Genomic DNA, 144,179 nt, shown 5'->3' with positions numbered 1-144,179 from the left:
TGTGTGGCCTCTGCATGACAAAATGCAATGCTGCATAGTGCACACTTGTCTTCTGTGACCTCTGTGTATTAAAATTGCATACTCTGTAGCACAAAAATTCCTTGTGAGCCCCTTACGTCAGAAAATGGAATGTAAAGTTATGAAAATTGGGTGGACACACCCAGGAAATGAGGCAACAGGCGTACTTATGGGGAAGAGAATTAATTTTAGTTTCACTTTCACAGTAACTTGGTGGTTGTGTGTAGAGAATTTGCTCAAGAGAGAGGAATTTGGAGTTTGGCTTCGCTGATTTGCCGAGTTAATGAATGGTATTTTCTGCTAGTGTTAATTGTGTGTAATTTGCTTGGCCATAAATGTATTTCCTTGTGATTTTTTTGACTGTTTTGGGTAGTTTAAGTGTTTAGTTGTATAGGATTATTAGGGGGTTCATGTTTTTTTTCTTATCTAGATATAGCTATAGGGTTTGCGTTTAGTATGCCTGTGAAGGAGAAAGTTACACATTTTAAGATGAATGAGGTAGCAGCTTTAATCTGGCTAATTGTACATTACCTCCCTTAAAGGCTTGGGGCTGGAGGTTGAGAAAGCCAAGGCTAGGGGCTCACTGAGATAGGTGTATGGTAGGAGCGCAAACATAAGCACCTGAGCCATGTCTCATTGGTGGAGTGTAACATCTCCTAGCTGTAGCACATCGTTGCTGGGGAGTCAGACCTGCTGGACCTCCTTGGACTGGAAATTGTTGGGCCTGCTGGTATGCATGTCTTGCCTCTCGATGTAACTTTAATAGTAATGCTAAATAGTTTTTCTTCTTCTTTTATAGAAAAGTGATGTGCATATACATTCCCCATGACAGTTATTGAATTTACTACAGTGACTTACAGAATCACTCCAGTATGGAAAAATAACACATCTCAGTAGCATGTGTTAAGTAAACAGTATCAAGAGGTCTAAAAATTACACTTATACAGTTACATAGAGTGGAGTTGTGACTGAAACCTCCTTAAACTAACATATTACTATTATGTAAACTTATAAATTACTATTATGTAGAATAAAAACTACACATCCACTGGTGTTTTTTGTGCACATGAATGAGTAACATCATAGATTGTGCTAGAATCCAACAATAACAATCTTGACCTACATATTCATAATCTACAGAGCTGAATAAAGTAATCTTCATTATGTTTAATGACATTTACAGATAAAGGAATTTCTCAATGTACAAAAGCAATAATTATACATTTACTGCAGAGTAATCCATAGACTTTAGCCTGCATTGAGTAATGCCACAACATAGTTTAAGAGAGAGACCTCTTCCGCTTTTTGAGCAAAATATATCTCTTAAAATCATGTTCACGCAAGGTAGTGCAAGGCAACTGAAGGTATTCACTGAGAGTTGAGAAGCCACGCAAGGACACCTTGTGTGGCCATGAGTGAGTCATAATGAATCTACAATATCACAAGGCAGATCAAATTGGTGCCTTGCTTAATTTGTGGGAGGAAGCTATTTGATGGATAGAGAGTGAGTGTTCTGACACATCCACCCACATGCTTTTGATGTATTCACATATATATGAAAAGTAGTGTATCTGCAAATGTGTGTAATTTAAATGACTTAACAATTAAAGCAAATAAGCAGTAAGGCAAATAAGCTAGCATTGTCCTCATTCTAACTGTGCTGCATTCTCCAGCACCCAGAGTTTGGGGTCAAGGACTGGTTTTGGTAAGGTAGGTGGCATTTCCTTTGCAAAAACACCCAATCCTGCAACACAGGTACCCTTAAACAATAGAAAAAGAGGGCAGTGCTGCTGCCAGGCAGCATAGAGTGCGCCAGGAAATACAGAACTCATGAATTGCCCAAATATATATTACTAATATATATGGTAGTTACCTAATGCACAATCTAATTGACTTCCTGCATTGCACTTCATTAAATATTTGTAAAGAATCACTGAGATAACCAGCTATAAGTTGTATAGCTGTGAAATGTGATTTTTTGAAGACATGAGACCAATAAAATACATAGCTCTTTGAGTCGATAATAGCTACTGTAGAAAATGTTTCTTCTGATTAGATCTAACATGTTGTGTATATCATATCCTTTAAGTGGACATCAGCAGTAGGACTTGGTCCTCTGTAGGGTCACCCCAAATGTTTTGCCTTTACTCCTCCTTCATTTTTGTTGGCCTTAGGATCCTATGCACTTTACCACTGCTATCCATTGGTAAATTACCAATTAGAAACCCCAATACATTGGAATTATCTCCATTTGCAAATTAATTCATTTAAACTGTCTTGTGCACAATGTTAATGTGTTTCAACCTCCATTGTTTTAAGGTCCCCTCAGGACTACGAACTGTGAAGAGCTTTAAAAAAATGAGAATTAGAACAAAACTATTAGTATCTAATCAATTTTGTGGGATGTTCAATCGAATTAGATCCATTCTTACTTATGTTTACCCTATGACTCATGTCAGTATCAAGGCTGTATTTTCATAAGTGTGCAGTTCAATAACTTTAAGCTGTTTTTACCTTTTAATAAAAGGAACAAGAAAGATAAAAAGCACCCTGTTCCTGGCGATTGTTACCGCCAGGAACAGGATGGCGGGAACGGGTGTTGTGGGGCTCCTGGGGGCCCCTGCACTGCCCATGCCACTGGCATGGGCAGTGCAGGGGGCCCCCTAACAGGGCCCCATAGTGATTTTCAGTGTCTGCTTTGCCACTGCACCCGTCGCACCCCAGCAACTCTGCCGGCTCCATTCGGAGCCGGCTTCATCGTTGCTGGGTCTTTCCCGCTGGGCCGGCGGGCGGCCTTTCGGTGCGGTCATTCGGCAGTTCCCGCCGCGGTTGGAATGACCGCCACAATGTCCAATTTGAGTATTATAAATATCATGGCGCAGTGTGCACATAGCCAGCGGAAATACCAAAATTTACAATTTAAATCCCCTCTAAACCTTTCTTTTATCACTGCAACAATAAAAGAAAAACAACCATACCCACTGTATCAGATTGCAGTAGCAGCAGGTAAAAAATTGCTTCCTTACACATCCTGATGTTTAAAAGCCTAAGTGTTGGAATTAAAAAAGCCCATATGCACTTGAGATTGCTCTAAACGTCCATTACATGGGCAGAGTATTAAATCCTTTGAGCGATATATCTTAGGCGGATGAGCCACTAAGAAGTGAGCCAGCCCCAAACAAAACCCCATCAAATAAAATCAATAATGGCGAGGAACAACTAACAGATAGGGTTCAATCTTTGGTGTAGTGCATAGGGGAAGATAGGCTGCCACCATGCCTTTCCCCAGCTCGCGCCTCCATCTATCATTCATCATTTTTTCATGAAATTCATTTTAAACCACTGTAACGTCCTGTTTGGTTATAGACCTAGAGTTAAGAAATAGATTTATTCTGTTAAGACTGCCCAATCTATCTTTAACATAAATAATCCATGTGCACCTCTGTACTCCATCCAGTCTCATGCAGTCCATGAGCAATGATGGGGTAAGGGCTGCTTCAGGTGTAGTCCAAACGGACATCTAAAGGGATAAAAGAGCCAACTTAATCAAATCCTCAGTAAACAGAAGTCCCAATTCTTCATGTGGAATAACTTAGGTGGTCATTACAACCCTGGCAATCAGTGTTAAAGCGGCGGTAAAACCGCCAACAGGCTGGCGGAAAAAAGATGGAATTACGACCGTGGCGGAAACCGCCAACATAGACAGCCACTTTAACACTCTGACCACCAAGGCGGTACAAACAAACACCGCAGCGGTAACTGCCAACAGACAGGCGGAGGACAAAGTACCGCCCACAGAATGACAACAGGCCACCTTTTCCGGGGTGGATTCACCGCAAACAAAAACACAGCGGAAACAGGACTTGAAAGGGGAAACGCTCACCTCTACACATCCCATGAGGAACCAGGACGCCATGGAACCGGATCTCCAGACTCCCAGCCTTTATCTCCCTGCTCCTCTACCAGGAGCACGAACGCCGGCGGCGAAGACCACGGTGAATACTGCACCTACGACACAGGGTGAGAGGGGGAGGGAAAAAACAGTGACACACACACGCAACACTCCCACCCCCACCCTCACCCACGACAACACACACACTAATACATCATGATACATTACAGTTACACCCCCCCAACCCCTGTGGAAGAATGCAAGGACAAAAGGAAATGAGTTGAATGAATGTAATATATCCAAAGACAGTGAGAGGGGGAGGGAAAAAACAGTGACACACACACACAACACTCCCACCCCCACCCTCACCCACGACAACACACACACTAATACATCATGATACATTACAGTTACACCACCCAACCCCGTGGAAGAATGCAAGGACAAAAGGAAATGAGTTGAATTAATGTAATATATCCAAAGACAGTGATCAAAAATATAAAAAGCTATTCACACTATAAACAAATATATACACCAAGAATACAAGTCCAAGGTATTCTACTATCATAGTCCGTGGACTACTGGGCCCAAAAGGCATAGGTGAGTCCCATACTCAATACCCAAACAAGACGGAGAGAACACTGCTGGGGCATCAGATAGAAATAAAACAGGCACCTCAGGGGGAAGGGAAGGAGGGCACCTCAGCGGGATGAGTGCACGATCCCAGATCCATGAGGGGGCTCCATGCCCACTGTTCAGTCCTGGGGAGTGCAAAGCCACAATCTCTCAAGTCTCTACAGTGGGTGGTTTGCCCACTGTTTAATCCTTGGGAGTACAAAGCCACAGTCTCTCAAGTCTGTACAGTGGGTGGTTTGCCCTCTGTTCAATCCTGGGGAGTGCAAAGCTGAGTCTCTCAAGTCTCTCCAGTGGGTGGTTTGCCCACTGTTCAATCCTGGGGAGTGCAAAGACACAGTCTCTCAAGTCTCTGCAGTGGGTGGGTTGCCCACTGTTCAATCCTGGGGAGTGCAAAGCCAGTCTCTCAAGTCTCTACAGTGGGTGGGTTGCCCACTGTTCAATCCTGGGGAGTGCAAAGCCACAGTCTCTCAAGTCTCTACAGTGGGTGGGTTGCCCACTGCTGCATCCTGGGGAGTGCAAAGCCACAGTCTCTCAAGTGGATAACATTCTCCACTGGTTTCTGGAGGGGGATTTGTGCCCAGAGTGCTTCATCCTGCCAAGGACTGTGTGAGTGAATGTGATACTCCACTGGTTCTGGAGGGGGCTTTGTGCCCGGAGAGCTTCATCCTGCCAAGGACTGAGGTAGTGGATGTCTTTCACCACTGGCTCTGGAGGGGGCTTTGTGCCCAGAGTGCTTCATCCTGCCAATGACAGAGGTAGTGGATGTCAATCTCCACTGGTTCTGGAGGGGGCTCTGTGCCCAGAGTGCTTTATCCTGCCCGTGGCAGCCTCAGTAGCGTCGGATTCATTGGCACTCACGGGCCTGCGGTGCTGCTGGCAGCGGTGTCCTGGGCAGCTGTGCTGCTGGCGGCGATGTCCTGGACAGCGGTTCTGCTGGCGGCGGTGTCCTGGGCAGTGGATCTGCTGGCGGCGGTGTTAGACTGCCTAACAGTGAGGGACCTGAGGAGGTCAATGGCCTCCTCACTGAGGGCAGCAGGGGTGACAGGGGCAGGGGCTGAGGTGCCTGGGGAGAAGGAGATGCGCACCCCCTGGGTGAGCGGGCACAGGACACACGCTGAGGGGCTGCTGGGAGGGCGGTGCTGGTAGGGGGGTGGTGGCTGTACCTGTAGATGCGGGGGCACAGATGGGCCCGCCACCGCAAGGGAGCTCCCATCAGAGGAGGAGTCCGTATCGCTGGTGTCAGCTCCTGTCCCCGCCGTGGAGCTCCCCCCGCCCTCTGTCCCACTGGTGAATTCAGACTCCGTAGTGTCGCCCTCCAGAGCCATGTGGGATGCAGCTCCCTCCTGCTCCGGTGCCACTGCTCCTCCGCCTGATGATGCTAATGCACACAAGAACAGGGAGACCACAAAAAGTGGGGGGGAAGACAGAAGAAAGAAATGTTCAGTGCATGCAATACCGCTACCGTTGGCGGACACTACAGACACAGAAGCCCCCTGCACTACGCCGCGCACTTGGAGTTCCCTATTCAATCCCAGGGACATGGGTTACAAGGCTATGCCCGATTGCTGCACACATGGATGTCACAGGAGCCTGACTAGGTGTAGTTGGCACTGTACACAGGTGGGGTGGGGTGCCACAGGGCCTGCCTTAAGAAGGGTCCTTGCCTACTAAACTCGCCCTGGCCTAGGGGAACCCACAGCCCAACTCCCCCTCCCAGACACCTACAGTGCGATCTGAATCAGCAGAATGAGAGTGTACTCACCCCCTTGTGGCTGCTGTGATGCCCTCAAGTGCCCATCCAACTCCGGGTACGCCACCGCCAGGATCCTGAACATCAGGGGGTCATGGTGCGATGGGCACCCCTCCCACGTTGGGAGGCCATCCCCAGCTGGGCCTCTACCGTCTTCTTGCTCCAGCGGCGAATGTCCTCCGAAATTTTCCGGCAGTGGGTGCTCTGTCTGTGGTAGACCCCCATGGTCCAGACTGCCTTTGCGCCGGCACACCAAACGTCCTTCTTCTGGTGGGCGCTGACCTACAGGAATAGTACAGGGGAAAAATAGAAGTTATTACCATCCGCACCGTCACAGTCATTGGCCCGCATCCATACCCTTGCCATGAAGCACATGCACTCACTGTCGTTTCATGCACGCCTCATTCTCATCCCCACCACTCCACACAGGCATTGCCCATACAGCATGCTCACAGTGTACTTACCTGTTTGTCTGGAGGCCCGCTGAGTAGCATGTACTGGGGGAGGACCCCATCCATGAGTTTCTCCAACTCCTCTGTGCTGAAGGCAGGGGCCCTTTCCCCAGACACACGAGCCATTGTATCTTCCAGACTGAGGTCACAGCAGCACTTGCAGTGTAGGTCCTCTCCTGTCGAAGATCAGGTATCAAGTGATTGAACAGAGAGAAAATGGCGGTCACGTCCGTGCGGTGCATACCGTCACCGCCGGCATACTTCGTCATTGGCTCCTGGGACCCATAGGGTCCAATGTTAACCAATGCAGGATTGCAACGCCATCTTCGACCGCCTACCGCGACAGTGTACAACGCCTGCGCTGTTACCTCATATCCCCTTGTCCCACTTTACAGTTCATCCAGCCGCCATTTCATGGGCCCACATGGCATTATTTTGGACTGCGTCACACATACCTAGGCCTTGCCTAAACACTCATACAGGCATATGTCGATTTGCTAATATTTTCAGAGTAAGCTGTGTTTACGTACCTCAGAGTTGGTTGACTCTCTGCTCGCTGTTCTCTTCCATAGGCACCGTCCGCTGGGGCATGTGAGGAGATGGCGGCATCCTCCGGTGTACAGACCGCTGGTGGACCTGTCGACAATGGAGGAGCGACATGTGATCATCACCTACAGACTTGATTGTGCCACAATCCAGGAACTATGTGCCCAGTTGGAGCCAGACATAATGTCAGCTATCCGCCATCCCACAGGAATCCCACCTCAAGTGCAGGTGCTGTCAGTACTCCATTTCCTAGCAAGTGGGTCATTTCAAACTACAGTGGCCATATCATCCGGGATGTCCCAGCCCATGCTTTCCAACGTGTTGTCCAGAGTGTTGCCTGGCCTGCTGAAACACATGCGCAGCTACATCGTTTTCCCTCAGGTGGAGGATTTGCCTACAGTGAAAGGTGATTTCTATGCCCTGGGACATATCCCCAACATCATAGGTGCCATTGATGGGACACATGTGGCCTTGGTCCCCCCGCAGGAGTGAACAGGTGTACAGAAACCGGAGTTACCATTCGATGAATGTGCAGATGGTGTGTTTGGCAGACCAGTACATCTCCCATGTGAATGCCAAATTCCCTGGCTCAGTGCATGACGCTTACATTCTGAGGAATAGCAGAATCCCTTATGTGATGGGGCAACTCCAGAGGCACCTTGTGTGGCTATTAGGTCAGGACATGGACCCAATACAGTGTGAATAGTTGTTTGGGTCTGGGGATGTCACTATGAGTTAGTGTGTGTCTAACAATTGTCCTTCGACATTTGCAGGTGACTCTGGTTACCCCAACCTGTCATGTCTACTTACCCCAGTGAGGAATCCCAGGACAAGGGCAGAGGAACGCTCAGTGAGGCCCATGGGCGAACTAGGAGGATTATACAGCGGACCTTCGGCCTCCTGAAGGCCAGGTTCCGGTGCCTCCATATGACAGGTGGTTCCCTATTCTACTCACCAAAGAAGGTATGCCAGATCATCGTGGCCTGCTGTATGCTTTACAACTTGGCTTTGCGACGGCAGGTGCCTTTTCTGCAGGAGGATGGTCCAGATGGAGGTGTTGTGGCAGCTGTGGACCCTGTGGACGGTGAAGACGAGGAAGCTGAAGAAGAGGACATAGACGACAGGAACACGGTGATCCTGCAATACTTCCAGTGAGACACAGGTAAGAACACAACACTGCCTGCTACATCTGATTTCATTCTACTACCTCTCATCTTTCTGTCATTTTCACCCAGTGTATGGTCACTGAGTTGTCACTTTCCCTTACGATTTCACAGATGTGGGTCCCATTGTGTGACATCTGCTTTGTTTCCGCATGGACTAGAGCTGTGTAACATAGGTATGTTGATATAGCATTTTGCCACTGTAATTGCTAATACACAATTTTGAAATCACAAACAGACTCCTGATTGTTTTGTGATTTAAGGGTGTTTATTTAAGTGCTCAATATTGGATGGTGTTGTAAAATGGTCAGGGTTGATGGTGTAGGAATGTCCATGGCAGAGTCCAGTCTATCAGTCTCACAGGTGCATTGTCCAAAGGGGCATAGGAAGTGGAGCTGGGGCAGTTTAAGTATGGCCAGGGTGACAAAGTGGGACAGAAGGATGACATTCAGGTGGTCTCATTTCTTGGAGGGGGTCTTGGCATTGTTCTCTGTCTTTGTCCTGGATCTCGGGGACCGCTTGCGGGGTGGTTCTCCATCTGCAGGGGGTGTGGTGCTGGTGTGGTGGTCCTGTGGCGGTGCCTCCTGTCCACCAGCGCCGGCAGAGGTGGTGGGCAGTTCATCATCCCGGCTAGTGTCAGGGGCCCCTTGTTGTGCCACAGTGTCCCTCCTGGTGTTCACGAGTTCCTTCAGCACCCCTACAAAGGTGCCCAGGGTGGAATTGATGGATTTGAGTTCCTCCCTGAACCCCAAATACTGTTCCTCCTGCAGCTGCTGGCTCTCCTGAAACTTGGCCAGTACGGTTGCCATTGTCTCCTGGGAATGATGGTAGGCTCCCATGATGTTAGAGAGGGCCTTGTGGAGAGTGGGTTCCCTGGGCCTGTCCTCCCCCTTTTGCACAGCAGCCCTCCCAGTTCCCCTGTGTTCCTGTGCCTCTGTCCCCTGAACCGTGTGCCCACAACCACTGCCCCGAGGTCCCTGGTGTTTTTGGGGTGGTAGGTTAGCCTGGGTTCTCTGTAGTGGTGGACACACTGCTGATTAATGTGTCCTGGGGACAGAGGTAGGTGCCCGCTGGATGGGTGCTGTGCTGGTGTTTCCAGAGGGGGGAGGGTCTGTGGTGGCTTGTGCCAGTGTGAGGGGAACCAACTGTCCCGAGGTCCCAGATGGGCTGGGCTGATCATCTTGATCCAGTTGGACAGAGCTGCTGTCATCACTGTGGGCCTCTTCTGTGGGTGGAGTGGACATATCTGGATCCTCCTGTCCGGTGACGTTGGGTAGTCTTGCAGGCGTGTAAAGGCATGATTATTACATCTGTGTGTGCCATGGTGTGCAATGGGTGGGTGGCCGTGTACCCCAGTGCTTGCATTCCTGTGTAGGACCTTGTGTGATGATGGTTTAGGGGGGTGTATGGGTATGTGCAGTGGCCATACTTTGGTGATAGGTGTCCATGCTTTGTTGTTGCATGCAGGGTTTGGGGTGTGTGGTTTGTGATATTGGGACATCTGTGAGGAGTTGGAGTGATGGGGGTGAGGGCGAAGGTGGGGGTATGTGATGGCATGCAGGTAGGGGCTAGAAAGTAGTGAAAGATTTGACTTACCAGAGTCCATTCCTCCAGCTACTCCGGCGAGGCCCTCAGGATGCAGAATAGCCAAGACCTGCTCCTCCCATGTTGTTAGTTGTGGGGGAGGAGGTGGGGGTCCACCGCCAGTCCTCTGAACCGCGATGTGGTGTCTTGAGACCACGGAACGCACCTTCCCCCGTAGGTCGTTCCACCTCTTCCTGATGTCATCCCTAGTTCTTGGGTGCTGTCCCACTGCATTGACCCTGTCCACGGTTCTTCGCCATAGCTCCATCTTCCTAGCTATGGTGGTGTGCTGCACCTGATATCCGAATAGCTGTGGCTCTACCCGGATGATTTCCTCCACCATTTTCTGAGCTCCTCCTCAGAAAACCTTCGGTGTCTTTGGGGGGCCATGGGGTGGTGTGGGTGATGTGTGGGGTGGGGTGGTGTGTGTTGTGATGTGTGGGGTGATATTTAGGGCTGTGTAGTGTTTTGTGAGTGGATGTTGTGTGCATGATGGTGTTGAGTGCCTGTGGATGCTAGTTTGTAGATGGTGGTGTCTCTCTCTGGCCTTCAGTCGCAATTGTGGTCGTAAGGGTTTGTGGGTGATGTGGGTGTGTGTTTTATATTGTATTGGATGTGTGGGAATGGTGTGTGTATGTGTATCAGGTGTGTGTATTTGGAATTGTCCAATGTGGTAGTGTTTTGTAAATGTGTGTGTATTTTGACAGAATACCGCAGTTGAAAGACCGCCGAGTGGATTCGTGGGCCGCGATAGTGTGGGTGTATTACTGTTGGCGTGACGGTGGAGGTTTTGTTATCGCCAGTTTATCACTGACCTTTGCTGTGGCGGACTTGTGTGGGTGTCTGGATTTTGGCGGATTCCGGGCTGTGGGTCATAATGACCATGGCGGAATTCCACAGCCGCAGCGGGATGTTGGCGGTCTTCTGCACGGCGGTAAGCGGCTTTTACTGCCAATGTTGTAATGACCCCCTTAATCACTCTGAGATAGCTCCATTAACCCTCATTATCATAGGGGATCCCCAAGTATGTAAATGTATTCACACAATTCAGACAGTAGCCTGAAATGTAGAACTGGGGCACTCTACTTTCTGGGCAGCCACAAACCATAGTGTACCATTGTGCTTTGTTAGCAGTTAAGCCTAGAGCAGTCGTAAACTCCACAAATTTTAGCAATTTTTGAAGGCCCCTCCTGGTTCTGGCCATAAGGGCACAAACATTGGCATACAATTAAGACAGGTTGAGCTCTACCAGCAATCTTAGGGGATCTGCGTTTTCATCTATCGTGGCTTTTTCAAGGCCATTTATGTAAAATATGAACAAAAAGGGGGCTAAGACACATCCTTCTCTTACCACTTTGCCAACCTTAAACAAGCTAGTACATTCTCCATGATGCCCAAATCTAACCTTAGCTTCCATGTTACTGTGAAGTTGGGCCAGCAGAGATTTTGGACCATATTTATACTTTTTGACGCAAAACTGCGCTAACGCAGTTTTGCGTCAAAAAAATAAGCGCCGGCTAACGCCATTCTGAAGCACCATGCGGGCGCCGTATTTATTGAATGACGTTAGCCGGCGTTAGCCGCCGGCGCCGTCTGGTGTGCGTTAAAAAAAATGACGTACACCAGGCAGCGCCGGCGTAGGGGGATATGGGGCTTGGGCGTCAAGAAATGGGGCAAGTCAGGTTGAGGCAATTTTTTCGCCTCAACCCGATTTGCGCCGGTTTTTTTCACTCCCAACCCCCATAGAAATGACTCCTGTGTTAGCAAAGACAGGAGTCATGCCCTCTTGCCCAATGACCATGCCCAGGGGACTTCTGTCCCCTGGGCATGGTCATTGGGCATAGTGGCATGTAGGGGGGCACAAATCAGGCCCCCCTATGCCACAATTTTTTTTTTTTTAAAACACTTACATGAACTTACCTGAATGTCCCTTGGATGGGTCCCTCCAGCCTTGGGTGTCCTCCTGGGGTGGGCAAGGGTGACAGGGGGTGTCCCTGGGGGCATGGGAGGGCACCTCTGGGCTCCTTCAGAGCCCACAGGTCCCTTAACGCATGCCTTTTGCAGGCGCTAAAAAACTGCGCAAAAGCGGCCGTACGTCATTTTTTGAGACCTGCCCACTCCCGGGCGTGATTTTTGCCCGGGAGTATAAATCTGACGCACATGCCTCGGAGTCGATTTTTTAGACGGGAACGCCTACCTTGCATATAATTAACGCAAAGTAGGTGTCCACGCAAAAAAATGACGCTAACTCCATGGACTTTGGCGCTAGACGCGTCTAACGCCAAAGTATAAATATGGAGTTAGTTATGCCCCTTTATCTTTGGGTTTTCCCCTTTGTTACTCAGCATTGCCCATAATTTGCTTCTCACAACATTATCAAACACCGCCAAGAGGTCCATAAATGCCAAATATAAACAGCCTTGTTTAGCCCCCCACATACTTTTCTCTAAGCAAATAAAGATTCAAACATTGATCAACTGTCCCCACGCCTTCTGGAAACCATACTGGGACTTTGGAATGAAATTGTTATCAAAAGTCCACGCTTCCAGGTGGTTTAAATGAGGGAGATTGGGTGATAGCATGTAGGGTCATTCCGATTCCTCTTTTTAAAGATTGGGACAATGATAGCTTTGGACAATGTTGGAAGAGAGGAAGCGCTTAGAACAGCTCTAAAAACAATTACCAAAATTGTGGCCCACAGATCAAAGTTATTTTTAAAGAGATCAGTTGGGACTCTATCTGGTCGCAGGGCCTTATTAGAGGGTGAGCCATTAATTTCCAATATCACCTCATTTAATTGTATGTCCAGTTCTTCAGTATTAGGGTTATCAAAACCATTTTCCTCTGTGTTATCACACTCCTCGTTGTTACTTTTATATCTTTGTAAAGTGAGTGATCCAGCTATCCTCTGGAATGTGCCCCTCAACTCCATTATTTGTATCGGTGGTGAAGAAAGGAGTATTAACTACTTTCCAAAACTGAGCCCCATCATATGCATCTGAGGCATCTACTAGTTGCTCACATGTCTCGTCTCTAATTATCTTTTTCCTTAGTGCAATTGCATTCTTATATTTTAATCTGTCTGATTCCTCGGGATAGCCGTTATTGCCTGTATGAGGTTAGCATGGGCATGTGTGCATGTTCTGTCAAACCACTTTACTGGTTTGACTTTATCAGAGTGAATTGGGAGGGTTAGATGCTCTCTTACTGACACACAGATATCGGCAAAAGCATCAAAGACCTGGGCTGGAGTTTCATCAGTATTTAGGCAGACTTCAAAATTTGGTAAATTATTCGCCACTACAGAAGATAGAACCGTTGTATCCACCTGACGCCATTGGAATAGCACATCTTTATTCCTTGGATGTTTGATGGAACCTCCCATTTTCTGAAAACATTTTTCCTTAAAGCCATTATACATTTTTATGGCCAGTGGATTATGATCACTAAAGCCACTGGGGATTACCTGAAAGGCACCCAATGTGTACAACCATGACCTTGACATCGTGATTTCGTCAATAACAGACCCACACCCCCTCCCTGTAAAAGTAATGTCAGGAGAGGTGTAATTCATTGAGATACCATTTGTCAATACTAAATCATAGATCCTCTCCAAGCTTTTTAACTTATCCCCACAAGGGTTATGAGTAAAGTATGAGTAATTGCTACCAACCTCACAAACTAATCCACAGATCTTCTCATCCCCTATAAGACAAAGGGAGACATTGAAATCCCTACCCCATATCATTTTGAAATCCTTATCTATAGAATCTACCATCTCCTTGATAGTCTTGTCTAGGGCATGTATGATCTCAACACTAGATCTCACAAAATCATTATGGTAAAAGTTAACTAATAACAATAACAGGGTGTCCTTCACCGATAAAATTAGTAGTTGGTAGTAAGGGGAGTCAGTTAGATATTTGATCAGTTTAGATCCTGAGGAGATAATAATCAAGGTCAGCAAACCCCCACTACTTTGCCCTACAGATGAACATGTTACCAGGGTTGTAACTGATTGAAATCCTTTGATAAATATATCTCTCTTCAGCCATTTTTACTGGAAGCAAACTACCTGTTTATTCTTTACCATGCAAGCCAAGTATTATCATGATATTTCTCCCCAATACCAGCCACATTCCAGAATAGCATCTGCCAGGGATGCTGGGAGGACCCTCCACCCTCCAAATGTTCTGTCACAGAGTTTGGTTAGGGGAGTAAGTTACCCTTTTTCTCTCCATAACCTTTTCCTTCCAAATCATCACTCATCACCTTTGTGTGAAGGACTACTTTTAAGCCCCACCATCTCAGTGGAGGGCATTTGCCTCAGGGTTGCCAAATGGGTCAGAGTGAAAAACTCATTTTTCTCCCCTGGTCAATGTACTTACTCCAAACTGAAGCCCAGGGGGCCATATTCATTCTGAGTGGATATTGAAAATTTAGAGCTTTCCCCTAATCGACTGCATTCAAGTTGAAAGGGCTGGTAAAAATATCCCCGAATATTGACATCAATATCCTGTGGGGTCCTGCACTGATCCAGTATCCAGGCTACCTGGTGGAGGTTTCTAACATTTGCCACAACACAATCACCAGGGAGTCTTTTCCTATTGGATCCAACCCATACTATTCCAGAGACACTCAGGGGGTCATTCCGACCCCGGTGGGCGGCGGGCGCCGCCCGCCAGGCGGAAACCGCCCAAACACCGCCCCGCGGTCAAATGACCGCGGGGACCATTCTAACTTTCCCGCTGGGCCGGCGGGCGATCTTCAAAAGATCGCCCGCCGGCCCAGCGAGAAAGCCCCAGCAAAGATGAAGCCGGCTCCGAATGGAGCCGGCAGATTTGCTGGGGTGCGAAGGGTGCAGTTGCACCCGTCGCGATTTTCAGTGTCTGCCAAGCAGACACTGAAAATCTAAATGGGGCCCATGTCATTGGCATGGGCAGTGCAGGGGCCTCCAGGGGCCCCACGACACCTGTTCCCGCCAGCCTCTTCCTGGTGGTGTAAACCGCCAGGAACAGGCTGGCGGGAAGGGGGTCGGAATCCCCATGGCGGCGCTGCATGCAGCGCCGCCATGGAGGATTCCCCCAGCCGGGGGAAATCCGGCGGGAAACCGCCGGACCCGGCAGGGGGAACGCGGCTTCACAGCCGCGGTCAGAATATCTAATGTAGCACCGCCAGCCTGTTGGCGGTGCTACCTCCGGCCTCCACCCTGGCGGTCTATGACCGCCAGGGTCGTAATGAGGCCCTCAGTATTTGATCCCACCAGTGAATCTTTTAACCAGAAAACCACTTTGTTTTTTTAGTTGACACTCATGCTCAATAGTGTTGTTGGATAATTAAAGAAGATTTTTTAAACCAATAACATAGTGGGTGCACTGTGGTGTTAAATGAAAACTTGTGCATGCCTTCCTTTGGAACCCTTCACTCCTAAAAGCCATCTCTCTCTCATAATTTCCTAAGGGTACAGTTATGGGTTTTAGAGGAATCTCAACATTGTTAACTGGTTGATCCATGGGGGTAGTTATTGACTGCATAGACCTTCTAGGTCTAGTTTGATTGGCCATTTTTTGTACAGTCACATGACGTTCTGCTGGTGGGCCTGAGGAGCAGGGCTCCATGTCCACCTCCATATTCCGGATGGGTGATGATTTATGTTTTGTGGACTCCACAAGATATTTTAAGGAGGAGTCAATACTGTTCAATATAGCCACCAGAGGTTTAAGTGCTTTTTTTTTAAATAGCCTCCACAAAGACTTTGTCCAAACAGTTAGTTTCAGAGTCTCGGGTTCCTGATGGATCATCCATCTGTCTCTTCCCGGCAGCCTAAGGTCTTTCATGTCTATCGGGTAACCTTCCGTGGGCCATTTGCTTTAGTGCCTTTCATCCTGGTTATACCCGGGGGGCAGACTTTATAAGCTTAGTAGGTGGAGGAACAATATCTACCAGGGGTACATTGGTGTCATTAATGGCCTGATCACCATCTCCACTGGTTGAGTGTATAATTCCCCTTGTAGAACACTTTGGAAGCTTGATATCATGCACCCATTCCTTTCTTTAACAGTAAAACCCAAAGGACCCCTACCCTCCACCACTCCCAGAATTGTATGGTTGCTCATCTTGGACAGAGACAGGGGCTGGAAAGGGTGGGCAAGAGACTTCCTTTCTGCCCACCGTCTCTCTTCAACCAATTCAATTTTGGAATTTAATGCAGTCATGGCTTTAGTGAGAAATGACGTATCAAGACTGTGTTCGTGTCTTTAGAGCTGCCAAAAAGCCTTTGCCTTCTTTTGACTTATTGCACTAAGTAGGATGTGGAGTCAACAATAACTACAAATCTAAAAACTCACAAAACCCAAAATAAATAAAATGCAAAACCAAGAGACAGGGCCCAGGCCAGCCACATCCGAACAGGGGTGTGGACCGTGCACTATATGCATCTCCATGTGAGTCTGTGACAATGCAGCCCTCTCCCCACTGCAAGTGTTACTGGGAGTTGTAGTTCAACCTCTCCCAATTCAGCGTTCACGTCTCTTGCTGTGGGAGCAAACCGAACACTATTATTTCAAATAATGATGTTTAGTATTGTTTCAGAGAAATGGTGTTTAGTATTGTTTCAGACAAAAGAAACAATAATACGTTTTAGGAATAGTCCATCACATGACCAATTTGATCAAGCAGTACTCAAGAAATGCACTTTGTAGGATAGCAGTGAGCTAAGGAATGCAGGCCCATATTTATATTTTTTTGTGCTGCATTTGCATCATTTTTTGCTGCAAAAGCAGCACAAACATACAAAATAAAATTATATTTTGTAAGTTTGGAGCACTTTTGCATAAAAAACGAATGCAAATGCAGTGCAAAAAAAGAATCAATATGGGCAGAGACTGAACTTCTGGGACTCTCCTTGGTTTAATGAAGGTTGGAGCCTGCAGCAGTACGCTCAGCTCCCCGAGCCCCAGCGGCCTTAGCGTCTTCCACAGGCCTCTTTAGATGTCCGCCACCACCCGCGAGGCCTCCTTATCAGAAAAGTGGTTCAGGGCCATCAGCCCCAGGCCCAGTGAGTAAGGCGAAGCACACCTTCTTGAGGCAGAATGCGCTCTGTGCTTCGGAGTCTGCTTGCCCAGTTTGGGCAGCGATTTGTGCGGAGAAGAAACTCCCACATGGAGCTGTATATAACACTTGTTTGAGGCCGACCGGTGAGATGCCTCCCTGTGACAGTGGGCTCAGGTCTGCTAAATGCCTGGCACAGCAAGGTCACACTGCTTTCCTCATTCACTATGATGTCAGAAGAAATATTGAAGATCTGGGATGAAACTAGCTAGATGCGATGGGCAATTAACAGAAGATGAACCAGTAGGTCCACAGCAAGATACAAAGACTAAGAGACGTGGCCCAGACCAGCCTCGTTTGGATGTGGACATTCACAGACAGGCCTGCTTTTGGCCTGGTCTTCGCCAGGGCACACACCAGGGCCCGTCACATGCTGCGGGAACAAAGCATGCTTTTGAAATCTTTTAGAAATGGGGTCTTTGGTTGGCAGTCAGGTTACCCCCTGTCCAAGCAAGAACCCTCACTCTAGTCAGGGTATGTCACACACAGTCCAAATTATTCTGTGCCCACCCTCTGGTAGTTTGGTACTGAGCAGTCAGGCTTATCTTAGAAGGCAATGTGTAAAGTATTTGTGCAATAAATCATGCAATAACACAGTAGAACACCACAAAAATACACCACACAGTGTTTAGAAAAATATATAATATTTATCTGGTAAGATGCAGGTCAAAATGATTAAGATGCAATAAGTATGTTGAAATTTCACTGTAAAAATGATATAAAGTGTCTTTAGTCTCTTTAAAAAGCAACAAGATTCTTTTTCAAGCACAAAGTACCTGGTTTGCGTTCAATTTGTCCGCAAGGGACTGCAGAGGAGGAGATGCGTGGAAAACATGGAGGTATGCGTTGATTTTTCCAGCGCACACAGACAATGCGTTATTGTTTTTTCACGCAGGGCAGGCTTTGCGTCAATTTCTGGCACATACACTGGGATCCTCTTCCTGAGGGGTTTTCAGCCACCCTGGGGATAATGCGTTGAAATACGGCACTTGCAGGATGAAGTCACATGGGCTGCATCGATCTGGTGGATGTTGTGTGGAAATTTCCACCGCACGGCAGATGCTGGGTCGATTCCTCTCGGGAAGTCAGGCTGTGTAGTTCCGGCTCGGCTTTCTGTCGATCAAGTGGGCTGCGCGTTGAATTCAGGCTCACTATGCGGGTGTTGCATCGATCTTTTCCTTGCGAAGTCAGGCTGCGCTGTTCTGGTTCAGCGTGCGGTGATTTTCTCACAGCGACGCAGGCTGTGCATTGTTTCTTGCAGCTGTGCACCAATTCCACTGCACAGGGAGTTCTCTTGCAGGAATGAAGGGGGTCATTACAACATTGGCGGTAAAAGCCGCTTACCGCCGTGCAGAAGACCGCCAATACACCGCCGCGGAAATCCGCCACAGCTATTATGACCCACATCTCGGAATCGGCCGAAATTCAGACACGCACACAAGTCCGCCACACCAAAGGTCAGTGATAAACTGGCGAAAACAAAACCTCCACCGTCACGCCAACAGAAATACGCCCATGCTATCACGACCCACGAATCCACACGGCGGTCTTTCAACCGCGGTATTCTATTGGCGGTACACACCACCGCGCTCAAAATACACACACATCTCCAAAACACCGCCACATTGGACAATTCAAAATACACACACCTGATACATACAAACACCACTCCCACACACCAAACACGATATAGAAAAACACACCCACATCACCCACAAACCCCTACAACCAAAAATTATTGACGAAAGCCAGAGAGACTGCACAGCATAGACAACCCCACCACACAGAGGCACACAACACCATCACCCACACAACATACACGCACAAAACACCACACACCACTACACATCACCACACTCATCACCCCATACACCACCCCACACATCACCAACACCACCCCATGGCACGGCAAAGACACCCCAGGTTCTCCGAGGAGGAGCTCAGGGTCATGTGGAGGAAATCGTGCGGGTAGAGCCACAGCTATTTGGATCACAGGTGCAGCACACCTCCATAGCTAGGAAGATGGAACTATGGTGAAGAATAGTCAACAGGGTCAACGCAGTGGGACAGCACCCAAGAAATCGGGAGGACATCAGGAAGAGGTGGAACGACCTACGGGGGAAGGTGCGTTCCGTGGTCTCAAGAAACAACATTGCGGTACAGCGGATTGGCGGCGGACCCCACCTCCTCCCCCACAACTAACAACATGGGAGGAGCAGGTCTTGACCATTATGCATCCTGAGGGCCTCGGAGGAGTCGGTGGAGGAAAGGACTCTGGTAAGTTAAATCTTAACTATAATATCCCCCACCCTACCTGCATGCTATCACAGACCCCCACCCTCACCCCCTCCCCTATCACTCCAACTCCTCACTAATGTACTAATAACACAAACTACACATCCCAACACCAAGCCCTGCATGACACAACAAAGCATGGACACCCCTCACTAAAGCATGCCCACTGCACAAACCCATAACACCCCCCCAACCATCATCACACATGCCCCCACACAGGAATGCTAGCACAGGGGTACATGTTCACCCACCCATTGCACACCATGACACACACAGATGCAATAATCATGCTTTTACACCCCTGCAGGACCACTACCCAACGTCACCAGACAGGAGGGTCCAGACATCTCTACCCCACCCACAGAAGAGGCCCACAGTGATGACAGCATCTCCGGCCAACTGGATCCAGATGACCACCCCGTACCATCGTGGGCCTTGGGACATTTGGTTCCCCTCGCACAGGCACAGCCCAACACAGACCTTCCACCCTCTGGAAACACCAGCACAGCACCCACCCTGCGAGCCCATACCTCCGTACCCAGGACACGTCAATCAGCTGTGTGTCCACCACTACAGGGAACCCAAGATAACCCACCACCCCAACAACAACAGGGACCTGGGGGCAGTGGCAGTGGGCACACGGTCCAGGGGACGGAGGCACAGGAACACAGGGGAACTGGGAGGGCTGCTGTGTGACAGGGGGTGGACAGGCCGAGGGAGCATACCACCACTCCCAGGAGACGATGGCTACGGTCCTGGCCAAGTTTCAGGAGACCCAGCGCATGCAGGAGGACCAGTATTTGGGGTTCAGGGAGGAACTCAGAACCATCAGCTCCGCCTTGGGCAACATCGTAGGGGTGCTGAAGGACATACAGAACACCATGAGGGACACCGTGGCACTCCAAGGGGCCCCTGGCACTATCATGGACGATGAACTGCCCACCACCTCCGCCGGCGCTAGTGGACAGGACGCCCGCCACAGGCCCACCACACCAGCACCCCACCCCCTGCAGATGGAGAACCACCCCGCAAACAGTCCCTGAGATCCAGGAACAGGACAGAGCACGATGGCAAGACCCCCGCCAAGAAATGAGACCACCTTGATTGTCATCCCACTGTCCCACTTTGTAACCCTGTCCTTATTGGATCTGCCCCAGCTCCACTTCCTATGCCCATATGGGCAGTGCACCTGTGAGACTAATAGACTGGACTCTGCCATGGACATTCCTCCACCATCACCCCTCACCATTTTACCAACCCCTCCAATATTTAGCACTTCAATAAACACCCTTGAAGCACAAACCAATCTGGAGTCAGTCTGTGATTTAGAAAATGTGTTTTAGCTATGACAGTGACAAAATCCGTTCTCAAATGTAATGTCAACATACCTATGTCACACATCACAAGTCCATGAAGAATGCAAGCAGATGACACACGTTGGTAACCACACCTGTGAAACCGTAATGGAAAAGTACAACTCAGTTACCAAATACTGCTTGAAATTCACAGACAGGATAGAGGTAGAAGTGTGAAAGTACTTGTAGTAGGCAAGAAAGTGTTCTCACCTGTGTGTCACTGGAAATATTGCTGCATGACTGAGTCCCTGTTGTCAATGTCTGCTTCCTCCTCATCATTGTCCACAGGCTCCACAGCTGCCACAACACCGTCATCTGGACCATCCTCCTGCAGAAAAGGCACCTGGCGTCGCAAAGCAAGATTGTGAAGCATACAGCAGGCGATGATGATCTGGCACACCTTCCTTGGTGAGTAGAATGGGAACCACCTGTCATATGGAGGCACCTGACCTGGCCTTCAGGAGGCCGAAGGTGCGTTTGATCACCCTCCTAGTCCGCCCATGTGCCTCATTGTAGCGTTCCTCTGCCCTGGTCCTGGGATTCCTCACTGGGGTCAGTAGACATGACAGGTTGGAGTAACCAGAATCCCCTAATAGCCACACACTGTACCTCTGGAGTTGACCCATCACATAAGGGATGCTGCTATTCCGCACTGAGCCAGGGAACATAGCATTTACCCGGGAGATGTACTGGTCTGCCAAACAATCCATCTGTACATTCATCGAATTATAACTCTTCCGGTTCCTGCACACCTGTTCACTCCTGTGGGTACCAAAGCCACATGGGTCCCATCAATGGCACCTATGATGTTAGGGATATGTCCCAGGGCATAGAAGTCACCTTTAACAGTAGCCAAATCCTCCACCTGAGGGAAACCGATGTAGCTCCTCATGTGTTTGAGCAGGGCAGACAACACTCTGGACAACACGTTGGAAAACATAGGCTGGGACATCCCTGATGCCATGGCCACTGTTGTTTGAAAAGACCCACTTGCTAGGAAATGGAGCACTGATAGCACCTGCACTTGAGGGGGAATCCCTGTGGGATGGTGGATAGCTGACATCAGGTCAGGCTCCAACTGGGTACACAGTTCCTGGATTGTGGCACGGTCAAACCTGTAGGTGATGATAAAATGTCGCTCCTCCATTGTCAACAGGTCCACCAGCGGTCGGTACACCGGAGGATTCCTCCATCTCCTCACATGTCCCAGCTGACGGTGCCTAGGAAGGACAACAGCGACCACAGAGTCAAGCAACTCAGAGGTATGTACCCACAGCTACACAGAACATTAAAAATAATCCAAAAAGTTGTCTGTATGTGTGTTGAGTCCAGGCCTAGGTATGTGTGACGCAGTTGAAAATGAAGCCATGTGGGCCCTTAAACTGGGACAATGGGATGTGAGGTAACTGCGCTGGCGTTGTACACCGTCGCGATAGGCGGTTGAAGACCGCTGAGCAAAGCTGCATTGGTTAACATTGGACCCTATGGGTCCCAGGAGCCAATGACGAAGTGCGCCGGCGGTGATGATACGCACCGCCGTGGACATCACCGCCGTGAACGTCACTGCCATTTTCTATCTGTTGAATCACTCAATACATGATCTTCGACAGGAGAGGACCTATACTGCAAGTGCTGCTGTGACCTTGGTCTGGAAGAGACAATGGCTCGTGCGTCTGGGGAAAGGGCCCCTGCCTTTACTGCACAGGAGTTGGAGAAGCTAGTCGACGGGGTCCTCCCCAGTACACACTACTCTACGGTCCTCCAGACCAACAGGTGAGTACACAGGGAGCAAGTTGTATGGGCTATGCCTGGGTGGAGAGGGCTGGTTGTAAGAAGGAAGGGGGCAGAGTTCTGCGAGCATGAAGGACTGTGAATGCATGTGCCACATGGCAAGGGTAGGGATGTGGGCCACTCACTTTGACGGTGCAGTTGCTAATGACTTCTCTTCACCCCCTGTACATGTCATGTAGGTCAGCGCCCACCAGAAGAAGGATATTTGGCGTGCCATCGCCAAGGACGTCCGGACCCTGGAGATCCACTAGAGACGGAGCACCCACTGCCGTAAAAGATAGGAGGACATTCGCCGCTGGAGCAAGAAGACGGCGGATGGCCTCCCAACGTGGGAGGGGTGCCCGTCGCACCATGACCCCCCTGATGTTCCGGGTCCTGGCGGTGGCCTACCCTGAGTTGGATGGGCGATTGAGGGCATCACAGCAGACACAAGGGGGTGAGTACAACATCATTCAGCGGACTTTGCGTGCAGTGAAGGTGTCTGGGTGGGAGAGGAGGGCTGTGGGTTTCCCTAGGCCAGGGCGAGTTCCGTAGGCTAGGCCCCTTCGTAATGCAGGCCATGTGGCACTCCATCCCACCTCTCTGCCAAGTACAGGTATACATGCCCCTGTGTCATCTATGTGTGCTGATGTCCACCATAGCCATGTAGGCCATATCCCAGGAACTGCATCAGTAGAGCCCAACAACGCAGCATAGTGCAGGGGGCTGCTGTGTCTGTATTGTCCGCCAACGGTAGCGGTAAGCCATGCACTCAACCTGTCTTTCTTCTATCGTCCCCCCCCTTTTTGTGCTCTCCCTGTTCTTTTGTGCATCAGCATCATCAGGCGGAGGTACAGTGGCACCGGAGCACGAGGGAGCTGCATCCCACATGGCCATGGAGGGCCACACCACGGACTCTGAATACACCAGTGGGACGGAGGGCGAGGGGAGCTTCATGGCGGGGACAGGATCAGCAACCAGCGACACAGACTCGTCCTCCGATGGGATCTCCCTTGTGGTGGTGACAAAATCTGTGCCCCCCACTTCTACAGGTACAGCCGCCAACCCCCCAACCAGCCCCACCCTCCCAGCTGCCCCTCAGCCTTCGCCCCGTGAGCGCTCAACCAGGAGGGTTGGCATCACCTTCGCCCCAGGCACCTCAGCCCCTGCCCCTGTCACCTATGCTGCCCTCAGTGAGGAGGCCATTGACCTCCTCAGGTCACTCACTGTTGGGCAGTCTACCATTGTGAATGCCATCCAGGGTGTAGAAAGGGAGTTGCAACACACTAATGCATTCCTGGAGGGCATTCATTCTGGTCAGGCTGCCCTTCATCGAACCCTGCAATCTCTGGCCTCAGCACTGATGGCAGCCATTGTCCCTGTCTCTAGCCTCCCCCCTCCAACTTCCTTCACCCAGACCCAATCCCCTGTACACCATCAGACGAGCCTGCACACACCTCAACACACAAGGGAAGCTCAGGCAAACATAAGCACCACACATCCCACAGGCACTCACGCAAGCATCACACACATACAGACACAGCAACATCCACTGCCTCCACTGTGTCCCCTTCCTCGTCGTATTCCCTCCTCCCTCCCAGTGTCGTCTACACTCTCACCTGCATGCACTACCACTACAGCCACTACGTCCCGCACCAGCACACCCACCACCACACCCCGCTCACCTGCACTCACCACCCCCACTACCATTTACACATCCCCTGTGTCCTCTCCCAGTGTGTCTGTGACGCCCCCTCCCAAAGTACACAAACGCGGGCACACACCCACCCAACATCCATCCACCTCACGACAGCCTCCAGCGCATGCACCTGCACCCAAATCAACAAAAGTTACACCTCCTACAACCACCTCCTCTTCCTCCACTCCCAGACCCCCTCCAGCTACCCGTCCCAGTGTTCGTCAGAAACTTTTCCTGAGCAACCTTGACCTCTTTCCCACAACTCCCCACCCTCCATTTCATAGGTCCCTTACTAGCAACTCAGCCAAAAAATCTCTGGTACCAGTGGTGCCTGTTAGAGGTATGTGGAGTGCACCGGGCACCAGGTCAGCCAGTGTGACACGGAGCCACAGCACAGCCAGTCCCCCCCTGTGAAGCACCAGAAGTTGGACAGTGCCTGACGGGATAGGGGGGAGACTCCAGCGGGCAAAGCCGCTCACAAGGTACCCGGGGGGACTGTCCACTCAGCTGTGACTCCTCCCAAGGTGGAGAAGGGGCAGAAGAATGCGCCAAAGTCTGGGAAGAGCAGCACAGCGGAGAAGCCCGCCATCATCCCTGCTGCCCAGGAGGCCATCGCCAACCCCATTGTCACTGGCCAGGAGGCCACCGCCAGAGTCAGTGCCCAGGAGGGCAGTCCCATGGTCACTGGCCAGGAGGCCACCGCCAGAGTCAGTGCCCAGGAGCGCAGTCCCATGGTCACTGGCCAGGAGGCCACCACCAGAGTCAGTGCCCAGGAGGGCCCCGGCAGACACAGCCCCCCTGGGCAATAAGGGACCGCCATGGCAAACACCACTGCACAGGTCAGAGACAGCAAAGTCAAGCACCGCTGAACAGGGCAAAGACCGCCATGGCATGCACCGACGAACAGGTCAGAGACAGCAAAGTCAAGCACTGCAGAACAGGGCAAGGATTGCTGAACAGGGCAAAGACCGCCATGTCAGGCACTTTTGAACAGGGCAAAGACCGCCATGGCATGCACCGCTGAACAGGTCAGAGACAGCAAAGTCAAGCACCGCAGAACAGGGCAAAGACCGCCATGGCATGCACCGCTGAACAGGTCAGAGACAGCAAAGTCAAGCACCGCTGAACAGGGCAAAGACCGCCATGGCATGCACCGCTGAACAGGTCAGAGACAGCAAAGTCAAGCACCGCTGAACAGGGCAAAGACCGCCATGGCATGCACCGCTGAACAGGTCAGAGGCAGCAAAGTCAAGCACCGCTGAACAGGGCAAAGACCGCCATGGCATGCACCGCTGAACAGGTCAGAGACAGCAAAGTCAAGCACCGCAGAACAGGGCAAGGACCGCTGAACAGGGCAAAGACCGCCATGGCACGCACCGCTGAACAGGGCAAAGACCGCTGAACAGGGCAAAGACCGCCATGGCATGCACCGCTGAACAGGTCAGAGACAGCAAAGTCAAGCACCGCTGAACAGGGCAAAGACCGCCATGGCATGGACCGCTGAACAGGGCAAGCACTGCCAACTCAAGCACCGCTAGCCCATGTGCGGCAGGGGCAGTGACGGAACTGGGACTCTGGGCACCAGTCCCCCTCCAGAACCAGTGGAGAACAGCATCCACTCCGTCTGTCCTTAACAGGATGAAGCACTCTGGGCACCAGTCCCCCTCCAGAACCAGTGGAGAACAGCATCCACTCCGTCTGTCCTTAACAGGATGAAGCACTCTGGGCACCAGTCCCCCTCCAGAACCAGTGGAGACTGTTATCGACTTGAGAGACTGTGGCTTTGCACTCCCCAGGATTGAACAGTGGGCAAGCCACCCACTGTGGAGACTTCAGAGACTGTGGCTTTGCACTCCCCAGGATTGAACAGTGGGCAACCCACCCACTGTAAAGACTTGAGAGACTGTGGCTTTGCAATCCCCAGGATTGAACAGTGGGCAACCCACCCACTGTAAAGACTTGAGAGACTGTGGCTTTGCACTCCCCAGGATGGTACAGTGGGCAACCCACCCACTGTAGAGACTTGAGAGACTGTGGCTTTGCACTCCCCAGGATGGTACAGTGGGCAACCCACCCACTGTAGAGACTTGAGAGACTGTGGCTTTGCACTCCCCAGGATTGAACAGTGGGCAACCCACCCACTGTAAAGACTTGAGAGACTGTGGCTTTGCACTCCCCAGGATACATCAATGGGCATGGAGCCCCCTCGTGGATCTGACGTGGTGCTGTCATCCGGCTGAGGTGCCCCCCCTTCCATTCCCCCTGAGGTGCCTGTTGTATTTCTATCTGATGCCCCAGCAGTGTTCTCTCCGTTTTGCTCAGGTATCGTGTGTGGGCCTCACCCATGCATTTTGGGCCCAGTGGTCCATGGACATTGAATGGTGCATTACCTGCACTACTACTCGTGATGTATATTTTGTTGATTGTGTATAGATATCTGTATATGTTTGGTTACTGTATTTGATATATTACAATGGTTGCACTCATTTCCTTTTGTCTTTGCATTCTTCCGGGGAGGTTGGGGGTTGTTACTGTAATGTTTGGATATGCATTGGTGTATGTGTTGTAGTGGATGAGGGTCGGGGTGGGGGTGTTGCGTGTGTGTGTCCTTGACAATTGCCTCCCCTATGTCGTAGGTGCAGTAGTCACCATTGTCTTTGGCGCCGGCATTGCTGATGATCGTACAGGAGCAGGAAGACTATCGCAGGGAGTATTTGGAGTTCCGGCTCCATGGTGTCGTCGTTCCTCGTGTAGTGTGTAGAGGTGAGCGTTTTCCCATTGAAATGGCTGTTTCCGCCGTGTTTTTATCCACGCTGACTTCCCCCCTTAAAAGGTGGCGGATTGGTAGGTTGTGATACTGTGGGCAGTACTTTGTCTCCCGCCTGTCTGTTGGCGGTGACCGCCACGCTGTTTGGCTGTACGGCTGTGGCGGTCAGCGTGTTAAAGTGGCTGTCTTTGTTGGCGGTTTCCGACACGGTCATAATTCCCTTTTTTTTCCACCGGCCTGTTTGCGCTCTTACCGCCGCTTTAACACCGTCCGCCAGGGTTGTAATGACCCCTGAAGTCTTTTTTGTCCTGAGACTTCAGGGAACAGGAGGCAAGCTCTAGCCAAGCCCTTGGAGAGAACTTCTCAGCACAGCCAGAGAGCAGCAAGGCAGCAGGGCAACAGCAAGGCAGCAGTCTTTCTCAGAAAAGTAGTCAGGTGAGTCCTTTGGGCAGCCAGGCAGTTCTTCTTGGCAGGTTGCAGGTTGTGGTTCAGGTTCTCTTCTCCAGGAAGTGTCTGATGAAGTAGAAGTGTCTACTTCAAAATTGTCTGAGTTGGTAGGGTCTGGGACCCTGCTTAAATACCCAAATGTGCCTTTGAAGTGGGAGAATCTTTAAAGAGTGGCTTAGAAGTGCACAAGGTCCACATTCACTTCCATCCTGTCTGCCAAGGTCCCAGTAGGGGGTGTGGCAGTCCTTTGTGTGAGGGCAGGCTACTGTCCTTTGACATGTAAGTGACAATCCCTCCACCTTCCAAGCCCACGAAGACCCATTCAATACGTAGATGTGTGCAGGTGTAGCTGAGCATCCTGTGTTTGTGGTTGTCTGAGTGAATGAACAAGGGAGCTGTCAACTAAACCTAGCCAGACATGAATTCGAAGACACAGAAGGATTTAAGTGTAGAGAAATGCTCCCTTTCTAAAAGTAGCATTTCTAAAATAGTAATATAAAATCAAATTTTACCATTAAGCAGGATTTTGTATCACCAATTTGGCCATACCAAATATGATCTGGCTATTCTTTTCTGATCAGAATCTACCATTCAAACAGTATATGAGGGTAGCCCTAATGCTATCCTATGAAAGGAGCGGGCCTCACAGCAGTGTAAAATGAATGTAGGAGTTTTACACTACCAGGACATATAGAACACACATGTTCATGTCCTGCCTTTTACCTACATAGAACCCTGTCCTTTGGGCTACCTAGGGCCTACATGAGGGGTGACTTATATTTAGAAAACGGGGAGTTTAAGGCTTGGCAAGTACTTTTAAATTCCAAGTCGAGGTGGCAGTAAAACTGCACAGAGGCACTGCAGAGGCAGGCCTGAGACATGGTTACGGGGATACTTATTTGGGTGGCATAACCAGTGCTGCAGCCCACTAGTACCATTCAATTTACAGGCCCTGGGCACAGGTAGTGCACTTTACTGGGGACTTACAAGTAAATTAAATAAGCCAATTGGGTATGAACCAATGTCACCATGTTTTAAGGAGAGAGCATATGCACTTTATCACTGATTAGCAGTGATAAAGGGCACAGAATCCTAAAGCCAGCAAAAATAAGGTCAGAAAAAGAGAAGGAGGAAGACAAAAGGTTTGGGGTGACCCTTTAGAAAGGCCATTTCTAACAATGTGCTAGATAATGACTTCATAAACACTCCCCATTTTTCTAAGTAAAAAGGCTACATACATCTTGCCGAGTGTGTTTTTAGGAAACTGTTTAAATCTGTTTCTGTGTTTTAAATTGTGTTTAGGAACTGTCTGTCCCCCCTGTTTTTTGCCTCTAAAAAAGCCATATTTCAGAGTGAGCGACCAGCAGTATTGCAGTGTTTGTTTTTAAACAATCTCTCACTTACCTGGAAAGTAGACTCTGCTAGCTTGGAAGTGTGGATTCAGCCTGTCTGTATCCAAAGAGATTCTGAATAGAGCAGTAGCTGCCTTCTCCCTACCCACAGGGACTGGACTTAGCTGATTGGCTCTCTGAGTCCCTGTTTCACCTGAGCCCTCCCCCCACACCTGCTCTGGCCCCTTTAAGGAGGGAAGCCCAAGACAGCCACCTCCATTTTGTGAGCATCAGCATCTTCCCTGTGTCCTAATACAGCCCAGTGTTCAAGGATTGCAAAAGAACTAGGTAAGGAGTACCCAGAATTTTCGGGATAAATAGTATTATGTGTTCAAAAGTGTTTATTTCAGCTACCTGTGTCTGTTTTACTGTGGACTCTCTGTGTTTCAGGCAGCCTTGCCTTTTTAAAGTGGTGTTTTTTTGTATTCGTTTTTGCAGTGACTGTGTGAATTACCTTGCTTGTTTGTGGCACATGACTTCATAAACCACCGCCCCTTTTTTCTAAGTAAAAAGGCTACACACATCTTGCAGTGTGTTTTTAGGAAACTGTTTTAATCTGTTTCTGTGTTTTAAATTGTGTTTAGAAACTGTCTGCCTCCCCCTGTTTTTTGCCTTTAAAAAAAGCCATTTTTCAGAGTCCGCGACCAGCAGTATTGCAGTGTTTGTTTTTAAACAATCTCTCCCTTACCTGGAAAGGAGACTCTATTAGCTTGGAAATGTGGATTCAGCCTGTCTGTATCCAAAAAGATTCTGTATAGAGCAGCAGCTTCCTCCTCCCTGCCCACAGGTACTGGACTTCAGTTAACTCGCTCCTTATATAATTTCCTGTTGGTTGTTGCATATGTTGTTTTGATAGGTTGTTTGGAGCTGGTCTTTCCATTGGTTGCTGGCTCCAGGGATGGGGTTATGATTGGTGGATAGGGCTGAGAATCTGATTGGCTGTTGGTTCTAGGGCTGCGTCTGATTGGCTGTTGGTTCTAGGGCTGTGATTGGTGGATAGGGCTGGGATTCTGATTGGCTGTTGGTTCTAGGGCTGTGTCTGATTGGCTGTTGGTTCTAGGGCTGTGATTGGTGGATAGGGCTGGGATTCTGATTGGCTGTTGGTTCTAGGGCTGTGTCTGATTGGCTGTTGGTTCTAGGGCTGTGATTGGTGGATAGGGCTGGGATTCTGATTGGCTGTTGGTTCTAGGGCTGTGATTGGTGGATAGGGCTGGGATTCTGATTGGTTGCTGGTTCTAGGGCTGGGGCTGTGATTGGTGATCAGGAATAGGGCTATGATTGGTGATTAGGGCTGGGTCTCCCATTAGTTGTTTGAATCAGGGCTAGAAATGGGATTGGTTAGGGTTAGGACCAGGTTCTTATTGGCCAATAGGGCTATTTAAGCCTAAGACTCAGGGCGTCTCAGCCCGGGCGCTGAGGCAAAGGGCGGAGAGGGCAAGGGCAGTTGCCTGTTTGGGCCTCTTCCAGACTGGTAGGGAGTAGGGCCTAGGGCCAGAAATGCTGCCCATTTCACTATGGACCAGGAATGGTTTCAGTCCCTACACATCCATCAACATGCAAACACATTATCTGCAAAGACATCCAACTCATGCATCACAAACTGACCGCATAGAGATTGCAATGTCCCATCACCCAACACAATACCCTTTATACAATGCATGTACACATATCCTTCACAACTACAACAGTCAAACACCTTTATTCTCACAGCAAACACTACTCTGTCCACTTCCACTAACACAACCTGCCATCACCCACACAACACAAAACTACAGTATACATTTCTCTCAGTCTCAGCCTTCCAGATACACACTCTCTGCTTATACTAACCAACAACACTATCCGCTGTTTGCACCACACAGACCACCTTTCATCATAAGAAATGCCCAAACCCAGCCTTCCAACACACCATCTACAAACACCCTTCCCCTCTCTTCAACAATTACACACAACCATACAATCCCCACATTTCACTTCACCACACATTACCTCTTCCAGTCATCACAACTAACACGAACTCCCCTGACACACATCCATCACCTCTTACACACCTCATACATTCATCTCCAAAACACATCAACACCCCATCTAACACTCTAATTCCACTCAAAAGCACTAACTCACATACAAATCCCTCACCAAAAACAACTACACCAATATCCCCTCTCACTATTCCACAAAAACAATACGATTCACACACATCAGCACATCAAATCAACACAAACTTTCATTACACTTATCGTCATACCCACTCCCACCCTCAGGACTACAGAAAGAGTACATATCCCATCCTATCTTCACCCCTACTTTCTCACTCTTCACAAACACCTACCACAAGCACCCCAACCCAGCAACTTTCATTCACTCGCCTCTCCTCCATTGCACAATTTAGAGCCTTACATCATGATCCACATGCTCCTCCACCACCCCTAACCCATACTCCATCCACACTAAACAAACGCAAACAAAATAAACAACATGCCACTCTTAGCAACCTCGCATCCCCTTGTCATTTACATAATAAGACTACCCTACAAAAAACAGTACACTCTTCATGTCTCTCTCAGCCACCAAGTCCACCACCCACACATACAGACCCAACAAAATGCCTCCTTAACCTGCTGGAAGAGGAACACTATATTGAAAGCAAGACTATTGTGAGCCTCAATTATCACAACTAGCAACATTCCTGCTTCAAGCTCATATTATACTACTTACCCTTCTCCTAAACACACCTTTTATAAACTGCCATCTCATAAATGCTCGATCACTCTAAAAAAACAAGCACCACATCTACGACCTGCTCACAGACATGCAACCTGACTTACTATTCATAACGGAATCCTGGTTGGGATATGACATGGCTCCAATGTTGCACGAAGCCCTTCCTCCGGCCTATCAAACCATCACACAAAACCGTATAGGCAAGAGAGGAGGTGGACTGGCTATTATATTCAAACAGGCAATGAACCTCAGTAAAACAGACATCATCTCCATACAAGGTTGTGAAGCCCTTCTCACCAGATTCAACCCTACTCCAACTTCCTCCTGTAACATTCTCCTCCTTTACAGACTTCCACCTAACAACTCCACATTCCCAGATGCTTTTCTAGATACAGTCTCAAACCTTATTTCGCTATACTCCAACGTATGCATTCTTGGGGATCTAAACATTTGGTTTGACAAACTCAATATGCCCCATCCAAAAGCTATCACCACTGGCCTAGTCGCTTTGAACCTACATCAGATTATACACAATCCCACACACATCGCTGGACACATCCTCAATGTCATTTTTGCTAAGCCTGAACTAGTTACCGTTCATAGCATCACGCCAATCACTTGGTCAGACCACCATTTGATAACTTTCTGACATACAACTCCACAAATCAACACACCCCACAACTACTTACATACATGCACCTATCGACCATGGAGCAAACTCAATTTTGATGACTTAGAAACACAACTAACAGCCAACACAGATCTAGATACAATTAATTCTGTGCCAATACTTTATGAGTGGCTACAGGAAGCTTTTGATAGCCTAATACCACTCAGAAAAACTAAACTCGACAAAGGAAAACCAACACCTTGGAGAAACACAGAACTTAAAAAGATAAAGCAACAAATCAGAAAGTTGCAGCAGACCTGGCTCAAAACAAACAACAGTCAAGACAAACTGCAGCTACATAAACTTAATAGAATATACAAATCATCAATCAAATAAGCTAAAAAAAGGTACTACTATTCAAAATCCTCAATCTACACCTAGGAATTTTATAAAATTCTCAATGAATTTCAAAAACCTACATGCATGGAAGGAAGTCATCCCACTACTCAAGATTTCACAAACAAATTGGCAACTCACTACACAACCAAGGCAGACACATTGGTCTCCTATTTAAAAAAGAGAAAACCATCAGCACCAACCCCTTTCCTAAAATACCCTCTAAGAATAAACCAACTCAACCTCTACAGTCATTCCAACAAATATCCCAAGGTGAATTTATGGATTTGGTCAAAGCAAGCAGACCTTCCGGTTGCCCTTCTGACCCTTGCCCACTACAAATCTTCAAGAACATTCTTCTATCTACTTCTGCTGCCACACCTGTAAGAAGAATCACCAACAACTCTTTAATTACAGGAACTTTTCCTGTAGACCTGAAAAAGGCATACATACGACTGTTATTCAAGAAAACAAATCTAGACCCGCAAGACCCCAACAAATACAGACCAATCACAGATAGACCTTTCCAGGGCAAATTGATAGAAAGAGCAGCATTCGCCCAGATGTCACAATTCACTGAAGACAATTCTATACTTTCAGACTTCCAAACTGGATTCCACCCAGGATGAAGCACTGAATCAGCACTCATTGCAATCTGGGATGATCTTAAAAACACAGTCGACCGCAATGGAGTTGCTGCACTACTTCTCTCTCGGCTGCCTTTGATACGGTTGACCATGACACCCTATTTCAAAGACTCCACAAAGCTGGCATACACGTGACTGCTCTTGACTGGATTACTTCCTATCTTCCAAAAAGATCTAATATCATCTACTCGCCCCCCTTCTTGTCCAAACCCTACCTCACAAAAGCAGGGGTCCCCCAAGGATCCATCATCTCACCTTTGCTTTTCAACATCTACATGGAATCATTACCAGAACTGATCAATGATTTCCATCTCACATGCTACAACTATGCTGATAACGCACAAATACTACTTAAACTAGAATGCCCCAAAAACATTGTGGGCCATATTTATACTTTTTGAGGCACAACTGCGCCAACGCAGTTGTGCGTCAAAAATGTTAACGCCGGCTAACGCCATTCCAAAGCGCCATGCGGGCGCCTTATTTATGGAATGACGTTAGCCGGCGGAGCTGACTGGTGTGCGTCAAAAAAAATTACCCACACCAGGCAGCGCCGGCGTAGGGGAAAATGGAGCTTGGGCGTCAAAAAATGGGGCAAGTCGGTCTGAGGCAAAAAATCTGCCTCAACCCGATTAGCGCCTTTTTATTTTGACTCCCACCCTCCATTGACATGACTCCTGTCTTAGCAAAGACAGGAGTCATGCCCCCTTGCCCAATGGCCATGCCCAGGGGACTTCTGTCCCCTGGGCATGGTCATTGGGCATAGTGGCATGTAGGGGGGCACAAATCAGGCCCCCCTATGCCACATTAAAAAATGTAAAAAAATACTTACCTGAACTTACCTTAAATTCCCTGGGATGGGTCCCTCCATCCTTGGGCGTCCTCCTGGGGTGGGCAAGGGTGGCAGGGGGTGTCCCTGGGGGCATGGGAGGGCACCTCTGGGCTCCTTCCGAGCCCACAGGTCCCTTAACACCTGCCCTGACCAGGCGTTAAGAAATGACGCAAAAGCGGCTGGACGTCATTTTTTTTGACCCACCCACTCCCGTGCGCCATTTTTGCACGGGAGTTTAAATAAGGCGCACATGCCTTGGAGTCATTTTTTAGACGGGAACGCCTACCTTGCATATCATTAACGCAAGGTAGGTGTCCACGCTAAAAAATGATGCAAACTCCAAGATCTTTGGCGCTAGACGGGTCTAACGCCAAAGTATAAATATGGAGTTAGCTTTGCGTCGGATTTGCGTAAAAAAAACGACGCAATTCCGGCGCAAACAGAGTATAAATATGCCCCTAAAAACTCAGAAATCTTCAGTTGCCTCAGAGCCGTTGATCAGTGGATGACCTGGAGCGATCTCAAACTAAATACCTCCAAAACAGAAATACTCATTTGTGGTGACTGGAAAAGTTATGACCCTCTGAGCGTCTGGCCTGACGATCTCAGACCACATCCTCAATTATCTAAGGAAGTTAAAAACCTTGGAATCACCATGGATTCCAAGTTAACAATAAATGCCCAATTGGACAAATTAGCACAAACAAGCTTCATCAACTTAAAGACTATACGACGCATCTTCACCCACCTCGGATTTCCACACAAGGTGCAAGCTACTATCTCGCTTGTACTATCCAAACTGGATTATGCCAATGGCCTCTACCATGGATCATCGCTATCTATTATGAAAAAATGACAACGTATTCAGAACTCCACAGCCAGGCTACTATTACATGTAAAGCCGCAAGCCCACATCTCCCCTGCCGTGAGAGCACTACACTGGTTATCCGTTGCTAGAAGATGCACTTTCAAGCTGCTTTGTATCACCCACAAAGTTATACATGGAACAGGACCGCTTTTTATCAGAAACAAAATAACCAAACACATCCAACAAAGAAACCTCTGCTCAAGATTGGCACCCCGCCTTAGAACACCAACATACAAGAAAAAGACTAAAGGTGGTACATCCTTCTCCGTTCAAGCAGTCAAACTATGGAATTCATTACCCCCAACTATAAGAGCCACAGATAACTTTCTTGTCTTCAGAAAACTACTTGAGAGTTGGCTCTTCCCTTCATAACCACCATATTCAAACAACTATGGACTGCATATGCCTATGTTGATAAATATTTTTTCTGATTATGTGTCTATTGCTAGTTATGAATAGTTCTTTAGAAAATATGTATCACTACTATGTACTAACAATAAAATACACACACACTCTTTAAACCTGTCTGTCTAAGTATATTTAACCATGGTTCTAATTATGTATTGTATGTACATATATGTGTGCATATGTGTGTGTATTCATGTGTGTTTGTATGCGTGTGTGTATGTGTGTATGTGTATATATATATATATATATATATGTATGTATATGTATATGTTGTTTCTGTGCTTGGCATGTTCGTGGGTGATTGCATGGCTCCTGGGTGGGTTGTTATACTAGATATCTATGGATCCCTGCTCTCATCTTATCACACTTATCTACCTATCATCATATGTCATGTCTCTATCAAACTATCCTCCATTCCCACTCTGACTCATCCCAAATCCATTCTACTACTTTCATCTCCTAAATAACTCTGCCTAAGCTCTTCCCTCCGCTTCCACATCTAACTCACCAAACCTCACTCTACCATGACCTCCCAAACAACCCTACTAAATTCTCCCTCATTTATCTCACCCTGCTACTAAGATCTCCCTAACCCTTCCACAGACTCTTCCCTCCCCCTTCCCCCTTTACTCATCCCAAGCCTTTGAGATGAGTAAATGAGGGATATACTCCCAATTAACACTTCTGAATTTCTTTCCTCCTCCACCCCTCCATTACTCCAGTCAATCTAACTAACAAACTCTCATATCCACAGCTCAAATTAACTCATAATAAAACTAAAACTTTACTCATATTTCCTGATACTAATCCATCACTAATTCTTGTTGGGTTCCGGAGTAGCGTGCTACTCGCCGAAAAGCGCTTCAATGCAGCGTCAGGGGTAGTAAGCGCTATAAAAATACTATTACAATACAATACAATAATGGGCAGTATCAGGCAGCAAAATGCGGCCCCTCTGCCACATACAGCACAGTGCAGGTTGGGATATGAAGTGCTCCCTGTTTGGCAATGGTGCCCTGCTCTGCAGGATGGGTCATGGAGTCTCTCCGGTTTTGCAATGGTGTTCCGCACCATGGGAATAAAGCTCTGTTTTTGAAGTGCTAATTGGCAGGCAGCATCAGGCAGTAGAATGCAGCCTTTCCTCAAGCTATAGGTGGGATATGGAGTCCCCCTGTTTGGCAATTGTGAATTAGTCAGTCTATGTCGGATTGCCTGGAATCCATTTTAGTCTTCGTCATACGGTGTTTGAAACTGATAAAATCAATGCTGGTTTTTCTTGTTTTTTTGGGAGGAAGAAAAAGCAGGGGACTGTATTTTTAAAGCCAGATCCCCATGACATCTCAGTTACAAGGACATGATTTTTGCACTCAGAAAGAACTTACTTTCTCAACCCGGCATTGTTTTATAGGTATTTGCCTCCAAAGTACCTACGTGTGACAGTGTGTCAACTTAACATGGTTAGTTTTTGGAGTGTTCTTTTAAACTTGATTGGCCATCATTGCCCAGAGTTCACTTTCTACGGTTGGGATTATGACCCGGAAGTTCTTTTTTACCATGTACTCTCTAGGAGCACAAAAACTAAGGCCCATATTTATACTTTGTGATGCAAAACTTCATTACGGCGGTATGGGAAAAGGGGGATTTGCAAAAAAAATGACGTTAGGCTGGTAAGAGGAAAAAAAGATGACTCTAACCAGCCTATGTCATTTTCTGACACAAAACCATCCATACCACATAACTCCTGTCTTAAAAAAGACAGGAGCCATACCTGTCACCCCAATGGCCAGCACAGGGGACAATGGTCCCCTGGGCATTGCCATTGCACCCAGTGCCATGTAGGGAACCCATTTAAGGGCCCCCAAAGGCACTTTAAAAAATATTTTAAAATACTAACCTATACTCATCCTACTTACCTGGGATGGGATTCCCCCATCCTCTGGTGTTCCTTTGGTGTGGTTGAGGGTGTTCCTGGGCCTTGGGGTGAGCACCTTTGGGCTCTTTCCATGGTGTTTGACCATGGAAATGGGTCCACAGGTCCCCTAACACCTGCCCTGACCCAGGCTATGCAGGGTTAGCGCTATTTTTTTGACCCACCTCCCCCACGTTCACCATTTTTGCACGGGAGGATGAATAAGGCAGAGTCATTTTATGATGGGAACGCCTACCTGGCATCTCATTGACGTAAGGTGGTTTCACGCATCCCAAAAATGACTTTAAATCCAACATTTTGAAGCTAGGCGTGTCTAGCATCAAAATATAAATATGGAGTTAAGTTTGCACTGAATTAGCATAAAAAGAAATGACGCTAATTCAACGCAAAGGAAGTATAAATATGCCCCTAATTTCTTGTAGTTCAATCATTTTTTAGGGGCACAGCTAAATTGTATTAGTGCATATTTATCTTCAATAAAAATCTTAAAACTGATGTAAAATAAGGGGTCATCAGTTCTTGATTTGTGCCTCTCACACCTCACATGGTCATGCAGGTGACTTTGAAAGCATGCTCACATTAGTCAATTGTTCATAGCACACATGCCTAGTAACAGCCCAGATCTTTCATGTCTCAAACTATGTTTAAGCTTCCAGCCAGTCACACTATTCCTCGTGACGTTTGGCACTGGTTTGCACACTCCTTTGCCTCCAAGCATGTACCAACAGAGTCCAGGGCTGGGTTTTGGGGTATTGAGTGTTTCAGTATGTGCTGCATGTTGTGTTGTGTTTGTGCTTGTGAAAGGAAGCTGTACACATATTCTAAAATGCAAATCATACTACCCTTTTCTCATTAGGAATAGGATCAAATTGCATAGTTAAATGAATGCCCATTTACACAAGTACACCTTTGATGTTTTAAATTTTGCTAGATGTATGTAATGTATTACAGGCATTAATGCTGAACAATTGTGTACCACTTATAGCAAGGCTTTGTGAAGTCAACTTCACTGTGGCACTCAGAGCCACCCTGTGAATCTCTGTGTGGCTTAGTAAATGAGGAGTAATGCAAGGCTGCCCATAGTGTTGAAATTGCAGTACACTGCAGTTGGACGGGGTTACGTAGGTGGAGTGCTACTGTTCCCCCCATCCAATAATGCTATGTGCCACACTGACAAATGTAAAATGACATTTGAACCTAGAAATATGTCAAACTCCTATACCATTCCAGGTGAGACTTAACAGGGTGACATATGTTACAATATCATGATAACTTCCTCTTACTATGCGTTTTGCATTCAACAATACACATAGACATTGAAATATGCCTCAGATTAATTTTGCAATCAGGTGTCCCTAACTTAAAAAAAAATATCTCTGTAATGCATGGTACAAGGGTGCCCTCATTCATGCAAGGCTACACATGTTTAAGGAGAGGTAGAGCATTGTCCATATATGTTTGAATAGTTATCTTTTTTGGTATCTTACTATAGTGCCCACAAGCAACTTGACTTAATGACCTGCATAGATCACATTCTTAGTGCATATGACCCTTGAGGTCATTCTCTTGTACAAGCAAAAACAGGCATTAATATCCAGCCATGAAGTAGACTTGGGTCCACAAAATACATGAGAATGGCTGTGGATGTAGTAAATGTTGATTGACCATAAAAATTGTGTGTGGCCTCAGTGGCCATAGACCAAACACATGCATATTGAATGTCATATGCAATAGTGAAAAACAAATATATGTGCAGATGACGGCCAATAATGGTTTAGCCATGTAGGTTCCTTCAGTCAAATCAAGCAGGTTGTTAACTTTCTTATCCCTTGACATGCAATGCGATCTGTCATAGTAATTTTAAAGTGTTAATTACATTGTAAAACAGAGAATGCCACTGTATACATACCATTATTAACACACATATTAGGCTCAAACGTTGTATTGTGCGACCAATAAATTAGTTGTTTATGTGCTTTATGTGTATGTTCTTCATGTGTAGCCAATGTGGATGCTGAAGGGAAAAAGGAATGTGTGGCATTCAACCTGTTTCGGAAGATCAGTAGAACATTCAGGATAATTGCCAAATTCTAGGAGGATGAAAAAGCTTAAGGTACCGAGGCCCACCCACCAAGAACTCCAATGCCTTCAACCTCAGCCGGCACAGTCACACCTCATAAAGGGCAGAAGGTACCACCAAAACGAGCCATGGTGTGACCATGGTGTAGCCACTAAAGCTTCACTGAAAAACAAACGTGTGAAAAAACAGTACATCCGACAGACAATGCTGAAGTACATGATGAAGCAAAAGAACAAGTTGCAAAACTGACATCTCTCATCATTGAGAACAATTGATTGTTGCAGACCTGCTTGCAGGCCCTGTCCAAAAAGTAGTCTTTCTATGAACTCCCTCACCTTCTCCCTCCCTCCATATTATCCCTCTTGTCTTTAATATTGCATTGCAGCTTGATAGGGTTAGTATGTAAATAGCTGTGGTTTAGTTGTAGGTTAAGTTAGTTTTAGGTATTCCAATCTCTTATATAGATTTATAATGATTGGGTACTTTGAGGAAAAGGTAATAAAGTTAGATACGTAGATGAAAAATAAAAAATAAATAGAAATAAAAAATAAAAAAAATAATTTATGTATGATAATAAATATTTAGTTAGGATACGTGTGTAGGCTTTAGGTTGTGCATTTGTTCTCTATGTTGATATATTGTGAAGGGTGGGGGGGTTGATATTTATTATGTTTTGTGTTAGCCGTAGGTATGTAGTTAGCAGATTAAGATTTAATAGATTGTATAGTAGGATATCTATGATATTGTTAATTAGCTAGATGTAGGTAGGATATATTTAGTATTGTGCATTATTAATAAATATTTTACTTATTTAAGTGAGGGCTTGATATGCTTATGTTGGAAAATACACCTTAAGCATATGGTGTTGAGGTAAGTTATTTTTTTCAAATTTACAACTTGCAGGTTGACAAGTGATGTGTCTAGTCAACATGATGCATACATATCTGTATTTCAACACACATACATTGCAGTGCACATGTAAACATTAAGTAAACTGTCAGAGAGCACAACTAGTCAGGTTACTCAGCTTTATTTGATTAGAGTTAGAGTAGATACATGTATATTACAGTGTTAGAGAGTTGGAATTATTTAAAAATAATGGCACAGTTACACTATAGGTTGACTAGTGGTAAATGCAACTTTCACTTTTGGTATTTGTCGGTGGTGTTATTATACTGAGATTATCTATGCTAGTCCAGGATAGCTCCATTCATGTTCTGAACAACACTACTCAAATGTCAACTGAGATGAGACTGGATACCTATTCGGCCAAATTATGAAAGTCATGTCTCTTCACGATTTAAACTACAGTAAGCAATTACACTACGATAATATTATCAGATTGACTAAGGACATATGTTGTGTCTAGCCATGCAGAATCCATCGAGTGATCACAATTGCAAGGTTACATCACGATAGACAACTTAAACAATGAATGTAACTGTTGGAAATGCTATGAGCAAATGTACACTAGCACAAACTGTCATCCTCATAGAAGTAACAAGGTCACAATGACACTTCAAAGAAATGAAGGCCTGTTTGTTTTGTGCCGCACGTCTTTGAACTAGTCAAGATGCTATTGAAAGAACACATTAATCATATTATTAGTTGAGTAGATGGCAACTGGACCAATTTGAATGTTCTCAATACACAGGATACTGACTGATGATTGGGAAGTTACACTAATAAGGAAAATCCTAATGCTTTAATAATTAACATTATTTCAGTTTACATCTGTATCATTATTAATGATGTTGGACCTGAGATAAAAGTAAGACCCACACCTGAGATATGTTTAAATCTTGTTTCATGTGGTTGATTAATCAGTTCAATGATACAGGGCAGTCTCCATTTTGCTAAGGCATCATAGAATCATGGAACTGAATCTTAAACTGCAGGTTACATAACTGTAAAAATACACAAATACTCATGTTAGGATAATCAAAATGTTTACTCAATGTTGCTGTTGCTCACATTAATTCAAATGATATTTATGTTTATGTAACTCTTTTGTGTTGTAGAGGAGGAAAGCCAAACAACAAAAAAGTAATTACATAGTGCAAAGGAATCACAATTAGACCTACAAAACCTAACATTGTATTTATCAGCAAAAAAGAGTGTTTTGTGATAAGAGCAGATGTACAAGATCAACTACATGTCACCAGCTGAAGACTATAGCACGTTGAAAAGGAGGTGGCATGATGTCAAACACATGGAAAACTGATAAACTGGTCAGAACACACTCCATGATGCTCACCGGGAAAACCTAGTTTATACACTTGGAAAGTTTACATCTTAACCTTCTGATGAATTTTCAGCCTGCTACTCGTGTTGTTGGGGTGCAATAGGAGGTTAAGGAGTGATAGTACATGGCTCTGATGTACAAACATTAGAATGTGAATATATATGTATATCTCAACTTTCCCAAGAATTTTAATGAAGACCAAAAAGGTTTAATGATATTCTCTGGCAAGAGCTTGCTAGTTCTGCAATGTAACAACAACTTTGTTGTAGTGGGCACTAGTGACTGCCATGAATTAGCCCATCTTGGACTTCAATCGAATGCCTAAGGCCTCCAGTCCTTGTTCCACTGGATTGGAAAAAAGGCTCATAGCTGTAAACATCACTGGTGTTAGATGTTGAAGACTGGTCTTGTTGGCCCCTCGGCATCACTATACAAGCAATGTCAGCTAAGGAGCAATGTCACCCAAGAATGAGTGTCTTGTATTGCCTATGTCAACCCCTCACTGGGGCTGAGATACCTCTGGGCTCCTTCAAGAGTCTCTAGCTCCAACTTGACATCTTGCATCATAGGCTGTTGGACCCTACCACCCTCCGCTGAAAGGTGACATGGGGTCATCAGAATCCTCACTGGCAATAGGACTAACAGATGTTTGATGAACATTCTAGGTTGGTTCATTTGCAGACCCAATAATGTCTTCTTCCTTTGTCAAGATTGGAGGAGAAGCATTGGTTGAAAGTGTCAAGGGGGACAGGGTAGAGTCAAGGACAGGTTGCCTTTCATGGACAGTCTGTTGTAAAGGAGAGGTAGCTATTGTTTTCTGGAAAATAAGATGCATGTATTAACATTCTACAGAGGCTATATTTGACAGAAATTAAATTACATTGATTATGTCAGTTATTTATTACACTTCCTCCAATACATTCTCCTACATGCTTTAAAAGAGGAAAATACCTCTAATGTGTTGCTTCCTGGACAAAAACAATCATGCGTGTAATGCAGGCACTCTTGCAGCATGGCACAAAGGTTCCTGCTTTGGTGTTAAGCAGCACTCAGTTTGCCAGCTCAGAGAAATAATAGGAATGTGCCATATATTAGTAAATATGGGTCATTCCTGGCCGCTCCTTTTCATGCAGTGCACAAAGTCTTGCTGTGTTGCATTGTGTGAAAGGTTTGTAAATCTGCCCCTAAGCGTCCACATCCTGTATGAAGGCAAAGGCCATTGCAGCAAGGGTGCACCTATGCACTTTGAAAGGTTAACATGCCTGTTAAATCAAACCAGAATAAAATAGGTCATTAAGTTTTGCTTTCTTTCTGGCTGGGACTTGACTAGCCAGACAGCCTGGACTGGCTAAAAAATAGAAAGTAAAAACTGATTCTTTTTTAACTCTAGACAGTGTGGAAGCTGTCCTGAAAGTACAGTGAGGGTGTCTCTTCGCAGTTAAGGTCCCTGGGCCAAAATTTACCTTTCCCATTCCTTACAACATTTCTTAATGCATAACTATTCAGTGTTTGTAAGGGTGTCTACAACATTGCCTTTGGTGACACAGCAGTTTTTGCCTCCATCAGGAACAAACTCAGTGAATATCATGAAGTGGGACTTCAGGGGACAGACTATCTGGGTAGGGAAGTGACTGCTAGGCATTATGGAGAGGGTGAGAGGGCAGGTTATATGCTTGTAGAGCTTCTTTGGAGGCCCTGGGCTAGCGACCACATTGTGGATTTGGAAGATGACCAGCAGACCCCACGCACAGACTCTGTAGGCATCAAACACACTATGACAAACTTCTATGTGACACTCTGCAGCTCCACTACCTATGCCCCATGATTCTGACTGATTGGGCCCCTTTTTGGATCCATACAGCTTCGCTGGCTTGAAAACTTGTACAGCCAGTTCCTTTACATTTTCTCACCACTGACAAAGTTTTGCAGGTAATGAAGGGCATACCTAGAGATAAGGTGCCAGGGCTTGTTGGCCGTACTACCACTTCTTGCTCCCCATCTCCTGGCAGTCTATTAGGAGGCCCTATAGAAGGGGATGCTTCCTGTTAGACTTTTCAACCTTGGTGTGGCCTCCCTTAATTTTTTGCCTCTGTTTCCCTGGTTATTGATGTGTGCTGAACTCTCTTTTTGCTGCTTTTGTTACTCTGGGCACTTTATCTCTGCTAACCAGTGGTAAAGTGCAAGTGCTCCTATACAAAATGTGTATGTAATTGGTTCATCCATGATTGGCATATTTGATTTACTAATAAGTCATTAGTACAGATCACTAGAGGTGCCCAGGGCCTGTAAATCAAATGCTACTAGTGGGCTTGCTGCACTGGTTGTGCCACACACATTAGTAGCTCTGTAGCTCTGTAAACAGGGCTCAGACCTGCCACTGCAGTGTATGTGTGTGCAGTTTTAAACTGTAAATTCGACTTGGCAAGTGTACTCGCTTGCCAGGCCTTAACCTTCCCTTTTCTTACATGTAAGGCAACCCTAAGGTAGACCCTAGGTAGCCCCATTGGCAGGGTTCAGTGTATGGTTAAGGTGGGACATATGGTAGGACAACTTTGGTAGTCTTTTCACAAGACTGTCGAAGCTGCGGAAGCCAGTATACTGCCAGTGCTGGCAGTATATCTGGCTCCCTATTATTCCGCTGGGTCTGCGGATGGAAACAACAGTTCCGTCCGTTGGCCCAGCGGAAAAGTCACATCAACATTGCCAAGTGCATGGGCAGTGCAGGGGCCCCCAGGGGCACCAGAGTCCCCCTTACCACCAGCCTTTGCATGGTGGTGTTTACTGCCGTAGACAGGCTGGCGGTTGGGGATTATGACCGCTAGGCAGAAGCCTGGTGGTATTCTGGAGGGGACAGCGGTATGGCCATTGCTAATGTGCCACGGTCGTAATAGCTGGTGGAAAACCGCCAGCCTGTTGCCGGTGTTACCGCCAGCTTACCGCCGGCCGCCAGGGTTGCAATGAGGCCCATAGTAATGTGTTTTATATGTCCTGACAGTGAAATACTGCTAAATTAGTTTTTTACTGTTGCAAGGCCTGTCCCTTTCATAGGTTAACATGGGGGATACCTTGATTAAAGTATAGATTCCCTTTAGGAGCAGATAGACATGTGGAGTTTGGGATCTCTGAGCTCACAATTTAAAAATACATCTTTTAGTAAAGTTGATTTTAAGATTGTGTGCTTGAAAATGACACTTTTAGAAAGTGAGCATTTTCTTGCTTTAACCATTTCTGTGACTCTACCTGTTTGTGGATTCACTGTCTGGGTGAGTTTGACTGTTGGGCTGGTTGCACCTCTCTCAAGACAGTGAAACAAAGGGAGCTGGGATGTAGTCTGTATTTCCTGATGGGCCATCTGTGCTAGGAGGGAGTGGAGAAGTGGTCACTCACACTTAAAAGGGCTGTGCCTGCCCTCACATAATGTAGTCTCCAACCCCCTGGTGTGAGTCTGGAGCCTGGCCTTGGCAAGGCAGGATTTCACAAACAAGAGAGACTTTTCTTTGAAATAAGACTACCTCAAAGGGCAAAATGAGTATAAAAAGGGCACCCAAAACCACAGACTTTAGAACACTTCTGGAAACCAAGAGGAACCTCTGCCTGGAGAAGAGCTGAAGAGCTGAGGAAGAAAGTGTCCCTACCTGTGACTGTGCTTTGTGGAGCTATTCTGCAGTTGCTGCTTCTGCCAGTGCTAGAGGACAAAGACTGGACTTTGTGTGCCTTCCTTCTTGTGAAGAACTCTCCAAGGGATTGATTTAGAGCTTGCCTCCTGTTATTGAAGTCTCAGGGAGAGCAAAGACTTCTGTCTGCCAGCACCTGGAGCCTCTGCTGAGACTCCTACTCTGTCAAGTTGTGCCCATCCAGTTCCTGGGGCCCTGAAAGGAGAAGCTGTCAGGACAAGAGTGAGAAATCAATGCACCGACCGCCGTGCGGGGAAAAGATCGATGCAACTCCGATCCGCGCCTGAAAGATCAACACACGCGGCTGGAGAAATGACGCGCAGCATCCCTGATGGAGGCTGGTGATGTTGCAACCCGCACTGCATGGTTTTCGGATCATCGTGCAGGAGAATTTCTAATGCAAACATGGCTGGGCATATAAAAATGATGCAAGGCCTGCTCGGACCCGAGAGTGCGGTTCAAATCAACGCATTACTCTCCTGTTGTGAGTAGAAACAATGCACGCCGACTTGACTGAAGGAAAAACGACGCACGGTCTCGTTTGTGACTGATATTAATGCATCACTAGCCCTTTTTGATGCACACTTACCCGTGGTTTTTTTTTTTTGATGCACCCAGGTACATTTCCCACGCTAACAGTGTTAGCGTTGTGTTTAAAATTACATGAAGATCCTTTTTGGTTTTTAGTTGATACCTTGACTTGTGTCTTGTGGAATTTTGTTGTTTTGGTCTTGTTTTCTTTAGTTAAATATTTCCTGTTTTTCTAAACCTGTGTTGGGTCATTTTGTAGTGTTTTCACTGAGTTACTGTGTGTGTTGATACAAATACTTTACACCTAGACTCTGAAGTTAAGCCTGCCTGCTTGTGCTTAGCTAACAAGGGGGTGAGCGAGGGTTAACTGAGGGAGATTCTCCTTTACCCTGACTAGAGAGAGAGTCCTTGCTTGGACAGGGGGTAACCTGACTGCCAACCAAAGACCCCATTTCTATCAGTCAGGAATGAGATACACAGAAAGTTGAATACTGGCTGGAAAGTTGCACACTAAATAGGATAGGATAGGAATATGCAGTCAGAACAAGAACAGGCCAGAATATGTGTGCTGTCAGAAATAGGAAAGCGGCAAACACTGGAACCAAGAGGCAGGATAAACAAGAGCTAAACAACAAGCACTAGTTATTAATCAGAGCAGGAATATGGAATCCAACAACTAGGAAAACAGAAAATCAATTGGGAAGCCTAGACCATAATAATGGATCGAACAGAGTGCACATAGACTCAGCAGCAAGGTCAGTTGTGAGTCGCTGCACTTTGGGCTCACCAGGTAAAAATGACAGGAGACTCAGGGTAGGAGCACAGCTGCAGGTAGAGAGCTGAGTGCAAATAATTAACCAGGTGCAAGGAATCAGGAAGGCACCAATAAAGGGAAGGCAGGATTGGGATTTGACAAGATGAAGACCAGGGAAACAGAAGACAGGACACAGGAAAGCCAGGAATGGGGGATGGATCTGAGCCATGGAGAGATGGGTCCAGAATGCAGATAAGAAAGAAAGAGACTGTAGAATCCAAGAATCAAGAGAGAGAATAGAGCACAACCACGACTGAATGACTAGGGCAGGGTATGGAGTAATAAAGGACCACAGGGACCTTGATGCAACAGGAAGGTGGTAACAGAGCCAGGACTGGGATGTAATGTAGAGCTTGAAGTGAAGAGTGTTGGAAAGAGTTCTGTTATATTTAGGTAGACCCCACAGGCTTTCCAAAGCACCACCTGATGACAAAAAGGTGAAATCCTGACACCCTCAGACCCTCTTTTGACATGGAATGTGATATCGAAGACTGATCTTAGGTGTGCTAATTTTTAAGTCAATGAAGGTTCTATATTCAATGCTCCATTTTGGACAACGCCCAAATGCTTGAACAGAACTTTATGTAACTTGCTCATGTCACCCTCATTCTTTTTATTTTTCAGCGGGAGCAGAGGAACAGGCAGGTGTGCCTCTCTGTCTCCTGTTCTTGATCTATTTTGTAGCAGGTCTGAACATCTTCCAAAGAGAGGGGAAGGCAGAAGTCAAATCCCACCAATAGGACATATAGATCCTACAATCCATGTATACATTCTGTGGAAATGCCCCTGCAGGTGGGATATGACACACTGCAGGATGGGCTCTCCAGGCAGCTTTGAATCAGTGCTGAGAGCAGTACATTGTGGGTATGTAGATTTGTGCTTTACTGTGAAATTGCTCTTATGACTTGCTATTAATACTGGCACATCCACAGCTACCCTCAACAACCCATTCAACCAACAACACTCACTTTTTCATGGCAGTCCTTCACCACTCAATAACATTCATTACAATCTTTCATTACACACCACTACTGAAGCTATTTAACCATATATAATACATGGTAATAGAGTCTAATATATTTTGTGCTGGAACGTTTTGCACCGCAAGTACAGAATAAATAAGTAACTAGCTTGAAAATAGTTCATCAAAAACTGTTGATATGAGTAATATAAAGTATATTGTACATTTTCAAAAAAATATTTTAACCGAAGGAAAGCAGACAATGGCACACACTCCCATTTCCCTTCCCTCAGGCACCCCCCGTGGCAAGAGAAATTCTCAGACTGACTTAACAGACATAACTGGAAGAACAGATAGAAGTGGTTTTGGTTTACTCACGGGTTTGCAACAGTATTTCCATGGCAAACCGGGTTATTGTTCTATGGGTGAACACTTAAGCATATTGTGATACTCATTTCGTTGGAATTGTCCAGGTAACTTTCAGCAACGATTATTGTTTTCAATTAATGTATCACATTTCTAAACTATTTGTTTTCAAACTAAATGCACATTACCCTACTCGGAGATATAAAACTTCAAGAAATGATCCTTGAGAGCGTAGGTTGGATTCAGTGTAACTGCATAGGTCAGCATGGCAGTGTCTAGTGAATGATGTTAAAATGAATAAGGTTCCACCAGACAAATATTTCCAGTTTCCTTGGCAAAAAATTGTTTACAGCACTGCCGCCATCTCCTATGAAACGTGAACATAACAGCTTCCGTTACAATATAAGTCGTGCATGCTGACAGAAACCATCGTTCTGCCACCAATTATTTCCTGACCAGGCACATAATTCAATGAGAAGGCATGGTGCTGATGCTTCATTAAACAAATAAGAATAAGATGTCTGCTTCACACCAGGAGATATCCTTTTTCATCTATGCCTAAGGTTGCCTTGCGAAAACTGCAACCACATCATTTATGTAGAGTTGCATGACCTACAAGCTCCTTCCCGTTTTCTTCTGCGATTTTACCCCCACATCTTTTGAGGATTCTTTCATTATTTTGATATGAGTTGTGAATCGGGTTGCTTGTACATTTCCATGTGCACATCGGTATTTTCTATTTATAGTTGGTAGGATACTATTTTGTATATGAAGGCCCGCTGACACACCACTGACTCTCTGTAATTATATTTTAGTTAAACACGTTGTATTATAATATCATTCAATCGTCGACAGTCATGACAAATGACAGTGAAATAAACAATAAGAATTGCATCAGCAACGCATATTGTGACGTACAACTCCCCATATGAATAATGTATCAAATACACGATTATTTTATGACAGGCGTATTTATTTATTTATTTATTTATTTATTTATTTATGTATTTATTTATTTATTCATTCATTTGTTGATTCCTTTGTGTAATGCCGTACAAAGTCCAGACTAAACCACGTCTAAGTACCCAGTTCCATCTTCATGTCTTTGAGGGTCCCATATAAGACAGATTTTGGGGACCCCGCATGGAAAAATTTCCATTTTCTAGACGAGTGATAAATGATAGTTTATCAAATCAGAATAACAGACTGAATTTTTAGCAAGGAAGAAAAATTCATATGCAGCACACTTGGTAATGAGCCAATCATGTCTATAATTTCACCTCAAAAGCAGTGATTAATCCAGATTCATCTGATTTCTTATATATCTCCTTTAATTGCTCAGCAATTTTCAGTAGGAAGTCTCGCTGTGTATCCATTTTATTTGATTGGTAGCTCAGGGTGTCAACTGTAGTAGACAACAGTGCTGACACTGAAGTAATAGTAGCTGTTTGTGGATCTGTTGAGAGAAATGGAGAAATTGGGCTAATTCTTGGTGTTGGAGATTATGTTGAAGAGTTTTCTGTGATGTGCAGTACATGGTTTCACATAGATACCTATGAAAGGAGCTCCAAATGAGCAAGACATGTTGTGCCCTAACCAGGGCACTTCAATCAATGTCCCGAAGGTTTGTGAGCCATTACCAGACTGTTCAAAGAAGCTTCTATTCTACTTAGCTTGACTTGATATTGCTTTGCTCTGCTTGGGCAAGAAATGACAAGTGCTCCTATCTCATGGCATGATCGCTACCCACGCATTCAATAAAAGCAGAATTGGATGGATCCAATAATTCAACAGCAGAGTTACTATCCTGCAGTAAGCTCACATCTGTTCAGTTCATATGCTTCAGTTCTCCTGCAGGACCATAGTTTTCCACTTTATACAGATTGCCTACTGACTGGTGTTTTGTACTGGTGTACTGTCTCTGAGTTCTGCAATGTTATCCTATGGGAGAAAAAACAAGTTGTGCCAACAGGTAGAGTACAGCGACTTACAAGATAAATCTCCAGGAGTTGAGGTGACTAGTGAGCAAAGTCCAAGGCAGCACTAGCAGTACATCATTAGCAGCACAGGGGCGCCTGGGTGTTTGGTGCAAAACAGTGTTGGGTACCCAATATATTTCAATTGTGATTGGTCACTACAAAAAGTGTCTGTATGCTCTGGCCAGGAGGCAAATTGAGCTGAACCAAGTACGGGGCTCAGGCCTTATGATGCTCGGGCACAGATAAGTCCTGTCCTTTTCTCCACAGCTCAGGGTCAACAGGTGCAGAGGTGTCTGTAGGTGTCGGGTTTTCCTTGCCTGAGCTGTTCTGGTAGAGGATGGCTGTGTGCTGTTTGCAGATGCTGCAGGTGTCATTGGGGAGTCCAGGAGGGGTTAAACCATGATGGATTCTGATTTAGGAGGGTTGGGGATCCTTGCTGGCACCAGTGATACACTTCAGCCCCGGTCAGAGATGGCAGATGTAGTGGTGACTTCAGGTGTTGGGTTTTAGCAGTTCCGGAGGCTTCAGAATCCCTCCTTTGAATTTTCTGGAGAACAAGTCTGCTGTTTATGGGAGGTCTTGAGTCAGTCAGTCAACTTTATTTAGGCAAAAAGCCTTAAAAAGCAAGGTGGTACAGCACACAAAGATAAAAAAAGCTCATATAAGTAACACCAAAGAACAATAAAACACATAAAATCACTATCAATAAACTTCCAAAAGATCAGGAGGGAGTTACATCGCTTTTACATTAAAATCTCAGGTTGAATTTACAAGCTCATACCAGTCGCTAATTCGAATTGCACTCTTAATAAAATTTAACACAACATGGCACAAATTAATCTTAGTTGATTTCTGTAAATAGTCCATTGCATGACGGTATTGTCTAACCTCCCCTTGATGCAACAATGGAGTCAGAAAAGTCCTTTTTGGAACTGCATAGAGTGGACAGAATAAAATAAAGTGAAAAGTGCTTTGTTTGGTGACATGATCACAATAACAAGGGTGTACGTTCTGCAGCCAAAAACATTGTGAGGAGAAAGCAACTTTCAAATGGATCAGATTAAGTCTAAAATATGTGAAAAGAAGCCAGTGATTTGGGTTATCTATACATCTGCAAATAAAGGTCCACCAGTTACATACCCATAACACCTCTTAACCTCTCCTCCTCACAGCGGGTAGCATGCCTAGTGTTCACGATCAGCTTGGCATCCTTGGAAAACATGTGTGGGAATTGAACCAATCAATTTAAACTAAGTTCTGAAGGGCTGATTTTACATACATCAACCACAGATTCGTGTTCACATTATCTAGAGCTAGCAATCTAGCATACAGACTCTGACTAATTCTGCTTATAAGTTTTGCCAATACTTAATTCACAATAAGAGGGGCAAGACTTTTATTTGATTGGTTATATAAGGGAGTCCCATCTCCTCATGGCATATGATATCCGCTGTATTTTTTGGGTCTGCAAGCAACCTACGGGTAAAGGCATTCTCAATATAATGGAGATTATCTGATTTTTGGTAACCCTAAACCCCGGCTCCCTAAATAGTTGCAGCAATGCACTTAGCTTCATACAGGCTGATCATCTCTGCCAGAGCTTTGTGCCCTAACAACCTAGCAAAACAAAAACACGTTGTCACCACATTTCTTTCAAATTTTAGTACTTTTACAAAGATGTGTGATTTCCATCCTAGGGAAGAGCTAACGACACAACCTAAATAACTAAAATCCTTTGTAAGTTTTTAAATGGTACCCCTCATTCTAAAGTGCATCATTTTCATGTGTGATGGCCCGCAGGTCATGGTATATGATTTGGAATGGTTTGCTTTTAAGTCTAGGCCTTCCATATATTCAGTGAAGAGATCTAATATCTTCTGCAATGCAATAGGTGTGCGGGCAATCAGAACCGCATCATCCCCATACAAAAGTAGTGGCACAGAATGATCCTCCACCTTTGGGACGTCCACACCTGCCTGGAATAAATGAGCTGTAATACCATTAATATTAATTAAGAACAGGAAAGATGCTAAACTACAACCCTGTCTGACACCTCTCATGGACTTTATTGAAGACAATAGTTCCCCTTGTGGCCCATAGCGTACCAATACTTTGAGATTATAGTACAAGCATCACAATAAAAAACTAAGCAAGTCTGAATTCTTCCCCATTGTCTGCATGATCTTCCATAATTTATCCCTATTAACCAAGTCAAAGGCACGTGACAGGTCAAAAAATGTCATATGGATGGCGCCACACTTTGGGCCTGATTCTAACTTTGGAGGACGGTGTTAAACCGTCCCAAAAGTGGCGGATATACCACCTACCGTATTACGAGTTCCATAGGATATAATGGACTCGTAATACGGTCGGTGGTATATCCGCCACTTTTGGGACGGTTTAACACCGTCCTCCAAAGTTAGAATCAGGCCCTTTGTCTTTACATATAATCAAACTTAGATTGTGTATTTGCTCAACAGTCCCTAATGACAACCTGAAACCAAACTGAACAGGAATTAAAATCTTGTTCTCTTCGGCCCATGTCTCAAGTCGGGCGAGGATGATCCTTCCCATCTATTAGAGATATTGGCCTATAACAGGCAGGGCAGAATTTATATCCCTTTTTAAAGATAGGGACAAGGATGGCTGTTTTCCATGACTAAGGGATTTCTCCCACCACAGCACGTCTTAAAACATTCAGCACAACTGGATCCCATAAATCTATGTTTGATTTAAGAATATCAACAGGGACTCCGTCCGTACCTGGGGCTTTACCAGAAGTAGATTTTCCAAGTGCAAAGAGTACCTCATTAATTTCTATGGGGAAATTCAGGGGTACTGGGGCTGGCTCTGGTTGAGAAAAACAAACAGGGACCCCATAAAGGTGCCGGCCACTTTTAGGTGGTTAAAAAATACCCTTGAAGTGTGTTACCCACTGGGCCTCCAGAATTATAGCTCCCAATTTGGTTGCGTCGTCCTTACAAAAATAAGGCTGAGTTATGATGACCCAAAACCTTGCATTATACCTGATGAGGCCAGTGCCAGCTCTTCCCAGGCCTTAACTCTTATGAACCTCTTCCTTTCTTCAACGGCAGATCGATAGTAACGCCTAGCCTTTTTAACGTCCACAGGGTTTCGCAGGGAATTTTTAAGCACCGCTTTTAGATGCGTATGCGCTGCTGAACAGGTGGCGTTAAACCAGCGATGAAGAGAAACCTTCAGAAATCGTCCCGCATAAAGTTTTACATTCTGTTAGGACTGAGCTGTTAATTCAATTCTCACCCAAGCATGCAAAAATGGTCTCTATATTATCCTGGTCGAGTTTCAGGTTAAAACTAATATGGTCGACCTTTGCCCAACTGAGTCGAAGTCCTTCATTCTTAAAGAGGTCCGTATTGCATTCTGCAGAATTTTTGAGTATTTTGTGTCTCCAAGGTAAAGCATACAGGATTATGATCACTAAGACAGTTTACCATCATGTTAAAATTCAAAGCTAGAGGTACAGCAGCTGCAGACATTAATAGGAAATCAATAGCACTCCCTGTAGCCCCCTCTATGTATGTTGGAATCCAATCTGAGGTATTTGACTGAGCCTCGCCAAGAATTATAAGGTCTCAACTTTAGTGTATTCAAAATAACCCCCAGCTTAGTATGTTTAAAATGAGCCCTATCCTCCCACTCGCCTGGTAAAAAAATGCAAGCATGATTATTACCAACCGAACGCAAGGTGATAATAAAATCCCATAACCATATTAAAATTATATTTTGCCCATGGTGAGCTAGATAAGTATTTATAAAATCATCAAAGTCACTCAGGCCTTTGTTTACTTCATGATGGGCAAAGTTGTTATAAACATTCATGAGCAAAATGTCACATTTGTCTGGCCACAAGGTCAATGATACTAAAAACTGTGGGGAGGACCATTTATGAGCAACATATACATTTGAAATTTTAAGAGCAACAAAAGTAGCAAGACTATCTTGTGCCCTTCCTGACAAGGAAGCAAGAGCAGGTTGAAACACAGATGTATACCTAGCCATATAGAAGGGATCTAACAACCATGTTTCTTTAACACAAAGAATGTTAAGAGACAGACGTCCCAGGAAGAGGTCTTGAGTCTTTTGTGAAAGCAGGCAGTCCTCCCAGGCTTCAGGAGTCACAGCTGCAGGACAAGTCAACATTGGTGCAGATTGTGATTAGGGTTGCAGACAGGCCAGTGAGGTTTGTACCAGGCCTGCTGGTTTTTTTCCTTTTCTGCTTTTGTGGCTCTTCAGTGTCCTTGGTCTTCTTATGTCATCAGGATCTGACTCTCTAGTGCCAGGAGCTCCCCTAAATACTGACTTTAGGGGCAATAGGGGCATGTAGGGTAGTAGCAAATGGGATGCTGAACCTTGGGGTCACTACACCCTGTAGACTATCACTTCCTGTGGAAAGTGCACATAACCCTGTCCCAAAATTCCTGTGTATGCCATCACAAAGATAGCTACCTCTGAAAAATCATTTAAAATCTTTTTAACTTGGCTTAGCCCACCTTAGGAATGGTACTAGCCTGGAGGTGGCACGCCTACCTGACAAACTTATTGTCCCCCTTCTCCAGATGCCAAATGGGCTCTGGATAACAAGGGGTGGCCTCCTCTCCTATGAGGGAAGCCAGACTTGGATTTCAAAGGCAGCAGCCCTTTGAGGCTTACCGCCTTAAGAAGGCTAATCAGCAGGTGACCCTGTGGGGGGATCTAACTCCCTCTTCCCATACAGCCTTTTGTTCTTGGCCTCCTGAGAGCAGAAGGCTCTCTCCCTAGGGGCCAGAATCGTGTCTCTGGTGTCAGACTGAAAGAAACAAGTCAGAAAGCACACCAGAGGCAGGTAGTGTTTCAGGGGGCACCTCTAAGGTGCCCTCTGGGTGCATATATTGATACACCCATCACTGGAATCAGAGTTGTCTTCTCAATATGAGAAGTTGTATACCAAACATCCCTGTCTTCAGTGAAGCCATCATGTAGCTGGGGAACTTGTACTGACAATTCTTCAGCACATGCAACTAAAATGGCTTCCCTGGTCACTTACTATGTCTGAGAACTTGCAAAGACATAGCAGGGACATATCTGCTCTTGCACATGTGCACTCAGATGTAATATAATGCACCCTGCCTTATGGCTGTAAGGCCTGTTGTAGGGGTGATTTACATATATTGCATGCATTGTTATGGGACAAGGCACACAGACTGTGTGCCATGTAATTTTTCACTTTTGTCTGCACCAAGATACACAACCTGCAATGGCAGCCTGTCATGTGCTTGGTGAGGGGTCCCCTACTATGGTACAATTTGTGCTGCAGCCCTTAGGGACCTTACTTACTACCTCAGGCCCTGTGTACCAGGGGTACCACTTACTATTGACTTACAGATGGTGCAAAAGGATTTGCCAGTCGGCGAAACAATTGTACAGTTTATAGAAAGAGATCTGGCACAGGCGACCTGGTTAGCAGGAACCCAAAACACATTTCAGTCAAAACCACATCAGGTACCAGGCAAAAAGTAGAGGTAACCATGTAAAAAAAGGCATTTTCCTACATGGAACTTGATAGACACCCCTCAAATTTGTACCCAGTGTAGGAAACCAGGTTGTTGGTTGACTTGGGAGTGAGCCCTGGTCAGGCAGCAATCACAATCCCTGTCCGCGTGAAGCACAAGCCAACCCTAAATTTACCTGTTCTCAACCCTCTGGTAGCTTGGCAAAGAGCAGTCAGCCTTCACTAAGAGTCAATGAGTAAAGTTCAAAACTTCAAACAGTATTAAGTAGAAAATACCACACATGTTAGAAAAACAGAGTAATTTCTAAAGAGTAAAACAAGACCAAATTAAAAAAGACCAATTAGTAGAACAGGAAAAATACAAGTTTAAAAATGGTTATGTAAATAGCATTAAAGAGCAAAAAGTTCCAACTGTGCACATCTGGTGACGCTGGACAGGGATAAAGCCACAAGTTCAGGCTGATCATGATGGATTGATGGCTGACCACAGGGACTCAGGGTAACTTAAATTCTCTTTTGCAGACCATAGCGAGGGTCTGCGTTGAAGATGCATCACACAGCTGAAGCAATTTGAAGATTTAGTGATGTGGCAAGACTGGGATGTGAAGTCCTGCATAGTTATCGAGAATCCCATCAATGAGGGCTTGCAATGCAATGTCCGGCATTGAGGATGCACTGGGCAGTCATAGCCAGAATTCTCTGCTAGTTCACAAGGACAGGCCTATCCCTTAAATCTTTCCAGCAGTCCATCCCTGTTACATTTAAGGGCTGACTAAGTTTATCCTTCAAAAATGTCAGGATTCTCGGGAAATCCCATATTGGTGATACATCTGAATAACAATGGATATTAAATGTTTTACTTCATGTTACCCACATTCTTGAGACCGTCTTAACTGTTTTAAGTTTCACTTGTTTAAAGAAGTTAGGCCGAGATTTATATTTGCTTTGCTCCGAATTTATATAATTTCTCTTTTCACACAAATTCGGCACACACCTAACTTCAAATTTATACTTTGGTGCTAGACTCGTCTAGTGCCAAAGTTTTGGAGGTAAAGTAATTTTTAGCTTAGCGCCATTATTTAATCCCTGGTTCAGGGCAGGCTTTAGGGGACCTCAGAGCCTATTTCCATGCTCAGAGACCATGGAATGGGCCCACGGGTGCCCTTCTCTAGCCCCATGGATACCCCACCCACACCAGAGGGACGCCAGAGGATGGGGGGGGCAACATCTTCTTGCGAGTAAGGTAAGTACAGGTAAGTATTTTTATTATATGTAAAAAGTGCCATGGGGGGCCTAACTTGGGCCCCCATACATGGCTCTGAGCCCAATGGTCACGCCCAGGAGACATATGTCCCCTGGCCATGGACATTGGGATGGTGGGCATGACTCATGTCTTCACTAAGACAGGAGTCATGTCCATGAGGGTTGTATGTCAAAATATGACGCTTGTCTAGATGGGGGCATTTTTATGCTTCTGCCCATCCCAGCGTTACCCTTTGACACACAACCTCCTGTTTCCCCTTCGCCTCCCCCACCTGGCTAGTGTCCTTTTTTATGATGCTAGCCGGGCCGTACCCCCAGCTACAGTCATTACTTAAATGTGCCGCCCGGCCGCCCTGCCAGCCTTTTAGAATGGCGCTAGCCGGCGGTATACTTTTTCACGCAAAACTGCATTGGCGCAGTTTTATGTGAAAAAGTATAAGTATGTCCCTTAGGGTCCCTAAACTTATATAAGAACTTATAATGTTCTAAATTCTTTTACATTGATGCATATGGTTGGACTATGAATGCGTTATCTTGTTGTTTGCTTAACATCTATACTTCTTTAAACTGAAAAGCACACACATATGTGTGATAGTCAGGTAATGCTTCCCTGCTCAGTTTTAGCTTGTTTCTCAGCTTCTTCCTTGACAACCTGATTGATATTTTGATGCCCATCGATAGCTACTTATAATACCTTGAATTTTCGTTATCTGTCCTTTTGGAAACATTAAGGGGATGCATTTTTTATAGGCAAACAAGGAGCTCTGAATGGAAATATTGTCTGAGCAAGTATGATTGCTTCTGCAAATTGTTCAATATAGAGTGCAAACAACATGGGGAAAGTGGACACCTCTGCCTTGTTCCTCTCTATATCTGAAAATGATTTGTTGGTAATTCACCCTTTATGAAAATCCTAGCAGTGGGGGATTGGTGTAATATGCAGATTGCTTTAATGATATTTCCTGCTACCAGGAGTTACCTGCATAAACCTCTGTCAGACACGTCCAGTTCATCAACGTTCAGTGGACTTTTAAGGATTTGGCCAGGTGCATGTGTGAATGGTGGTCCCAACATCCAGAGGAGCGACTCAGAGATTCTGGAACCTTGGATTGGTATTGTGGATGCTCAAAGACCCAGAAAAAATGACTGAAGAAGAAGAACTCTCCTGCTGGACCAGTGGAATGCACAAGAGAGGACCACCTTTATAAGGACTTAACCTGTGCAGTCACAAGGCTTCAAAACAAAAGGGCTTTGCCTGTCCTGTATGAATGGATAAGGAGTGGAGTCCCTAATCAGCAGCATGTAGAAAAGTTCTGAAAGTTGTACCTGCAAGGACAACAACAAGGACAACTCCAGATGACAAGCTTCACCTGCATTTTACTTGGATTGATCAGGTGCATTTTGAGAGTCGTAGTCCCAGATCCCAGGTGGCAAACCAGAGCTTAGAACCCTTGATTAGTGCTGTGGACCATATTCCTCCATCACCATTCCTCCTGGTCAGCATCTGTTCACTCACCTCTGTGCTGCTGCTTCTGCTGCAATCGGACTGACAGCTCTACTGACTCTCAGAGGCCCACCCCCACCTTCAGGGACCCACGTGCACCTCATCACTGATGGCCTAGTAGTCATCTGTCTGTGTGTGTCTTTTGCTTTGTGTCATCTATTTTTTATTTCTGTCTCTTTCTTTCTCGTTTTTCTCCATTTTCTCCTTTTTCCACCTTTCCCTCGCCCTGCACTCTGTCCCTGTGGCCCCACCCCCTCTCTGCGAAGTGCTTTCCTGTCCTGCTGCCTCCCAACTGATCAGACCCTCCCCTTTTTAATGGCCCCCACTGCACAGTGAGAGGGCGACTCCTCTGACCTCCTGGTCAGCATCTGCTTGCTCCCATCTGCGCAGCTCCATCTATTGATGCTGCTGCTTCTTCTGCGATCAGACTGAGAGCCTGTCTGACTCTCAATTTGAGGCCCACCTCCACACCTGCCAGCACCTCATCCGTGGTGACCTACAGGCCATCTGTCTGTGTGTGTCTTTTGCTTTCTGTCATCTATTTTTGATTCCTGTCTCTTTTTATGTCTCATTTTTCTCCTTTTTACTATTTGCACCTTTCCCTCTCCCCACGCTCCATCCCTGCCGCTGCTGCCCCTGTGTCCATGCCCCCTATCTACGAAGCTCTTTCCTACCCTCCCACCTCCCAGCTGACCAGACCCTTTCGCCTCCCTCCCCTTCTTAAAGGTGGTCACTGTGCCGCCACACCACTGGCGCACCAAAGACAAGCCTGTCTGCATGCATCCGCACCCATGTGTGTCCAGACCGCGCTGAGCACCACGAACCCTAGTCCTCCGACCATCTACTGCTACAATGCAGAGACCCTCCATCCTCTGATCATGGAATGCTCCATCACCTGCCATCTCGCATCACCCAGAGACATCCAGGGACCTTTTTTCTTGCTTCAGCTGCCACCACACCTTCACACTACACCCAACAACAGACCCTCAAACCACAAGACCATTGAACGCACACCCTGAGTGCTCAATGTACACTCCCTCCACAAGCATACTGGAGAACTCTAGCACTTGCTAGACTCCACCTGCCCGGATATCGCCTCCCTCACCGAAACATGGACAAGCCCAACATCAGCACCGGACATTGCCATCCCCTTTGACTACAAAGTGCTCTGCAAAGACCAGCCTTCGTGGTCAGGTGGCGGCCTGACCATCGTACACAAATCCACAGTCTGTCTGACAACAAATGCAGAAGAACATACCCCCCTCATGGAGCACCTCCACTTCAAGATTCATCTTACCCCCAAGTCCACCTTCTGTGGCACTCTCATGTACAGGCCACCCGGACCCCACCCGGCCTTCAGTGACTCCATCATGAACATCATATCTCCCCATGCACTCACCTCCATGAGCTACTTTCTCCTTGGTGACCTCAACTACCACATCAACAACTGCATCAACCACAATACCACTTACCTGCTCAGCGACAAGCAACTGGTCTCCTCGCCAATACACATCACTGGAAACACACTTGTCCCCATTTTCTGCAACTGCATCACTATCAACAACTCCATGCTACACTGAACCGACCACCACTGCATTCATTTCTCCATCACCACACCTACCATCCACCCAGGTACCATTCACTCCCCATGTAGGAAATGGAACCAGATCACTGAGGAACAGGTCATATACACCCTCAGCAAGCCACTTACTCACCACTGATGCAAACATCTCAGCATGGAGCTTCCATCAATGAATCTTTGAATGCGCTAACACCCTAGAGCTCCGAATGACCTCAGCTAAACACAACTTCAAGAAGGCTGGATGGTTCTCCCCTGCACTCCAAGACCCTAGGCGCACATGCAGATGGCTAGAAAAAAGCAAGTCCCTGGAGGACGTCACAGCCTTCAATTCTGCCATCAAATCCCACCACCACCTCATTAGATCCACTCGGAAAGTCACACTGCAGGCAGGTATGAGGGCCACCGCCCACAATGCCAAAAATCTCTCCGCCGTGGTTAAAGAATTGCCAAACCCCAAAAGGAAACTACAAACATCCCTCGATTCCAGGACCTCTGCGACAGAGTAGCCACCTTCTTCCACTGATAAGTCAAGTGCATCTAAAATAGCTTCAGACTCGAAGACCCTCTGAGCCAACAAATGCTCAGCTCCACAAACACATCGAGGGTAACAACATCCTGTATATCTTCAAATCAGGTTTCAGGAGCAGCCATAGCACAGAGATTGCCCTCCTCGCTGCCACAGATGATATGTGCTTACTCTTCGATCATGGCCAAACAGCAACCCTCATCCTACTGGACCTATTGGCCACCTTCAACAGGATTTTCATCACACCCTCTGCTCCAGTCTCCATAAGGCTGCCAACCGCAGAAAAGCCCTACAGTGGATACACTCCTTCCTGACCGGCAGAATCCAGAGAGTCAGGCTCCCGCCATTCCTGTCAAAACCTAAGGAGATCAGCTGCGGAATACCCAGGGGCTCCTCCCTGAGCCCCACACTCTTCAACATCGACACGGCCCCACTTGTGTCCTTTGTCAGAAGCCATTGACTGAACATCATCTTCTATGCAGAAGACACCCAGTTGATCATCTCAATGACCAAAAACCCAACTACTGCCAAGAAGAACTTCCACAATGGGATGAAAGCTGTTGCCGCTTGGATGAAGGAGAGCTAAGTTCAACTCAGACAAGACTAAGACCCCCATCCTGGGACCCTGCAAATCAGCCTGGGGTGACTCCTTGTGGCCTGCTACACTCAGTACCCCCTGTTGTAGTTTAGCAGCGATTAGATTAAGCATTAGCAGAAGATATCTGTATTTGTAACTATTGTGAACATTTCGTCGAATCCATTTTGTATTCATGGCAGCCATTTTCTCTGCCACATGCTGCCATGTGCTCACCATGTGCTCTGTCCTACCTTTCTGTTAACTACTCTTGAAAATCTGCCTAGTGATAAGTTATATTAAGCATCTCCCACTTTCGCACATGCTCAGTAAGGTCTGCAGCTGTTTGTCCTTGAAAACTGTTAGCTCCTCCTACATGTCGACTGTGCATTTTCCACATGACCTAACATGTATACAAGTCTTGCTTCTATAATTGTACCACCTCCTTTTAGCCCCTGAGTGGGTATAAAAGGACCATGCTCTCTCAGTTCAGTGTGCTACTTCAGACATTACCTAAGGGTGCTGTTTGAACTGTAGTACCACCTCATGAGGTTAATAAACTTTGTCTTTTATTTCAGTTTCTGTGCCAACTTCTTCCTACATGGTCTAAGGACTTTGTGCAGAGAAAGGTGAACCCCTTGCACTAGTAGGCCTTTCTGAGGCTTACTTCAACAAATTGGCACCCGAACAGGGACTCATCGGCGACTCAGACGCCCAATGGATTGGTTGCGACGAAGGATTGGGATCTCGCTGCAGACGATCAATGCCTGAGGAGACCCGAATCTTGGCAACCATGGCGTTTTTCCCTTCCTTCTGACTTGACCATCCAGGTGATGCCGGTCCTCGACTGAGATCCTTTTTGTTCATTCGTCATGCAGTGACCATTTGGTCGATTTTAGAACTTGGCAGTTGGAACCTGGACACCCTGTGATTGGTAAGAACCGTTTTACGGCACCTGCTGTGGGTTTTGATGCCTTTGTTTGGTAATGTAGTGTAGCACTACTTACTGTGGCTCTCGTGTTTTGGGTGACAAGTCAATTTGTGTCCTTTGAATTGATATATAAATTGCAATTTATATAGGCAGGTAATGAGGAGAATTTTCTCCAATTTAATTTTGATTTGAACGGCACCTTAAGTGCTACTTTGATTATAATATTGCATATTCTGCACTATTTTTTGGCATGCCTGTTTTTAGCGCACTTCGTAGGATGTGTTGCTTTTGCAATGGTACCAATTTGAGACTGGAAGAATCGCAACCGGCACCCCCAGAGGGGACGCCCAATAGAGATATGCATGTTAAACATGGTCTTTCTTCTATAATGTACAGCACATTATGGAATAAATACACTCGTGCAGATCCTGAGTTACGTTGGCCTATGCATGGGTCATTTGATTTGTGAAAGATTGAGTATGTGGAACAATGTATGTGTAAGCGAAAGTCTAGGCAAGATATGTTTGACTGTGTACGAATGTGGGAGAAAGAAGTGTATGGACGCATGAAACGTGAGCAAGCCTTGCTTGAGAAAGAGCAGCGGAAGAATGTATATGTGAAAGCATTGGAAATTAGAAAGAAAGAAATAAATGACTTAAAGGAGCGAAAAGAGAAAGAACGTAAATTACAGGTAACTGGCCAATACACTGTTAGGCAACCTCTCTATCCTATCCTCCATAAACCGCACAAGGATTTTTTATTACTAGATCGCCCTCCACCTCCGTATGTCGTTCCTTCTGCCCCTCATGAGTTAGCTGAGGTCTCCAGTTCGGAGCAACAGAAGGTGCGAGAAAGTCGCTCTATGTTGCCTGCTGACCGTGCGTCTGAGCTTCGATCTATTGCTCGTAAAACAATTTGTAGCGTTGTCTCTGCTTCTGAACTTTTAGACAACATGAAAGGGTGGACGGAAAAGGAGCAGCTATATTTTACTGAGGCATTTGGCTCAGAAGTTATTGAACTATATCGGAAATATTCTGATGAGTTAGAGCCCGATGATGTAGCAGCTGATCATAAGCAAATGCGTGATGGTCTTTTTGTTTTCTACCAGGTGGCTGATGCAATCAGGGGGTTGGTGAAATAATGTGTTACGGCAGTCCGCTTGCAAGAGGAGAAAAGGGCTGTGGATGTAGTTGCACGGACATCTCAGACCGGTGGGGTGCAAGCTTCCATCTTCGGAACATATAAGACTATGATAGTTCACACGAAACCAATGCGGGAGGCCGCGCCTTTGTATGTTCCTCCTAAAGGATTGGGTACAAGTGATGATAAAACTTCTGTTGATGCTAGGGGTTATTTTATTTATAAATGGGTGTATACTCCTTGGAATAGGGCAGATGTAATGGCACTTAAAACAACATTACCTGACCCGGGGAAAAATCCAGCCGCATGTTATGGGGAAGTTGAGGGAGCAATTAGTTCTTGTACTATGACTTTGGCTGACATTGATTTATTTTTGGGATTGTTATTACCGCCAAATATGTGGAGAACTGTTCGTAAAATTGATGATCGTGCAGTTTTTGGGGCATCATGGAAAGAATTAGAACAGATGGACGGGGATAGGGAACCTGCGAAAAAGCCATATCAGTTGATTCTAGATCTTCCTGCAGCCATATTAGTTAAGTTAAAAACAATTATTCCCCCCTAAAAAGATAGATTGGACTGTTTTAGCGTCTTGTAAGCAAAAGGCAGATGAATCGGTCTCTGATTTCTTTACACGCTTTGAAGAAGCATTTCAAGATTTTAGCGGTCAGTTATTGTCAGATGATACGGGCAGACATTTGTTTGTCGATAAATATGTTGCAAATCTGTTACCAGGAATAGCTAGTCGTCTAAAAGCTAGTGAAAGTTCATGGACTACCTCTACTCCGGTTTCTCTTTTGACCATGGCTCAGTATTATGAACGTCAGGAATTAGAAGAAAAAGGTAGCGAGGACAAAAAGATTAAAGAATTAAAGACGAAGGTTATGTTGGCTCAAGCTTATGGTCCGCCTTTTAGAGGTAGTGATAGAGGTGGACGTGGATCTAATGGTTCTTCTTACACTCGTTTGAATTTGTCTGTTGATCAGTGTGCGTATTGTAAGAAATTTGGGCATTGGACTGCCGATTGTCCAGCACTACGTGTTCAGCAGTGTTCACGTGGTCTGGGACAAATGAGAAATCGCTCAGGATATTCAGGACCTAGAAGAAGCACAAATAATCATGCTAGGGTTGATGCTAATGTACGAGGGCAGGATGGGTTTAACACTTTTGATAGACGGAACCAATACCAGATGTCTAACTATGTGCAGCCTGATTTCCAAGATTCTGCCTATGCATAGGATTGCCTAGGATGGGGTAAGGAATCAGTTGAAGTTCCAGTAGATCAGAGGGGTTCGTATGTTACAGCACATGTTTTGGGTTCTACTGATCAGTTTCTGGTTGATACAGGAGCTACTCGTAGCGCCTTGTCTAAACAATTGATTCCAAGGGCTCCCCCGTCTGGCTTAACCATTATTTCGATAGGTTTCGATGGAACACCTTCCCCTAGCCCATTGTCACAACCACTTGCATTCCATGTTGATAAATTTACTGCTCCATGTCCATTCTTGCTTTCTCCAAATACACCAGACAATATTGTGGGTCTTGATATGCTCAAGAATTTCAGGGCTTCAATACGATGCTCTCCTGAAGGGGTGCGTGTTATTTTAAATGATAATCATCCTGTGATGGAAAGAGTTTGTCTTGTTAAAGAGGATATTGCATTAACTTCACTCCCTAGTACTTTGTGGGCTACTTCAGATACTGATGTGGGACAAATGATTATTACACTGGTACATATTAGTGTCAAGGAGGGAGCTGTATTGCCACGTTTGCCTCAATACAAAATTTCACAGGAGGGCGAAGAAGCACTCACACGAATTGTGCATGATCTTATTGCAGTTTGAGTTGTTGAGGAAGTTCTGTATAATGTTTGTAACAGTCCGATTCTTCCTATTCTGAAAAAGGATACTGATACTAGGATTTACCGATTCATTATTGATTTACGAGAAGTCAATAAGATTGTGATACCACAATATCCTATGGTATCTGACATCACGACACTCCTTACTTTGGTTCCCCCGACAGCAACTACGTTCTCTGTGATAGACTTATAGAATGCTTTCTTTTCGATCCCTATTTATCCTGACAGCCGATATTTGTTTGGTTTTACTTTGAATAAACGATCATAAAGATTTTGCAGAGTTCCTCAAGGCTATACTGAGAGTCCAAGTATTTATAGTCAAGCGTTAAAACGACAACTTGATTATTTTGTTTTGCCTGAAGGTGTGGCTCTCATACAATATGTCGATGACATTTTGTTGGCAGCTGATACCCCTGAGCAATGTGAAATGTGCACTTTGTCCTTACTTTCTTTTCTTTCTTCACACCATCATAAAGTGTCACAAAAGAAATTGCAATATTATATAGTAGACCAAAGGTAACCTATTTAGGTCACCTTTTGTCTAAGGAGGGCCGTGCACTTACATTAGATCGTATTCAAGCAATTTTAGACACACCAGTACCCTCTACTCAGAAAGATGTTCAGACATTCCTTGGTCTTACTTCTTTTTGTAGGCAATGGATATTAGGGTTTTCACACATTGTCAAACCTTTGCTAGCACTTTTGACTAAAGATACTCCAATGCCCCTCCCATGGACAGATGAATGTGAGACTGCTTTCAGGCAGCTGCGACAAGCCCTTTGTTCTGCACCAGTGTTAGGTACTCCAGATTACATGAAGCGTTTTGCACTTTACATACATGAGAAAGATGGATGTGCATTGTCAGTTTTAGTACAGACACATGGCGATAAGCAGTGTCCCTGTGCATATTTTTCAGGAGTACTTGATCCTGTCGTTCGAGCGTTGCCTGGGTGTTTTTGTTCAGTTGCCGCAACAGCTGTGTCAATACGTCAGAGTGAAGGGATAATTTTGTCACATAAGCTGTTGGTGTTAGTTCCCCATGCGGTTGATGCTCTCTTAAATCAAACAAAGACACAACATTTAACTAGCGCCCGTATAACAGGATATGAGTTGACATTGCTGGCTCCTCACATTACACTGAAGAGATGTACAACACTAAATCCAGCCACTTTGTTGCCATATCCGGTGACTCAGCCTCAGTCACAAGAAACACATGATTGTATATTCCTTATCGAAGAACAGACAAAGGGTCGTATTGATTTATAAGATACGCCCCTTTTAGATGTAGACGGAGAATTGTGGGTTGATGGGTCTTGTTTGAAGTTGCCAGATGGTACGACCTCAGCTGCATATGCAATCACCACAATACACACGGTAGTGGAGACAGCTCGTATACCACAGAAGTCAGCTCAAGCAGCTGAACTAATAGCTTTGACACAAGCATGTGAGCTTAGTACTGAGTTATGTGTGAACATTTATACACACAGCCGCTATGCTTTTGGAGTGGCTCATGATTTTGGTTTGCTTTGGAAGGAGAGAGGCTTTCTCACATCCCACGGAATGCAGATAATGCACGGAGAATTAGTGCATAACCTCTTGACTGCATTGACATATCCAAAGAAACTAGCTATTGTGAAATGTAGTGCACATAAGAAAGTGACCGATAAGATAGGGCAAGGTAATGCTCTTGCAGACCGCGTTGCACGTGAGACTGCGATGCAGCGAAGTACTACTTCTATGTATGTAGTGAAGTCACAAGCTGAACGTTGGCATAATGCTAGACAAGACGTATTAGATATACAGAAATCTGCTTCTGTGAAAGAACGTGAGCAATGGTTTGAAGATGGAGACTTGGATGATGAGGGCTGTTGGCGGAATAAGCAGATGGATAAATGGAAATTGCCTATAGCTTTTGTACAACCTATGGTTCAGATGGCACATGGGCTGGCACATGTTGGAGCTTCAACAATAACGAAGTTGCTTACGCAAGTTTGGGAGCATCCAGAAATTTCCAGTACAGCTAAGAGAGTAGTACAGTCTTGTTTGATCTGTTTACAATACAATCCTGGAAAAGGGACACGTACTCCTGCGGGAGGGTTTGCTACACCAACTGCACCTTTTGAAGTTCTACAAATGGATTATATTCAGCTTGAACGCTGCAACAATTTAAAGTGTGTCTTGGTGGTGGTTTGTGCCTTCAGTAAATGGATAGAAGCGTACCCCACAAAGGATAATACTGCCATTACCACAGCGAAGGTGCTTTTGAAATAATTTTTCCCTAGGTTTGGTGTTTGCAGACTTTTATGGAGTGATAACGGACCTCTTTTTGTTGGTGAAGTTATTAAGTATGTTCTGAAAGGATTAGGGATCAAACAGAAGTTCCATGTGGTTTTCCACCCACATTCAGCAGGGTTGGTGGAAAGGTATAATGCTACCTTGAAGCTGAAGTTAGCGAAGATACAGGCTTCCACATCCTTAACTTGGCCGGATGCATTACCGTTGGCATTATTGTCTATTAGGTCAGTGCCACACTCCCGACTCGGCCTTAGTCCTTATGAGGTGGTATTTGGGAGGCCAATTAATATTTGGGGAGTTCCTAAGCCAAAATCTGTATATGATGTACCTTGTGTCCTGATGAATGATTATTTGGCACAGTTAACCGACGATTTGGTTTCTATTCATCAACAGGTTCGAGAAGCACTTCCTGACAGATCTACAGGTGAAGGCCATGAACTCCGACCTGGTGACCAGGTGATGATTAAGTCTTTTGAAAGATCAAGCAGCTTGGAACCGATGTGGCGAGGCCCATAACAGGTGCTCCTTGTGACAAGGACAGCAGTTCGAGTGACGAACCGAAAGAATTGGGTCCATAGTACTCACTGCAAGAGAGTGCTACCTACCTTGGTGGAACCTGCTGTGCTGACCGATCATCGAGAGATTTTGACTACGGAGAAAGGCCGTGCTATATCACCTGATGAATCTGCAGAGGTCTTCCCGGACCATACGACTTCTGGAGTGTCGCGATATAATTTGAGACCGAGGAAAGAATCTGATTTTTTTTTTAAACAAACTGGTTGAGCGAGCCAATGTGGCAAGGGGGGGGGGATCAGCCATGCATTAGAGTAGTGACACCCGTCTTGGCCCGTGGTGAAGAAATCAGCGGCTGCCCAGGGATAAGAGCTCCAACAATTGTTTTTAATCAATTTCTGAAAGGGTCGATTATCACTGTTGCTAAAATGAATAACAACCTGATCTTTAGTACTATAGGGTTTGTTGTTGTTTTGGTGGTTACAGCAACAATCACCTGGTTTGTTGAAAAGAAGGCTCCTGCTCGTGAGTTTTTTGTTGCCACTACTACAGTACCAGAGGATCACTATGACTTTACGCTTCCCTATAAGGAGCAGAAGCACCGTCAATCGTACTTCAATAATACTTTCATTCAGATGTTGCATCATACTCATCATGCTACAAATACTACTAACTGTTGGGTATGTGGAATGATACCGGCGCATCAAAAGAAAGGAGGAACACCTTTCATTCCTCTTCCTTTTTCACACAATGGTTCTTGTCAAGCTTGGTACATGCTTTTGTTAGCATCTGGAAAACGTACAGAGGGCGGACTTCTTTTTCGCCTTAATAAAGTATGCTACCAAGACAAAGATGGGTATCCCCAAGCCAAAGGAACTAAATGGGAATGAGAAGAGTATCAACCGGACAATGTTTCAATACCATATGTCTTCACAAATATAAGAGACTCTGACAAGAAAGAACAATTTGTGATTTCTGTTACAAAAGCTAAAGCAGATTTATGTATACGTAGCATTGGGCGAATTCCAGTAGGGATAAGCGATTATACCTTGATTTTAACTATTGAGGGTGTAAATAAAAGTAGTTTTACAGCTTCACATAATACATATTTTGTTTGTGGTAACTATGGATATTACCAACTACCTGTTGGGTGGTCAGGTGTGTGTTTTGTATCTTTTCTATTAACCCCTGTGTTTTTGGCCCCTGCATCATATCACCGAGATTTAAAACTGTTCAATGACATCATTAACAAAAGATATAAAAGGGAAATAAGTACAAATGAGGTAGACCAAACGGATACTAGCCTGCAACAATATGTTGATTTTAATTTAGGATTGTTCCCCTTTGTGGGTGCTGCATTAAACAGAAGGAAAGTGAGACGATTGACTAGGGTTGTGGAAGCTGTTACCAATCAGGCAGCTCTGGCACTTGGTAATATTACTGAGGAGCTCCAAATTGCGAGGATTGTAGCGCTCCAAAATCGTATGGTACTAGATGTAATATTAGCTGACCGAGGTGGTGCATGTCGCATCATCGGTAGTAGTTGCTGTGTTTTCATTCCCGATCACTCACCTTCAGTATATGATGCAATATCTAAATTGCATAAAATTGCTGCAGAAATCCACAGAGAGACTGGTACTTGGACTTTTTCTGGATTGTTTTGGGCTCTTGTTTCCGCCTGGGGCTGGAAACTACTGACTATCCTGTGTGTAATGATTGCAATATTTTTCACATGCTGTATCTATATTCAGTGTGGTCCAATGTTCTGCTTCATGTGTATTACTACTTGTATGCCTACCAAAAGAAATATTACAGAAATGAAAGCACAACATATGTTAGATAAGGAAATAGCTGAAATGATGAGCATAAATATACAAGATGAATATTTAGATTATCCCAGAAAGACGAATGTCTTCAGCTAATGCTGAAAGGGTCACCTGTTGTAGTTTAGCAGCGATTAGATTAAGCATTAGCAGAAGATATCTGTATCTGTAACTATTGTGAACATTTCGCGGAATCCATTTTGTATTCATGGCAGCCATTTTCTCTGCCAAATATTTAGCATCTCCCACTTTCGCACATGCTCAGTAAGGTCTGCAGCTGTTAGACCTTGAAAACTGTTAGCTCCTCCTACCTGTTGACTGTACATTTTCCACATGACCTTACATGTATACAAGTCATGCTTCTATAATTGTACCACCTCCTTTTAGCCCCTGCGTGGGTATAAAAGGACTATGCTCTCTCAGTTCAGTGTGCTACTTCAGACATTACCTAAGGGTGCTGTTTGAACTGTAGTACCACCTCATGAGGTTAATAAGCTTTGTCTATTATTTCAGTTTCTGTGCCAACTTCTTCCTACATGGTCTAAGGACTTTGTGCAGAGAAAGGTGAACCCCTTGCACTAGTAGGCCTTGCTGAGGCTTACTTCAACACCCCCCCCAACTAACCATGCGCACAATCTCAGCTTCATCCTGGATTCATCACTCACCAAATCCGACAAGTCAACTCTGTAGCATTCTCCTTTTCCTACACAATCCAACTTCTCCAGAAGATCCTCAAATAGATCCCAAACAACTGTCTCACGAAAGTAACCCGCACCTTGGACACCAGCAGACTTGATTATGGCAATACCCTTTATGCCGGCACCACCCAGAAGAATCTGAAGAAATTGCAGCACACCCAAAATCCCCCCACCAGACTCATCCTGGACAATCCCTGCTGCAAACACATCACCAGACACTGAGGAGACTGCCACTGGCTCCTCGTCAAGAAGATCAACTTCCAACTCCTTGTCCATGCATACAAGGCTCTCCGAGACCTAGGACCCATCTACCTTAGCTATCCCATTACCTTCTACTCCCCTGCCAGAACTCTCCACTTTGCTCAACAGGGACTTGCCACCGTACCCCTTATATGGAAGACCTTGGCTGGAGGATAATCCTTCACCTACCTTGCGGCAAAAAGCTGGAACAACTTACCTCTTCACCGCAGGCAGTCACCATCATTATCTCAATTTAGGAAGGACCTGACGACCTGGCTCTTCAACTGAAGCACAGAGGATTGACCCGCACAGCACCTTGAGGCTCTTACAAGTGAGAAGTGCGCTCTCCAAATTCTGATTTGAATTGGTTTGAAGAAAAACTTCTGGAAGCAAGTGTAAAAGTGTTACATTTGTCCCCATCCAGGGTGACCTTTATTAACTCTTTGAGCTCTATTTGCTTCTAAGCGCTAGTTTTATATTAATCTTTAAAAATTCATATCTCTGGATACCTACATTGTATTTCTGTCATTTAGGTGTCATTTTACTCATACAAATATACTCACATTGTGTTGTTTCTTACTTATATATTCTATTGGTGTTTTTAAATGCTTTACACACCTGTCTTCTAAGTTAAGGCTGCCCATGTGTTGCCAGCTACCAAGTGTTGAGCAAGGGAATCATTTACTAAGCTCTTGACCGGCCCTTGTATTCTGATTGTGGCCATATTACTAGAGGTAGGTACCTATCAACCCTTACTAAGAAATCACCTTCCAACACTATCCCAGGCATGTTTAGGGAGTTCTGACATGTTTAACGTACGCCGAGTAACTTTGGTTGATAGACATTTGCATATGTGACAGGCCTTGAGTTTCAACTCTTTTATCCAAGTATGAATCTCAAAATTGGTCTAGCAGAGCTCGCTTTGTATCAACAATAACACAAAGTACTTCATCAGTCACTTCAATATTTACAATATAACTGCTTCCTGATTTATGGAAAATTCATCTTTGACATTTTCATTATCATTACTGAGAGGTCGCATTTGTTTGTTCCATTGACTGAAGTGTAATTTTATCTTTTATCTTCAGCAGGTCACTATCATGACTTGTATCAGTGACAATCTGGGCTATTGATACAGCAGCTAGTGTCTTTGTCTTGACAATGAAATTGATGTAGGCCTCAGCTGTCTTGGATGTAGTACCATGACTTTAGATAGGCACTCTCAAAAAAGGTAGCCTGCAGGATTTCAATCCTTTTGTGGTCTATGCACAATTTTATCATCATATTCTTGCAATCGTAGTCCCACTCATTCAATCCGAGGAAGCATCTTGGCTTTTGCATTGCCAAAGATGGTCAGCAAAGTTTGATGATCAGTTACTAGTGCAAAAGGCTAGAATACATGGAAATGCTCACAAGTCCATATCAAAGACAAACTTTCATTATCAGGCTGTGAGCAAGGATGTACTATTAAAGACAATCTTCTGGGAGCATAGGCCCTAATAGCATCTGGGCGTCCACTATGCTGTGCTGTGTGACTGGTGTCAACCACAACCTATGTAAGAAGCTTTGGATTGAAGTATGCCATTTCTGCAGCATTTTCAATGGTGTGTTTGATTCTTTTAAAGCTTTCCTCACATTCTTGTGAGCACTGAAAGAAAACATTTTTCTTCCTTAACTCTCATAATAGAGTGGCAACGTCTTTTATGTATCTTGAACAATAACTGACCATTCCATTAAAACATCTTTTGGGGGTTTAGAATTTGCCAAAGCTTGTACTTTTGCAGGATTAGGCATCATACCCCATCAGAAACGATATAGTCAATGAACTTTAGTTTTGTTTTGTTGAACAGATCTGACAGTCATCAACACTTGCTCTAGACTAAAAGTTTCTCTCAGCATTCATTGTCTAAATTAATTGGAAAAAATCTGTCAATACCTCTAAGCCGCATAGCTTCTTCATCATTAAATTCATTGAATTTACAGAGCTTGATGAGTGTGTTGAGTTTTTCCACGAATTCATCAATTGTTTCACCAACTCTTTGATATTCTTGACTGAAAACCTATCATTCATAATCAACATTTGGTACTGGATTGAACTTGAGATTCAACGCATTCTTAATTTGATGGTATGTGACTTCTTCGTCAGTTTGCAGTATTTTCTTTAGAACTTCTTTCGCACAATCACCAGCAAGATATTTTAGATATTTGATAATCTTTCTGTTACAAGTCTCTTCAACTGCATCAATGCGATCTTCAACTGTCTCCATCCATGCAGTCTATCATCACTATTTTGCTTTTTGTCAGCGTCAAATGTAGTGGTGGTCTCAGGAAGGTGGCAGCATTGTAGACCATTATGCAACTTACTGAAATCGGGATCTGAGCTCTCCCTGCCCCCCTTTACTGGAAACCAAGATCAGTTCCAGTCATGCCCTGGCCTTGTGACTGGCAGCCTGTGTGTTGTCCTTGAAGGGCTCCATTGTCTGAATGGCTTTCTGCCATGTGTTTAGTCACTGTAACTATGGACCACTCCTTTAAAACAATCCCGGGCACTTCTCTTGGGGCCACTGTCAACTCGTGCATGATGACTCTGTTTATTGGGCTTGGTGAGTCATCTTTTTTATTCTCTTTGTACTTCAGTTTGCATTTTCTGTACACCTAGTTGACCTCTGCCGTGCAACACTATTTATATAACTGCTTTACCAACAATGTATAGACTTATCTGTGAAGCTGTCTTTCCAATCACACACTTCACATGTGGCACACACAGTTTGTTTGGACAACAGAAAACTCTCAAGGACAGTGTTTTTTTCTTCAAATTACTTTTCCTCTTTCACATCACCGGTTGTAGCATCTTTCCCAGCCTGTTACCCACTAAATGACTAGGCCACACACAGAGCTGCAAATCACACATCTATATTCCTCTGCATTTACTGTGAACTCTCACATTCCAAACCAAGCTTTCACTACATTCTCTTCTATTGATTATGTCACACTGATACGAGGCCTCAGGGAGCCAGAAAGGTTCTGTTCTAAATCACGAAAGACACTACACCTCCCTTTACAAAAGCTATTCTTACCAGAATATAGTCACTCTTGCATTATGGCACAAGGGTGTCTGCATTGTTGTAATGCAACCAAAGGTCCACCGTGATCATTGAGAGAGCAGAACAGCACTACATCTTAGTAGATATGGACCTGTTCTATTCTCTCCTGTTCTCACAATGCAGTACAGCAACTTTACTTGCTTTGCCAGCTTGTGTGATTTAGTAAATTTGAGCTTCATTGCATTGTATAGAAATTATGCATTTACATTTTTTGAGTCCATTACCCTGGAAGAAACAAATAAGGCCAGACCACACCTAAAAAGTTAAATCTTTATTTCTTCAGAAGATCTTGCAAATGAAGCACTTTTTGACTCTGGTACTGAATTGATAACTAAAATATCATTTAACCCCTTTCAGTCAAAAAAACAGTTCTACAGGTCTGACTCCTGTACAAAAGTGAGTTTTTGGTTGTGCACAGTATCCTGATGGTAAAAAGTGAAATAGTCCATTTTTATTTAATATCTTCTAGATAGATATATGAAACACACATTTTGAAACACTGATTCTCTTTTATCATTTGGTCACAGGTCAAATTCATGGATATGAATTGTTCTCAATTTCTGTAATAAGCAAGTGTTATTAACTGTAAATAACATTGCTTTGCTTGATGCTGTTGATAATGCGTCCCAATTTATTCACTCTGGGACTCGTTTTAGGCTGATGAATCTTTTGATCCTGATTGAAATCTCCTTAAGACGAGATAACTAGTCAACATATCAATCAATAAGTCAGTAACCCCGTCAATATTCACAATAGGAAGTTAATCAAGTAATCAATGGCATCAATAAGACTCGGAAACCACCATGACCTTTCAGCCATGAATAACCACACAACATTTTGTAAGATTTATGATATTTATTCCCTACTGATTACAATTCTACTAGCAAGTTTATTAGTCTCAAAAACAGAAAACACATCAACATTGTCATTATATGGCAACTCGAATAACATTTATTCAAAGCAAAGATCATAAACATTAGAACATAGCACAACGTCAACATGGGTTAAATTTGGCAGAGTATCATTGGCGCATTATTCAACAAAGCATAGATTTAGTCATTTGTCTATTTGCGTCCGTTTAGTGAACTCCTTAACTAACCTCGAATCAGCATTAGCATGTTGGGCTTCATGCAAAAGAATTTTAGCAACATCAATTTAGAAAACATCTAACTATGGTCACCATCAAAATGTAGCAGTTGGTACCTAGAAAGGAAAGGCAAACAGACAATACAATTTCATCATCATATAGTTACCCTCTGTAATGGGTCAGTATACAGAGTCAGTCTTCATCCTCAGGACATCAGTTGATTCGCCATCAGCCAGGAAACACAGCAAAGTTCAGTAAGACCAGGCAAAAGGGAATACCTCCCTCATAAGAGGGAAAAGTATGAATTGGGCAAGGCAAAGTAAGTAAGGATGGTTTGCAAAGTTCAAACAGCAAAGTCTTTGGGCAGAGTAAAGAAGTGGCTGGGCAATAGCAAAAGGCACGCAATGGCTGATTTCTCCTCGTGTCTAAGAATTTTATATCAATCTTGTTGCACAGTCCCCTAATTTCCAATTGGGCAAGTTTTGGCGCACCATCTTCTCCATCCAATGGTTTACTTGTCATCTCATTACGATTGTCACCCCTTAACAGTTCTCACGTAGTTTATTGGCTCCTGTAATTGACGTCTCCAACGGGTAGAATGTCATTTGAGGAATAAGTGACATTTGTTACTCAAGTCAGTAGTCCCATTGTCTTCCCTAGTCCAAATGACCTTGTACCTCTTGCGAATTACACTGTTGCGCTCCACAAGAATGTCTCCTTGAGCAAATTGGGTTCTCATGAGAAGATTTACTACGGTTACACACACATCTCTAACTTCTGTAAAAGTACAGCTTCATGTCCTTCAGCAAGTCAGCACACTGCACATTAGAAAAACATTTAATATGAAACTGGGCAGCTAGGCCCGACTCATGCTAACTAAGGCCTAGTGATTAATTAGCAAAACCTTAACATATAACTCTTAATACTAATACAAAATCATACATTAGTACATTAATATGTCATTATCAATCAGTTTCATTAATCATCGTATACATTGATGGCCACTCCCCGTGGGCACATTTCAGCACACATTTAGTAAAAGCACATTAATACATATGCTATGCGTCATCATTATGCATTAATTCGCAAACATTTTCATGTTAATTTTGATTATAAAACTACACTCCAACACTGTCACGTCCTGAATATATTTAAACAAAAAGGCCCATTAGATATGATGCAATTTTTCTCTTTCCCTTTGAGGAAACGGAGGACAGTGACTTTGGCACAACGCTGCCAGCCGTCACCCTCAACGCCTGGACACCCATCAGCGACGAAGAGACGAAAACTACCATGAACACCATCCACTGCGGTGCCCCCTCGGACCCTTGCAAACATTACATCTTCAACAAAGCCGACGCCACCATCGCACCCTATCTCCAGACCATCATCAACAGCTCGTTTACATCTGCCACCTTCCCCGAGAGCTGGAAACACGCGGAAGTCAATGCTCTCCTGAAGAAACCCACGGCGGACCCCAGCGACCTGAAGAACTTCCGCCCCATCTCGCTCCTCCCCTTCCCGGCCAAAGTCATTGAGAAGGCCGTCAACAAACAACTGACAAACTTCCTCGAAGACAACAACCTCTTCGACCCCTCCCAATCTGGATTTCGGGCCAACCACAGCACAGAAACTGCCCTCATCGCAGTCACCGACGACATCCGAACCCTGCTGGACAATGGAGAAACAGCTGCCCTCATCCTCCTCGACCTCTCGGCTGCCTTCGACACCGTCTGCCACCGCACCCTAATAACCCACCTCCGCTCCACCAGTATCCAAGGACAGGCCGTGGACTGGATTGCCTCTTTTCTCTCTGACCGCTCCCAAAGAGTCTACCTCCCGCCTTTCCGCTCGGATCCCACCGAGATCATCTGCGGCGTCCCACAGGGCTCCTCGCTCAGCCCTACTCTCTTCAATGTCTACATGAGCCCCCTCGCCGACATCGCACACAAACACAACATCAACATCATCTCCTACGCCGACGACACCCAGCTGATACTCTCCCTCACCAAAGACCCAGCCACCGCCAAAACCAACCTGCAGGATGGAATGAAAGACGTCGCAGAATGGATGAAACTCAGTCGTCTGAAGCAGAACTCAGACAAGACGGAAGTCCTCATCCTCGGAAACTCCCCGTCCGCCTGGGACGATTCCTGGTGGCCCACAGCCCTGAGCACCGCACCGACCCCCTCATACCACGCACGCAACCTCGGATTCATCCTGGACCCCCTTCTCACCATGACCAAGCAAGTCAACGCCGTCTTGTCCTCTTGCTTCCTCACACTCCGCATGCTCCGAAAGATCTTCTGCTGGATCCCTGCCGACACCAGAAAAACAGTGACCCATGCCCTCGTCACAAGCCGCCTGGACTACGGAAACACCCTATAAGCAGGAATCACCGCAAAACTTCAGAAACGTCTTCAGCGAATACAAAACGCCTCTGCACGCCTCATCCTCGACGTACCCCGCCACAGCCACATCTCCGCCCACCTGAGACACCTACACTGGCTAACCGTCAACAAAAGGATCACCTTCAGGCTCCTTACCCACGCCCACAAAGCCCTCCACAAAAAGGGCCCCAAATACCTCAACCGTCGCCTCACCTTCTACACGCCCACCTGCCAACTTGTATCCACCAGCCTCGCTCTCACCGCCGTCACTCGCATCCGCCGAACCACTGCAGGTGGGAAATCCTTCTTCTACCTGGCAGCCAAGACGTGGAATTCCCTCCCCGCCCACCTCAGGACCACCCAGGACCACCTCACCTGCTTGAGGCAGCTTAAGACCTGGCTCTTCGAGCAGCAGTGACCCCCGCGCCTTGAGACCCTCACGGGTGAGTAGCGCACTGTATAAATATGATTGATTGATTGCATCAAATAATAGTAAACCTGGGCCTCGGTCTTAAATTAATAAAGTGCTCTCCTTCTTCCCTGAAGCAGTGGTCAGAACAAAGAGCCACAATTTGCAAAAGCCATATTCAAAAATATAAAGGTTGCTGAAAACGTGACTTACAAAAGCACGAGCCAAAATTACTTTGCAAGCGGGAACTGTGGGGACATGATGCCCTTTTAGTAATGCAGTGTAGAAATTAGTAATTCCTATGCAGAAAATGAAAACGATGCAGAATGAGAAACTCGTTCACCTTGGCCATGCTTTACAGAGTAAGGTCAGGGCCTGCAGAAGATTAATGCTGTTTAGCCCACAGCTGATTGTGTGCCCTGATCAACAGGTGAGCTGTTGGATGTAGGATAAAGCTGAAGGTTAAATGCTGAAAAAGCAATTTCGCATGATAGGACAAGTATGTACTGGCAATTATTCAGAGAAAATATGCATATATACAGTACATCTCTTCCTTCAGGCTTCGTTCTCTCTCTTCTACTCCCCTGCTCCCATTCAATGCTGACAATCCCGTACTAAACTAGGAGAAGTGCTGGGTGAATGCCAAAGCAGATTACTGGAAATGTTTAAGGGAAAGGTTTGGTTGCATTGAGAGATTTCAGATTAAACTGTGGCAGGTAATCTATTTGTCAGAGCGCTTCAGGCTGCTTAGAGCAGGCTACGAGCTGTAAAATCAGAAGTGTAATGTTCTAATAACTACGTGTCCTGAAGACTGTTCACGAAAACATGACACTGTAAAACAGCAAAGGATAAAACACAATTTAAAGAACTCTTTGACTGAGGATCAAGAACTACAACTGAGAGGGTCACTTCTAATCAACCTTAATGGTCCACGCTCATTAAATCCTACTAATGAGAGACTAATGCAAGAAGACACTTTGGTCCTCATTTACGAGGCCCATGGTGCAGGGTGACAAAGCAAGCGCCTTGCTGCGCCTCCCTGCACTACAGGAACAAATGCGTCGTAGTCTGCCACCATTGCTTATTTCTGTCCTCTCCCACAATGCTGGGGCACATATTGCTGCCTAGCACCAACACAGACACATTTGCACCTTGGTGCAAGGATGCCTGCGTTTCAGGGATGATTCTTTTTGTGCAGGAAGGGATACCTTCTTGCACAAAAACAATCACAAGAGGTGTTTTCCTCTTTCTATGTGTGCTGCAGAATGCAGCACACATAGAAAGAGGGAAAAAACGGGAAGAAATAAAGCTATTTTTCCCTGCTGTATCATTCTTACGCCTGCCCTGAGGTGGCGTAGGAACCTGACGCATTCCCAGACTGTAAATCTGGGAATGCATGAGATTCCTTCCCGTTCTATGGGTGTTGCGCTGGAACACCCCAAGCAACACCCTTGGAATTCCTCTTTCACGCAGTATTAAGCGTGAAAGAGGTCCATATTTACAAGACCATGAAAAGCCAAGCAATATGACTTTGCATGGCCTTGTAAATATGGGCTTGCACACTGCGCCACCAGCGCGTCATAAAAAATGCCACTCCAGTGACTCAGTGTGCTGCTAGGGGCTCGTAAATGAGGCCCAATGTCCCCTTGATGAAGTCAGGAGAAGTGGCTGTTAGCCTCTGTTGGAAGACTGCAGAAGCACACTAACCCCCTTCTCAATACAACACACACAGCTTTATAGTAAAAAGAAATACATCCATTTGTAGGCATATAAAAGGGCCCCTGGAAAAGACAGAAAACTAAAGAGAGCAGTGCTCTCATGTAAAGAGAATGAGTCTCATTGTAGTCGGAAAATCACTCTTTTCACTTGCCCAAACCACAATTAGAAACCGCATCTCTGATCTCCAAATTAATTTCAGTTAACTTCCCAGAGTCTATAAAGAAATATCTTTCTTTTATTATATTCTAAATAAAAGTCAATGAAAAGCCTCTTCTTTGACAATATCGTCCAATGTCGTGATGTTAGTCAGTGAATGTTAGCATTGTCAGTCAGTTAATAATATGGTTTGAAAGGGTTTATACGTAGTAAAATTGTGATTCTTTGTAACTTTATCCAAATCGATGACAGTTTAATCTCTCAGAAAAAATGCCATGAATATTCATTATTATTAACTAAGGTATGAATTAATATTATGATAAAAAATTATCTCGAATGAGGGTAGTGTGGCCTGGTGGTGTATATTTTAAAGATACCAAACGTGAACTACATTGAATTTCATTCAGTTAATTTTCATAACAATTTGAATCCTTTTCGTGATCTTTGAACATATCAAATTCACTAGAGGTTTGATTCTGGTATTGACTAAGGGATCATGGCTGATCATCCAAGGACATCGATGTGGTGATGTCCTCTACTCCACATATCGTTTGCTAGACTGACAAATATATATAGAAAAACCTGGTAATTCATTTCTGACAAACGTGCCTACACGAATTCAACAGAAGCACTTTTATCAGAAATAAATTTCAATTTGACAGATATCTCATGATCACATGCTCTGTATTCGATTTTGTTTTTCTAGAAATATACAAATGACCCTGATGAGCATATTGATTTAAATTAGCAAGTGGAAACCATTGGCGAGTTTTCCTGCTCTGGGCCACCACACCTCATGTCAACAATGCCTCGCCTAAGGGAGTAGCCAGAAAATTGAAATACTTCCCACTTGAAATATACCCCTACTAAAAAGCATGAGAAGCAAACAAACTAGACCCTCTTTCTAAAAGTTCCTTTTATCCCCTTTCCAACCATTTATGTGTCCACCCATACACTATTCCTTCTACATATCTACCGATCTGTCCATCCCTTCACCTCCATCCATCTGCAATTAAATAATTCCATCCATTTATCCATCCGTCCATCCATCCGTCTGTCTGTTCATTCATCAATCCTTTCAGCCTTCTATCTTTCCCCTCTTTTATACTTCCATCAGTTCATTCTTTCTCTGTTCTATCATTTCACCTTTTTGTTTTTCACCGCTTACCTCCTATCATGCTTCCTTCCTTGTCTTGTTCTTTCTTTCCCCTTTCAACTACCTGCATTGATTCTCTCATCCCTACCTTTTCTTTCTTTCTCTCTCTTGCTTCTTTTTTCTATTGATCTCTCCAGCTTTGTTGTATCTCTATTGTCATTATTCTCTTCCTCTTTTTCTACCATTGTGCACGTCAGTTGAAGCCCCAAAGCCATCTATCATGATATTCCACACAGTGTTATTTATGAGCATTTTGTCTGCAGAAAGAAACGGCTCATAAACAACTAATTAGGGGTTAAGTGAGACTCAGGTCAACAGCCTATGTGCCCAGGCAACCTGGCTGTTGCTACAAACTGAGCACCTGCGTGCCTAAACACTCCATTGGCACAAATTCAGTAAGTCACCCACTGAAATAGGAGGGAGGAGCCACAAATTTAACAAAGCAGGTGCTAAGCTGATTTGTGGCGGGTCTACTGCTCCACCAAACCCTAAATGAAGTATTTAATGATGTCTTATGGCAGTGATATTCTGACTGTATATTTTTCTGAATGAATAATGCAATAGTCTATGTTTTAAAAACTATATAATTTGCAATATCTGAGATCAAGCTGTATATTATTAAATCATTGACAAATAAGTATGAGCTGTATCTGTATTAATTCCTATTGGGTTTTAAAGTTGCATTTTCTTAGAAGTGGGGTCTTTGGCTGGCAGTCAGGTTACCTCCTGTCCAAGCAAGGACCCTCACTCTATCAGGGTAATAGAGAATCACCCTCAGCTAACCCCTGCTTACCCCCTTTGTAGCTTGGCACAAGCAGTAGGCTTAACTTCAGAGTGCTAGGTGTAAAGTATTTGTACCAACACACACAGTAACTTAATGAAATCACTACGAAATGACACAACAGAGCTTTAGAAAAATAGAAAATATGTATCTAAACAAAACAAGACCAAAACTATAAAAATCCACAATACAAAAGTCAAGTTATCACAAAAAATGCAAAAAGAGTCTTCATGTAGTTTTAAACACACGCTAACACTGTTAGCGTGAAAATGTACCTTGGGTGCATCAAAAACAACCCTGCACAGGCAAGTGTGCATCAAAAAGGGCTTGTAATGCATCGATTTCACTCGTGAGCGAGGCCTTGCATAATTTTTCCTCTTATCGGATCAGGCACGCCGCTTCTTCTCTTTGCAGGAGAGCGATGCGTCAATCCAAGTCAGCACTCTCAGGTCCGGGCAGGCCTTGTTTTGCTTCTACGCGCCCAGTGGAGTTTGCGTCAGACATCCAGCCGCACGATGATCTGAAAACCACGCACCGCAGGTTGCGATCTCACCAGCCTCCAATAGCAATGCTGCGCATCGTTTCTCCAGCCCCGTGCATTGATTTTTCGGTCGCGTTACAGGTGAGTGTCTATTTTCAGCCGCGAAGCCGGTTGTACGCCAATTTCCCAGCCGCAGATCGGAGTTGCGTTGATCTTTTCCCCGCACGGCGTTCTGTGTGTGGATTTCATCCTCTTAGGCTGCCAGCTTCTCCTTTCAGGGTCCCAGGAACTGGATGGGCACCACAGGGCAGAGTAGGAGTCTCTCCAGAGACTCCAGGTGCTGGCAGAGAGAAGTCTTTGCTGTCCCTGAGACTTCAAACAACAGGAGGCAAGCTCTAAATCAAGCCGTGGAGACCTTCACAAGATGGAAGGCACACAAAGTCCAGTCTTTGCCCTCCTACTATGGCAGAAGCAGCAACTGCAGGATAACTCCACAAAGCACAGTCACAGGCAGAGCAGCTCTTCTTCTTCAGCTCTTCAGCTCTTCTCCAGGCAGAGGTTCCTCTTGGTTTCCAGAAGTATTCTAAAGTCTGTGGTTTTGGGTTCCCTTCTTGTACCCAATTTCTCCTATGAAGTAGGCCTACTTCAAAGCAAAGCTTCTTTTGAATGTGAAATCTTGCCTTGCCCAGGCCAGGCCCCAGACACTCACCAGGGGGGTGGAGACTGCATTGTGTGAGGGCAGGCACAGCCCTTTCAGGTGTGAGTGACCACTCCTCCCCTTCCTCCTAGCACAGATGGCTCATCAGGAAATGCAGACGACATCCCAGCTCCCTTTGTGTCACTGTCTAGTGTGAGGCACAACCAGCCCAACTGTCAAACTGACCCAGACAGGAAATCCACAAGCAGGCAGAGTCACAGAAATGGTATAACCAAGAAAATGCTCACTTTCTAAAAGTGGCATTTTCAAACACACAATCTTAAAATCAACTTCAATAAAAGATGTATTTTAAAAATTGTGAGCTCAGAGACTTCAAACTCCAGATGTCCATCTGCTCCCAAAGGGAACCTACACTTTAATCAGATTTAAAGGTAGCCCCCATGTTAACTTATGAGAGGGACAGGCCTTGCAACAGTGAAAAACAAATTTAGCAATATTTCACTGTCAGGACATATAAAACACATTACTATGGCGCTCATTACAACATTGGCAGTAAAAGCTGCTTACCGCCGTGCAGAAGACCGCCAACACACCGCTGCAGCCGAGGAAATCCGCCACAGCTATTATGACCCACAACACGGAATCCGCCAATATTCAGACACCCGCACAAGTCCGCCACACCAAAGGTCGGTGATAAACTAGCGAAAACAAAACCTCCACCGCCACGCCAACAGAAATACGCCCACACCTTCATGACCCAAGAATCTACACAGCGGTCTTTCAACCACGGTATTCCATTGGCAGTACACACCGCAGTGCTCAAAATACACACACATCTCCAAAACACAGCCACATTGGACAAATCGAAATACACACACCTAATACACATACACACACCAATCCCACACACCCAATACAATATAAAACACACACCCACATCACCCTCAAACCCCTACGACCACAATTACTGAGAGAAGGCCAGAGAGAGACACCACCATCAACAACACTAGCATCCACAGGCACACAACACCATCACCCACATAACGTCCACGCATCTCACACTACACACCACTACATATCAGCACACTTATTACCCCGCACACCACCCCACACATCACCTACACCACCCTATGGCACGGCAAAGACACCCCAGGTTCTCGGAGGAGGAGCTCAGGGTCATGGTGGAGGAAATTGTCCTGGTAGAGCCACAGCTAATCGGATCAAAGGTGCAGCACACCGCCATTGCAAGGAAGATGGAGCTATGGCGAAGAATAGTGGACAGGGTCAATGCAGTGGGACAGCACCCAAGAAATCAGGAGGACATCAGGAAGAGGTGGAACGACCTACGGGGGAAGGTGCGTTCCGTGGTCTCAAGACACCACCTTGCGGTTCAGCGGACTGGGGGCGGACCCCCAACTCCTCCCCCACAGCTAATAACATCGGAGGAGCAGGTCTTGGCGATTCTGCACCCTGAGGACCTCGCAGGAGTAGGTGGAGGAATGGACTCTGGTAAGTCAAATCTTAACTATTACATCCCCCACCCTACCTGCATGCCAGCACATACCCCCACCCTCACCCTCACCCCATCACTCTAACTCCTCACAAATGTCCCAACATCACAAACCACACATCCTAACACCAAGCCCTGCATGCAACAACAAAGCATGGACACCCATCACTAAAGCATGGCCACTGCACATACCCATACACCCCCCTAAACCATCATCACACAAGGTCCCACACAGGAATGCAAGCACTGGGGTACACGGTCACCCACCCATTGCACACCATGACACACACAGATGTAATAAACATCCTTTTATACCCCTGCAGGACCCCTACCCAATTTCACCGGACAGGAGGGTCCACACATGTCCACACCACCAACAGAAGAGGCCCACAGGGATGACAGCACCTTTGTCCAACTGGATCTAGATAACCAGCCCGGCCCATCGGGGACCTCAGGACAATCGGTTCCCCCGACACTGCCACAGGCCACCACAGAGCTTCCCCCCTCTGGAAACACCAGCACAGCACACACCCAGCGGGCCTATACCTCCGTCCCCAGGACACGTCAATCAGCAGTGTGTCCACGGCTATAGGGAACCCAGGCTAACCCACCACCCCAACAACAACAGGGGCCTGGGGGCAGTGGTAGTGGGCACACGGTCCAGGGGACGGAGGCCCAGCAGCACAGGGGAACTGGGAGGGCTGCTGTGCGACAGGGGGAGGACAGGCCAAGGGAACCCACTCTCTATGAGGCCCTCTCCAATATCATGGGAGCCTACCACCACTCCCAGGAGACGATGGCAACGGTACTGCCAAGTTTCAGGAGACCCAGCGCCTGCAGGAGGAACAGTATTTGGGCTTCAGGGAGGAACTCAGAGCCATCAATTCCACCCTGGGCACCATCGTAGGGGTGCTGAAGGAAGTACTCAACACCAGGAGGGACACTGTGGCACTACAAGGGGCCCCTGACACTAGCCTCGATGAAGAACTGCCCACCACCTCCGCCAGAGCTAGTGGACAGAAGGCACCGCCACAGGACCACCACATCAGCACCCCACCCCCTGCAGAGGGAGAACCACCTCGCAAACGGTTCCTGAGATCCAGGACAAAGACAGAGAATGATGCCAAGACCCCTGCCAAGAAATGAGACCACACTGAATGTCATTCTTCTGTCCCACTTTGTCACCCTGTCCATCCTTAAACTGCCCCAGCTCCACTTCCTATGCCCATTGGGGCAATGCAACTGTGAGACTAATAGACTGGACTCTGCCATGGACATTCCTCCACCATCACCCCTCACCATTTTGCTACTCCCTCCAATATTGAGCACTAAAATAAACACCCCCAAAGCACAAAACAATCTGGATTCAGTCTGTGATTTCGGAATAGTGTATTATCAATTACTGTGGCACAAAGCTCTTTCATTTGTAATGTCAACATACCTATGTCACACAGCTCTAGTCCATGAGGAATCAAAGCAGATGTCACACATTGGGACCCACATCTGTGAATTCGTAAGGGAAAGTGACAACTCAGTGACCATACACTTGGTGAAAACGACAGACAGTAGAGAGGTAGTAGTGTTTAAGTACATGTCGTAGGCAGGTTTGTATTCTTACCTGTGTTTCACTGGAAATATTGCTGGATCACTGAGTCCCTGTTGTCCATGTCTTCTTCTTCTGCTTCCTCGTCTTCACTGTCCACAGGCTCCACAGCTGCAACAACACCGCCATCTAGATATCCTCCTGCAGAAAAGGCACCTGTTGTCGCAAAACCAAGTTGTGAAGCATACAGCAGGCCACGATGATCTGGCACACCTTCTTTGGTGAGTAGAATAGGGATCCACCTGTCATAAGGAGGCACCTGAACCTGGCCTTCAGGAGGCCGAAGGTCCGTTCCATCACCCTCCTAGTGGGCCTCATTGTAGCGTTCCTCTTCCCTTGTCCTGGGATTCCTCACTGGGGTCAGTAGCCATGACAGGTTGGGGTAACCAGAGTCACCAGCAAATGGCAAGGGACAACTGTTAGACACACACTAACCTGTAGGGATATCCCCAGATCCAGACAACCATTCCCACTGTCTTGCTTCCCGGTGCTCACCTAATAGCCACAGACGGTGCCTCTGGAGTTGACCCATCACATAATGGATGCTGCTATTCTGCAGGATGTAGGCGTCATGCACTGAGCCAGGGAACTTGGCATTCACATGGGAGATGTACTGGTCGGCCAAACATACCATCTGTACATTCATGGAATGATAACTCTTCCGGTTTCTGTACACCTGTTCACTCCTGTGGGGGGAGGACCAAAGCCACATGGGTCCCATCAATGGCACCTATGATGTTGGGGATATGTCCCAGGGCATAGTAATCACCTTTCACTGTAGGCAAATCCTCAACCTGAGGGAAAACGATGTAGCTCCGCATGTGTTTCAGCAGGGCAGACAACACTCTGGACAACACGTTGGAAAACATAGGCTGGGACATACCTGATGCTATGGCCACTGTTGTTTGAAATGACCCACTTGCAAGGAAATGGAGCACTGACAGCACCTGCACTTGAGGGGGGATTCCTGTGGGATGGCGGATAGCTGACATCAGGTCTGGCACCAGCTGGGTACACAGTTCATGGATTGTGGCACGGTCAAGCCTGTATGTGATGATCACATGTCTTTCCTCCATTGTCGACAGGTCCACCAACGGTCGGTACACCGGAGGATGCCACCATCTCCTCACATGTCCCAGCGGACGGTGCCTATGAAGGACAAAAGCGAGCACAGAGTCAAACAACTCAGAGGAACGTACCCACAGCTTACATAGAACACCAATCATATTCCAAAAAGTGGCCTGTATGTGTGTTGAGTCTAGGCCTAGGTATATGTGACGCAGTTAAAAATGAAGCCATGTGGGCCCCTGAAAGGGCGGCTGCCTGACCTGTAAAGTGGGACAATTGGATGTGAGGTAACTGCGCTGGCGTTGTACACCGTCGCAGTAGGTGGTCGAAGACCACGGCACAATGCTGCATTGGTTAACATTGGACCCTATGGGTCACAGGAGCCAATGACGATGTACGCCAGCAGTGACGGTACGCACCGCCTCGTACGTGACCGCCATTTTCTATCTGTTCAATCACTGGATACCTGATCTTGGACAGGAGAGGACCTACACTGCAAGTGCTGCTGTGACCTCGGTCTGGAATAGACAATGCCTCGAGTGTCTGGAGAAAGGCCCCCGCCTTCACATCGGAGGAGTTGGAGAAACTCGTGGATGGGGTCCTCCCCCAGTACACGCTACTCTACGGTCCTCCAGACAAACAGGTAAGTACTCTGGGGGCATGCCGTATGGGCTATGCCTGTGTGGAGAGGGGTGGTTGTAAGAAGGAAGGGGGGAGAGTGCGGCGTGAATGAAACAACGGTGAGTGCATGTGCCACATGCCAAGGGTAGAGATGGGGGCCAATGACTGTGATGGTGCAGTTGGTAATAAGTTTCTCTTCCCCCTGAACAAATCATGTAGGTCAGCGCTCACCAGAAAAAAGATATTTGGCGTGCCATCGCCACGGACGTCTGGACCCTGGGGGTCTACCACAGACGGAGCACCCACTGCCGGAACAGATGGGAGGACATTTGCCGCTGGAGCAAGAAGACGGCGGAGGCTCAGCTGGGGATGGCCTCCCAACGTGGGACGGGTGCCCGTCGGACCATGACCCCCCTGATGTTCAGGATCCTGGCGGTGGCGTACCCAGGGTTGGATGGGTGCTTGAGGGCATCAATGCAACCACAAGGGGGTGAGTACACTCTCATCATGTTGATTTAGCGCGCAGTGGAGGTGTCTGGGTGGGGGAGGTGGGTTGTGGGTTTCCCTAGGCCAGGGCGAGTTTAGTAGGCAAGGTCCCTCCGTAAGGCAGGCCAAGTGGCTCCCCACCCCACCTCTGTAGAGTGCCAAGTAAACCTAGTCATGCCCCTGTGTCATCCTTGTGTGCAGATGTCGTCCATAGCCTAGTAGGCCATTTCCCAAGAATTGAACGGTGGAGCCCAAGGGCGCGGCATAGTGCAGGGGGCTTCTGTGTCTGTTGTGTCCGCCAACGGTAGTGGTAATGCATGCACTCAACATGTCTTTCTCCTGTCGTCCCCCCCTTTTTTGTGGTCTCCCTGTTCTTGTGTGCATTAGCATCATCAGGTGTAGGAGCAGTGGCAGCGGAGCAGGAGGGAGCTGCATCCCACATGCCCCTGGAGGGCGAGACTACGGACTCGGAGTTCACCGGTGGGACGGAGGGCGAGAGGAGCTCCACGGCGGGGACAGGAGCTGACACCAGCGACATGGACTCGTCCTCTGATGGGAGCTCCCAGCAGCCCCTCAGCCTTTGCCCTGTGCCCGCTCACCTAGGAGGGTGGGCATCACCTTTGCCCCAGGCACCTCAGGCCCTGCCTCAGTCACCCCTGCTGCCCTCAGTGAGGAGGCCATTGACCACCTCAGGTCCCTCACTGTTGGGCAGTCTACCATTTTGAATGACATCCAGGGTGTAGAAAGGCAGTTGCAACAAACAAATGCATTCCTGGAGGGAATTCATTCTGGTCAGGTGGCCCTTCAGCGAGCTTTTCAGACTCTGGCCACAGCACTGATGGCAGCCATTGTCCCTGTCTCTAGTCTCCCCCCTCCAACTTCCTCCACCAACACCCAATCCCCTGTACCCCAGCCTATCCCAAGCACACCTTCAGACCAGCATGCACACGCCTCAACACACAAGGGAAGCTCAGGCAGACATAAGCACCACACATCCCACAGGCACTCACGCAAGCATCACACACATCCAGACACACCAACATCCACTGCCTCCACTGTGTCCCCCTCCTCCTCGTCTCTCTCCACCCTCCCAGTCTCGTCTCCACTCACATCTGCATGCACTACATCTACAGCCACTACTGCCATCGACAGCACACACACCACCACACCCCGCCCACATGCAGTCACCACCCCACTACCATTCACACGTCCCCTGTGTCCTCTCCCAGTGTGTCTGTGACGCCACCTCCCAAGATACACAAACGCAGGCACACACCCACCCAACAGCCATCCACCTCACGACAGCCTCCAGCGCATGCACCTTCACCCAAGGTCAGCAAATGAACACCTCCTACAACCACAACCTCTTCCTCCACTCCCACACCCCCTCCAGCTACCCATCCCAGTGTCTCCCAAAAACTTTTCCTGTCCAATCTTGACCTCTTTCCCACACCTCCCCCACCCCGTCCGTCTCCTAGGTCCCGAACTAGCACCTCAGCCACAACATCTCCGGGACCAGTGGTGCCTGTAGTCACCGGAATATGGAGTGCACCGGCCACCAGGGCAGCCAGTGTGGCATGGAGCCACAGCACAGACAGTCCCCCACCTGTGAAGCTTCAAAGGTTGGCCAGTGCCCGGCAGGAGAGGGGGAAGACTCCAGCCACCAAAGCCGCTCACAGGGGTCCCGGTGGCAGTGTGGAGTCAGCTGCGACACCTTTCAAGGTGGGGAAGGGCCACAAGAAACCAGGAAAGTCTGGGAAGAGCAGCACGGCAGAGAAGACAACCATAATCCCTGCTGTCCAGGAGGCCACAGCCGTCATCCCCGCTGCCCAGGAGGCCACAGCCATCATACAAGCTGCCCAGGAGGCCACAGCCGTTTTCCCTGCTGGCCAGGAGGCCACAGCCATCATCCCCACTGCCCAGGAGGCCACAGCCATCATCCCCGCTGCCCAAGAGGCCACCGCCATCATCCCCGCTGGACCAGAGAGGACCACCAGCACAAGCCCAGCTGGGCTACAGAGGACCGCCAGCACAAGCCCCGCTGGGCCAGAGAGGACCGCCAGCACAAGCCCCGCTGGGACAGAGAGGACTGCCAGCACAAGCCCCACTGGGCTAGGTAGGACCGCCAGCACAAGCCCCACTGGGCTAGGTAGGACCGCCAGCACAAGCCTCGCTGGGCTAGAGAGGACCACCAGCACAAGCCCCGCTGGGACAGAGAGGACCGCCAGCAGCTGAGTCACTACAAAGGAGCATGCCACTCCAAGCACCACTGAACAGGGCACCGCCGCTCCAAGCACCGCTGAACAGGGCACCGCCGCCTCAAGCACTGCTGAACAGGGCACTGCCGCTCCAAGCACCGCTGAACAGGGCACCGCCGCCTGAAGCACCGCTGGCCCATGAGTGCCAAGGGCACTGACGCTACTGAGTCTGTCACGGGCAGGATGAAGCACTCTGGGCACAAAGCCCCCTCCAGAACCAGTGGAGAGATAAATCCACTACCTCAGTCCTTAGCAGGATGAAGTACTCTGGGCGCAATGTCTCCTCCAGAACCAGTGGAGAGATACATCCACTACCTCTGTCCTTAGCAGGATGAAGCACTCTGGGCACAAAGCCCCCTCCAGAACCAGTGGAGAGATACATCCACTACCTCAGTCCTTAGCAGGATGAAGTACTCTGGGCACAATGTCTCCTCTAGAACCAGTGGAGAGATACATCAACTACCTCTGTCTTTAGCAGGATGAAGCACTCTGGGCACAAAGCCCCCTCCAGAACCAGTGGAGAGATACATCCACTACCTCAGTCCTTAGCAGGATGAAGTACTCTGGGCACAATGCCTTCTCCAGAACCAGTGGAGACTGTTATCCACTAGAGAGACTGTGGCTTTGCACTCCCCAGGATGGAACAGTGGGCAACTCACCCACTGTAGAGACTTGAGAGACTGTGGCTTTGCACTCCCCAGGATGGAACGGTGGGCAACCCACCCACTGTAGAGACTTGAGAGACTGTGGCTTTGCACTCCCCAGGATTGAACGGTGGGCAACCCACCCACTGTAGAGACTTGAGAGACTGTGGCTTTGCACTCCCCAGGATTGATCGGTGGGCATGTGGCCCGCTCGTGGATTTGGCGTTGTGCACTGAACCGGCTGAGGTGCCCCACCTTTCCCTCCCCCTGAGGTGCCTGTTTTCATGCTCTCTGATGCCCCTGCTGTGTTCTCTCTGTCATGGTCGGGGATCATGTGTGGGCCTCGCCCCTACCGTGTGGGCCCAGTGTTCGACAGACTTAATTGGAGCACTACCTGGACTACTATGCTCGATGTATATTTTGTTTATGGTGTATATATATATTTTTTTGCATACTTGATTTTAATATATTACAATGGTTACACTAATTTCCTTTTGTCTTTGCATTCTTCCGGGGGGGGTTGGGGGGTGTAAATATCATGTATTAATATGTATTAGTGTGTGTGTTGTAGTGGGTGAGGGTGGGGGTGTTGCATGTGTGTGTCCCTGTTTTTTCCCTCCCCCCTCCCCTGTGTCGTAGGTGCAGTACTCACTGTGGTCTTCACCTCCGGCGTTCGTGCTCCTGGTAGAGGAGCAGGAAGACTATCGCAGGGAGAATTTGGAGTTCCGGCTCCATGGTGTCCTAGTTCCTTGTGGGGTGTGTAGAGGTGAGCGTTTTCCCTACGGATTCCTGTTTCCGCCATGTTTTTATCCGCAGTGAATCCACCCCGGAAAAGGTGGCAGATTGGCCTGTTGTGATACTGTGGGCGGTACTTTGTCCTCCGCCTGTCTGTTGGTGGTGACCGCCAAGCTGTTTGTTTGTACCGCTGTGGCGGTCGGAGTGTTAAAGTGGCTGTCTTTGTTGGCGGTTTCAGCTATGGTCGTAATTGCAAATTTTTTATCGCCGGCCTGTTGGCAGTCTTACCTCCACTTTAACACTGACTGTCAGGGTGGTAATGACCACCTATATGTCCCACCTTCATTTCTGAATTCTGGGGTCCCCATACTAGCATGTGAATTGCAGAGTATTTCTCAAACAGACTTCTTTTTTACACACTGTCTTACATTTGGAAGGACAAAATGTAGAGAAAGTCAATGGGCAACATCACTTGTTCTTCTATTCTGTGTTTTTCTCCAGTATCCCGATAAAAATGGTACCCCACTTGTGTGGATAGGCCTTCTGCCGGCGACAGGAAATGCAACCTGGACACATCACATTTTCCCATAGAAAACTGACCTGTTTTTTGCAAAGTGCCTAGCTGTGGATTTTGGCCTCTAGCTCAGCCAGCACCTCAGGAAACCTTGCAAACTTGAAAATGTTTTAAAACTAGACATGTAGAGGAATTCAGATTGGGGTGACTTGTGGGGCTCGCACCAGGTTATATTACCCAGAATCCTTCACAAACCTCACAATTTGGCAAAAAAAAAGCTTTTTTCTCACATTTCAGTGATGGAAAGTTCTGGAATCTGAGAGGAGCCACAAATTTCCTTCCACCCAGCATTCCCCCAAGTCTCCTGATAAAAATGGTACCTCACTCGTGTTGGTAGGCCTAGTGTTAGCGTCTGAGAACTCCCCAAAACACAATATGAATACATCAAATTTTTACATTGAAAACTTTTGGAAAGTGCCTGGCTGTGGATTTTGGTCTCTAGCTCAGTCGGTACCTAGGAAAACCTACCAAACCTGTGCATTTTTTTAAACTAGACACCTATGGGAACCTGGATGGGGTAACATGTGGCACTCTCACCAGGTTCTGTTACCCAGAACCCTTTGCAAACCTCAAAATCTGGCCACAAAAAACACTTTTCCTCACATTTTGATGATGGAAAGGTCTTGAATCTGAGAGGAACAACAAATTTCCTTCCACCCAGTGTTCTTCCAAGTCTCTTGATAAAAATGGTACCGCACTTGCGTTGGTAGGCCCAGTTCCCGTGACTGGAAACTCCCCAAAACACAACAAGAACACATCAAATTTTTACATTGAAAACTTTTGGAAAGTGCCTAGCTGTGTATTTTGGTCTCTAACTCAGCCGGTACCTAGGAAAACCTACCAAACCTGTGCATTTTTAAAACTAGACACCTAGTGGAACCCAGAATGGGGTAAATTGTGGCACTCTCACTAGGTTCTGCTGCCCAGAATCCTTTGCAAACCTAAAAATTTGGCAAAAAAACACTTCCTTACATTTTGGTGATTGAAAATTCTGGAATCTGAGAGGAGCCACAAATGTCCTTCTACCCAGCATTTCCCCAAGTCTCCTGATAAAAATGGCACCTAACTAGTGTGGGTAGGCCTAGTGTCCGTGTCAGGAATGGATCACAAAACAGTCAATGTTAGTCCTTACATGAGGGAAACTGTTGACCCTGTGGTGATCCAGTCCTGGTGCAGGCACTAAGTACGGGCACTCAAGTTGGATAGCATTTTTATCAGGACAGGTGGGGAAACACTGGGTGGTAGGGATTTAGTGTATCCCAGCATTTTCCTGTAGTTTGTGACAGAAATGCAAGAAAAATAGAGTTTTTATTCAACATTTCACCTTTGCAGGGTATTTTGAGTAAGGAAACTTTGGGGAATCCACACAAGCCACACCTCTGTGGACTCCCCGGGTGTCTTGTTTCCAGAAAGTGTGGGTTTGGTAAGTTTCCCTATATGGCCGTTGAGTCCAGGATCAAAAACGCAAAAAACAACCTGGTTTTGTGAAAGATAATTTAGATGTTCGCACAATACGATTTGGGCGTTGGAATTTGGGACTGAACTAAATTGGGGAGTTCCCAAGAGATCACTCTCTCTGTGCTTGCTGCCACATGCACCTGCTCTCTGGGTTGGGCTAACCCAGTACTAACCTGCTGCAGGACTGTCTTCATCACCTCCCTCAGAATCACTAGAAGAGGAGTTGTTGCATAAATCAGTCCCAGAGTCTGTGCCATTGTCCTATCCCTCAGATGCTGTCTCAGTATCGTCTGGCCCAGTCTCTGATTCTACGTCAGAGCTGTACTCTATAACCCGAGTTAGGGCTTGAGCAGCATTCATCCAACGAGACGCCATCTCTGCTACTGGCTAACCTGTCACTCTAAAATACTAGCCTACATAGACAATCACAAAAGTGCTGATGGGTGTGTGTGTAATGTGTGCAACAGTAAAGGTCACCTTACCTTCGCTTCTTCCCTCAATATCAGCACGTTCTCTCACGACACTTGAAAAAAACAAAAAAGACACACTATTATTTCACCCTGTCACATACCAATTGTTAGTCTATAGCGACTCTGGCGCCCAGTCCGACAATCATTATTGGTGCTGCCACTCCCATGACCTCCTCCTCGGATTACCTCACTACCACCCAGCAAAAGTTCCCTTCATCTCTCCATATCCCTCTTGCACATACATTTCATTTATATTATAGCACAGGTAATGGCTGGCTTTACTAATCCACTCAGCTATTCACCTAAAATTCAAATTTGCAGTAGGCATATAAAACTTCTGCACTACTTTATAGCATCAAATCTGCTAATAGACAAAAGTCAGGTCCTTTTCTAGCAGAAACATAATCATAAAACTTACTTGACTTTTTTATTGCTGCCTAAAAGTTGCAGTTGAAGTGCGTCAGTTGAAGTATGTGCATTGTTTTGAAGACGCAAGTTGCAACAGCAAGAGAACTGGTGCAGAATATATATATATATATATATATATATATATATATATATATATATATATACATATATACATATATATACACACACATATATATATATATACATATATATAAACATATATATACATATATATGTGTGTGTGTGTATATATATATATATATATATATATATATATGTAAAGAGATCACTTTTAAATGTGGGTGTGGGGGCCGATGGCAGCCCCCAGGTAAACCACACACGCATTGACACAAGTGATCTCTCTCTCTCTCTGTATATGTATGTATATATATATATATATATATTTATATTGCTAATCAAAAAACTGTTGGTAACGCACTCCGTTAAGGTTTAGTTCTTCATTTTTCAAGTTTATTCAGCGCAAAGAAAACAAAACAAAGTGTTTCGACTAAACAGTCTCCTTCCTGGTTTCGCAATCCTTTCTCTCTATCTCTTTTCATACTACCATAATCCAGTGATCAGTGCAATGCATTATGGACATTGTGGTCCATTATAGTCAACATTCTACTACTTTATATTTTCCAATAAATCAAAATCAATGAATGAAGATAAAAATGAACAAGCGTTGTTGAGAAAAAACATGGAAAGCAAATTAGATAAATATTAAGATGTGATACAGGAACGTAAAAAAAGCAAATTTACAAGGGATGAAAAGTATTACAAATACAGAAGAATATTGACATTTGCAAAAAGATTTGAGAGTTTGAAATATGATGCAAAATGGAACAGTGCAACACAAAATTTAAATAATACTGATACCCCAAGTGAATCTGATGTAGATTTGAGTGCAGGAGAGGGGTCCTTGGAGCATGCTGACACCACAATCAAAAATACTTTTTTAGAGGAGATGCAAGTACTGTACTTGGATCAACGGCTAATGAGAGGGAGAGGAAGAAACAGAGGCCGGGGCCTTGGAAAAAATACAGATCGAACAGAAAAAAGAAGAGAAAGACTAGAAGAGCCAAAAGAAATAGAAAAGAGACAATACCCCCTTAGGAATCAGAACAAATGATAGAGACACCTAACTTAGTGTTAAATTTATCAGACTATGAATTGACACCAGTTGAATACCAAATGTTGAACAAAGGTCTATCATTTTGTCCTGAGACACCTTTTAATTATGTAGATACTCGGAGTGACATTTATAAATTTAGTCGAAAGTTGAAATTAGCTAAATTGTATTCAATGCAGTCACAGGGTATGGAATCGAATGAAGATGAGTCAACAATTGATGAACCCAAAAATTCTGAACTACATATTTATCAAACCTCAGATTTGAAAACTTTGTTTGACCTATATCATAATTTATCAGATGAGGATTACACTGAAATGGAAGTTCTTCAAGAATTAAACTTTGATACTAATAAACATAATTTTAGCAATTTCAAAGGGAGATCTAAGTTTTGTCCAGTCTTGTTACCAGGCAATAAAATTGACATTTTCTCAGAACTAGTATTGGAAGATATAGAAAGGTTGCAGAAGACGAGGCACCATGGATCACGGGTGAATTTAACTAAGAGTGAGCCGATGGCACTAAAGAATTTGATGGACAATAACAACATCATAATTAAACCAGCTGATAAAGGTGGAAATATTGTGATTCTTAACACATACAGTTATATTGCGGAAGCTTACAGGCAGTTGAATAATGAGTTTAATTATAAAAAACTCAGTTATAATACTTTAAGTCGAATGATTCATCAACTGCATTCAAAATTGGATGATTGGCATCAACAACTGTTACTCAATACTGATGAAAAAAGCAAAATCCAACTCTACCTACAATTTACTTCTTACTAAAAATTCACAAATCGCTAATTACACCACCAGGCAGACTAAGGGGGTCATTCTGACCCTGGCGGTAGACTACCACCAGGGCCAACGACCGCGGATGCACCGCCAACAGGCTGGCGGTGCATCCATGGGCATTCTGACCGCCGCGGTCAGAAACGGAAAACCGGCGGTGTCCCGCTGGTTTCCCGCTGGTTTCCCGCTGGTTTCCCGCTGCCCTGGGGAATCCTCCATGGCGGTGCTGCAGGCAGCGCCGCCATGGGGATTCCGACCCCCTTACCGCCAGCCGGGCTCTGGCGGTTTTGACCGCCAGAACCTGGCTGGCGGTAACAGGTGTCACGGGGCCCCTGGGGGCCCCTGCAGTGCCCATGCCACTTGCATGGGCACTGCAGGGGCCCCCTAACAGGGCCCCACCAAGGTTTTCAGTGTCTGCCAAGCAGACACTGAAAATCGCGACGGGTGCAACTGCACCCGTCTCACCCCTTCCACTCCGCCGGCTCCATTCGGAGCTGGCATCCTCATGGAAGGGGGTTTCCCGCTGGGCTGGCGGGCGGCCTTCTGGCGGTCGCCCGCCAGCCCAGTGGGAGACTCAGAATAACCGCAGCGGTCTTTTGACCGCGCAGCGGTATTCTGGCGGTTCCCGCTTGGCGGGCGGCGGGAATGACCCCCTAATTGTTTCTGCATGCAACTTACTTAATGAAAGAATATCTGACTATTTCGATTTTTATTTGGCACCCATTGTAATGACATTGAGTTCATATGTAAAGGATTCAGGAGATCTATTGAGAATTTTAACTAACATAAATTGTTGTGATGAATATTTGCTGGTCACAATTGATGTAGTATCTTTGTATACATCCATTAATCATGAAATCGGATTAAAAGCATATGAATATTTTTTAAGGCAAAGAAGTATTGCAGAATTTGAGCATTCAAAGAGACAACAGTTTTTCGTAAGGAAACCTCAACTAATAGTATAATACATGACAAAAGCTTTCACCCAAAACCTTTATTAAAGAGCATACCATATGGTGAGCTGATTAGAATGCGAAGAAATTGCTCTAATGAAAAGGAGGTACAGTTAAAATATAAGGAAACTTTACAAAGGTTTAAAAAAAGAGGATATAATCAAAAAATTCTATATAAGAATTTAAAAAGAATCAAAACTATCAGTCATGATGATGTACTATTCTCAAAACAATCTAATACAAGAGAAAAGAAATGTGATGGAAATAATATAAGAATGGTAATGAATTATACTAAGGAAAGTGGTTGAATAAGAAACATTCTTTACAAACATTGGCATGTCATATGTAGAGTTCCGGATTTGGGTCCCAAAATAGGCTCAGGGCCACTTATTACATATCGAAAGGCACCATGAATAAAAGAATATGGCCCTCATTACAACCCTGGCGGACGGTGTTAAAGCGGCGGTAATACCTCAAACAGTCCGGTGGAGAAAAAAATGGGATTACGACCATGGCGGAAACCGCCAACATAGACAGCCACTTTAACACTCTGACCGCCATGGCGGTACAAACAAACAGCGCGGCGGACACCGCCAACAGACAAGCAGAAGACAATGTACTGCCCACACTATCACAACAGGCCTATCTGCCACCTTTTCTGGTGCGGAACCAACACAAACAAAAACACAGCGGAAACAGTACACAGAAGGGGAAACACTCACCTTTCCACACCCCATGAGGAACCAGGACACCCATGGAGCCCAAATTGCAGATACTGCAGATGATGGTCTTCCTGCCCCTCTATCAGTAGCTCCAACTACGGCGGTGACAACCACAGCGAGCTCTGCACCAACAACACCGGGGAGGTGGGAGGGAAAAGAGAGTGACACACACACGCAACACGCAACACCCCCACCCCCACCCCATCACCATAAACACAAATACATGCTGCACCATTACATATACACCCCCCCACCCCCTGGAAGAACGCAAGGTCAAAAGGAAATGATTTGAACAAATGTAATCATGTGAAATATCATTATCAAAATTCTAAATCCAGTATATACAATTATGTACACCAAATACACAAGTCTAGATAGTGCACCAATCATTGTCCGTGGACCACTGGGCCCAAAATGCATGGGCGCAGCCCACACATGATACCTGACTCCAAACGGAGAGAACACTGGAGGAACATCAGATAGAAAATATACAGGCACCTCAGGTGGAGGGGGAGGGGGGCACCTCAGCCTGATGAATGCACAACACCACTGCTCCACGAGGGGGCTGCTCCATGAACACAGTTTGGTTCTGGGGAGTGCAAAGCCACAGTCTCTCAAGTCTCTCCAGTGGGTGGTTTGCCCACTGATGTATCCTGGGGAGTGCAAAGCCACAGTCTCTCAAGTCTCTCCAGTGGGTGGTTTGCCCACTGCTTTATCCTGGGGAGTGCAAAGCCACAGTCTCTCAAGTCTTTCCAGTGGGTGGTTTGCCCACTGCTGTTTCCTGGGGAGTGCAAAGCCACAGTCTCTCAAGTCTCTCCAGTGGGTGGTTTGCCCACTGCTGTATCCTGGGGAGTGCAAAGCCATAGTCTCTCAAGTCTTCATCATGCCAAGGACTGAGGTAGTGGATGTATCTCTCCACTGGTTCTGGAGGGGGCTTGGTGCCCAGAGGTTCTGGAGGGGGCTTTGTGTCCAGAGTGCTTCATCCTGCCAAGGACTGAGGTAGTGGATGTATCTCTCCACTGGTTCTGGAGGGGGCTTTGTGCCCAGAGTGCTTCATCCTGCCAAGGACTGAGGTAGTGGATGTATCTCTCCACTGGTTCTGGAGGTGGCTTTGTGCCCAGAGTGCTTCATCCTGCCAAGGACTGAGGTAGTGGATGTATCTCTCCACTGGTTCTGGAGGGGGCATGGTGCCCAGAGTGTTCCACGTGCAGTGTGGCCGGAACAATACACTCTCCTGGGTGTGTGTGCCATGAGATTGCCGAGGTACAGGTTGCATGATACACCATGGAGGCAGAGACATAACCCACACTGCTGCTGCTTCGCATTCCATATGCAGGTGACAACTGTGATGACAGTGATTCTTCATGGAAGCTGCCCAGGATCCTTGATCTCACCACCAGCCTCGGACGACTGACCACTAGGGATGGTAGCCATGTCTGCGGTGGTGCCACTGTCTGAGGACGTCGCAGGGCCGCTGGTGGTGCTTGTGGCAGTGTCAGTCGTGGCGGTGCTTGAGGCGCTGTCAGTCATGGCAGTGCTTTCGGCGGGGTCTGTGCCAGCGGTGCTGTCTGCGGGGTCTGTGGCGGCGGTGCTGGCGGCGGAGCCATGGCGGCAGTGGTGGCAGAGGGGTCTGTGGCGGCGGAGCATGTGTCAGCACCAGTTGAGTAAGAAAGCAGGATGTCTTCTGCAGACTCGGGTGGCTGCCCACCGGGGAAGAGGCTGGGGACTGTCGCAGTGGCTGTAGACATGCCAGAGGCAGTGCAGGTAGCAGTGCTGGTAGCGGTGCTGGTGGCAGTGCAGGTGGCGGTGCAGGTGACGGTGTTCTCCACTGTACAGGTTGGCATGGATGTGGACAGAAGGTGTGACACTGGTCCCTCAGTCTGTGCACCATGCCCTCTCCTGACCTGCCCTTCTGTTTGTGCCCCTTCCCCACCTTTGATGGTGGTGCAGTTGTCTTGCCACTATCCCCTTTCGTTTTCGCTGACCCCTTGGTGGCAGGTGTTTTCGGCTTCTCCCAACGGGACGTGGGCACCTTTTTAACCTTGGCAGGAGGCGGAATGTCCTTGCCCTCGCTCTGTGGCACGCTGGCAGCCCTGATGGTTGGCACACTCCATGAACCCGCAGTTGCTGGCACCACTGTGCCTGGGGATGTGGTGGCTGAGGTGCTGGGCTGGAACCTGGAAAGCCTGGCCCTAGGGGAAGGACGGGGAGGGAGGTGTAGGGAAGAGGTCAATGTTAGCCAGGAAAAGTTTTTTTTTACACACTGGGACGGGTAGATGGAGGGGGTTTGGGAGTGGAGGAAGAGGTAGTGGTGGTAGGAGGTGTGCGTCTGCTGAATTTGGGTGAAGGTGCAGAGGCTGGAGGCTGTTGTGAGGTGGATGGCTGTTGGGTGGGTGTGTGCCTGCGTTTGTGGACTTTGGGAGGAGGGCTCACTGACACACTGAGAGAGGACACAGGGGATGTGTGAATGGTAGTGGGGGTGGTGATTGCACATGAGCGGTGTGTGGTGATAGGCATGCTGGTGATGGAGGTAGTGGATGAGGATGTAGTGCACGCAGGTGTGAGTGGAGACGAGACTTGTAGGGAGGAGGGAGACGTGGAGGAGGGGGAAACAGTGGGGGGAGTGGATGTTGGTATGTGTGCATGGGTATGATGCTTGTGTGAGTGCAGGTGGGATGTGTGGTGCTTAAGTTTGCCTGATCCACTCTTGTGTGTTGATGTGTGTGCATGCTGGTCTGATGGTGTGCTTGGGATAGGCTGAGGTACTGGGGATTGGGACTGGGTGGAGGAGGTTGGAGGGGGGAGGCTAGACACAGGGACAATGGTTGCCATCAGTGCTGAGGCCAGAGCCTGAAATGCTCTCTGTTGGGCTGCCTGGCCAGAATGAATGCCCTCCAGGTATGCATTTGTTTGTTGCAAATGCCTCTCAACACCCTGGATGGCTTTCAGAATGGTAGACTGCCCAACAGTGAGGGATCTCAGGAGGTCAATAGCCTCCTCATTGAGGTCAGGAGGGCTGACTGGGGCAGGGCCTGAGGTGCCTGGGGTGAAGGAGATACCCACCCTCCTGGGTGAGCGGGCACAGGACACACACTCAGGGGCTGCTGGGAGGGCGGCGTTGGTAAGGGGGTGGCGGCTGTACCTGTTGATGCGGTGGGCACAGAGGGGCCCACCACCGCAAGGGAGCTCCCATCAGAGGATGTGTTGCTGTTGCTGGTCTCTGCTCCTGTTCCCGCCATGGAGCCCCCCTCGCCCTCCGTCCCACTGGTGGCTTCAGACTCTGTTGTTTCGCCCCCCAGGGCCAAGTGGGAAGCAGCTCTCTCCTGCTCTGGTGCCAATGCTCCTCCGTCTGATGATGCTATTGCACACAAGAACAGGGAGACCACAAAAAGGGGAGGGGAAAGACAGGAGAAAGACATGTTCAGTGCATGCAGCACCACTACCGTTGGCGGACACAACAAACACAGCAGCCCTCTGCACTACGCCATGCACTTATAGTTCCTAGATAAATCACATGCCCATGGGGAACAAGGCCTAATCCCAATTGCTGCACACCTGGAAGTCACAGGAGACTGACTAGGTGTAGATGGCACTAACCACTAGTGGGGTTGGAGTGCCACATAGCCTGCCTCACAAGGGATCTTGCCTACCAAGCTCACCCTGGGCTAGGGGAACCCACTGCCCACCTCCCCCACCCAGACACCTTGTAATGAGTGCAGAGTCAGCTAAATGAGAGTGTACTCACCCCCTTGTTGCTGCTGTGATGCCCTCAAGCGCCCATCCAACTCCGGATAGGCCACCGCCAGGATCCGGAACATCAGGGGGGTCATGGTGCGACGGGCACCCCTCCCACATTGGGAGGCCATCCCTAGATGGGCCTCCACCATCTTCTTGCTCCAGCGGCGCAGGTCCTCCCATCTTTTACGGCAGTGAGTGCTCCGTCTGTGGTGGACCCCCAGGGTCCGGACGTCCTTGGCGATGGCACGCCAAATAGCCTTCTTCTGGTGGGCGCTGACCTAGAGGAATGTTACAGGGGGAAAGGAAATTCTTTACCCATCCGGACCGTCATACTCATTGGCCCCCGTTCCCATCCTTGCCCTGACACATATGCACTCACCGTCCGCACATGCAGACCTCAGCCGCCCTATGTATTTTCCATCCACACCACTCCAAACAGGCATTGCCCATACAGCATGCTCACACTGTACTCACCTGTTTGTCTGGAGGACCGTACAGTTGTGTGCACTGGGGGAGGACCCCATCCACTAATTTCTCCAACTCCTCCGAAGTGAAGGCAGGGGCCCTTTCCCCAGACACATGAGCCGTTGTTGCTTCCAGACACAGGTCACAGCAGCACTTCCAGTGTAGGTCCTCTCCTGTTGAAGGTCAGCGATCAAGTGAGTGAACAGACAGAAAATGGCGGTCACGTCCACCGTGGTGCGTACTGTCACCTCCGGCATACATCGTCATTGGCTCCTCGGACCCATAGGGTCCAATGTTAACCAATGCAGAATTGCGCTGCGGTCTTCGACCGCCCACCGCAACAGTGTAGAACGCCAGCCCAGTTACCTCATATGCCCTTGTCCCACCTTACAGGTCAGTCTGCCGCCATTTCAGGTGGCCACATGGCATTAATAATAACTGCATCACACCAATGTAGGCCTTGAATACACATAGTTACAGGCACATTGCGGATTAATAAATGTGTGCAAATTACATTTTGTGATTCCTCACTGTTGGCTGACTCTCTGCTCGCTATTCTCCATAGGGTACGTCTGCTGGGGCAGGTGATGAGATGGTGGCATCCTCCGGTGTACAGACCGCTGGTGGACCTGTCGACAGTGGAAGAGAGACACATCATAGTCACCTACAGACTTGACCGTGCAACAATCCAGGAACTGTGTGCCCAGTTGAAGCCAGACCTGCTGTCAGCCATCCGCCATCCCACAGGGATACTCCCTCTAGTGCAGGTCGAGTCAGCACTCCATTTCCTGGCAAGTGGTTCCTTTAAAACAACAGTGGCCATTGCATCAGGGATGTCCCAGCTAATGTACTCTAACGTGTTGTCCAGAGTGTTGTCTGCCCTGCTGAAACACATGTGCAGCTACATTGTGGTCCCTCAGGTGGCGGATTTGCCCACAGTGAAAGGTCATCATCATTCGTGCCATTGATGGGACACATGTGGCATTGGTACCCCCACGCAGAAACCGGAAGAGCTACCATTCTATGAATGTGCAGATGGTGTGGTTTGGCAGACCAGTACATCTCCTATGTGAATGCCAAGTTTCCTGGCTCAGTGCATGACGCTTACATTTTGAGAAATAGCAGCATCCCTTATGTGATGGGGCAACTCCAGAGGCACTGTGTGTGGCTTACAGGTGAGGACAAGGACCCTATACAGTGTGAATAGGTGTCTGGGTATGGGGTTGTCCCTAAGGGTTAGTGTGTGTCTAACAGTTGTCCCTTGATATTTGCAGGTAACTGGTTACCCCGACCTGTCATGGCTACTGACCCCAGTGAGGAATCCCAGGACAAGGGCAGAGGAACACTACAATGAGGCACATGGGCGAACTAGGAGGGTGATTGAACGAACCTTCGGCCTCCTGAAGGCCAGATTCCGGTGCCTCCATATGACAGGTGGTTCTCTCTACTACTCACCAACGAAGGTGTGCCAGATCATCATGGCCTGGTGTATGCTGCACAACCTGGCTTTGCAACGCCAGATGCCTTTTCTGTAGGAGGATGGGCCAGATGGTGGTCTTGTGGCAGCTGTGGAGCCTGTGGACAGTGAAGAAGAAGAAGAAGAGGATATCGACAACAGAAACAACATAATCATGCAATACTTCCAGTGAGACACAGGTAAAAAGATGTCACTGCCTTCCATATCTCATACTATTATTGGAGCTAGAATAAGTCTGTCTTTTACACTCAGTCTATAGACCCTGACGTGTCACTTTGGCTTTCCATTTCACAGATGTGGGTCCCACTTTGTGCCCTCTGCTATATTTCCTCCAGGCCTACAGCTGTGTTACATCTGTATGTGCACAAGTAAATTGACATTGCAATATTCCATGGTTATTGCAATTACACTTTTGTGAAAGCACAGACTGACTCCAGATTGTTTTGTGATTGAAGTGTGTTTATTTCTGTGCAAATAAGCGGAGGGGGTTGTAAAATGGGCAGGGGAGATGGTGGAGGAATGTCCATGGCAGAGTCCAGTCTATTTGTTTCACAGGTGCATTGTCCAAAGGGGCATAGGATGTGGAGCAATAGCAGTTGAAGGATGGACAGGGTGACAAACTGGGACAGAAGGGTGACATTCAGGGGGGTCTCATTTCCTGGCAGGGGTCTTGGCAATGTTTTCTGTCTTGTTCCTGGATCTCAGGGACCGTTTGCGGGGTGGTTCTCCACCTGCAGGGGGTGGGGTGCTGGTGTTGTGTTCCTGTGCCTGCTGTCCACTAGCGCCGGCAGAGGTGGAGTGCTGTTCATCGTCCAGGCTAGTGTTAGGGGCTCCTTGTTGTGCCACAGTGTCCCTCCTGGTGTTGACAATGTCTTGCAGCACCCCTGCAATGGTGACCAGGGTGTTGTTAATGGACTTCAGGTCCTCCCTGATCCTCAGATAGTGTTCCTCCTGCAGCCGCTGGGTCTCCTGAAACTTGGCCAGTACCATTGCCATTGTCTCCTGGGAATGATGGTACGCTCCAATGATGTTGGAGTGCCTCATGGAGAGTGGGTTCCCTGGGCCTGTCCACCCCCTGTCGCACAGCAGTCCTCCCAGTTTCTCTGTTATCCTGTGCCTCTGTCCCCTGAACCGTGTGCCCTCTGCCACTGCCCCCAGGACCCTGATTTTCTTGGGTTGGTGGGTTTGCCTGGGTTCCCTGTAGTGGTGGACACACTACTAATTGACGTGTCCTGGGGACAGAGGGATGGTCCAGCTGGGTGGGTGCTGTGGTGGTATTTCCTAAGGGGGGAGGCTCTGTGGAGGCTTGTGCCAGTGTCAGGGGAACCGACTGTCCTGAGGTCCCTGATGGGCCGGGCTGGTCATCTTGATCCAGTTGTGCAGAGCTGCTGTCATCACTGTTGGTCTCTTCTGTGGGGGGACTGGATATGTCTGGTACCTCCTGTCCGGAGACATTGGGTAGGGGTCCTACAGGGGTGTAAAGGCATGATTATTGCATCTGTGTGTGCCATCATGTGTGATGGGTGAGTGACCCTGTGCTCCAGTGCTTGCATCCTTGGCTAGGTCCTTGTGTGATATTTGGTTTCGGGTCTGTGTGGGTATCTGTAGTGGGCATGCTTTGGTGATGGGTGTCAATGCTTTGGTGTTGCATGCAGGGCTTGGTATTGGGATGGGTGGGTTGTGATAGTGGGGCACATGTGAGGTGTTGGAGTGATGGGGGTGAGGGTGAGGGTGAGGGTGGGAGTATGTGGTGGCATGCAGCTAGGGTGGGGGGGATATGGTAGTAAAGAGTTGACTTGCCTGAGTCCAGTCCTCCTGCTACTCTTGTGATGCCCTCAGGATGCAGTATTGCCAAGACCTGCTCCTCCCATGTTGTTAGTTGTTGGGGAGGAGGTGGGGGTCCACCGCCAGTCCTCTGTACAGCAATCTGGTGTCTGGAGAACACTGAACGCACCTTCCCCCATAGGTCGTTCCACCTCTTCCTGATGTCATCCCTAGTTCTTGGATGCTGTCCCACTGCGTTGACTCTGTCGACAATTCTGTGCCAAAGCTCCATCTTCCTTGCAATGGAGGTGTGCTGCACCTGTGATCCGAATAGCTGTGGCTCTACCCGGACGATTTCCTCCACCATGACCCTGAGTTCCTCCTCAGAGAACCTTGGGTGTCGTTGAGGTGCCATGAAGTGGTGTGGGTGATGTATAAGGTAGTGTGTGTTGTGATGTGAGAGGGGATGTGTTGGTGTGTGTTATTTGAGGTCATGGATGTTGTATATGTGATGGTTTTGTGTGTCTGTGGATGCTGGTGTTGTTTATGGTTGTGTCTCTCTCTGGCGTGGTTTCAGAATTCTATTAGTAAGGGTTTGTGGGTGATGTGGGTGTGTGTTTTATATTGGATTGGGTGTGTGGGTGTGGTGTGTGTATATGTGTCAGGTGTGTGTATTTTGATTTGTTCAATGTGGTTGTGTTTTGTAAATGTGTGTGTATTTTGAGTGCGGCGGTGTGTACCGCCATTGGAATACAGCGGTTGAAAGATTGCCGCGTTGATTCGGGGGTCATGATAGTGTGGGCATATTCCTGTTGGTGTGATGGTGTCGATTTTGTTATCGCCAATTTATCATTGACCTTTGGTGTGGCGGACTTGTGTGGGTGTCTGTATTATGGTGGATTCCAAGCTGTGGGTAGTAATAGCTGTAGCGGAATTTTGCGGCCCCATCGATATGTTGGCAGTCTTCTGCGCGGCGGTTAGCGGGATTTACCATCAGGGTTGTAATGAGGGCCTATATAGTGACAAGTCATTTATCATTAAAAAGCCAACAAACATGTCTAGTAGAACAACAACAAGGATTTATTAAATGTAATAATTGCAAAGCCTGCAAAATAGGAAAGTCATCAAAGGTAGTGAAAATGCCTAATGGATTCGAAATGCACATCAAACATAGAATAACTTGTAATACTAAATACATGGTATATGTGATTGAATGCCCTTGTTGCTTAAAATATGTTGGCAGTACAATTTGCATGTTGAAAAAAAGAATTTTGGAACACAGAGCATGATGACTTCACCTATGCTGTAGCCAAAGACTTAAAAATGCATGAAACTAAAAGTTGGAAAATGCTAAGATACTTTGGTATAGATCACATTTCTGAACATGAAAGAACTAAAAAGTTAAGACAATTAGAATCTAAATATATCATCCAAATGAGAACAAGAACACCTCTTGGTTTGAATAATGACAAGAACTTTTTGTTCATTTATGAATAAAAGAATGAATGATGAATATGAAAGAAGCGCCAGGCTAATGGCCACAAGCATAGTACAAGGTAAATAATTATTCTGTAAATATTTAAAAATAATTGTGTAGATTTTGACCAAACGCATCATTTAATAACTTAATTTTAATTATTATGTATGAAGCACATTCCATTTAAAAGGAAAAAAGAAAAATTATTAGTTTCAGACACAATACTGTAAAGTACCTTTCTCTCTTTTTGATTTGTGTTGAATATAATAACAATGTGATTAGACATATATACTAATTTGATTTTAATTGTTGAGTGATGTTAATTTGATTTATTGGAAAATATAAAGTAGTAGAATGTTGACTATAATGCCCCACAATGTCCATAATGCATTGCACTGTTCACTGCACTATGGTAGTATAAAAAGAGATAGAGAGAAAGGACTGCAAAACCAGGAAGAAGACTGTTTAGTCAAAACGTGTTGTTTCATTTTCTTTGCACTAAATAAACTTGAAAAATGAAGAACTAAACCTTAACGGAGTGCGTCGCCAACAGTTTTTTGATTAACAATAAATTGATGGCACGGTCAGCCTTCGTGCCCCGCACCAGTTGAAGAGCGCATCGCTGTGTTTGACCACATTGCTTTGGAGATGTGTACATATATATATATATATATATTAATAGCTGTATGGTTTCCGTGGGGGGGGGGCGGGGCGGCATAGTGGTCCCCAGGGAAACCACACAGCTATTTTTTTTTAAATACCCCCAGAGGGGGTCAGCCTTGCTCGCGAGCGACCCCCTGTTAATTTAATTTCTAAACAAATGTTTTTTAACTTTATTTTTTTTTATTCTTTTTTAACCCCTGGCGGGCCGCGATCGTGCCTCCTCAGGGGTACACTACAATTTTTTTTAAATATGCCCCCAGGGGGGCTCACCCATTTTCAGAGGAGGCCGACCCCCGATTTAATTCCCTGGTGTCTAGTGGAGTTTTCTGGCCAGGAAACCATTTCAGGAAAGCCTCGTTTAAAAGAGAAGAATCTCCCCTTTCAAGCAATGCCTTCCTGAATGGTGAACAGGCCTGTTCGGGCCCGTTTTCCCCACGGAGCAGGAAGAGGCCTTGCAGGAAGAGGCCTTGCCTGCTGCTTCCTGCTCCGGTGGGGAAATCAACGTATGATGTCACAAAAGGGCGGGTGGGGGAACACACAGAAGCTCTTCTGTGTCTCCCAGGGGGTATTTAAATAAAACGAAATCCTCCAGTGCAACGCACCACAGGATTTTTCAAACCCCTCCCTGGTGTCGGCCACTGATCGTGACCCGCACCAATGGGGTTAAACAAACCCACTTCATTGTTATTGATACAAATTTTGTGTAGGATTTAATCATGCAAATTTTAAATTCTAAAACAAGTTTCTCAGTTGAGTCCCTTTCCTTTTGTTCTTTCAGGAACTAGCTACTGCAAATGGTCAGATTGTATCTCTGACAGAAAGCATTATCCTTGTAGCCCTTTCCCAAAGAAGCAATGCATTCTTCCATAGTAGTTAGAAACCACTGCTAACCATTTACTCAATGTGTTAGTTAGAAGGAGACTCAGGAAAAGGGAACTAGACACATTGGGCATCATTACTGTGCCTGGTCATACATACAGCGGGACACCGGATTCAGTTGGAGTAATCTTGTTATCTAAAGACAAGAGGAAGTCTTTTTTAATTTTATTTATCTGGCAATAGCACCTTTTTTTTTAATAAAGTACATGATAAAGTGTAAGAAATCTGGTTATTGTTTTAGAGGGCTGGACAATAGGCAACAACTACAATCCTTGTCAGTATGAAACACAAAAGGTCAGTAAATTAGCCAGTGCTGAACCCTCTGGTAGCTTGCCACAACTCAGTCACGTTCAACCTAGAGGCAAAGTACAATGTATTTATACAGCACACAAACAGTAATTAAGTTGAAACACAACAGAAGAATAATTCCAAACCAATTTCACAAAACAAACTAAATATTAATAATTGCAATGTTGCCACAATAACAACAAATCCAATGAGTATACCCAGAGATATTCAATTTTAAAATTGTAGGTACAAATATCACCCAAAGCACAAAGCACCAACTGTAGATATCTGGTTGTGCCAGACTGGGACAAAGTCACAAGTTCCGACTCACGGTGATGGATCATGGGTCAGATAAAGGAAAGAGGATAGTCCAGACTGAGAGTTGAATCTTATGTTCTTGGTGCGAGGATTTGAGTGCGCTAGGTCAGTTTATATCAGAAGAGGTGCGAGAGCTGTGATGTGGGGTCCTTTCTCAGTATGCTTCACAGTGCATCAGTGCTGACAAGGAGATGCAAGAGCAGCGACATGAGGTATTGTGTTGAGTTGCTTCTTTTTGCATCAGTTATGAGGGAGTTGTAGTTCAGGAGCTGTGAGGTGCTGTTTTGGGTAGTTCTGCTTCAGGTTCTGCTGTGCTGTGTTGGAACCCTCAGTTAGGACGGGAGTAGTACACTCTGTTGCAGTAAAGTGTCCAGGATCTGTGGGGGAACCTTTTGGGGATCAGGACTCACTCCATGCAGAGGCCAGCAGCAGGGCTCAGGCAGGTCCAGTTGCAAGTTCAGGCAGATCCAATGGAGCAGGTCAGATTGACAGATGTGGAAAGCTCTCTTAATCTTGTTGTGCCCCTCTAGATAGCACAGGAGGTCAGTCAACTGACTGTTGGAGTCACTCTAGGTAGCCTGGGATTAAGCCAAGCAGGTCCAATTTTCCTTCAGCAAGCAAGGGAGCCCTTTAGCCATGGAGCAGTCCTCTGGCAGCAGGTCTGTCCTTCTACAACTTCCACAGGACCAGGAGTGTCGTCAAGAATGACTCTGTAGGTATGATAATTATTCTCTGTGCCAGCCTTTGTGTGGGGAGACTTTCTATCCTACCCCTACGTGTGTTTCTGGAATTGTTTTCACCTTTCAGGGCTCCAAACTGCCTGTGATGTCTGAAGTCAGGGCAGGATTGCTGTCAGGCTTCTTTATATGTGCTGGAGGCAAAACCCTTTGAAGTGTAAGTGAGACTGGTTAGAGCTCCTCCCCAGTTATCATCGTAGGATGCCCCATCCAGTCTGCACCTAGGCCCCTTTTTGTGTTGCTTCCTGAAAGCATTACATAAAACCCATCAACAGAGTCATTCACAGTCAGATGGCAAAGGAGACTGGTAGTAGGAACAAACGGTTGGGAGAAGAAAAGGCCATTTCCTAAAAATGTCATTTTCAGAATTGTGACTTAAAATCCAACATAACCAATAAAGATGATTGTAAACTACAGTTTTTCTGAATGTAAATAGCTTCTGTCTATACGCTTCCAATCCAAAATTATCACTTGTTAAATAATATATGTTAACCCTGTGTTAGTTAATCAGACATAAAGGCATTACAACAGTGAAAGTGACAGTAGGAGTTTTTCACTGACAGAACAAGTAACACTTAAGCCAAAATGTCCTACTTGTTAAATCGAATGTACCCTACCCTATATTATTTTACGAATAGCTTAGAGGTGACTTGCAAATGTGAAAAAGGAATGTTTAGGCCTGGCAAAAGGTATACTTTCCTGGGTTTAAATGACAGTTTAAAATGACAGTGTAGGCATCATTGGCAGGCTTTGGTCATGTTTTAGTGGTTGGCACAATGAGTGCTGAATACCCACTAGTAGCATTCACAGACACTGGGTACATGTAGTACCATTTACTATCAACGTATAAGATGCCAATTGGGTGTAGGCCAATTCTACCATGTGTGAAAGAGAGAGCACAAGCAGTTTAGCACTCGCTATCAGTGGTAAAGTGCACACTGTCATAAAGCCAACAAAAATTAAATTAGAAAAACAGGAGTAGTGAAGGCAAAACGTTTGGTAGAGTACCATGCCAAGGATGTCAGGCCTAACATACATCTTTAAGCAATCTCTGTGTCCCCATATTTCCAAAGTTTAATTAAACTTTATATCTTCCTAGAGTTGAAACACAACTATGATCTATTAAATAAATATGAAGACTGTTCTGGGCTAATATGAATTTTGCACTACAGGCAATTACCTTCTGTGAACAAGCTCTGTGATTCAAATTGTGTTCAAAGTGAGCAGTTGTCAAATACTTGAATACCAAAGTATCTAAACAAAGGTTATCAAAGTCTGTCAACAAATTGAGACCTCTTTAATCCTAACATAGCAATAACAATTACAATATATGAGTTTATTAGCCTTAAGGGATGACTCCTGAAATAGTGTGTACAAATAAAGTCTTGATTTAGATCTTGGCAGTCGCACCAACAAGCTATGTCAGCCGCCGACCTGAGAAGACTGACATGTCGATGGCCTTCTGCCCACTGTATTTAAATGTTACAGCTCTGTAAAGTGGATTGACTGGTGACGGATTGCCAATCCAAGAAGACGTGGGTAGGCCCCAATGGACTTGGTACAATGACATGGGCTATAGAAGAGAGGTAAGTGACACACACATTATCCCTTAGCCATAGGTGCACCCCCGCAGTACACAATGCACCCCATTCACACAACTGCCCATTGCCATTCCGATACAACACAACCTGTACATGCTGAAAGCACACATTGACCTACATCCATTCCACAACATACACACACCATTGACACTGCACCCACATAACAACACAACCACAACAACCAACACAACTACACACTCAGCAACACAAACACACACATGCACAACTACACACATTACAACAATGGCCACCCCACAACAATCACAGTCACCTGAATGTGTCACACGGCAACATACACAACAACATTGGTCTTACTTGCAAGTGACACACATAGAGACACAACCACATCACTCACCCCAGCTCCCCTCTCACCCAGCCAATCACATTGCATAGATATGTACTTACTCATACAAACAACTTGCAGCACAACATGACAGGGACAGGCCTCCTGGCAATGTGCATACATGGACACAGTTGACAAGTGTGAATGTACCTTCATTGTGATGCCAGCATTCATTTGCCAATGAATACTGGTACCACAATGCCAGCTGTGAATGTGTGAGGTATGTGTTGTGTACCACTGTGTCCCCATCTGTGTCTGACCCAGTTTCTTCTCCATTATGTGCATGTCACATTGAATAAAAAAAATATCTAGTGACATGCATATGCCTGCAGTGTTCCCGACCTCCTACCCAACGGACCGTGGCATTGCAGCATCCCTACCTTTGAGTCTGGTAATGGGAGAATTGTGTTTTATCCATGGGGCAGTGGCTGCAGTGAATGCAGGTGTTGTCAGGTCATGTCCAGTTGGAAACATGGTTTAATTGGGAAAAAATGAGTTTTCACCCACCTCCCCAATCAGCCAACTCAGACATGAAGTTTGGGCCTACACTTTTTTCTTGGTGCCAGCATACTCTTTTTTCTTGGTGCTAGCATCCTCTTTGCTGCAACAGTCTACACACTTTCAAAAACTCTGATAAGAAGATGCAGGCAACAGAAAATATTTATCACAGTTTTCCAACAAGAACACTCTGGACCACAATGAAATGATCCTCTGTGTTAGGCCTGGTATCCTTGGCATGGTTTCCCCTACATTTTTTGCCTTTGTTTTAGTTTTTGCTGGCTTTAAGACTCTGGACACTTTACCACTGCCTACTTTTGCTAAAGTGCATGCGCTTTCTGCTTGCAGCATGGTGGACATTGGCTTGTCCACTGTTGGCATATTTACTTTACTTATAAGTCCCAAGTAAAGTACACTACCTGTGCCCAGGGCCTGTATATTAAATGCTACTGGTGGACCTGCAGCAGTGATTGTGCCACCCACTTCAGTAGCCCTTTGAATATGTCTCATGACTTCTATTGAGGAGCCTTTGTGTAGAGTTTTAACCTGTCATGTCAACCTGGCAGGTAAACCTCATTGCCAGGCTCAAACATTCCTTTTTAATACATATAAATCCTAGACAGCCCAAGAGCAGAGTGCAGTGTATTTTAAAAAGTAGGACATATACTTTTACATTTTACATGTCTTGGTAGTGAGAAATGTGTTTTTCTCTACTGCAAGGGGTATCTCTCCCATAGGATAATGTTGGAATTGCCTTATTACATTTTATGAGTGTCATTTCCAATTCAAAAGATTTGGAACACCTAATGTTGGTGTGTCTTGAAGCACAATTTAAAACCACAACCTATGATGAAGTTGGATTTTAAATTGTAATTTTGAAAACGCCACTTTTAGAAGGCTGACATTTTCTTACCGGGGCCAGATGTGTCATGCATTTTACCAGTCTCAAATATCCAAATTCACAAAATTGGGCCATTTGTGACAGTTAAAATGCATTTGGTATGTATGAATTCCAAACTGAGATTTGATGATGGATTACCATATCATAATTTGGTATTGCAAATACATACCATGGCTTTAGCCGAGTACCAGGGAAATAAGTGAAAAAATAAGACAAGGGGCCAGGGTAGGATCATCCTGACCCCCTTAGCTCAGGTGCTGGAGTCCCAGTGGGTATGCCCCAGGGCTAAACAACACTTTAAAAAAATATATATTTCAGCAAATTCATCACAGCGTCACGATTTTCCAGCAATTGTTTTTAAAAAAACAAAAAAACAAGAGTGGGCTCCTGTGCTTCTGTTTAAGAAGACCCAGGGTGGACCAGGTTTTGGGGGCTCATAAAATTTAAGGAGGGGGTCTTTATGCCTGGGGGACCTCCACTTCCATGGGGCTTATTTAAATTTTGTTGCAGTGTGGGCACACTGGGTACACCTGCAGCGCCAGGGATCGCTACCTCCTCGGGTCAAAAATTCTATTGAATGCGGGGGCAGCACATGGTCCCCCCGCAGCCCTGGGGACTACCACGTTCCTAGGGAAAAGATACTATTGAATGCTGAGGGTGGGGCCCCCACAGTCCCCAGGCTGTCACCTTCCCAAAGCCAAACTATTTATGTATACAGGGGTCTGTGCGACCAGCCCCACAACCCAAGGGACAGCCACATACCCAGGGCTAAACTAAATATGTATGCGGGGGGCCAGTGGCCTCCAACCTGCATCACCAGGGGACCACTGTCTTCCAGGGGCTAAAATGAACAATGGGGAGGCTCTGTTGCAGACCTCAAGCCCTGGGGGCCACCACTGCGCTGTGCCAAAAACGCACTGGAGGTGGCTGCGTGGTCCCACTGGAGGAGTCAATGATGGCCCTTGTGATCACCCTCCCCGGGATGACTCTCTCATCCAGAGATACCCTCTCACACCTATTCACATACCCAGCGGATTATAGGGGCTGGCTGCAGGCCAGGCCCTGAGGCCAACCCCCACCACAAACAGCCAAAGTCCTGTGTGCTTCAGGGTTGGTTGGTTATAGGAGTTAGCTGCAGAGCCTGGCTACATCCCACACCCTATAGTCAACCCATGCAGGGCACGGTGAAGGGTTGGGTGGTTATAGGGCGTTGGTCGCAGGGCCTGGCCACACTAAGGTAACTATAACTTTTGATCTCGCCATGCACTACTAATTACCTCAGAGTGTGGGGTGGGGTGTGTGCATGTATGTGTGTGTGTGTGTGTGTGTGTGTGTGCGCGTGAATGCGAATGTGTGTGTAGTGTTGTTTGCATGCGTGTATGTCGGAGTGAATGAGTGTGTTTCTGGGTGTGTGTATGGGGGGAGTTTGGAAGGGTGGAAGAGTGTGGATGAAGTGGGGGCGGGGCGTCTTGGGAGTGTTGGGGTGAGGAGACCTCCTATCAGTGACAGGGAAGGAATTCCCTGTCAGTGATTGGGCCTACCGCCATGGTTTTCATGGCGTTACGAATGTCAGGAAAACCATGGCAGTAGGCAGGGTCATGATACCGCCGGCTGTACAATAGTGACCTCAAGCCCGGTGGCTGCTACCACCATGGCGGTCTGAGTGGTACATTGGCGTGTTGGCTTCAGCCAACTTGGCAGTGTCATAATGTGGCAGTAAGTACAGCCAGCCTGTTGGCAGTACTACTACCACATTATCTCCGACCGCCGGGGTCATAATGACCCCCTTAGTTTCTAGATAATTTTTTTTTTTTTACTTGTCTATATCTTTGGCGCCGCTTGGCAAATCTTCGTTAAACTTCCAAAAAACTTTGCCAGTCATATCTGATTTTGAGTAATCCGTCCGGGGGGGGCGAGAAAAAGGGGGATCCCAAAATACATTTTCCCAATTAATTTTTCCTTTGGGGTTTTTAAACAGTGATAGCAAAAAAACTACTGCATAGAAGTTCACCCAGTTTTTCAGAAAGGTATTTCCTGGTCCGGAAAGCAACCTTTTTTTGTTCTGGTGTAATTCCGTTTAGTAGTTTTAACCTCTTCCCTGCCATGGACGTAATGGTTACGTCTGTGGCTGCGGTGCTGAGGCACCATGGATGTAACCATTATGTCCTGTGACCGGCCCTCGGGGGAAGCAGTAGGTCAAGGTTGGAAGGGGAATAATAATATTTTTTGCCGTTTCTGCCCCCAAGGGGGGCAAAAGCCACTTGAAACCAGGGATAGTTTTTGTGTGTTTTTGTTTGTGTGGGAGGGCAAAAAGCATCATTGGGCAGTGGGGCAGAATCCACTTAGCCAAGGAATCATGTGTGTGTGTGCTTTGTGTAGGGGTGGTCCCATGGGCAAGGGATGCCCCCAAAGGGGGCAATATATTCTATTAAATTTCTTCCCCCTTGGGGGCAGATCGTCCTATTTTTTTTAAGGCCCATCTGCCCCCAAGCCACTAAGGCGCCAGTGATTTTCTTTTTGTGTGAGTGGTAGCCCCTTAGGCGAGGGATTCAGCACAGTACTGGTGGCCATTTATGCCGATGGGCCTAGTTTTATTAGGCCCATCTGCCCCCAAGGGGGCAGAGAATACTAGACACTAGTGAAAATGTCTAAATGTTTGGTGGGAGGGTGTTAGTCAACTTACGAAGTATTTACATTTGTGACTATAACAATTTATTTCTCCTTTTAGTTCAAAGCATTTGCTTCCTTTGCTGTGGCTTGTTGCGGATTTTGGCCGTGGTTGCCCTGCGGTTTGTGTAGTTGCATGTTTTAGGTAAGTAAATACATTTACTCCAAAGGATTTTCTTTGCCATGCATGAATGACATGTTTGTAGATGGTGTACTAAATGCAGGATTGTGTGTGACTTGTCCTTAGATTAATGAACAATTATATTTGTGTTGTCTTATATCTAATTTGCTTTTCTTTTTAGTGGGATATCATTTGTGATTGCTGTGGCTGTGCAGAATAGTTGCTGATGAGTCTAGCTTTTTCAGGCAAGTGAGTATAGTTTTTGATTTTATAACTCTTAATGATAAAGCCACGCTTTGTTTAATACTTATCATACACAGTGCTGGTTGTTGGTGGTGCATGTGTCCAGGTACTTTTCATAGGAAATCATGGCTAGCCATAGGATGACCGCTCAGCAGGTTGCTGGGGTGGTTTCTGAGTCGTCCTCTGACCATGATTATGAGACTGACTCTGCATCTGAGGCAGAGGAGGAAGTGCAAGATTCTGGAAATGAATTTTCAGTCAGAGAGAAATCGTCTGATGATGCAGCCACTCTCAGTGCTGATGAAGTTCCTGGTTTAGAGGAGGAGACTGATGTGTCAATTGTGCAGCAGCCAGTGTCTGAAAGGCTTCCCTTTTGAAGACCTGAACTCTGGGTTGCCCCAAACATGGAGCAGCCCCAGTTGCCTGCTTATACTGGTCTCCCAGGGCGTAGAGTAAATACAGGAAACATTTTGCCTGTTAATTTTTTTGAGTTTTTTATGGACGATGTATTTTTGGAAGAGATTGTTGAGCAGACTAATTTGTATGCAGAGCAGTATTTGAGGGACAACGCTGCCAGACATAGGCAAAGCTCTAGAGCTAGCTCGTGGTTTGCCACAAATCTGGAAGAGTTGAAAATGGTCCTGGGTTTAACTTTTTGGATGGGGCTGATAAGGAAGCCATCATTGTCTTCATATTGGTCTACTAGTTCCTTGATGGCAACTGATATAGTTCCTGCAACCATGAGTCGTAACCAGTATGATCTTCTTCTTCAGATGTTAAATTTTGTTGAGAACGCTTTAGTTTTGCCACAAGTTCACCCTGATTCTGACTATATTGTTAAGATTAGACCTGTCCTTGATCATTTTGTAGATCGGTTTTCAGAGATATATGTTCCAGGCAAAGAAATATCTGTAGATGAGTCTTTGGTCCTGTTCAAAGGTTGTTTGGTTTTTAGGCAGTACATTCCTAGCAAGAGGGCACAGTATGGAATTAAATTGAATAAGCTGTCTGAAAGTAGTACAGGATATGTTTATAATTTCTGGGGCTACACTGGTAGGGATTCCAGTAATGACCCCCCTGGTTGTCCGCCCACTTTTGGAGTTGGTGAGAAAATTGTGTGGGAACTTGGTAGACAACTGATTAACAAAGGTCACTATTTGTATGTAGATACCTTCTACACTGGAGTTCAGTTATTCAAGGAATTGTTCAGACTGGACGCTGTTGCTTGTGGCACAATCCACTTTAATTTGAAAGGCTATCCAAGAGAGCTTGTCTGTAAAAAAATTGAGAAGGGACAGTGCAGTGCCTTGTGAAATGATGAGCTGCTAGCTCTGAAATTTGTAGACAGGAGGGAAGTGTACATGCTAACTACCATTCATGATGAGAGTACTTCACCTGTGGCTGTTTGGGGTAAAGTTGCTGAAGTGTGCAAACCTGTGTGCATTTTAGACTACAATAAGCACATGGGTGGTGTTGATATAGTAAATCTGAGGTTGGAACCTTAAACTGCTGCTCATAAGTCTCACACTTGATATAAGAAATTAGCGGTTCACCTGTTCCACTTGGCAACTTTTAATGCTTTTGTTGTGTTCAAGAATAGTTCTCCAGAGCCAAGGATGACATTTGTGAAATTTTAGGAGTCTGTCATAGTGAGCCTTGTTGTACTGGAACAGACAAGAGTTCCTAGAGAAGAAGTGGTGGAGGTTGTGGCTAGATTGAAATATTGACACTTGACATTGACATTGACATTGACCAATGCCAAAAATGACTTTCCTGATAAGAGATGTAGAGTTTGTGTTCAAAGAGCTATCAGGAAGGAGACTAGGAGGTACTGCCCTGATTGTCCTTCAAAGCCTGGGCTGTGTGTGGGTGGCTGTTTCAGGAGCTACCACACACAGAAGAATTATTGGGAAATACTGTGAGCGTGAACTGCTGTTTTATATTTTCATATGTTCAGTTTCATGGTTGGCACTACTGTCATGTATTCAGTTAGAGCTTTTGTGTTTATAGTTTTGTACCTATTTATAATTAGTGGCTTCAAAACAAAAACAAAATTGATGGCGGTGTGTGTGGAGTGGCACTTGGCTGGCGGTGTGTGTGGAGTGGCTTTTGGGTGGCCGTGTGTGTGGAGTGGCGCTTGGCTGGCAGTGTGTGTGGAGTGGTGCTTGGCTGGCATTGTGTGTGGCGCTTGGCTAGCAGTGTGCGTGGAGTGGTGCTTGGGTGGCAGTGCCATCCAAATGCCAGTCCTCACACTCACATCAGCTTGTGTGATTGCTGTCTCAAGCATGTGGACGTATGAAAGTGATGGTCCCTTGAATGGCTCTGTCTGTTGAGTGTTGTAATGTGCAGGACCCGTGGCTGGCAGCATAAATGGTGTTGTGCATGTCATATATGAAAGGTGTGTGAATGTACTATAAAGCGGTTGGTGCCTAGACGCGGATTTACAGCTCACGAGCTGTGAGTCATTGGTTCAGTTTTTTGGCCTTTCAGTTATTAACAGTGCATTTCACATTTGTGAAATCTCTTGTTTGTAAAATTTGATCTACTGAATCATCACTCACCTTCGTGCCAATTCCAACCAGTATGTGTGGTAAAAATGACAAAACCTGCTCTGCTGTAATCAGGCGTCGACGCACACCCGTGACATGCTAGGTGTCTCCAGTGGGACACCGATGACGAAGCATGCCACCAACTTGGTTGGCGGTGAGGGGTCTTTATAACATCACCTAAGTGCATTTCTTTTCACAATTGTAGTGTATGGAACATCACAGAAGTACATAGACAAATCAGAATGATCTATGACAAAACTACCTGTGTATGGGGGCACCTATGTTTTTGGTCCCAGGTGTGGCCTTCGTCTAGGGATACCTGACTAACCCAGACATTTTTTTAAACTACACACCCCAATTAGTCCAGGGAGGTGTGGCTTGCGTGGATCCCCCAACATTTTGTTACCCATGCTCCTCTGCAAACCTCAAAATCTGCTTAAAAAGCATATTTTCCTCACTTTTATTTGTAAGATCACTGCTCTGGCACCGATTTTCTACCACCCAGCATTCCCCTCAGTCTCCTGAGTAAATGATACCTCACTTGTGTGTGTCCCCAAACCAGAGTCAGCCTAAAGATTTATAAAAGAAAATATGTGCTTATCAACTTGCTTTGCTAATCTCTACAGGTTTGTGGCCTTTCTCTATTGCAGGCACCTTGTCCACCCACACAAGTAAGGTATCATTTGTATTGGGAGACTTGGGGGAACGCTGGGTGGAAGGAAATTTGTGACTCCTCTCAGATTCCAGAAGTTTCAGTCACTGAAATGTGAGGAAAAAGTGTTTTTTGGCCAATTTTTGAGGTTTGCCTAGGATTCTGGGTAACAGAACCTGGTGAGAACCCCATCTTGGGTTCCCTCAGGTGTCTCGTTTTCAAATATTCCCAGGTTTGGAAGGTTTCCCTAGGTGCCAGCTGAGCTAGAGGCCAAAATCCACAGCTAGGCAGTTTGCAAAAAACAGCTCTGTTTTCTTTTGGAAAATGTTATGTGTCCACATTGCATTTTGGGGTGTTTCCTGTTGTGGGCACCAGGCCTACCCACACAAGTGAGGTACCATTTTTATCAGGGGACTTGGGGGAATGCTGGGTGGAAGGAAATTTGTGGCTCCTCTTAGATTCCAGAACTTTCAGTCACCGAACTATGAGGACAAAGGTGGTTTTTTTGGCCAAATTTTGAGGTTTGCACAGGATTCTGGGTAACAGAACCTGGTGAAAGCCCCACAGGTCACCCCATCTTGGATTCCCTGATGTGTCTAGTTTTGAAAAATGCACAGGTTTGGTAGGTTTCCCTAGGTGCCGGCTGAGCTAGGGTCCAAAATCCACAGCTAGGCACTTTACAAAAACGTGCTCTGTTTTCTTTGGGAAAATGTGATGTGTCCACGTTGTGTTTTGGGGCGTTTCGTGTCGTGGGCACCAGGCCTACCCACACAAGTGAGTTACTATTTTTATCGGTAGACTTAGGGGAACCCTGGGGGGAAAGAAAATTTGTGGCTCCTCTTAGATTCCAGAACTTTCTGTCACCAAAATGTGAGGAAAAGGTAGTTTTTTTTGTCAGATTTTGAGGTTTGCACAGGATTCTGGGTAACAGAACCTGGTGCGAGCCCCACAAGTCACCCCATCTTGGATTTCCTTAGGTGTCTAGTTTTAAAAAATGCACAGGTTTGATAGGTTTCCCTAGGTGCCGGCTGAGCTAGAGGCCAAAATGCACAGCTAGCCACTTTGCAAAAACGAGCTCTGTTTTCTTTGGGAAAATGTGATGTGTCCACGTTGTGTTTTGGGGCATTTCCTGTTGTGGGCACCAGGCGTACCCACAAAAGTGAGGAACCACTTTTATCGGGAGACCCTGGGGGAACGCTGGGTGAAAGGAAGTTTGTGCCTCCTCTCAGATTCCAGAACTTTCTGTCACTGAAATGTGAGGAAAAAGTGGTTTTTGGCGCATTTTTTAGGTTTGCCCAGGATTCTGGGTAACAGAACCTGGTGAGAGCCCCACAAGTCACCCCATCGTGGGTTCCCCTAGGTGTCTAGTTTTCAGAAGTTCACAGGTTTGGTAGGTTTCCCTAGGTGCCGGCTGAGCTAGAGGCCAAAATCCACAGCTAGGCAGTTTGGAAAAAACAGCTCTGTTTTCTTTTGGAAAATGTGATGTGTCCACATTGCATTTTGGGGTGTTTCCTGTTGTGGGCACCAGGCCTACCCACACAAGTGTGGTACCATTTTTATCAGGGGACTTGGGGGAATGCTGGGTGGAAGGAAATTTGTGGCTCCTCTTAGATTCCAGAACTTTCAGTCACCGAAATATGAGGACAAAGGTGGGTTTTTTTGCTAAATTTTGAGGTTTGCACAGGATTCTGGGTGACAGAACCTGGTGAAAGCCCCACAGGTCACCCCATCTTGGATTCCCCGATGTGTCTAGTTTTAAAAAATGCACAGGTTTGGTAGGTTTCCCTATGTGCCGGCTGAGCTAGGGTCCAAAATCCACAGCTAGGCACTTTACACAAACATAATCTGTTTTCTTTGGGAAAATGTGAGGTGTTCACGTTGTGTTTTGGGGCATATCCTGTCGTGGGCACCAGGCCTACCCACACAAGTGAGGTACTATTTTTATCGGTAGACTTTGGGAAACCCTGGATGGAATGAAATTTGTGGCTTCTCTCAGATTCCAGAACTTTCTGTCACCGAAATGTGAGGAAAAGGTGTTTTTTGGCAAATATTTTGAGGTTTCCCCAGGATTCTGGGTAACAGAACCTGGTGAGAGCACCGCAAGTCACCCCATCTTGGGTTCCCCTATGTGTCTAGGTTTAAAAAATGCACAGGTTTGGTAGGTTTCCCTAGGTGCTGGCTGAGCTAGAGGCCAAAAATTCACAGCCAGGCAGTTTGCAAAACACAGCTCTGTTTTATTTTGGAAAATGTGATGTGTCCACCTTGTGTTTTGGGAAATTTCCTGTCGTGGGCACTAGGCCTTCCTACGCAATTGAGGCACCATTCTTATCGGGGGACTTGGGGAATGCTGGGTGGAAGGACATTTGTGGCTCCTCTTAGATTTTAGAACTTTCTGTCACCGAAATATGAGGGAAAAGTGTTTTTTTTGCCAACTTTTGAGGTTTGCACAGGATTCTGGGTAACAGAACCTGGTGAGAGCCCCACAAGTCACCCCATCTTGGATTCCCCAAGGTGTCTACTTTTAAAAAATGCACAGGTTTGGTAGGTTCCCTAGTTGCCGGGTAAACTAGAGGCCAAATTCCACAGCTAGGCAGTTTGCAAAAATGAGCTCTGTTTTTTGGGGGAAAATGTGATGTGTCCACATTGTGTTTTGGGGCATTTCCTGTCATAGGCAGAAGGCCTATCCACACAAAAGAGGTACCATTTTTATCGGGAGACTTGGGGGAGCGCTGGGTGGAAGGAAATTTGTGGCTCCTCTCAGATTGCAGAACTTTCTGTCACCGAAATGTGAGGAAAACGTGTTTTTTTTGCCAAATTTTGAGGTTTGCAAAGGATTCTGGGTAACAGAACCTGGTCAGAGCCCACAAGTCACCCCATCTTGGATTCCCCTTGGTCTCTAGTTTTCAAAAATGCACAGGTTTGGTAGGTTTCCCTAGGTGCTGACTGACCTAGAGGCCATAATCTACAGGTAGGCACTTTGCAAAAAACACCTCTGTTTTCTGTCAAAAAATGGGATGTGTCCACGTTGTGTTTTGGGGCATTTACTGTCGTGGACGCTAGGCCTACCCACACAAGTGAGGTATCATTTTTATTGGGAGACGTGGGGAAAAGCTGGGTGGAAGGAAATTTGTGGCTCCTCTCAGATTCCAGAACTTTCTGTCACTGAAATGTGAGGAAAAAGTGTTTTTTGGCAAAATTGTGAGGTTTGCCCAGGATTCTGGGTAACAGAACCTGTTGAGAGCCCCACAAGTCACACCTAGGTGTCTAGCTTTAAAAAATGCAGAGGTTTGGTAGGTTTCCCTAGGTGCCGGCTGAGCTAGAGTTCAAAATCCACAGCTAGGCACTTTCCAAAAAACAGATTTCAATGTAAGAATGTTAATTTTTCATGTTGCGTTTCCTTTCGCGGGCATTAGGTCTACGCACACAAGTGAGGTATTATTTTTATCAGGAGACTTTGTTGAACACAGTATAGCACAACAAGTTTTATTGCCCCTTCTCTTTCTCTACGTTTTTTCCTTCAAAATGAACGACAGTGTGTAAAAAAGACGTCTATTAGAGAAATGCCCTGTAATTCACATGCTAGTATGGGGACCCCGGAATTCAGAGATGTGAAAATAACCACTGCTTCTCCACACCTTATCTTGCGTCTATTTTTGAAATACAAAGGTTTCCTTGATACCTATTTTTCACTCTATGTTTCAGCAAATGAATTGCTGTATACCAAGCATAGAATGAAAACCCACTGCAAGGTGCAGCTCATTTATTGGCTCTGGGTAACTAGGGTTCTTGATGAATACACAAGCCCTATATAAATTCCCGCAACCAGAAAAGTCCATCATACATAACAGTATATTGCTTTCCAAAATCTGACAAGGTAGGAAAAAGTTACAAAGTAAAATATGGAGAGAAATGGCTGATTTTCTTTTTACCTCAGTTGCAATATTTGTTTTATTTAAGGTGTTGTTTTGCATAGGAAAACCTTGCATGATCTACACAAAAAACCCCTGTGTAAATTCAAAATTTTGTCTCCTTTTCAGAAATGTTTAGCCTTCCAGAATCCAGCATTGGTTTCACACCCATTTCTGTCACTAACTGGAAGGAGGCCAAAAGCACAAAAAATAGTAAAAATGGGGTATGTCCCAGTAAAATGCCAAACTTGTGTTGAAAAATGTGGATTTCTGATTCAAGTCTGCCTGTTCCTGAAAGCTGGGAAGATGGTGGTTTTATCAATGCAAACACTTTGTTGATGCCATTTTCGGAGAAAAACCACACGCCTTCTGCAGCCCTTTTGTTCCCATTTTTTTGAGAAAAAAACAACATTTTTGCTGTATTTTAGCTCATTTCTTGGTCTCCTCCAGGGTAACCCACAAACTCTGGGTACCTTTTGATTCCCTTTGATGTTCGAAAACACGGACGCAAATTTGGCGTGGGTAGCTTATGTGGACCAAAATGTATGAGGGCCTAAGGACAAACTGCCCCAAATAGCCAAAAAGAGGCTTGACACCACTTCCCGATCTCGTGCAGAGATCTGATTTGCTGATAACACTTCAACACTTCAGCAAAAGAAGCTGTTAAAGTGTTTTCAGCCATCTTGGGACTCAACTGAAGCTGATCCCCCTCAAAAAGGTAAAAATAAAGAATAGGGGCCAGGGTACGTACGCCCTGATCACTTAGCTCTGGTATTGGTGGTCCAAAGGACCCCCCCAGACCTGAAAAGCATTTACATTTTTTTTTACAGACGGTGTCACGACGGATCCAGGATCCACCATAAAATACATTTTAAAAAAGGAAGTGTGGTCTCCTTCACTCCTTCCCGGGGGGGCAGGTACTCCCCGGGGCTTCTAATTGACTGCCACCTCCCCAGGGCTGTGTTGTAATATGCTGCCCTGGAGACCACCACCTCCCTGGGGTGTTCAGGTAATAATATGCTGCGGCCTGTGCCCCCGTGCTGAGGGACCAGAATCACTGGGGCAAATATTTAAAGTAAGAAAGGGGGTCCCTTTGGGAACCTCATGTCCTGGCCACCACCAACCCCCTGGGGCTCTTACTTAATAATTAAAAGGGGTTGTTTTTGCACTGCCATTAGCCCTCAGGCCACCACTCCCAGGGCGGTGTCCTTGTTGGATGGGGGCCCTCTTGGAGCCACAGATGGCCCTGAGGACTGCCACCCCCCAGGGTTGGCTCCTGCTTTGTCCTAGGGTGCCTACCTCCGGGCCACAGCAAGCACATTGGGTTTTGACAGCTGGACCTGTAAAACAAGTCCCGCTGTCAAAAGCCGAAGCTTTCATCTCTGTCCCCTGCATTCAGAGGACAGAGATGAAATGCTTCTTAACAAAATATATATATATATAAAATGAAAAAAGGGCCATCAAGGGTGCCCCCAGGGACCTAGAAAGACCATAAAGGGCTAAAAAGTTTTTGAAAAAAACCCATTAAAAAACAAAGCTCAGTGTGAAGGTCCCATATCTTCACACTGAGCTTTAGGGGTTTGAGTCCAGCTGGATTATTTTTTTTAAAAATAATGAATTTTTTAACTTAAATCAAACACAAATATCTCATTCTATGTATATGAGATATGAAAGCCTAAAAAAACTCCATCTCTTTCTCTTTTTCTTTTCCTCTTTCTCCCTCTCCTTCAATCAATTTCTCCCACTGACACACCCACTCAGACACCTACGCTCACACTCACAGACCCATGCACAAACTGACGCACCTATTAAAACACTGATGCGCACACTCTCACACCCAGGCAGACAATCTGACAGCCACTCTCACCCCCAGATATACCCTCCTGCACTTATTCTCACTCCTAGAGAAGCCACGGGAAACTCCTGCCGTGCGTGGCCAAAAGGCTGTGCAGAGCATGGGTTTGGGTGATTAGGGGGTGTTGGCCACAGGGTCTGGCTGCAGGCCAGGTCTTGCGGGCAACCTCCCCCACGCACTGTTGAAGGTTGTGCATGGTGCAAGGTTGCATTTACAAACCCACTCACAGACCCACACAGCCACCAACACACCCACTTACATACCCACTCACACAACTACTCACACACCTATATAGCCACTCACTCACATACCCCCTGACACATTCACATATGCACTCACAGACCCACATAGCTGATCAAAAACCCATGATGCCACTCACACACCCATACAGCTACTCATCCACCCATTCATAGAACCACACAGCCAGTCATGTACCTACTCACAGCCATTTACACACTCGCATACCCAATCACAAACACACACAGCCACTGACACACCACTCAGACCCACAAAGCCACTCATACACCCACTCACTTACCCACTCACACACACACCCAGAGACCCACAAACCCACTCACACAGTCACATACCCACACAGCCACTCACACATGCACTTACACACACATACACCTACTCTTGGACCCACAAAGCTAATGATACACCCACTCACACTGCTATTTACACACTCACACACCCACTCACACGCTCTTTCACATACCCATACAGCCACTCACATGCCCACTGTTTTGAATATGTTGTTGTTTTGAATGACTTCTTTTAGTTGTGAACAGATCCGTCAATCCATCATGGATTCAAAATATATTGCATTGAAAGTTGAATGTTGGGGATCCATGACAGAGTAAGAAATTTAAAAAAAGGTACTTGGAAAGGAAACAAACCAGTTGTTGGGAAAAGTGTTGGCTGTGAAAGAAGCTTTTACTCATGATAATTACGCATAGAACAGGATGCAGTCATTCACTTTATTGAGGAACACTATGTTGCCTCCATCTGTGAAATGCACTCCGTCTTTTAGATTTACTCAATCCTTATCAAAGCATAAGTTGTTATGGTATATAGAGACCATGTTGTGGTCTTGAAAAGAAGCAGAAACAGTTTTATTTACATTTTTCCTGGATTTCTCTATCTGTGGACAAAATTTGGATGACCACTGACCCTTCTGTCATTGACAAATGTTGGAGAACACTACGGCAATATCTGAGAAATATGTAATTAATTTACCAAAGGTACCCTTCATTAGGATTTTCAGTCCTATTCTGGTAATTATGCCTTGGGCATTGCCACACAGTGCACAATCATGCAATCTGGATGTTGGAAATCTGCAATGCTTGCTACCAAAGGCAGCAATTGATACCACTTTTCCCCTCTCTGGCCAACCTAAGTAATATCTATATTAGGTCAATCTAGGTACCTATTAATGTCCCTCTTTCTAGCACTCTCTCTGGTCCAAAACACATAACTATGGCCCACAATCTACAGTGACCATTTTGGAGACAAGCAGGAGTAGCACAGATGAAAAGACTGCAGTGGAATGAGGCAGTTTTAAAGATGGAAAGCAGTTAAAATGGAAGACAGCACCTTCAATATAAAAAACATATTTGATTAGATGGTGGAGATGTTCAGGGAACTGAATTAGGTAAATAGGATTATAATCACTTTGAATGGGTTTGAAAAAATAAAATGTATGTTGTTTGGAATATGGTTGGAATTGTCAACCACACCTGCTGCAGTTTACTTAGAAGATAGTGGGGGTCATTCTGACCCCGGCGGTCATGGACCGCCGGGGCCAGGGTTGGCGGGAGCACCGCCAACAGGCTGGCGGTGCCCCGCAGGGCATTCTGACCACGGCGGTTTGGCCGCGGTCAGATGTGGAAAACCGGCGGTCTCCCGCCGGTTTTCCACTGCCCAAATGAATCCTCCATGGCGGCGCAGCTCGCTGCGCCGCCATGGAGGATTCTGACACCCCATACCGCCATCCTGTTCCTGGCGGTTCGCCCGCCAGGAACAGGATGGCGGTATGGGGTGTCGTGGGGCCCCTGGGGGCCCCTTCAGTGCCCATGCCAATGGCATGGGCACTGCAGGGGCCCCCGTAAGAGGGCCCCACTTTGTATTTCAGTGTCTGCTTTGTAGACACTGAAATACGCGACGGGTGCCACTGCACCCGTCGCACCTTCCCACTCCGCCGGCTCCATTCAGAGCCGGCGTCCTCGTGGGAAGGTTGTTTTCCACTGGGCTGGCGGGCGGCCTTTTGGCGGTCGCCCGCCAGCCCAGTGGAAAACCCAGAATCACCGCAGCGATCTGACGACCGCGGTGCGGTGTTCTGGCGGGGGTACTTTGGCGGGCGGCCTCCGCCGCCCGCCAAGGTAAGAATCACCCCCAGTATGTTTCTCAGAGAGATTATTGTGAACGTTTGACTTAGTGCTAGCCAGAGAGTGCCGTTAACATGGTTACAATGGAAACAAAGCTAAAAGAGTGAAGGTGAATGGCACAAAAGAGACCACAGTGTGAAACTCAAAAGCAGACTGGTGCCCACAAATTGCTCAGAAGGGAGTGTATGATATGTAATTGAGTATTTTTTACAAAGTAAGATGTAAATGAAAAGTATAGACAGACTACTGGTAAATACTTGTAAAGGCCTCCATGTGGCTCCCCAGATCTGTCTCTGAATTAAATGGGAGTGCAGCACACAGAGCACTGCAGCAGATCCACAGATCAACCCAAAAGCCTATCTAATTGGGCTTCCTTAAAGGAAATTTGGAAAGGGATAAATATTTTTAGCAGTGGTGTAACAAACATAAAAGAAGAAGGGGTGCCTGTATTTTCTAAGTACCAAAGTATGAGTTAAAGCACAATGGGAAAGGTTGGCATTTATGGTCCCTTTGTGCTGAGAGTGTAAGAGCATTCCTATATTTCTCACTTGTGATTTGCTCTAACAAGAGATGTTAGGCAATATTAAGGAAAGAATTGGAAAACAGCAAAGAGATTTTATAGGTATGTGAATGAGAGCGTACTATAAAAAGTATATGTAAAAAAATATAACTGCATACTAGCTGAAGGAAAATGGGTAGCTTCTAGACGCAACAGTAAAAGGCAAAATAGAAGGGAGGCTAGATGAGAACAGTCAGTAAAAACATAGTGACCACCAAAGGAGGAAGAGGAATTGGTATACTGAAAACGCAGTTATTTTATTAAGTTATTAAGAATGAATGCCTTTGAAATTAGAAGTGCATGCTTGGTTATAGTATGCAACTTATACCCACTCACACAATAAGACAATCACTTGCCCAGCCAGTTAAAGTTCCACAAAAGCACTTACGTATCCACCACTCATATAGCCAGACAGTGACTGACCCACTCAGAAACCTACCAATAAAAGCATTCACACATCCATTTACTCACCTGTACATCCAGTTGCATAGTCATCCACAAACCCATGTAGCCACTGTCACACCCATTCACACATATATACAACCATTCAAATACGCATCACTCAGTTAGGTAAACATGCACACCTTGTTGTACACCCAGTCACCTACACATAGAGCCACTCATATACCTATTTACAAAAGCAAACAGCCACCTACATATCCAGTAGGACAGTGACAGAGACAATTCCACATCCACTCACACACCCACACAGCAGTTATGTATGCACCACTAACCGAGACAGTCGCACAAACAGTTAGGCACTGAAACACTCACTTACACAGCCAGTTATGAATCCATGGAGCCACTTATATTTATACACACATACACTCACTTAACACAGCCACACAGATACCCACACAGACACTTACACATCCAGTGACAAACTGATACAGGCAGTGATACAGTCACTCACATATGCAGTCAACCACTTACACACCAAGTTACTCACTTGTACAGTCACTCATATACAGATTTAAACCACCAATACTGAGACACTTCCACAGAGTGCTACACAATGACATAACCACTCATGCAGGTACTTACTTGCTTATGGTATATAATTTAATAATATATATGGTAAAGTTGTATATATTGTGAATTTGATTTTCAGATATCTACTTGTCTTGGAACAGGAGGATATAAAACATTGAGAAAGGAAGAGGGGAGAAAAACAAAAGTAAAAGTACTATCTGCATTAAAGTGAGATTAAAACGGGACATGATGGAGAGAATGTGCTGGGGAAAATAGCTTCTGGTAAGAGAACTAAGAAGTTTCTTAAAACAGTATGGGGAATAATGCAAAATGTGGAAAAAATTACAAATAAAATGTGAGGTTTAAAAGCAGCTCACAAAGGAGAAGGTGTAAGTCACATTAAAAGAGATAAATCTTATTAGAAAAATCAAGTCCCATTTTTATACTCTGTTTGCACCGGATTTCCGTCATTTTTTTACGCAAATCTAGTTCCGTATGAATATTTTGATGCTAGACCTGTCTAGTGTCAAAAATATGGAGTCAGCGTCATTTTAGGGATGCGTGAAACCGTCTTGCGTCAATGAGATGCAAGGTAGGCATTCCCGTCCAGGGCAAAAATGATACACAGGTAGGAGGCGGACCCAAAAAATGACGCTAAACCCAATTTGCATCAAAATTTTATGCCTGAGCAAGGGCAGGCATTGAAATGAGGCAAACACACCACTACTTAAGGAAAACACACACAAGCAACATCACAGCCCAACAGGACAACATGGAGTTGCTACTGATGCACATTGCAAGATGACGCCAAGCACAGGACCAACAGTAGCAGAGACCACCACTCCAACATGGCCCCCAAAGGCAACGCAGAAGGCAGGAGAGTGCCTTCAGGAACAGGATAACCCTCCATGACCTCAGGGAACAGGACATCATTTGGAGGTATAGACTCAAAAGGGATGCCATAGAGCAGCTGCTGTGCCAAATTGAGCCATAAATAACAGCCATCCTGCAGACACCACACAATATACCACCAGTGACCAAGCTGCTAGCTGTCTTGCATATGTTGGCAAGTGGCTCCTTCCAAACAGCGGGTGCCCTGGTCACTGGGGAATCACAGCCCTCATTCTCCGCCGTCCTGCCCAAGGTTTTAGATGCCATAATCTCCCTCACACCCCACCATATCAACTTCCCCAACACCCAGCAGAAGCAGCAGGAGATAAAACAGGGGTTTTATCAAATCCATGGCTTCCAGCATGTGACTGCACCCATGTCTAGATCGTACCACCTGCAGAAACAGAGCATCTATTCTGGAACAGAAAGCACATACACTCCATCAATGTGCAGGCCATAGTTGACCACCAGGGATTGTTCGCCAATATCTTGGCCAAGTATCCAGGGATTGTACGTGATTCCTTCATATTCCGCCACTGCACGATCAAAAGGCACTTCCAGGATGGAGAATATGGCAATGGCCTTCTTGTCGGTAAGTCCATAAGCCTAGCAATATCCACACAGCACAGCAACCCTGTAGGACACTCAAAACATACACCACTACATTGACACATGGGCAGAATGACACTGAGGTGTGACACAGGTAGTTATGTTGTACACCCAGACACAACCGGATACACACCTATGGACAAATGCTGGCTGCCAAAAGCATTTGCTGCCCCTCTAGAGCTACAAGGGACGAATGTCAAAGCACGCAGTGACAATGACATGACCTGCACTGGAAGTACAACTTGGAAGCTGAACCATTTACAATTACATTAAGCCACACAGTCTATACAACACCCTCCCAAGCAGTATGTAGCATGGAAGGTGTGTGCAATGTGTGGTGCTGCAGGTCTAACACCATGAGACATAAAGCAGGATGATGCTGACTCACATGTAAATGACACAGAAATACTGAGGCAGTCCCAACATCATACATAACTCCTGGGGTGCTATTGCCAAGTAGCAATAAGGAAGCAGACTGTGTTATGAACACATATTGATGTGCCACTAATGCAAACTGCAGACTGCTGCACACACTGAAAGAGACAATTGTCCATCAAAATGACATGTACAGGGAGATGGCCCTTCCTGCACAAATACATTCACCTCCACAAGGCAGTTAGCCAGGTTACCTGGAACAAGTTTGGTAGCGTAGGTGCATGGTTGCACATGAGCCACTGGCAGAGGGAACAACAAAGGTTTTCTTAGAACCAAGTCACACATGGGACATTGTGTATTGTCAATACTGAACACCTCAGTGCTTCCAACATATGGAGATGTGTTGTGCATTGTCACCAAGCAAAATCAAAGGGCCTCACTGTTGCATTTCATCTACAATGACATATGTCTAATTGGATGGGGTGTCCAGGCCAAGTAGTGCAACCATGTTACCACCACATTAGAATCTATTGTGTGTGTGGAAGTATCAGGTCCCCTCCAGTGAAAGCACACTAAAACATGTTGGACACTACACAACGGATGGCACACACATACTGATCAGAGGTTTGGAAACAAAATCATAGATGTCAGATCCCAAACACAAGTTGTCAAGTCAAACAACCCACTACAGAAAAAAAATCACAGAAGCCCAGGATCTCACACAACACCACAAACACATATCAGTCACAGAGGACACAAGATATCAACTGCCATGCTACATCACATTCCTGTAGCAAGCACTAACAAAATACTCATTCCTATTATCTTTTGCAGCAGATCAGGGTTACGGGATCCAGCCATTGATCATGACCCCATTCCCCAACCCACGCACAGCAGCAGGGCGTGCCTATAATGAGGCATATCGGAGGACATGCACCAATGTAGAAAAGACCTTTGGCATCTTGAAGTCCAGATTCAGGTACCTGGACAACACAGGAGGCAGCCTCCTACATGCCCCACACATTGTTTTCAAAATCATACTTACATGTGCTATCCTGCAAAACATTTCATGAGGAGCAACAGCCCCTTATACGAGCCAGAGCAAGAACTGCCTGAGGAGGAGGAGGATGGTACCAGGGAAAATGAGTGGGAACAGCAAAACACAGATGCAGGAGTGTGCCACAGACAGCAAATTGCTCAAAAACATTTCCACCAATAGTCACTCTACTCACCTTGATAGGATATGTAATTAAACATCTTAATTGATCACACAATCCTGCTCCGGTTTCTTCTGTCTCCATCACATGTTCTTTAGGAATGTGAGTATTACAGCAGGGAGCATGTTACAAAGACAATTTTGACTACTTCTGATGCAATATCACATGTGATGTGCATGATTGTACAGCAAACATCAAACACATAAAAAATACTCATCTTTTGAATTTCACATATGAAGTACAAAATTAATGGACCACAGCAAATGACACACATCCACGTTGCCAACATGGTCTACTGTAGCATGTGACACACAACTATGACATCTCTAATTTTAAGGTAAATAAGGACCCCATACATAAGGCAGTGGATGTGAATTATCAGTGGAAACAGGAATGTATGAACAGACCCCTGACATTAGTATTTGTGGCATTTGCTATCTCTGCAAGGAGCTTGTGTGACAAGGGGGAGCATCATTTCTGAAAATGGGTAGCATGAGTGTCCCATATATGACAAGCAATGTTCACAACACATGCCCTACACAGTCTATCCCTGGAAATAAGTCTTGCCACTGCCATGTGTTAAGTCTCTGCCCTCCCATCTCTAGGGAGCGCTGTAAAAGGACTATCTGTACCTTGGGAATCATCATTAACACTTGCCGAGAGTCCCTTTCTGATTCCTGTTTGCTTCCCTTTTCCATATGGCATGCTATAGAAGAATTACATTTGTTTGCATGGACCTCAGGTCCCATAATGCACTGCCTGGTAGTTGGTAAGACCTGTAATCTTCTGTCCATTGCTTCCTATGGGAAAAGTCCAGTTGTCCCTTTATACTGGATTCTCTCCTCCAGGACTCATGAGAGACTGAAGCTGCACACACCTGTGACCTCTCTTGTGCAGCCCAGCCATGTGACTCTGCCCTGGCCTTGCTGCTGCCTGGAACTGTTTATGAGCTGCCATTCCCTCCTCGTCATCCATTGGAGTATGATTCCTTTCTGTTTCAGACCCCTTGTTGGATTGTGTTATAGTCCTGATTCAGCCTGAACCTGCTCTCTGTTTACCCAGTCCTGTTCCTGCTTCTTCCAGTCAGAGTCTGCCCCCTGTTTCTAAGCCTTGTTCATGTTTACTTCTGCCAGAGCCTGCTTTCTGTTTCCCAGACCTGTTCCAGCCTTTGTTTCAACCTGAGTTTGATTCCTGTGCCTGGCTTTGCCTCCTAGTTAGTTCCCTCGCTTTCTGTTTCCTCTTGGGTTATCATGTCTGGTAAGTGTCCTATCAGTCCTCACCTGGCTAGAAGTGTTTTCCTTTGTATTTGGGCTGGCACCTGGTTTTCAGGATGCAAATGCATCCCCCATCCTTTGTCTAGTGTTGAATGTAGTCATTAGTGCCTAACAGTGACAGTATGCTATGGGTGAATTTCAGGAATTGCCACAAGGGATAGTCTAGTGTATGTAAGTACAATCCTCGTTTGTGCCCTAAGGGTCAAGACACAGAATCACTTCTGCTGCCTCCTTTCTATGGGGCTTGCGTGGTGACTAGCTGTAAGTTTAATATGCACAGAAGCACTGACGTTTCCTGTTGCTGTGGAAAGTTCCAAGCCCTACCCTGTGTACAATCTTAGTGACAACCCCAGCGTGTATGTGCATTGCTGACCCGTTCCATATTTGTTCACACTAAGGTTGCTCTGCCTTCACATTTCTGTTTTCTCTGCCTTACCATAGTGGCCTTTCCCCTTGCATGCCTTTAGCTGTTCTTATGCTTTGGGACACTACTTCCTTGCAAGATACTCTGTGAACTCAAGGGGTTCCCCTAACAGAGTCCTGACTAGACCTTCCCAAAACCGTAATACCATGGAGCCCAATCCTGACACAGGGTACACACACCCACACACTTGAACTGGACACTTCTCTGGAATGCACATCTGAACATATATAAACACTTGCAGCCAGGGCACCAGGTCCACCACATCAACATAAGTAACAAAGGTAATTCTTATGACTCAAACTGACGTCTACCAAACATTTTATGGGTGGAATTAAGGCACAGTGTCTCAAACACAGTACGTACCAAACGTGTACACATGGCTGAGATATGGGTAGTTTACAAACAACTCACCATGTAGCCATAACCAACAATTAATGACACATGAGGTGTAACATATCTGACCTAGCACTCATCAGCCATCCTCAATCATCCCTGAGTTGTGTTTGTCGTGTGAAATGTAATATCCCCAAAGTCAACCAACTACACACATCACATGAGCAGATACATATTACAAACACATATCATGACTGTTGTAGATCACTGATTCCATCAGATGTAGATACCCATCTGAAACACATTCATACATGTGCATTACGTCCAATGTATTACATGCCATTCCTTCGGAAACACACACATTGTTGTTACAGTTCATTCACACACAAAACACACAGTTGAATGTTCTACCACATGTGGCGAACCACTATACCACACACTGCAGGCCATACTATCCTATCTTCATGTTGATACAGTGTGCATGCATGGTAAATATTTTAAAATCGCTCAATCACAGTTTGAGTCAAAAAAATTGACGCAAATGTGTCGCAAAACCACGCAAACGCTAACTAACTAAACATGGGCCCTCAGAGTTAATTCCACCTGCGCACCACACGCATGCAGATATCCATTGAAATTGAAGTCTACAGGTAATGTGTCGTATTTTGCGCACATGTAGGTTATGCGTCGAAAATATTCACGCACACATCCTATGTGTCAAAAAAATACATGCATGATGGAAAACAGGCCGCAAAGGGGACAGGAAGTGATGTAATAGGAAATCCTGTAATGGTATGGTACAGTGGGTGTACTTTCACTTTCACTTTACAGTCTGTGCTTTTTCTTGACTGTGTGGCTGTGTCTTAATGTTGCTGTTGTCTGGATTGCATTTCTTGTATCCTGTGGTGTCTCTCTTGTGTCCTTTGTGTATTCTATTTGTTTATTGTACCTGTGTATGTGCTTTTGTGTATTTTAGCGTCTTTCAGATTGTGTTTGTACTGTTGGGTGTCTGTCTGAGGGTTAGATTAGTTGGGTTAGTTGGGGTTCTTAGGTTTGGGCTGTAAGATTCTTTTTTTTACATTTTCTTCCTTCTTTTTTTAATACTTTTTCTGTTTTGCTTTGTTGTTCAAGGACATGTCGGTAAGGGCGAGGCTGACCCGCATGGGGTCAGAGGAGCTTGGGGCCTTGTGTGGCTGGTGTGCCACTTCCTTCTATTGATGATGGAGGTTGGGTGGGCGTGTGATACAGGAGTATGACACAGAGGCAAGGCGGCTGCAGTGGGGCAAGGTGCTCTATCAACTCAAAAGAGTATACCACACGAGCAGGAATGAGCACCAACTGAAGCATTGTTGGGCTGATCTGGTGGCCGGATAGCAGGATCTTCTGGACGACCTGGGTTTGATGATCGGTGGCCCTGTTGATAAGTATCACATTGACAAATATGTACACTAGAATGCTCCTGAGTGGCAGTAGCAGGTGTCTTGACATGCTGCATGCAATGTTTGTGGCCATGTTGAATGCAAGCAGAACAGACTGTTAGTGTCCCAGTACTGAGATTTAGTGCACATGTCTATATATATGAACAATGCAGTCCTGAGGTTTGTTGAGACATGTACGACTATCACTTAGGGCCACATGTACCAATCTATTTTTAAATTGTCACAAACGGCCTAGTTTTCAGATTTTGTGTGCTTACGTCAAGAAAAAATGTTTATTCAAATGCACATACCCAATTTTGCCATTCTACAATCACATTGCCGAATCACAAAACAGGGTTTGCTAGTGGCATCTAGGAAGGGGCGTTCCCTTCCTTTTTGCGAGTCGCAGTCCGCTGATTGATTGTTTGGTGACCACGAATGTTGTCACTAAACAATTGCAGTTATCACCAGTTTCAAGTTGGTGTTAACACATTTGCAAAAGGGGAGGGGTCCCCATGGGATCCCTTACCTTTTGTGAATGCATACCCATAAATGTTTTAAGAGCAGGCAGTGCTCCCAAGGACCGCTGTCTGCTTTAACAAAAAAATCGTGTTATGATAATGGTTTTTGACATGCTTTCTGATTAACCCTTGATGAAATAAGGCTGCATTAAAAAAAAAGCTGTCACAGACATGATGGTATGATGAGCCCAGCAGGCCAGCATCCCTGTGAGTGCCGCCATTCCAAAGGGGTTTCCAAAATGAGACTGACCTCATTAAAATTCATGAGGTAGGTCAGTTGCTACACCATTTGTGATTGGAAACAGTGTCATTGACAGTGTTGTACCTCAGATTATCCTACTCTCAAATTGCAAGTTGCTAAGTCTCAAAATGTGTGACTCACAAAACCTGATCTTCGTGCTTGTGGCCCGTAGTCACACATTTCAGGTGAAGTGACAACACCTGTGCCTATGCATTCTGCCAATGATGATCAGGTAAGACACTGTCAGCATACCACATTTCACTGTATCAGGATCGCAAAGTGGTCCATCCATGTTTAGCTCTTCATTGTCATCATTACACATACATGATCCTTGCCATTATGTTGGCAAAGGGAGCATACACAGCTTAGGGGACATTGCCAATGGGGTATTTGTTATTTACACACAACTGTGCCACATCTGTCATGGACCACTGAATGCATGATAATTGCAGACTCAAAATTGAGCCACATGCTCATCACACAATAACTCAGTGTCCCGTGATGAACAAGCCACAATACCTGAGTCACTAGTATTGCAGTGCACCAGGGAAGTGCCATTGAAATTGTCACCCAAATACAAATCATGACATGGAGTACCATCTGAAATGTATTATCCACAAATGTTTGTAGTCAGGTTTAGCAGCACATGATTGTTAGGGCCAGTGCATGGGTGCAGATGTGTGTCTATCACTCACTGGAGTGTCAGTGTCAATGTGAGTTTGCAGTGGTATGTCTGTTGGAGTGTCTACATGCAGGATCACCAGCTCACTCATGTAAAATGTTACACATTGTGATATGTTGTCCATACGTTTGTACAGTGATTCTTTCCATGTCTTGCAGGTGGACCTGCTCAATTTCAGGACCCAGACGCATCCAGTGAGTGTGATAATGTCTGTCCTGTGTAGTGATTGCAACTGTTGTGTGACTGACTCCTGTGTGTTGCAAGATATGATGAGCTGGCACGTGATCTCATATTTAACTTGACTGGATGTTGACAGAGTGTTCCGTGCAAGGGTTGGACATTCACAGGCAGAGAGTCATATTTTGGGAGTCTTGTGCTGTGCAATAGGAAGCAGTGTGTGAACAAGGTAATTACTAGCCACATGTAGGACCACTTTGACTTGGAAGTGCTCCAGTGTCAGTATATTGTCACTGGGTCATACTGTTATTCTCACAACACAGTGATGCATCAGTTTTCCACACATTATTGCGCATCCCTGTATTGTAATGTACATGTAGGGCAGTATGAGTAACTGTCCCCCAGAATCTAGCCCTATGAATTGTACTCCAATTACGTGACCCTTATGTGGAATGCAATAGGTGTGCATGCAGGTCACGGCCAGACGTGTACTGGCATCAATGTGGGTGTTTTGTGAATTGTTTTGGCAGATCAGGTGTTGGTGGCTGTCCACAACTGGACACATGAATGTAGATGTGAATGACCTATGGATACCTTATTCCTAGGTGGCAGCCCTCCTCAAATGTATTCGACTCACTAAATCCATGTACAGGTGGACATGCCTTCATGGTTGTCCTCAACAGTTGTGATGATGTGATGCATGCCCATCCCCCCGAGTCACAGGGGAAGGGGAACAACATATATGTAGGTTGATGTGATGGTCACAGTGTAGATGACAGTCATCTCATTCAAGCATGCATGTGTCCCAAACAACACTGACCCCTTATGATTAGCAACTGCATACCATCCTGCCAATTAAATGTACAAATCACTGGTCTTGGGTGCCTTGAGGTTGCCTCAGATGATAAAGATTAGTCAGCTTGGCCCTTGTGAAGTAGTTGCTGCCTTTGAATTGTGACACATTGCACAACATCAATGCACAGATCACTTTATTTGGACCAACTCTTGTTGTGCTTTGCTGTGGTGCAAAAGACATGATGGGTAGGCAGCGCTGCCATTACTTTCATCAGGAACATTGTGTCAACTGGACTGTGATTTGGACTGCATGTGCAAATTGAGTGTTAGATTATCATCTGTACATGCATCACACAATGATGACACTGATGGTTGTCTGTATCATTTTTGCAACTGCCAACATGGATGTAGCAGAGATTAGGGCTTTCCAGAAGCAGGCAGTGAGATACAGACACTTTTTGGATGTCGAATCTGGGTACTGAAGGATGGCAAGACGCTATCAGAGAGAGCGAGCCACAGAAGAATGATGGGCTTTCAGCAAAGGGGGACCGGCATTGGTCGCAACGGTTGCAGCCACCACCAAAACTGCATCCAGTACCACAGCAGCCACCCTCACATCAGCCCCACCTGCTGCACCGTCAACCTCTGCAACACCGACCACCACAATGGCTGCACCATCAACGTCTACAACACCAACCACCACACCTGCTGCACCATCATCGTCTGCAACACAGAACACCACACCTGCTGCTATGGACATGGCCGCAATTGCTGAGCTCCAGAGGGACATGAGGAAAGTCTTATTAAAACTAGACACAATACAGGCAATAAAAAAAAAACACAGAGGAGGGCAAACCTGAGCACGCTTGCCTCCCCTCACACCTAATTCAATTCAATCCCTCCTCATCCCTCATCCTGTTTTGTAGTGGGTTTAAGGGATTTAGTGATAGGTTAGAGTAGGTGAGTTCTTTAGATAGGATAAGTAGGTTGGGGGTTCATATTATTACATGTTAGTTTGTGGGTGGGGGCTGTTGTGTATTAAAACTAAAAAATAAATACAAAAAATATAGAATTGTTTAGTATTAGGTAGTATACGTTTAGGTTAGTATATGTTGTCGTACATGTGTCTCGTCATATAAGGGGGCAGGGGCAAATACTTAGAGTGTGTTGTTAAATGTGGTAAGTAAGCTTAGCATAAGGTAGTTTGGGCTAATTGTGGGTAATGTATAGTTAGGATAAATTAGATTAGTATTGGTGTGTTACATAGTTTTAAGTTCTGTTTCATACAGTTATTAAAGATTTAGGAACTTCCTTACTGCATGTGTCATATGCTTGGGCCTCAGAGTCTTTGTATGAGTGTAGAGTGCCAATTGTCTGTTGGCCTGTGAATTCTGTCCTGCATCCACATCCCTCTCTTGACATGTTAATTCCCACTTCCAACTGAGCTGTCACATTGGCAGCTGCAACAAATCTAAATCTCAATGCATCTGCCATTCATTGTACCCACCACTCAATGTGACTATGGTTCCCATGCATTGGAGAGGTAGGTGTGCTTTTTAAACTGTAATTGTTTTGATCATGTGTCGTGATGTTGAGCACTGTGGGACATCTGCCTGCAGCCTGAAGTTCATGTAAACACTGCTAAACTGAGTAGTGGCAATTTCAGAAGAGGTCAAGTACCAAATTTCAGGCCAATGTGTTTTACTTGTACTTGTACTCCCAGCTGATGTTATTGGCCAAACGCTCTTACACAGCCATTCCTGCTGTATGTTGTGGGTGAGGCATGTATGTTTTAAAGCAAATGTCAAATACACAATGACTTGCTTGTAGTGGATATGGCCAGCATTGACTTTCATCTTGTAGATACCTTGGTCCTGGTTTATACTTATTTTGAGCTTCATTTGCTTCATTTGTTGACGCAAAAGCAGCGCAAACTTACAAAATACAATAATATTTTGTAAGTTTGCACTGCGTTTGCATCAAAAATGGCGCTAATGCAGCAGAAAAAAAAGTATAAATCAGGGCCCTTGTGTGTAGATATCTGCCCACATTATTCCTGCACTCTGGTATTGACACTCTGTGAACATAGACATGTTACATGCATCATAAATCTTCAGCAAAGTAGATGTGTCACATTGCACAGAGACAAAGTGGGTGTGTTGGTGCTGTTTTTTAAAGTGCTGTAGTGCAATATTTACATAGTCAAGGTGTGTGACCCCATTAGTGTAAAGCATTCTATTGTGGTGCAATACAAGTGCAAGGCTGAGGGACATGTCATAGGACATGATGAGATGAAGTTTTGTTTAGTACAGAGGAACTTGAAATGCCATTGGAGTACTGAGATACAATTGCAGTCCATAGTGGAAAGGTTAACAGTGTGTCGGTGAAGAGTGCATGTCACCAACTGTAGCAACACTGGCATGTTGTCAAGCACAGGACAAAGGAAAATCAGTGCCCATGTGGCATTGGCTGGTGCTACCAGGTACTCCTATGAGTAAAGATGTTCTGTTCCACATCTTCATCCTCTGATGTGTGTGTCGTGTCCTCTGCCCTTGATTGTGGTGCTGGTGGGTTTGAGGGGTCAACACACACTTCAGTGGTTGGATAAATGGGCACTTAGGGCCAGATGTAGCAACTTTGCAAATTGCGACTTGCAATTTGCGAGTCCGAGCGACTCGCAAATTGCAACTCGCAATTTGCAATGCAGAACGGTGTCTCAGACATAGTTGCTATGGGGTCGCAAAGACCCACCTCATTAATATTAATGAGGTGGGTCGCAAATTGCGGCCCCATAGCGATTATGGGCACTCACGGATATGGAGGCCTGCTGTAGTCAGCAGACCTCCATGTCCGTGACTGCTTTTAAATAAAGCAGTTTTTTTTTTTCAAGTGTAGGAAAACGAGCTGCACTTAAAAAAAAAAACGAAACCTTTTGTTTCGGAATTTTTTCAGGGCAGATAGTGGTCCCTTGGACCACTACATGCCTTGACAAAATAATTTGGGGTCCAGTCACAAAGGGGAAGGGGTCCCATGGGGACCCCTTCCCATTTGCGAGTGGGTTACCATCCACTTCAAGTGGATGATAACTGCGACTCCATTTGCGACCGCGTACGCAGTCGCAAATGGGGTTGCATACCACTCCGACTCGCAAATAGGAAGGGAACATCCCTTCCTATTTGCGACTCTGAAATGCATTTTGCGAGTCGGTCCCGACTCGCAAAATGCATTTCTGCATAGCAAACTCAGGTTTGCGACTCGCAAACGGCGATTTTTGCCGTTTGCGACTCGCAAACCGTTTGCTACATCTGGCCCCAAATTCCCAGCAGCTGCCATCTGTGGAACTACGTATGGCATAACTGCAGCAAGGAGGAGCTGCTGATTATTGAGTATGGCAGCAACATCCCTGTGGTAGGCAGCCATGTCTGCCCTAAGGGAGGCCAGTTCCCTGTGCATGGAGTCCAGCTTGTTGTCATTCATGCAGCAGCAAGATTACGAGGGCAGGTGTTGTGGCAACTCCCTCCGAGCAGTGGTTAGGTCCCTCACACATTGTTGGACTCCTTGCAGTACGGATTGGGTGACATGTATGGCTGCTGTCTGTTTTGCAAACGTCATCATGCACATGTGCATCCCCTCAAGGCTGGCTGCCACAGTCTGCATCCCACCCACACCTCCTTGGCCAGCTCCCGCTGTACTCCCACTACTGTCCTCTCAAAGGTGATCCCTGTGTCATCAGAGTCCTCAACTGTGTTTGAGCTGGCAGGTCATAGTGTTGGGGTGGTGGGTGGGTCCTCTGGGATAGCTGCTACATGTATGTTCCTGCTTGAGACTGGAAGTGGTGGCTGGAGGGTTCCCAGAACATCTTGGAGGGTTTCCAGGCTGATGGCTGTCAGCTGGTCATCCAGGTCATCAGGGTAGTCCAGGATAGACAGATCCACAGGAAAGCCATCGTCCTCTGCAATGAGATTTTATACAATTAGGGGGTTATTCTAACTTTGGAAGAGGTGTTAATCCGTCCCAAAAGTGACGGAAAAGTGACGGATTTACCACCAGCCGTATTACGAGTCCATTATATCCTATGAAACTCGTAATACGGCTGGTGGTATATCCGTCACTTTACCGTCACTTTTGGGACGGATTAACACTCCTCCAAAGTTAGAATAACCCCCTTAGTGTGTCTGTTTTGTGGCAGTTGTAATGTGACTTCACTGACTTCCTATTGGTGGTACATTGTCATGTTGGTTCCCATGCATTGCTCCTGTCATTAATGTTGGCAGTCTCCCAGCCCTATGGCCCACCTGCATTTCACATGTAGTGTTGGCAGTTTGGGCAATTGTCTGCGTTGCATCTTCTAGGTGTGAGTTCTGTCCAAATTGTGGCTTGCCACCTTCTTGTCCTCATCAACTCTCCCTCTGCTTCCATTAGCATGGTGAGGCCTTTGCTATGAATGTTGGTGTGCTGATGCCACAGCACCACACATGACAATATAGCCCTGTCCCACACTAGCATGTTTCACATACACCTATGCGGTGCTGAGACCTAGCACCACACCATGGATGGCATTTTCATGAGACAATACAGGTGTTACCATTGGTAGTTTCTCATGTTGATATTTGCGTATGTATGCTACATTGCATTTCACTGATGGGCCTGTCAGAGTTCCATTTCCTCTTGTGACTGTGCGAGTGTGTTTGCCTACCTACATACATATGTCCTCCCCCTCAATGCAGTTGTCTTAGCTCTATGACACCTGAGATGTTGCATGGTAGCATTGCAGCTATTGTGACACAGGCACCGGGGTAAACCCAGGAATGGGCAGCATGGATATAAGATTACTGCTGTATGTAGTTGTATGTGACAATACCTGGTGGTTGACAGGAGTTGCACTTGGATAGAGATTGATGGGGATTGGTCACGTAGTCATGCTGAACCTTAATTTTGAGTGTGTTTGTGCCATGGGCACCTAACTGCCATTTCCTAATTGACCAGCGCACACAGCACAGGTAGTAGTGGCAACTGTTGTCAATGGTAAATGCTGATTGAGCCAATGGCCTGAGACTGGATATTGACCTCTAGTTTAGATTCTGACAATACCAACTGTCCTGTGACACCAGACCAGTATTACATTCTACAGTACCCTCCTGGTCTGTTTCAGCATTTCCAACAGCCTTGGCATGGCAGTGTACCACCATGCAAAGGTTGTTGGTGTTGTGTTGTGCTGTTCCCCTGGCTGCCCCTGCACAACCCATGCACCTGGCATGGGCAGTGCAGGGAGTCCCGTGCCGTGCCCCATTACCCTTTCCACTGCCTGATTTGCAGGGCTGACATGCATTGTGTAGTAGGTATGTGCCTCCCCATTCTTGCACTTGACATTTGGGCATTTTGGTCCCCCATGCAATTTACCCTGCACATGTTTTGTTTCTGGTAGTCTGCACTGTCCTGTCCTGCGATACCAGTGACGATTTCCTCAGGGATGATGGCTGTAACCATCTCCTCTATCTCATCCAAGTCCTCTTGCGGTGATAGACTCCCACCTCCGGTCTGCAGTGCTCCCTTCCTGTTCCTTGCCATTTTTTCCTGGGCTTGCAGTCATGCCAGCATTTCTTGCACTCAGTGACAGTTCACCTGACCTCTGCCTCACTGTGAATCTTGTCCACAATCTGTTGCCAAATTGCCTCTCTCCTCCCAATTGGAAATGTAGAGGTGGTAAACAGTTGATTCTGGTGCTCTGTCACCTATCTCACCAGAATATCATGCTCCTCTGCACTGAAGCAACACTTCTTCTTCTTCTTGTCTCTCCCCTGGGGCTTTTCTCTGTCTTCCTGGCTGGTTCCTGGTTGTCTGAGGTCTCCCTGGGGTCTCTCCTGGCTTCTGGGACCCATTTTGGGGCTCCTTAGCGCTGTTTGCTCCATTTGCGCCACTTTTTGATGCTATTGCGGGGAAAAATGGCACATATCTGTTTTGCGATGGTTTTCCATGTCATAAACCAGATTAGAGTAATTTTTCCTGTGTTAACGTCATTTTGCAATACGACAAGGTGCAATGGTTAGCATCATGAAAAATGACCCTAACCTATTCTTAGTGCCACCAAGTGTCAAAGTATAAATATGACGCATGGGTGGCTTTAAGAAATAGCATTAGCCAGCACTATTATTCTTGATGCAAAACTGCATTAGCGCAGTTTTGCATCAAAAGTATAAATCTGGCCCCTAGTTTGACAAGGAGGCAAAAACGATTTATGGAAAGATGAATGAGAATGTCTAGAAGTACAGTAATATCAAAAATTAGTAATACACTGTTCCAACCATGTAAACCAGAAAATAGTGACCGGGGTCCTAACTTGAAAATATATGTGGCCCTTATCAT

Source organism: Pleurodeles waltl, chromosome 7, assembly GCF_031143425.1.
Source record: "Pleurodeles waltl isolate 20211129_DDA chromosome 7, aPleWal1.hap1.20221129, whole genome shotgun sequence".
NCBI classification, from domain to species: Eukaryota; Metazoa; Chordata; class Amphibia; order Caudata; family Salamandridae; genus Pleurodeles; species Pleurodeles waltl.
The sequence above is the reverse complement of the archived record's forward strand: the minus strand, read 5'-3'. Positions refer to the sequence as shown.